General features: G+C 59.3%; 2 protein-coding genes across 8 annotated transcripts; one reads left to right on the top strand and one right to left on the bottom strand.

Annotated features, from left to right (window-relative positions):
* Positions 1–60,074: 60,074 nt before the first annotated feature.
* Positions 60,075–73,668, top strand: LOC309883287 (relaxin receptor 1-like). The gene is made up of 18 exons (XM_082771224.1): positions 60,075–60,276; positions 64,522–64,665; positions 65,075–65,164; positions 65,252–65,357; positions 65,750–65,821; positions 66,131–66,202; positions 66,593–66,664; positions 67,309–67,380; positions 68,733–68,807; positions 68,934–69,005; positions 69,778–69,849; positions 70,039–70,110; positions 70,321–70,392; positions 70,478–70,549; positions 71,430–71,659; positions 71,942–72,352; positions 72,551–72,766; positions 73,035–73,668. Exons 1-18 carry the CDS (start codon positions 60,228–60,230, stop codon positions 73,214–73,216), a joined length of 2,151 nt encoding a protein of 716 aa, XP_082627350.1. The 5' UTR covers positions 60,075–60,227; the 3' UTR covers positions 73,217–73,668.
* Positions 73,669–73,826: 158 nt separating this feature from the next.
* On the bottom strand, positions 73,827–124,132 carry STARD8 (StAR related lipid transfer domain containing 8). Of its 7 annotated transcripts, XM_082771217.1 has the most exons (15): positions 123,850–124,132; positions 120,251–120,284; positions 86,090–86,161; positions 83,883–83,964; positions 81,257–81,320; positions 79,143–80,524; positions 78,134–78,307; positions 77,603–77,762; positions 77,125–77,323; positions 76,818–77,028; positions 76,598–76,712; positions 76,152–76,367; positions 75,746–75,963; positions 75,489–75,665; positions 73,827–75,265 (listed from the first exon to the last, which is right to left on the bottom strand). In XM_082771217.1, exons 1-15 carry the CDS (start codon positions 123,892–123,894, stop codon positions 75,148–75,150), a joined length of 3,267 nt encoding a protein of 1,088 aa, XP_082627343.1. In that variant the 5' UTR covers positions 123,895–124,132; the 3' UTR covers positions 73,827–75,147. The 7 variants fall into 7 exon arrangements, with proteins under 7 accessions (XP_082627343.1, XP_082627349.1, XP_082627348.1 ...); XM_082771223.1 differs by lacking the exons at positions 120,251–120,284; positions 123,850–124,132 and adding an exon at positions 115,961–116,040; XM_082771222.1 differs by lacking the exons at positions 120,251–120,284; positions 123,850–124,132 and adding an exon at positions 110,646–110,850.
* Between the last annotated feature and the right edge of the window lie 14,699 nt (positions 124,133–138,831).

Below are 138,831 nucleotides of genomic sequence, written 5' to 3'. Positions count from 1 at the left end.
CCTTTGCATATGTTATTTGACATGAGGGGGGGAGAGGAGCAGGCCTGACACCCGTAGCAAATCACCGAGCTGCCAACAAAATCTTTCCTTTTTATTTTTTCATGAAAAGGAGAAAGATGGAATTTTAATAATTGCCCGTTCTCCCCTAATGATGAGTGCCGGGCCGGGGGGAGCACGCCTGCGCGGGGGGGCATTAGCATGGAGGATGCTGTCTGGGTTTTGCTTATCAGTTCTGCTTGTTGAGCGCGTTCCAGGGATGGAAGAAACTCCGACAGACAGCGTGGAAAATTAATTTTTAATGCCTTTTATTAGCGCTTAAGCCATTCTGAGAGGATGAAATAATCCCTGGTTAGGTGGAGTGGCAAAGGTCTGGGAGGGCTGTCAGGAGGCTGAGTCACTCCCGCGGCCAAAATTAGCCAAATCCATCCTCCTGCTCCTTCAGCCAGGGCTGGGATCGCGGGGGCACGCTGCCCACCCACCCCAGGGCTGTGGTGCTTCACTGCATGCAGCCAGCTTCACCAGCTGGGGCAGGGACTGTGGAGCCTCGTCCTGGCCTCCCCAGCCTCCATCTCCCAGCGTGGCCACCGTGTGGCACCAGGAACAGCCCTTGGTGGGCATGGGACACACGGGCATCGAGGCACAAGAAAGGGGAGGCTTCCCCCACCCGGCTGAAACTCCCTTTCCATAGGAAAAATTCTGCCAAAACAGCCCAGCCATTTCCCAGAGTGACAGAGAAACCTTTTTACTCTTCTTCCCTCCGTGTTAATAACCGTCCTATTGCCTCACCGAGGAATTAACATGCCTCGTGCTTGGGAGCTGAGCGCTGCCCTGGCTCCGGTGTCAGGGCTGCGATCCTGTGGGAAGGGCAGCATGGGTTCGTGTAATTAAAAACTGTATCATGACACATGCTCACAAGAGGGCTGATTTAGACCTGTACAAATGACCCCTTTTGTTCTTCTAATGTATTCTTTTCTTCCCTCTACTTTCCTTTCAGGGCATGTACCAAGCACCAGTAATGTATTCTCTGCCCACTTTCGGTGAATTTTCTCCCTCTCACACACGTGTGCACACACGGGCACACACACACACCCCTCCACGCCTGCACACGTGTGGACACGGTGCTCCTGAGTGCCCCAGCTGGGCAGGAGACCCAGCCACAGCAGCTGGTGGCCACCACGGGGCTGAGGTCCTGGGGACGGAGCCGTGCGCCCCGTCCCAGCTGGGTGGCCCTGGATCTCCGCTGCGGGGTGAGCACCGTGTGTGTGCCCACCCTCACCAGCACCCCCTCGCTCTGAGTGCAGCAGGGACACCGGTGCCCTCTCCCCAGGGGGGAGGAAGCTCCAGAGAGCCTCTTCACGCGACGAATTTTAATGTTCCTCTCCACATTCAGCCCAAGTGAAAATCCCTTCAAAGCACGAGCCCAGCGCAGCAGAACTAATTTGAAATGTCACTGAGGTCAAGCCCGGCTTCCCCAGCCATTAACCTGCTTCTCAAGCTGCACACTTCATATTTATTTACATAGCCACATATTTGTTTAAGCCACAGATCCCAGATCCAGGGAGGGACACGGGGGGCTGCAGAGGCGAGGAAGCCCCGAGCTGCCTCCGCATGGACAGAGAGGGGAAATCCTCCGGGGGGCTTCGTCCCCAGAGTGCCCCAGGGAGGACAAGGAGGGACTTTGGAGACCTGGGTGCTCCAGCCCAGCTCTTCTGGTTTAGCTTTTCCTCATCTGCCCAGAGACAGCAGCGTTCCCTTTGTAGGATCTTGCACTGGCATAACCCAGTGCAGATTTACCCCAGCCAACAAAGCTGATTCACGGCACCCTTGAGCCCCTCATGGTTTTCAGCCTCTGCTTCTGCTCCCTGATAGGTAACAAAGTGCAGGGACAGGGGGAAGGTTTCTGTGAGGGCATTTTCTTCCAGAGTTTGGTCGTTTGCCCATTTTGTGTCCCACCCCTCAGCCTGGTGGTCCACAAGACTTGGAGAAAGCCTGGACCAAGCTCCACCAGCCGTCACCCCATCGCGGTTCCAGTCCCTCCCATCCCTACTTTGGTGTTGCTGCAGCTCCGTGCTGCCCGCAGATAACACAGGAGCCTCATTCCCCCCCTCTCTGCTGCCTTGCCCCTCGCAGCCCAACCCTCATGCCCCATGGAGCAGCCCCCCTGGCACAAGGGGGGACAGCCTGGTCTGCGCTGCACGAGGGGCACGTTCCCCATCGTGAGCTGCTCTGGGGGAGGAGGCTCTCCTGAGAGCACCATCTTACTGAATGCTTTTCCATTAGGATGTGCCAATTAGGAGATTAAAACCTCCCGCTGAGACCCGCCTGGCCCCAGCTGGGACTGCTGATGTGTGAGCGGGTGCAGAGCAGGGCCCTGGGAGCAGGGGGACCTGGCAGAGGCTGGGCAGGAGGAATTGGGGTGGCCTCAATTGTGCGTGTCCTCAGCCCCAGGCTGCCCACCTGGGGGCCTCCTGCATCCCCTGCTCTGCCTCTGCCTTACCCTGCTGGCTCGTGTCTGCAGGGAGGTAGGATGGGGTTCTCACCCTTTATCCCCAGCGTGGTCCCGTGTCCTGTCCGCCCCCGTGGGGAGCCCCATGAGGATGGGGGGAGCTGCAGCATCCGGGGCTGTCTCCCCATCTTCCTTCCTGCTGGGCAGGAGCTCGTGTAGCAGGGCCTGACCTTTATTTTCCTTTTTTTAGTTTTGTTCTTGTTGCTCGCTTGCATGTTTAATTCAAGGCTGTGGAGCTGGCTAGCCTGTGGTTTAAAAAAAAATAATAATAATCAAGAGCTCTGGCAGGGTATTAAAAGAGTTCATAGTAACTTGAAATTAGTGGGATGATCTGAGACAGATGTGAAAGAGGGAAGAGGAACTGGCGTGCTGTGTATCCTTTCTGCTGCTGTGTGAAAGACACTAATTTGATTTCTTTTTTTCTCAAAAGCAGACACCTCTCAGTTTGGTAATGAGAGCCCATTTCTCTTATGATATTCCAGCACCTTCTTCTCTTGCTTTCTTCCCCTTCCAGTGTGCCCTGCTGCTGACCCGCGGGCAGCCGGGCTCGGCGCTGGCTCAGCTCCACCACGATCGCTGTGCCCAGGGGACGGGTCCTGGCCCCCAGAGCTCCCGGTGGCACAGTGACTTCGTGGCCGGCCCCATCCCCTGCCAAGCTCTGGGGGCAGCAGGGTGTCTGCCCCTGCCTCGGCTCCCCCAGCTGCTCCATCCCTTTTCCCCTCTCCCTGCTGCCCGGAGGTGCTCCTGGGCTGGGTGCCCCGGTGGCAGCAGGAGGCAGACGGGGCTGAGCCTCCCCTGGCTCTGAGCCTCCTCCTGCTACCACCACGTGCTCCTGAGGCAAGCGGGGCTGGAGAGCACCCAGGGTCACCGGCTGGAAATGTGCAGGAGATAATCCAAAGAGGCAAGTGCCTGCCAGCCGCTCAGGTGTTAGCAGGAGTTAATGAGAGTCTCGGTGTCTGATCTCTTGCAATCAATTCCACTTCCTATCACTCTGCGAGAGGTGAACATCCACGCCGCTGTGATGCTGCTAGCTCCGGGTGACGAGCCTGCCTTCAGCCCTGATGCCGAAAGAAATTGCTGGATAACGTTGCTGTGCTGCTGCAGGCAGGGCCTGGGGAGCAGGATTGTTCCCCTGGATGGCCCAGCTCAATGGCAACACTTTTTTTTTCAAGGAAAAATCACCCGGGAAAACTGCTCCTTGTCCTTCCCAGTATCAAATCTCCTCTTGGTTAGGAGAAAATGCACAAAGAGACCAGCAAGATGAATGCAGTGCAGGGGGGGAGCACGGCACGCACCAAGCTCACTGTTCACTGCCAGCAGACCTGCCAATTTCTGTTCTCCAAGCACAGACTTGTTCACAGAGCGGTAATGCAGCGAGAGGGGTCCTTAAACCAGCACTGTGAGTGGGGGGGGGGGGGGGGTGCCCAGGGGATGCTCCCCCCTGCCAAAGTGCAGGCAGCAGGGACCTGTTGTGGGGCACCAAGGCCTTCAGAAACCCTCCCTGATGGAGGAAGCAGCAGGCCAAGGAAAGGCATGTCTCTAAGATGGTGCTTTCATTATTTTCCTTCACTGAAAGCAGCTCTGCAGTGGATTTTTGCTGCTCGGGATCAGTTACTGCTTTGCCAGCCTTGACGTGGGACCCGCAGGTGCTGCAGTAAATGGGATCAGTGCCACGTCTCGTCCGGGCCCCATCGCCTGCTCTGAGACGCACCCGGTGAGGTGGAGAGGGGACAAAAGGGCCTCCTGTGCAGGCGGGGGGCTCTGAAAGTGCCCTGGGTTGTCTCCGCTGGCATCTGCAGTGGTGGCCTCCCACATGGCATCAGAAGCAACTGCTGTGCCCCTGAATGCTGCCTGGCTTTTCACTTGGACAAGTAAAACTCCTGCCTTTGGAGCCAGAGGTCCCAAAGGTATCGGGAGTGCCGACTCCTCTGCTCCCAGCTGGCACGAGCTCTTTTCCAGAGAGCTTCCAAGCCAGGAGGGCTCCCGGGGGGCAATTAGTGCTGGCTCGCACTTACCCTGCGCATCTGGTGGCAGCAGCAACGATGCCGCAGGCAAGAACAGAGAGGCTAGCCCCAGGGAAATGCCACGCTTCGGGCGCTTTCAGAAACCTCTCCTTGGCAGTCCCCCCCCACGGGACGGGGAGGAGGCAGAGGCAGTGCCCGGGCTGTTCCCAGGGCTATGGAGCTGCAGCACAGCCTGAGCCTTCGGCTGCTCTGGGTGGTGCTTCCAAGGCCCTTGTTTTCTCTTGCTGCCCAAACCTGTGTCTGTCAGCCCATTGCCCGGCCTCCCCTCGTGCCCGTGGAAGTCTCCTGCAGGCATCGCATCTCTGTGTCTTGCTGGGGGGAGCAAGGAAGGAAACTGCTCGGTGTGTGCCAGCCTCCTAGGCGCATAAAGCTTCCTGCTTTGCTTTCCTAAACCGTGCTGGGTCATCTTCCTCCCTGTGGTGCTCATCCCATAAGGTGCCTCGGGTGCTCTCACCTCTCGTGTTGGGAGCAGCGAGGCTGGTTTGAGATGCACTGCAACGAGTTTACCTGGCACTGGCTGCTGCCGGGGCGTCTCTTCCAGCAGCCACCACAGCCCCACGCCTGGGCTGGGCAGCACGAGGCTGTGAAACCCTGCCCTGCCCTCTCGCAGATGGGCTCGGCAGAGCCCTGCCTGCCTCCCAGCACCCTGCCATCAGCGCCGGATGGCCCCAGCTCGCTCGCTCTTGCTGGCTGAGTGCTTTAATGGAAACCCAGCCAAGATCATTTTTCTCTAGCCACAGGGTACGCGGCACTACCTTAGATGGCACATTTAGTTTCTGCAGGATCCGACGAAGCCAAACAGCCCTCTGTCAGCTTTAGGAATTTATGAGACCTTTTCATGCCTTGGGGAGCCCAGGGCCAAGCTAACACGAGATCAAGGGCCAGTGGATATAAATTACCGTTAGCTCCGTTGGCTCTGAACCCAGCCCCTCGTCTCTGCGCTCTCCCCATCCGCAGCTGAGCACTGTGCTGTCCCCAGGGCACTGCTCATGTCCCGGGCCCATACCGGGCTGTAAAGGCTGGGAAGTGGCTGGGAGAGGGGAAAAAGTCTCTACACGGGCATGGTACATAAATATATATCTGTGTGTGTGTGTATTTGTAAAAATGTTCAGCGGAAGCCAGTACTTGATCCAGCGCAACCTGCAAGTGTTAATCATAATAAATGGGAAAGGGCAATAATTGCTGCTAATAAGGGGGAGGTGTTGCTGCGCTGGTGGGCTGCGGGTGGCCGCTGGCTCAGCCCCGCACTCACACCTCCACCTCCGCTCCCTCCCAAACCCGGGGCCACACGGGAGCGAGGGGACAGCACCCTTGGCACACCGGTGTGGGCTGCGCTGCCTGCCCTGATCCGTGCAGGGCGGCCAGAGGAGGAGGGCACGGCCAAGCACCGCCAGAGGGGGCTTACCCATCTCGGTAATTGCCCCAGCTCCCTGAAGACCCCGCTCTCTTGAACTCCAGCCCTTACCCGACGATTCATAAAGGCTCTCTGGGGACTCGGAGAGGACCACTCAGCCGTAATTACCTTGGCTGCCTGCCACCGCTGGCCCGCTGCTGGGTGCCAGGGGACTGCAGCCACCGCTCCAATTAAGCGCCGGGGACGTGGGCAGCTTTTCTGCTCCCCCTGCACCGAGGAGGGGGAAACGTGGCTGTGCTGTGGGGAGAGGGGCACGGGGCAGGGACGCTGGTTGGTCAGCAGGGACTGGGTGTGAGTGGTACAGCAAGGAAAGCCCTTTGCTTTCTCCCATTTTGGGTCTCTAAACCAGGTGCTGGTGGAATTATTTGTCTGGGTGCAGGTTATGGGAGCTCAGAGAGCAGGGAGAAGAAAGGGAGCCTGGCGTGGGGATAGAGAGGTGTAATTTTATCGCACATTGCAGCATCTTGCCCTGGCAGCTTGTCACCAGCTGGGCTGTTAAAATCCCCTTGAAAAATGAGGGATCCATGGCAAATTACTGATTATAGGATAGGAAAGGTAATCTTGCTACATGTGATTGATCGCTTTGATACTGCAGCGTCAGGTGCTCCAGAAAACCCCAGCGAGAGCCGTGGAGACGGTGCTGAGCTGAGCAGACAGCAGCGCTGGCCCCGGCACCGGGGGCACAGAGCGAGACAGGCAGGGCGCCCTGACGGCCAGCTGCACGGGCAGGATGCGTCCCCGAGAGATGGGAGGTCGGGAGGAGCTGGTGCTCTGTAAGGGAGCTCCGGGAGCCCTCGTCGTGTTCCTGTTGGGAGCATGAATCACACGGCGAGCTCGCCGGCTGCTGCACCTCGTGCTGCCGGGTTGTGCTCGGGCTGTCCTCACTCCTGCTCGGGAAGGGGGCAAGGATGGGGCAGGGAGGGGGCAGCTCCTACCGCCTGTGCCACAGGTCCCTGGTGCTCCAGCACCCGCTGGCAGGAGCCCCGCATTGGTCCTGCCCCTTCCCTAGAGCCACGTTTTGGGGGCAGCAGGAGCAGAGGTGGGAGGCAGGAGCTGCAGGGGCTTTGCACTGCTTCCCATCCCTGCCCTCCACTAACAGGGGGCAGTTGCACTACAGCCAAATGAAACGGCTTCAAAAGGAAGAGCAGACCTCTTGGAAATGTTAAAATAAGTCAGGAACAAAAGGCACTTGTGGAAATTCAATGTGCCATTTCATATATTTGACCACACCAATTCTCAACAAAAGAAAACCCAGGCTCATTACATAGAAACATCAAACCAGCCAAGATAATTATCTCTAATTAGTGCTAATTTAAAAGTGAGGTCTTTTCTATAGCTGAATTGTTGCATATTTCATTAGTTCATTAGATGCTGAGCAGACAATGCAGATAAGAGAATCGGTTCACTGGGATGATACAAATTCCATCCTCCCTTCACCAGGAACAGCTTGGGGTCCGTCCTCACAGCACCAATTGTGTGCCGGGCCACGTCACCCGAACAAACAGACCCGGCTGGCTCCGTGCTTCATCCTCCGGGGAAAGTTCACTGCATACCGAGTTAACTCTGCGGAAATAAAGGAGAGGGAGGGAGAAAGGAGCAATCCGTCCGTCAATGTTATTATCTCGCTGTCTCTGCAAATATCACTCAATGAATTCCAGGCCTCGCTCTGTGCCCAGATGGGGAGGAGAGATGCAGCACGCCTCGGATGCACCCCCGTGGAAGCCAAAAGGCACCAAACTGGAGGTTTGGCAGGCTCCAGACACAGGCGAGCGTTGGGCTGATGTGAATCCTGTTGCAGGCTCAGGGGAGGCGCAGCCGCAGCCTCTGCCTGCCCCGGCCTTGTGGCAGCTCGGCTGTGGCCTGGAGGAGAGGAGCTCAGGGTTTCACCCATGCATACACCGTGGCCACCACCAGCTCTGCCTTTATCAGCAGCCTCCACCACCGGCTCTGCCTTTATGAGCTGCCTCCACCAGCAGCTCTGCCCAGAATAGACCCTGCAGAGGTAGCACAGTGATGTTGATGTGCCGCACCACATCCCTGCCAGCTCCTGCTGCAGAAATCACCAGATTGCCTCTCCTGGCCCCAAAACGCTTACCTCTCGTGGCACTGCCAGGCCCAGGCACACTGTGCCCTGGGAGACAAGGAGCAAAACGTGGCACTTAAGTGGTGGTGTGTGAGTAGGATAAAAGCGTTAGACTTTCAGAGCCACTTCAAGATTGGGGGAAAATAACCCTTTCCACTCATATACCATACACCGACTAGAACCCTTGCGAGGCAGTGAAGTGCCCCTCCTCTTCACCCGGCAGGTTCCTAATGAGATTAACCCCACTACAAAACCTTCAGCTGCTGGAGCGAGGGCCTGGCTCAATGCGAGGTACCGTCAGGCAAAAGGCAGAGGAACTTTTAATCATCAAGAAATTACCGAGCAGGGATACAGTAATAGAAGAAAGTTACTGCGGGTGTTTGAAGATATTATTAATCTTCGAGAAAGGGGAGAAAGCTTCAAGCTGAAGGAGCAAACTTCAGAGCTTTAAAACACTTGAGAAGAGTGAAGTGAGTGGGGAGGAACCACGCAAGGGAAGTGCCATCCTGGCACGGACTGGCGGTGAGGTTCCTGATGCTGAAATACTGATTATTTCCAGGATTGTCACTGGAGAGGCTGAATAAGACAAGGCTAAACATGTACATACAAGGAAACCTGAGAGAGCCCATGTTTCACTGCGAACAGCACCAGAAAGGAGCCAGGTACAGCACCCGGAAGAATCAATTAGTTAACGGCTGCCATTACAAACGGCGAGAGTTGTGGTAATTTAATGAACAGTAATTGAACTCATTGATTAATCGGAAAGCTTTCCACTCTGCTAACGCTCACCTCACCAAGCAGACATCCCCACCTCGACTGATGCTGGAGCCGGGGCCGGGCACAGGAGCTGCGGCACTGTGACCAGGGCACCCCGAGCACCCTGTCCAGCCCCTGCCCACGGTCCCTCTGCCCCCGAGCCCCCCACTTCCCAGCACTGCCCAGGAGCTGCCACCTCCTGCACAGGGTCTTCTCCCAGCACTGCCCAGCCCTGTGCAAGGCCCTGCCTTTGCCCGCACACCCGGAGCCTCCCAGGAGCCCAGGAGCAGAGCACTGCTCACCCCTTCCCACCTTCACCCCACATGCACCAAAGCGCTTTTGAGTTTGCAGCCCTAATGTAAAAAAAAAATAATTGGAAGTGTGGATCTGGCAGATGCTGCTCCCCAAGACACCCCCAGCTCCCTGCCTGCCCTGTCCCCATGCCCCTGCCCTCCCCGGGTGCAGGACGGCCCCCCCCGAGCCCGTTATCCCTCTCCATCAGCTGTCACCAGACACCAGAATTAATGTTTACATTTCATGCTCAATATTCTTGATGAAAATCCAACATCAAAACCTCAGCGGGGTGCCTGAGAAAACCTAAGTGTGAATATCAGAGGAAGCTGTTTCTACAAAGCAAAAGAAATCAACAAAGGCTGGTTGTGGCAGTGACGGTTTTTCATCCTGGAGCATAAGTACATAATAAGTTTAGACTTCTTTATTATTATTATTATCACCCCTCTTGATATCTATCTCTGCTTTCCATTACAATAAATGCTGATTTGTGCTGTCAGACAGCGACTGCTCTTCTGCTTATCTCTCCCAGGCACGGTGTGGGGATGGGGGCGGTGGGATGCACCCTCCCGGCTCCCCCATCCCGCAGAAGCACCCAGGGCCCCGGCAGGACAGCTGGGTGCTGTCCCAGGAGGAGGAGGAGGAGGAGGAGGAGGAGGTGATGGCATTCGGGGCCAGGAGTCACCCAGCGGTGGGCTTGGTGCCTTCTGCCTTGGCTAGGGAGGAGGGAGAGCTGAGAGCTTTATTTTATCATTTTTTTTGGCAGCCCAAAGATTTCCAGTGCTCGGCTGGCATGAGAAAAGCATTTGCCCTCAAATCTCAGTACCTCCCGACTTTGCCACAAGTGCAGCCAAAATCATTTTCATGTGCTATCAGCAGGATCTCCATGAGCGCGGTGTAACAACGTTTTCTTAGAACCCAGGGAGCTGCTTTAAAGCCCGAGCCTCGGATCCCAGCACCTGCCAGCCTCAGAGCAAACAACAGGCAATTTCTGCGAGGGAAAGAACAACAACCCGCCTTGTTTCATTATCTGTCCTTGCCCTCAGGCGCTCTCAGGCTACACCTGCGCCTGGGGGGCCATAGGGAGGAGGAAAAACAATCGTGCCGCATTAAAAAAGTGATGCTTTTTCAGAAAGCTCCTTTTGTTTATCAGCTTTATTAAAGTGCCATCTCCCAGAGTCACGGGGTCGTGAGTTAATCTGAGTTTTCAGTTAACTAAAAATATACATTTCTCACTGCTGGAGCTGAGGAAGCAGCGATGAGAGCTCCACGAGCCTTTCTGCTTCTGGGGCAGATTGCTGGCAGTCGGGGAACTGGGGGCCGAGGACAGCTCGGCTGCTGCCTTTGGGTCCCCAGAAAGCTTTCAGCTGCTGCTGGGGTGTGGGGGGCACTTGGGCTGCGTCCCCCAGCCAGCCACCTCCATGGCCTGTGTGCCCACACATCTCCCCGACCCCACACATCTCCCTGTGCCCACACATCTCCCTGACCCCACATCTCCCTGTCCCCACAAATCTCCCCATCCTCCAGCTGATCCCATCCAGGGGGCACACAGGATTTCCCCACAGCCTGTCCGGGCAGGGTCGGGCTGATAACGGAGTTAACTGGAGGAGTTTGCCCCCGGCAGGACCCCGTGCTGATAGGAAGGAGCTCGCAGCCCCTCAGGGAGCAGAGCCCCGGCCTGGCCCCGCAGGCAGGCGCGCATCGAGCCCCCTGCCCCCCGGCAGGATTTGTAGGGTGCTGACAGGGACATCCTGCACTGGCAAAGGGGGCTTTTCGATGGGAGAGCAGACACCTCCAGCAGACGCTTTCACTAACAGATTTATTATTGCTGGTGAGGAAAATGAAACCATGTGCAGCCTGCGTGCAGGGCCCGAGAAAGAAGCTGGCCACTTGGAGGCAGACGGGAATTTCCTGAAAGGTGAATATGGCAGAGCATTAAAAGACAAATAAATAAAAAAGCCATGCTTTATTCCTCTGTCTCCGCCGTGCTTCAACTTGCCTCAAAGCCCAGATAATATAGGAGTCTAAGAACTGCCGTAAAGGGCCAGAGCAGAGCTGCGTTTAGCCTAAGCACCCAGCCCTCCCAGCGCCCGCTGCCAGATGCCGCAGGAAAGGCCCGAGACAGCCCATAAAGAGCGCTGAGGGGGCAACCTGCAAGGATGAGATATTTCTACCCAGCCCCGGGGAGCCGGGAGATGCTTTAGGAGCTGAAGCAGGGAGCTTTATCTCCCCCATATTTTTCTCTTGTTTGCCTATCTGGCAGCAATACGGCTGTTCCTGGGGAATCCATAACCCTGCTGTCTGTGAGCCCCGGCACAATTTTTTATCTCTGAAGCATTCTCACCGGGAAGCTGGCTCTCACCTCAGCTCACCCCCTGCAGCAGAAGGTGCCGGAGATGCCCACAGGCCCCTTTTTGAGGGGACCCCATGGCCCCGTCCTGCCCCCCCAGGTGGTTTGGAATTGCTCCGTGTCCTTGCCCTCCACATCACGTCCCGGCAGCAGGGACATCACCGCCCGCTGCCCTCCTGGGGCTGGGGGGCTGCAGAGCGGGGGCCGGGCACTGCCTGGTGAGGTCTCGGTGGTGACCGTGTTTTTCCTGTGCATATTTCTCTGCGTGATCATCTCTGCTCTCCCTGCCTCTTCCCTGCCTGCCACATTGAGCCCAGATGTCTCCTTTAAAGGGGAACTGCAAAGTTTTGTTTAAAATAACACTATTTTTTAAAAAAACAACCCTTCCAAGATCCCTAGCAATTAATCAACCCTACGTGCAGGCTCCAAACTTGCAAACACATTTGAAAGCAAACTACTTGAAGTTTAGCTTCCCCCACGCTCACCTGCCAAGCCCTGGCTTTGGGATTTCACGTGCGCCCTGCCGGAGGCTGATTTCCCCCGCAGCAAGCAGTGAGTCAGGTCCCGGGGTCCTAACGCAGGCAGCGCTCCAAGCAGATGCAGAGGGAGGCTGGGGAGATGGGGCCGGGCTGATCCTGCTCCTTCCAGGGGGCGTTAGGTGTTTAGCTGAGGAAACGGGGAGAGGAGCATCGGGACTGGCCTGCACCAGAGCCCTGCTTGCAGATTGCTGCTCTGCTTGGCTGCAGGATGGATTTGAGGTCCAACCAGTCAGAAATGGGTCTGTTTATTTCCCATGTGAGTCCCTAAGTCAGAAGAGGACCGGCCAGGACACAATGGGCACCAGCAAGCTGATCTGGATCTGCCATCCCAGCTTGGCTCGCAGCTCGGCCCTGGCCACAGCATTACTCCAGGGCCTTGCACAGACCTGGCTGCCAAGGGACCTCCCTGCACCCCCACCAAAGCCAGCCCTGCAGGCACAGGGCTGTGTGGGATGGCCCCGAGCCCCCTTGGGCAGCATGCCATCCCTCCTCATCCTGCACCCCGGGATCCCGGCTGCGGCCCCGTCCCAGCCCAGGACAGCTTCCCGAGCACCGAGCCTCCAAACAAGTCCCCTCAACCCTGACCCGCTCCCCGTCCCCTGCCCCGCGTTTTAATTTATCAGGAGAATTATTAAAACAGTCATTTCTCAGCTGTCTAACGTTTCAAACCCCTGCTCTCATTCATCTGATAAATATTTACAGAGCTTGACATTGTCTTCAGCTCACTCGCTTTTGCGCCAAACAATTCCAAACACTCACTTCCCCTCTCCCACCGCCCGCAGCCCCCCACCCGCACCCCGCTGCTCCCCGCTCCCGGGGCTCTCCCAAGGCACGGGACCGTCGGTGCTGCTGGCTCTGGGAGGTGGGCATGAGCCTACCATGAGCCTACCAAGCTTTGCTCCCCAGAGCAGAGCCCGCCACGGGGTGTTTTTCCAGGCTTTTTTTTATTCTTCCACTCCGTGCATCTCAGGCAGAGGTTGGGGACCAGGTCTGTGCCTCAGGGGCAGCCCCCCGGAGCGTGGAGCACAGAGAGCATCCTCAGAGCCACGAGAGGAGGAGGGAATCACCCATCCCTCTGCTCTGTATCTCCCTGAACAGCAGCCCTGGCACCCCCTGCTCCTGTGCTGGCAGCTTTCAGCCCAGCACCCCGCACAAGCACATCCCCTGACCGCTCCTCTGACTGCTCCGACCCCGTCAGACCGAGTCAGTGCCACCAGCTTCACACCATCCATCCATCCTAACACCAGGGCACCAAAGCCATCCCTTCACCCAGAAGCCCGGCAGGGTAAGGCATCGTGCTCTTGCTCCTCTGCAGCGTGTCAGTCACCTCTGCAGTGCCAGAGAAGCCAGGATAGACTGGAAGGAGCCTTTCTTCCCCAACTCTATTTTTGTCTAAACACAGTATTTCATCAGAAGAGAACTCTTGTGGAGATGCATTGATTTCAATGCCATTTTCGGCAGGTTAGGTCAAGGACTCTGCGGTCACTTCAGCACGGAGAGAGAGGCAGATGCTCACAAATCAAAACCCCAATTCTTCTGATTTGGAAATGGATGTTTCAACACCATCCCATTTTACAGGGCCTTACGGGAGGTCAGATTTTGTTCCCAGCAGAAAAACAATCAATTTCAAGCTCTTGAAATTGTTGAGCAGCAGAATTGCCATCACCTGCCAGTTTGATCATAAGACAATAATTCCTTTCCATGTCGCTTTGGGGTTAGAGAGATGAAGTCTCTTCTGCTGCTGCTGCTGCTGCTCCTTGGAACATTTCCATGGGGTTACATCCCAGGTGGGCAGCGGGGAGCAGTTTCTCAAGGAGCCTGAGGCTGCTGCAGAGGCCAGCAGCTGGGGAACAACATTTTCCTTCTCCCTGAGCCACCAAGGTTCAGGTGCCCCCACGAGACCACCGCAGGCTGGGAGCTCTCCTGGGGAAGCCGGAGCGGTGGTCAGAGACCTGGGGGACTTCTCCTTCAAGCCACTCTGTGGATTTCTCTAGCGGGCCCAAAAATAGGGCTTATCAAGGTCTGCCCTCCAAGCACCTACCAAAGCAAGCAGCTGGTTTTAAAAACGCTCCCATTGTTTAGAGAGAGGTTTTTGTGTTTGCTTTTGGGGATGTTTTTCTTTTCACAAACAAGGTTGCTGAAATCCCCCTCCCTTCATTGCTGGGACTGCGCGGCGAGGTCTCCGTGGAATTAGCAATAAATCACATCGAGCACTGACAAATGGATGTGCCAGCCTGCAGCGGGCCCGGGCTGGGACCTGCCAGCTGCCGGCACAGCCACGGCTCCCCAGCACGGGGCCAGCGGAGCCACGGGCACCCCGCAGATGTTGTCCAAGCTCTGCATGTGCAGGCCCAGCTGAGGGAGACCAGAGGAGGAGGGAGAAGTGCTTCCTCGCCTACGAGGTCCTCTGCAAGCCTTTGGTGTGGCCGCTGCAGTCAGCCACATGTGCAGAGAGCTGTCTTCAGCTGTGCAGCCACCAGCTCACCCACAGCTCATCCATCAGCTCGTCCACAGCATCCTCCATCAGCTCACCCAGAGCTCATCCATCTTTTGAGGGGGTTAGGGAGAAAGAGGCCCCACTTCTGGGGAAGCCGATGCCACAAGCACACTTGTAAGCCATGTTTCCTGCAAGCTTTGCTCTGGGCTGGTGCCTGGGTATTGCTGGGGGGGCACAGATCTCAGCCGGGGGACCTGTGAGCTCCATGGGGAGGAAGCACTGCTGCCACGAGGTTTGCCTTTCTCCATCTCCACACTGCTTCCAGCTGCAGTCACAGGGATACCAGGGCTGGCACTCAGCTCAGCACAGACAGGCCCAGAGAGGCATTGTGGTGGCTGCATCCAGACAAACCTGGGGGTCTCCAGCCTTAGGGAAGGAAAACTCTCACCTGGAGGTGCTTTGCACGCACCAGTGACACGGCACATGTGGCCCTGACATTCGTGTCCCTGACATCCACCTCCCAGGCCCCAGTGCTCCTCCAGACAGGGGATGCTGTGTGTGTGACCCAGCTGTGCTTCCTCCTGCACCGCAACACATCCCGCCCGCACGAGGCCCATCGTAGGCATCAATGACGAACGAAACGCAGCTCAGATTGTAATTCATCTCAGAGCCCAGCCCCTGTTCGTGTCCATTGCAGACTCTGCTGCTGAATCGGGCTGATTCCCGTGTCCCAGGGGACCCCTGCCCAGGAGTGTGCCTCCTGCCCGGCCCATGGAGCTGCAGTGGGGAGCCCCGTCCCTGCCCCTGCCCAGCTGAGCACCAGCCATGGCTCTGGGACTACATTCTCCAGGCTTCTGAGCAGGAAGTTGGGCTGGATTTTTTTTTTTTTTTCCAATCATTCATGCACGGTGAATTGTTCGCAGCAAACCTTAAATTCTCTGCCTTCCCTTACAATAACTAAATAAATGCCACATGCAGGCAGTTCCCCGCAGCCCGGGCATCAAATGTGTATTTGTTAGAGATTACCCAGTGCTTCGAAGTCACTGAAAGATGGGGAAAGTCGAGGAAACCGATGGTGAGGAATTTGTTCTGTTACGTGAAAAGCAGAGCACATTTCGAGGAAAAGGCTTTCCATGTGGGGGCAGCCGTGGCCGAGCGCAGCTGCAGGGGAAGTTTGCTGCGGCTCGCCCACGAGCACCCTGTGCTCCCCAGATGCAGGGTTCCCCTCAGCTCCTCTTGCACCCCACTCTCTCCAGTGCCCCTTCCCCTCCCAGAGCCCATCTCTGTGGCAGCACGGGGCTTTCCCACCTGCACGCCTCACTTTGCCACCCGATGCCTTGGCAGGGGAGGGAGCAGGCAGGGGAAGCAGCAGGACTCACCCATGAAGCTTCACACAGAAGCCACAGCCCACAGGATTTACCTGCCCAGCTCCCAGTCCCTCCCTGTGCCTTGGCTCTACCTGGCCGGGCACCACGGAGCCGCTCATGGGGCAAGGTCCCCGTCCCTGGCCAGCCCCGGTGCCACGCGGCTGTGCAGAGCTGCCCCTCGATGCCCTGTCCTGCACCAGCTCCTGCCCTTCTCCCTCCCTAATTCCCTCCCCGAAACACACAGCCCGCTCACTTATTCTTACATCCTTCACGCTTCCGTCTCCCTGCCTGAAAGGCTCGCTTAGCCGCGTGATTGACGTGTAACAAGACAACTGTGGAAACAAAGCCATCAATTGACACACACAGTTTTTAACTGCAGATTGGTATTTGCAGCACTAAAGTGACGTCTCATTACTTTGCTGTAGTGATACTGTTAAATGCCAATTTCAGCCCTGATCGCGAAAGCGTGGCGCTCAGGCTTCCAGCCCGAGCAGCAATGTATTGCAGGAAGGAGAAATGCGAAGCCTGCCCTGTAGTTCCTCGCTGCAATGCCACACAGAGAAATGAAAAAGGCCTTTTTATCTTCTCCACTATCCTCCGTGGACCAATACAGGCCTCTGCATTAACCCCCAGGGCTTCTCTCACTCTAAATTTAAATGGCTCAGGGTTTCCAGCACTCCCTTAGGATACTGCTCTGCAGCCCATGGAGCTGCTCTGCTCTGTGAAGTTTCCCTGGGAGTCAGCCTAAATACTTAATTTCTTCCCCCTTTGTCCTAATTAGAGCTAGCAAAATAATGAGGAAATTATTTACCAGTTATTCAGAGCTAAGATTTGTGCACAAAATTCGCGTTGAGAGGGAGCATGTTTTTGGGGGCACGTGCCTGCCATGCACAGCGCTCATGGCACACGCCTGTGCTGTCCTCAGCCAGCCCTGCTCGAGTTCCCTGCCCTGGAATGGGGGAACAGCCCAGGCTTCTTCCCCACGCACACAGCAGAGGTTTCGTTCGGAGTCATTAATTCTGCCTGGTGAGTGCCTCATCTCCTGCCACCCCTCCGAGGGGCTGGGGGGCATGGGGACATCTGAGGATGGCCAGTGCCTGGGGACAGGTTGCTGTGGGGCAGCCCCATAGGCACCCAAGTCCCATCCACATGGCACTGCGCCCGTCCTACACACCTGGGGGTGCCCAGCCCTCTGCCCCCATCCCCTGCCTCTCCCCACCCATGTTCCCGTCCCCTTCTGCAGGGCCCGAGAGGGGGCAGGAGCGTGTCCCAAATACATAAAACACCATTCGGGTCGGGGCAGGGCTGGGCAGCATGTGTCAGCAGAGGGGAACCTGTCCCTGCCATGGGCAAATGCCTTCTGGAGAGCACGGAGCAGGATATGGAGGCCCCGCAGGCCCCTGCACACAGCAGCACCACGTGCTGCCCCTGAGCGGAGAGGGTCTGCGGAGGCTTCGCTTGTAAGCCCCCCTTTCAAAGGGTTTTATTGCATACTTAGCCATAAAACTTTGCCTGGGGCTGACTTGGCAAACGGGGCCTCGGCCCGGAAGCCAACCCCTTTTCATTTTTTAATAACATTTCATGAAAATCCATTTGGCCCTTTGTAACTCGGACAGGTGGGAAAACAATAGAGCTCTCTGTGCGCAGCCCGGCCGGGGGGCGCGGGGCAGCTCGAGGGGCTCCCACCACCCCCCCCGGGGGCTGCTGGCTGCGGGTGGTGCTCTGCCAGCCTGCTGCGAGCCCAGCGCCCTTGGCAAAGCCCCACAGCACTCGGCGTGTGGGAGCAGGGGGACACCCAGCCCCCAGGGCAGCCTCGGTTTTTCCATCGCAGGACCTGGCTGCAGGCACGTTTCCCACCTCAGCCCCGTCCTGCCAGCCGTGGGTCTGGGGGTTTGTATTTACTGGCACAGCCAGGGCTTGCTGCAGGGCTGGAGGGTGGCAGAGGGGTAGAGGCAGAGAGGTGAAGCCCAGGAACGTGTCACCGTGCCGAGGGGCTCTCGTAGCATGGGGAAAGCCAACTTTTTTCCTGGAGCATCCCTGTAGCCAGCTTTCTGCCTCTGGCATCCAATGCTCACACTCCCAGCGCTCTTCCTACCCCTCCCTGCACCCCAAGTCCCTCTGCAGCTCTGGGGGCTGGGCAGGGACCCCCGGGCTGTGCTCCCCTCCACCTGCCTGGGTGCTGTCCCTGTGCCACCTCAGAGGCTTAGCAGCCTCCTCCACATCCCGACACCCCCACCTGCAGACAGGGCCTCCCCCCAGCCCCAGCTCGGTCACCCGAGGATTAAACCGTCCCGGGGAGGCGATGGAGCAGAGTCCTGCAGCTGCCAGGAGGCGGACATAAAGTTCAAAGACGTGTTAGATGGGTCTCTTGGCATCAGGCTCTATTTTTACAGCTTGTACATTAATGCTACCAAAGTTTAAACAATTGTGAGGGACCAGAAGCTCTGAAGGGAAGGAACATGTCAGGTTTTGTGCAGCCAGCCTGCTCCAGCCCCGCTCCAGGGATCTCCCGAGAGCCCCAGCACACCCGGTCACAGCAGAGCTTGGGGGCAGCTGGAGGGACCTTTGGGTGCCCTGCACAGTGCTGGGGACATTGCCTGCTCTGTGTGCCCCAGGGAAAAGAGATGCAGCAGGCGTGTGAGCAGGGACATGAAGGTGCCACCGGGTGTCACCGGCTGCCACCCAGTCCTGCCGTGCCTGCGTTAGGGCTGGTGGAAGGATGTCGCCTGAGCCCCACTCCTCAGGGTGCGTTCAGAGCAGTTTAATAGCAGATCTGTGTTTGAAAGGTTGGAGTTATGAGCCTGTCAGCATTTCCATTATGGGGCCTGATTAATTTGGGGGGTACGGGGTAGGGTTAGGAGTTGTCATTCCAGATGTGAATTTTTGTTTTAATTCCTCTAAAAAAAAAAAAAAAGAGAGAGAGAGAGAGAGAGAAGATTTAAATCCTTTTACTTTGTGTTTTCCCTTTCAAAACAAAGAAAATATGTGCCGTCTGGGTCTGTTTTGTTTTCGCTGCAGAGCTCCAAATGCTGTTTGCCAGGTTCATGGCCAAAAGTGCTTTTGCTTGAACCGGGCCAGCTCTCCATCCTCGCACAGGCTCACCCCACCTTCAGCCAGGGATCCCGGCCGGCATACCAGAGGATCTGCCTGAAAATGCCCCGGGCCCATGTATGGGAGCTCCTGGGGCCTCCCCTGCCGGCTGCAGCAGGGGCCCAGCAGATCCCACAACCATGCCGGGAGCTCACCGAGGGGCTGCGGCCACAGCAAAACTGAGGTTACACCTGACATCCTCCCGAAGGCTCCCCAGACACCTCTCCCTTGCTTTTACATCAGGAGAACAGATAGGGCCTGGTGCACCTCATCTAAACACGTCCATGCCCTAAGCCCCTGATGTGGCCGTCCTGTCCCCGTCAGGGAGCGCACCGCAGCGCTTTGCCATGGAGGAATGCGTCCTGTAGGGGAGAAGCAGAGCTGGGGAGAGCAGCTCGGCTCACACCTGCGTGCATTTTACAGGGATATGATTATTGCTTAAATATTTTATACCTTCGCATAGCGATGTTTGGCTTGCCCACAGACAGATGTGCCTACACTGGCCATCCTGGCCCAGCTGAGGCAGTGCAAAGCAGCGCTGTGGGCACATGTAATAGCAGGTCCCACCCAGCCTGCCCCCAGAAGGGACACCAGAGCCACCATCCCTGCTGCACCAGGCCACCCCTCACCAGGACGAGGGGGCTGAACTGCTGTGGGGGACTTTGCCGCTGAGCAGCTCCATCCCCTGCGGCTCTGTGCACGTCCGATCCCGCTTCCCGGCCACGTGCTGGAGCAAAACGCAGAGAAAAGACCCCAGCTGCCGCCCCTCCCCGTTGCTGGGGCTGTGAAAGATAATTAAGAGGTGATGGACTCAGGATACAAGAAACGGGCACGGAGCTCTGCAAAGATAAAAACAAAAGCACCGGGATTTGCTGCAGCTGCTTGGTGAGATTTGGAGGGGGCTGCGCAATGGCGAATTTCCTTTTATTGCCATCTTTTCACTTCAAAATCCGCCTGGCAGCTTTTCAGCTCGTTGCGGAGACTGTTGTTGTTGTTGCTTCTGCCGCCGCCGGTGTTGTTGCCAGGAAAAGAGTTGCGAATAATCTCCCCCTCAGAGCTGCCTTGGTATCAAACTTGGTGTCAGCGCTTTCCAGCGAGGACTCGTGCGGGGGCTGGAGGACGGCGGCGGCGGGCGTCGAGTGGCTGCATCTGTGCCTGGCAGGCTGGCACCGGCACCAGACACCAGCGTCCTTCAGTGCTCGCTTTCCTCCTTTCACCCTCCCGCTGCTCGAGCCCTTCCCAGGGCCCTGGGAATGCAGATTTTCCCCTTTGGGGCAGAGCCAGGGCACAGGTTGGGTGCACAGCAGATGCGAGCCCCTCATCGCCGTCCCTGTGTGAGGACTGGGGGCCGTTATTTCCCTGGGGATGGCTTAAGCAGAGGCTGAGCTCTGAGTTCTGCAGTTCCCATGTCCCTGAGCTCGTTTTCTCAGGTGGAGCTTTTTGTCCTCTGTAGCCCTTGTCCCAGGGAGTGTGGTGGACAAGAGTTCACCCCAGGTTTGTCTCCCGGGGCTTCACTGGAAGAGAAGTGGACTTCACTGGACCTCTCCGAGAGCTGTCACGATGGGCAGGGGATGTCCTTCCCTGCCTAGAGCTCTGCCAAGCAGCCACAGGTTCGCCTCCTCTGCTGCGGGGAGACAGGCACCCATAGAATAAATTTGAGACCATGGAAATTTAGGGGATACAGAGCAAGGGCAGATCTACAACAAAGCTGTGGTACCTAAAAGCCCTCAAAATGACAAGGAAAATTGTTGTTCTCTTTGCTGCACTCCAATCTCCTTGACCTACAGTGCTGCGGGGATTTTTTGGTGCCTAAAACTGTGCTACCTGTTGGGGGGCTGTTTAATAGACAGCTAAAATACACATTAACATAAGGGCAGCAGTGGGTGTGCAGCTATTTGGATAGCTCTCTGCATTCCTAAAAACCTGCTGCACGATACCACCAAGTCATAACCTGCATGGCTGCGTCCATCCCCCAGGAGGTTTCGGAGCTCACAGGGATCCCAGGGGATGTTCCCTGCGTGCCCAGCCAGCCCCTCGCACCCACGTGTGCTTCAGCCCCGTGAGCGCTGCACACAGCAGGCTGACCTGCCTCCCGGGGCAATGCTGGCTTCCTTATCAGAGGAATCCAGCTAATTGCTGACATTAAAAAAAATAATAAGAAGAAAAAAAAAATAAAAATAAAAAATAAAGAAAAAAGGACTGCAGGAAAAATGCAGTTAAAAATCAAAGCATAATCAATGGGAAGGAGGGAAGGAAACCATTTCCAAACACAGGGTATCTCTGGCAGGGATCTGACGCTGCCCCTCATCTTGAAGGCTGTGGCATCGCCTCTGTTTGCTGAGAGTCCCAGGAGATGCCGGCCTCGGGGCAGGCGGTGTCCAGCAGCGAGGGGTGATGGAGCTCTGGAGCAGCAGGGAGCAGGGAGCGGCCCCGCTCCTGCTCCCCAGCCCTGGCCCCCTTGCAGAGCACTGCTCCAAGCCGCCCCCATGCTCAGCCCTGCTCTTTCCAAGTGCAAAAGGAATTCATGGGGTGATTTTCACAGCTTTTTTAAAATTATTCTCGAGTCTCCTTTACGTTACAGAGCCCAGGAGGCCAGTCCTGGGAGCGGCACGGCCCTTCCAACTCCCAGCACGGACCCATGGGGGTTTCCAACCATGGGCTGGAAAACCCGTGCGCCAGGCAGGGCAGCGAGGGCGCAAGCCCGAGCCCAGGCTGCGTTATGTTTTACAGCTCTTCTTTCCAAGGAAATGCCCTGGGGGACCAGAGGGATGCCCCACGCATGAGCACAGCCCTGGGCGAGCTGTGGAGGTGCAGATGAAGTCATCTGGGGAGGGCGGCAGGGACGGAGCACGCACCAGGTGCCTCCACGGGGCTCGGGGATGGCTCCGGCACGCCAGGCTCTTAATCCCGGCTTCGCAGAGGTGAGCCTGCACACCGAGGTGACAGACCCCTAGACAGAAAGCGAAATTTCCAATTCCTGCCACACTTTTATTTTTTTTTCCACAGCTTTTGTGTGCTTTCCCATCTCTCTCTCTCTCTTTTTTTTTTTTTTTTTTAGCCGTTTTTCCCTGCTATTGGTGGCTCGGCGCAGAGTATGGGGAACAGATGTAGGTGGGGAGGGGGAGCGGGGAGGGGGCTTCTGTGTGCAGATGAAATTAGTCATGGAAACGCAGGCAGCATGTGCGTTTGCACGTCAGGCTGAAATGAGCATGCGTTTTTATGTTTCCCAAATGAGGCTGGGAAGTGGACAAATGATTGTTTCGGGGCTTGGATGTAGTTAATTGATTTTTTTTTTTTTCCTCTGGCAATTCTGGCCGCACGGGAAGCAGGCGCAGCCAGGTGAGGGGAGACAGCGGAGCCCGGAGCGCAGCCACGATGGGGGAAACCCCACGGCCGCCAGCCAGCCCCTGCCTTCTGCCTGGGGGGCAGAGGGGTGAAAGGGGCACCCCGGGGCACGGTGTCCCCCAGGACCTGGCCATGGCTTCCCACGGGAGCCCCATGGGCACCGGGAGCCCTCGCTGTCGGCGATGTCAGCCACAGTGGCCATGGGCAGCGTGGGGATGAGGAGGAGGGCACCCGGCATGGGAGGGCAGGCGGCTCATTTTTCAAAGTGATGAATGGGAGGAAAAGAAAGTGGCAAGGCGGACAAGGGAAAGAGAAGGGAGCTGATTTCCAGATAAAGTTTTCAGGGCACTTAAATAAACATCTCAGCTCGCGGAGTGATGGAGGGAGGGTTGTGTGTGATCCGGGCAAGGCTGGGAGCGTTTCAACAGGACACTTCAAATAAACAGCATTTAAAAAAATGCGTGCCAGCCGCGCAGGGGGTTTTCCTCCAAGATTCCCCCTCTGTAGTTCCCACCGTGTGCGCAGCTGGGCCCGAACCTCGCACACGTCGCCAGTTCTGCTATGTCCAGGGGGTGCTCGCGGTGTCCCTGTGGGGACAGCGGTGTTGGGTGCTCCTCCAGAGGGGTCCTGGGGCCCCGTCCCCACGGGAGGAGCAGGGCAGGCAGCCCCATCCCGCCCCGTCACACACTGGCGCATCCCGCGCCTCGTCCTCCCTTTGAGAACAAAGGAGCAAAGGGGGAGAGCAGAAATTGCCGAGCCATTAAAAACAAAAATGAAAGCCCATCAATGAATTAATACAGCATTAAATGTTAATAATTAGGGGATTGTAAACATTTATGGGAACAGATTAAAGCCAAGTTCTGCTCCATTAAGCTGCTCACGTGGCCTCTCCTTTACACCCACCTCCAGGGAGGGAGGAAGGAAACAGCAGAGGAGGTTTGTTCACGAGGGGCTTCTGCTCCCTGGGCCGCGTCCCTTGCCCCCCAGCAGGAGCAGCCGTTCCCACCCTGTGCGCTGCTCGGCGGGGGTGCCCACTGTGGAAATGGGCAAAAAATGAGAAAATGGTTCAGGATGCAGCAAACTAATCCCCGCTCACACGAGGCTTTCCGTGCTGCTGTTTTTATAAGCGGTGCGAGCAGCACTTTGCCGTTTGCAGGAGGCTTTGGGCGGAGGCCAGGCGCAGAGCTGGAGGCTCGGAGGTGTGCATGGGGCACTGCAGGCAATGGAGCAGCTGGACGTGTCCCTCTGCAGGAGCGGGGCTCTGCTCAGCACCGTGCTGTGCCCAGCTCGGGCAGGAGGAGCAGCCAGGAGATGATGCCCAGAGCCCTGCCTGACCCTTGCATTGCCATCCCTCTTCCTTCTGTCCATGGCAGGAGAAACACCAGGGAGCTGCCTCTTCTGAAGTTAACCTGCATGCTAGTTCACCCTCACTTCCCTCTCATTTGAACTAATTTGAAGTCAGGCAACCTGAGAGCACGTGTTTCTGTGTGCCGGGGCAGGCAGAGGATTTCCTGAGCATCTAAACTGCGTTTTTCATCTCTGCCCATCTATCGTTGCTCCGGGTCTGGGGTTAATCAGCTGGCCAGTAAAGCTTTATTGACACAGTGAACACCTTGTCAAAGGTTGCCCTGCGAGCACGGCACCTTGCCCTTCAGCAGCAACGGGCACAAAAGGCTCCTTTGTCCATGAATGAAGCCTCGTGCTTTTTGTGGGGACGCCCAGTGTCACCTGCCTGGCGGCTGGCCCCACACGCCCCATCACCTGCCGTGAGCAGCCAGGATGGGCAGAGCAGGTGGGAAGGCTGGGGGTTTGTCGCTTCTGCTGCACAGAGAATAAAAATGCCTTGTTGTTTTTTGTTTTTTTTTTACACCAAACTTACACCAAAGGTTTTGGAAAAAAAGTCTCTAAGTTTTAAGTGGAGTTTAATAAGTCTCTATATTTTAAGTGTTACATAAGTCTATATTTTCTATATTATATTTTATGTTATATACACATATCTTATATGTCTCAATATTTTAAGTGGAGTTTACTATTTTTATTCAGAAACATATTTTTGCCTTACCAGTAAAGCTATTTTTTTCATGCCAAGCTTTTTCTCAACATATGTTTTTCAAGCACTTTTCCTCATTTACCAAAAAACACTGAAATTTACATAACAACAACAACAACAATGTCCTTTTTCCACAGATTACTTTGTGAATGAAGAAATGTAGCAACCCTTAGGCCTCTGCCTGGGCTCTGCCCAGCCCTGAGCCTGCCTGCTCCGGGTGGCACTGATTTTACTCCTTGCTGCCCACCGCTTCCACTAGGAGCAGATCTTTTATCCCAAGCCTGTGCTCAGGCCGGGGAGGAACGTGAGGCATGTGTCCGGGATCCACGCACTGCCCTGAACACGCCGGCACCATTCGTGCTGCCAGCCCCCTGTTGGGAACAGGGCAGTGGGGTTGCAGCGGTGCCAGCACCCAGCCCAGCCACTGATCCACTGGCTGCGTGCACGTGGGCACCGCTCACACCCGCTGCTCCTCCTCTGGCAGGGAACAAAAATATGTTTGTGGTCATTACCTGTCGGTGTGCTCTGTGCATTAGTGCTGCTTTTCGCTGTCCCTTGCATTTCCCTGCCCATTACATTTCCCTGTCCACTGCATTTCCCTACCCACTGCATGTCCCTACCCACTTCATTTCCCTGCCCATTGCATGCCTGTCCCTCGTATTTCCCCATCCCTTGCATTTCCCTACTCATTACATTTCCCTGCCATTACATATCCCTGCCTATTGCATTTCCCTGCCCATTGCATTTCCATGCCTTGCATTTCCCTACCCACTGCATTTCCCTGCCCATTGCATTCCCCTTTTATTGCACTTCCCTGCCCATTCCTCCATCCTCGTTTAAAGTTTCCCTCCCCTCCAAAGACAGCCTTTCTCCCCCCACTGCAGAACGTCCCCGTTTCCTGCCACGGCCACGCCGCAGACGAGCCAGGCGCATCCCGGGGCACCGACGGGAGCCAGAAGAGCCCGGCAGGCCCTGGCGTTATCTGGGGGAAGCCCAACCTCGCCTGCATCCCGGGGAACAAAGCGGCTCTGTGCGAGCCGTGGGGGCAGGCAGCGGCTGGCCCCGCAGCCTCGCTGGCCGGCCGTGTTGTTCTTGGCCGCCCCGCTCGGCTCCGGCCGCGCTGCGCTGGGGCTCGGGGTGCTGGGCGGCGGGGGCCCTCCGCGATCGAAAGCTTCCTGCCGAGGACCGTTCAAGGGCAGCCCTTGTAGCAGATCTAATTATACAAACAATTTTGTTCTGCTTCTCCAAATAAACACAGCGAGGTCTGCGGGACACGGCACGATGGGAAATTAGAAACGAGAGCGCTCGCTAATGGGCTCCTTAGCTGCAGGGGTAAACAGATTATTCGAAAGGCCCCGGCCGCCCCCCGACGTACCCACCCGCTCCTCTCCCTTCTCTCCTCCCCACCTCCCTTCTCTCCCCCCCGTCGCACCAAATATTAACAAAGCTTGCAATTTAATCAAATCTCTGAACTGTGAAAGGAGACTTCTGTAGATTTGATTTCAAGGTTTCTCCCTGTTAAGATTTGCATTGAGAAAATTAGATTAAAAACCTGCACATAGAAGGAAGGGGTCAGTGGGGCACTGGCATGGAGGGGAACTGGGGGAGGAGGTGAGGGGCAAAGAGGATCCTGATGTCAGGCTGTCAGTGGGATGACTCAAGGGGGCCTGGCTGGGAGCAAGACGGAGACCCCGTCCTGCCACACTTCCAAAAGAGTGCTCACCTCCGCAAACAAGTGTCTTATTTTAGGCTGGGGCTCGCTAGCACCTTGGCATCTGGTACCTTGGGTTCAAGGAACTGGCTGAGCTTTCCCCTTGGAGAGGCAACCCATTTACACGGGACCCTGGATTGTCCCCAGCTGGGGCAGGGCAGAGGGCTGGGGGCGATCCCCCCGTTCTGGCCAGGCAGCCCACCCTGCAGCACCTGCAGCACCTGCAGCACACAATCTGGGACAGCCGCTTTCCATGAAGCTCAGAGGCCGGGCAGGGCTGGGGACGGGAGCAGAGCTGGGCTGCTGGTGAGATGGGCGAACTTCCCCGGGCAGTGCCCGAGGGCGTCCCCAGGCAGCCGCTGGTGGCAGCCGTGCTCCAGGCGAGGTGTCTGGCACAGATTCGCTCCCTGGGAATTGCCAGCGCTACTGAAAGCTCGTGCCGGGGATGTTGTGGCTGAGCTCAGCGAGACCCCGGCGCAATCCCACGCCCAGCCCCGCTCATGCACGCCGCGCGCAGCCCTCCCATCGCATACACATACAAATGGGGTCTATCAACACCCCGTCACGAAAGGAAATCTAATTCAAGGCAGAGTCCCTCGATGGTGGCTTGGCAGGAGCACACTGTTGGCCGGGGCTTTGTTTTCATTACTACTCCATATGATTTATAATTGTATCAAAAGGGAGGCAGTGATCGCAGCGGCCGTCCCACCGCCCAGCGCAGCCCGTGCACGAGGGGCCGGCAGCAGCGGGGTGCTCGGGGCTCGTCCCGTGCCCAGGAAAGGAGCCTGAGAGAAGCTCGTGTGAGTGCGAGGAGGGGCAGCTCTGCTGGCTGCTGTGCTGGGATCTGGGGGTGGAAAGGATGGGGACAGCTAATCCTGCCCCTCAGCCCTGCTGGGACAGGGATGGGGACAGGGATGGGGTCGTGTCAGCCTGCTCGTCCCAGCACGCGTGGAGCTGCACAAGGATAAGGCAGAAATGTTAAGCGTGGTTACCTGGAGTGGAGCGCTCGTGCCAGGTGTAAAGAATCATGGTAAGTAACCACTGGGGCGGTTACCTAACAGCTGGGAAGTTAGTGGGGTTGGGGGAAGTTATTGGGGTTGGGGGAAGTTATTGGGGTTGGGGGGAGTTATTGGGGTTGACTTGAACTTTTTCTCACAGAGCTATACCAGGTCTGCACGTTCTGCATTCATTTCCATCATACTGAGATCTTTAAATTAGATTTTCCTTTTCCTAGATTAAGAACCTCCCTCTGACATTTCAACAATGAAATGTGTTGATTTTTTCTGTTCAAAATCATTTGCTTTTAAAGCGTCCTTCAATCCAACTTTTTAAAAACTAATGCTCCAGAACAAAACAAATATTTCGCTGCAAGTCAAATGTAACATTTCATTAAACCCAGATCAATTCCTTTTACTTTTGGATTCCCTATGACTGGGAATCCAAATCCAGTTGCTCTCACCAAGGCCTGTCCAAGGCATCGCGGCGTGGGGATGCTCCCGGGAGCGAGAAGAATTTGGCCTCCCTGGAAATGTGGCTGCCTGTGCCAGAGCCTAGAGCCACACTGGGAAGCCAAGCCTGGAGGAGATGGGTTGGTGGGTTTAGGATGCAGTTGCACCCTGAAATCACAGATTTGGTCTCATATCCCTGGAGCAGGACCCCAGCCCGGGGGCTCTGATGAGCCACCTGCAGTGGCAGCATCTCCACCGGGTGCTGTCCTGCTGCACGGCGATGGGACGCCGGGCTGGGCGCAGGTCTGGGGGGGCTGGGAGGCACATAGGCAGCCTGTGCTTAAAGTTTTACATGTCTTGTCACATTGCTTCACTTCTTGCCTCGCTTCCGTGCCTTTATTGCAGCTAATGCATCTTCTCTCATCAATTCTGCAGAGCCTGGGCTGCTCCCGTGCCTGCTGGCTGCCACACCAGCCCTCATCCCCCATCTGCTCCCCGCCGACCTCACCACTGCCCGGCACTGCTGCTGCAGCCTCGGGCACCTCAGAGCCTCCGGCCCACGGCCTCCCCTGCAGGAGCTGAGATGTTCCAGGGGGAAAGAGAGGTCAGGGGAATGAGACCCCCAAACCTGGCCAGCACAGCAGGACGGGGAAGGCGGAGGGTGGGCACGGCTCTGCCTTGGTGCCCGCCCGGCAGTTTGAGGTGTCCCCGCTCACAGCAGCGGGGGGAGCGCGGGGCTTTCTGCACACACATGCCAGCAACATCCAGCACAGAAAAGAGAAAAAAAAAATATGGACAGAGGGAAAGAGCAGCTCTTAAAAGAAATCCAATCTGCCGATCGCGCTGCGCCGGGCGGCTGGACCTGTCTGTGTCTGGGGCTATTGAATCACAGAGCTAAGTGGTTTCCTCTCCACCTCGCAGGGGAGCTGCTTTTATGTTCCACTGAAAAGGTATCCTGCTCAAACAAGCGGAGACATAATGGGGAGAGCATCCATTAAACAGAAGGAAACGAGGGCATGTTATACATGAAATATTCATGGGGGCTCTTGCCAGCTTGTTAATGCATTTGTGTTTGCAAAATACCTCTCACTCAGGAGGCAGGCACGGGAGGGCAGGTGGGGGGGTCCTGGCAGTGCTGTGGGGCCTAGACCCTGCGGGAGGGGGGGGGGCAGCAGGGGAAAAGGTGGTTTTGGCCTGGTGTGGGGACAATTTGCTCACAAGAGGCCTGGTTAATATTTCCGAGGTAAGTAAAGGCAGCTAGAGGCTTCAGACACAGCACCCCACGGACCCCACCGCCCCGGCACCCGGCACCGGGTCAATGCCCCTCAGAGCACTGCTCCCTGTGGCAAAGACCTCACTGAGTTTACAAAACGCACCTCCACGTATTTACCGAGACATTACAAGATAGCATCAATAATTAAAAACAAACTACAATTGTCAAAAGAGGTGAGCGAAGTGCGTCTGGTGATGAATTACCCTGGCTATGCAAAATGCTCTGCCGCTCGCTAAGCCAGGGATTTCATTCCCTCGCAATGGGTCTCCCAGCCATTTAGTGCAAATCAGGGAAGCTCTCCTGTATTACTGCTGCTGTTATTAGTACAGTTGTTTTGGAGCACAGTCTCACGGGTGTCTGTCACTAACAGGAGCTGTGTTCATTCATCCTGAATTCAGAATTGGCCAGCTCAATGTGGCTGTCACGGTTGTGGCTGGGAAGGAGTTAATTTTCTTTGTAGAGGCTCCCAAAGAGTTAGGCTTTCCTAACTCTTCTTGGGACAGAGAGGAATAGGAAACAATCTTTCCCAGGGTTTTAAAGAGGATTGATTCATTTTCCTCCACTTGAAATGGCAGTGCATTTTGCTCTGCCCCCTGTTTTATTTCATCCTTCAAATTACAGCAATAATAACAAATTCAGAGGGAACTTGTTGCTTGCTGCAGAAATGAAGTTCCACTTGTGCCCAGAAGAGGCAAGGCACAAACCCCAACACAGGCACCCACTGTGCCCCTGCTGGCAGCGCTGCTGGGGAGCTCCAGCAGCACCGAGGGGCCAGGGAGCTGGTCCTGGGGGGGTTCAGGAAGGGGTCCCTTTCCTTCTCTTCCCTCTTTTTTCCCTTCCCCTCGTGTCAAGTCTAAAAATAGCCACACTTCCCAGCCCCGCCGCTAATGCAGAAGCCGGCTCACCTCGCTGCTCAGAGCAGCAGCCATCTCGTTTGCACTGAAATCAAATTTATTAAAGCATTTCTCTCTCTCTTTCCTCTCTCCCCCCACCACAACAAACGCAGGTTTTCGTGCAGCCCTCGCCGCTGAGCTGCTGTGCGCAGGGGCAGGGAGCTGGGACAGCCCGCATGTGGGCACAGCCCCAAAGCAAAGCGAGCTTTGGGTGGCCGGCCAGAGCCATCTCCGGGGGTCCAAGGTTAGGGACGGGGTGGGGAAGGGGGGGCTGAGACCTGGGGGGCAGCAGCGCTCACTGCAGCACAGCCACGGCTCCCTGCTGGAAGGCAGGGCCAGCCCGGCTGTGCTAACCTGCAGCGTGGTGATAGGGACCCGCCTGTGGGGAGGGGAAAGGGGGGAAATCGGTGGTTAGAGAGAGGAGAGACACGGTTAGGGCAAAGCCTAGTACATTACTGGGGCTTGCTGGGGGTGCTGGGAGCCTTGGCGTGGATGCTGCAGGGGGGATTTCTTGGGAAAGTTGGTGAGCGCTGTGGGTACACAGCTGGCAGCTCACATTTGGGCTCTAACTTTGAACTGGCATTAAATTTAAAGTAGGGAGGAAAATGCAGAGAAAATTACAGAAAGCTTGCATTGGTTAACAGGTGAAAGAGGATGAGAGGGGACTGTGTCTGCTGGTAGCAGGGAAAAGAGCCATGAAGGGAAAATCACCACCACCCCAGAGCGAGGATGCGCAGGCAGAAACCAGGGGAGAGCTCCCGGGGAGCAGGCACCAAACCGGAGCCAGCACAGGGCTGGAGCTGGGTGGCTGCTGAGGACGTGCCTCGATGCCCAGGGGGGTGTGGGGACAAACCCCAGCCCCACGGCCCACGTGCAGCTCTGGGGCAGGACTGACGGTGGGCAGGGGCAGCTCAGGGCGTAGGAGGCTGCTCTGGAAACGCGCTGTGCCTGCGGGTCGTTACAGCGCGGTGGGATCCTTTATAAATAATGAACCGGTATTGATTGCCTTTGCCCGTAAACACAGAGTGACCTTTATTAAAAATACACGAAAAACGCACTTAAGGAAACTTGCTGACTTCCAGCTGCAGACGGATTTATGCAAAAAGCTGATCTGTCCCACGACAGCCCGAAAAGTGGAAAACGAGGCAGGTGGGGAGCAGGCACCGGCACAGCGGGTGCTGCACCCGACTGCCACACGCTCGGGGGCTGCTGCCACCCAGGGACCTTGTCACGGTCACATCAGCACCCTGAGCCCCACAGGGAAGCCTTAGGGCACCAGGTACCCGGCCCCGTGCAGTGATGGGGCCAGGAGAGACCTTAACGGAGGAGGGGAAAGAGGAGACACTAAGCTCCACTTCCAGCCTATTTCACAATAAGCTATTCAGGCACTTTTGATTTAGTGATTTGGAGCTCGCCCTTGGACTCTGCAATTTGCTTTAAATTGCCCATTCAGCACCCACCGTTGTGCTTGCTGATGGCTGGGGGCCAGACACCTCCTCCTCTGCCCAGGGTGGTGGACGAGGCTGGAGGAGCTGCGTAAAGCTGGGAATTTGCCTCATCGCTGCCCTCCGTTTGTCTGATCTCTTGGGAGTTTTGCAACAATTAATTATCTGCTATACAATAGAAGGATCATTCCTCCTGGCCAAGGTTAAACATCCCCGTGCTGCAAACTAGCATTCATGTTAGCTGAAAATAAATCTCACTTATTCCCTAGGCAATGCCTCTGCTTCTGATACTTTGTCCGCGTGTTGGAGAAGTGGGCGACGGAGCGGCTCCAGACCCCGTGAGGGAGAGGCAGAGCCCCTCGCCCCCGGTCACCACCTGAGCCGGGAATCACTGCCGGGCCCTTCTGGGCTGCAAACTGCTCGCACCCCAAGGCAGGTTTTCAGCAGCACCCAGCTCGGTCTGGGCCAGGAAGCTTTGCTGCTGGTGTGCTGGCAGCTGGTGTGGCGGGCAGGGCGGCCAGAACGGGGAGCCTGGTGGTGCTGCAGATTTGTGCCTAGGTGGGCACCGGCTGCAGGACGGAGCTGGCAGAGCCTTGCACCTCATGGAGCAATGCCGGCACCAAGCTGAAATCAGTCACAGAGGTCCAGAGGCTGCTCACAGCAAAACAAGTCCAAATGCCGTGAGATGCTCCCACCCCGGACTGGGAAGCAGCTGGTTCCCTTCCTGGAGCAGGGGGGCAGGCGCATGCTGCCTCCCAGGCCGCACAGCCAGCCTCCAGGCAGTAATTGCCTGCGCATGCAGAGTGGCTGGGACATATTTCACTCAGAGAGGCATTTACACACAGCACTTTCTCACACGGGAATGTGCCTGCGTGTGCACAAACTCAGGCATTTCCATGAACAAAAGCGTTCTCCTGAACTCCGAGCAGAATGCGTTTCTCTAGGCGTGCGTGTGGCAATCTGCACGAGGGCAGGGACTGCAGCCCGGGACACCAGCCCTGCCCTGCCCTGCCCTGCCTGCCCCAGGGTGGCACCACACTGGGCACCGCAGCATCTATGGCCCTGGCTGGGAGGGTGCGTTAAACCCTCCAGGAGCCTGCCCGTGTGCTCTTCCCTCTGGTCTGAGGGATGTGAGCGAGGCCCAAGAGGCGTGCAGGCCCCCAGGGGCTGGGGAGCAGCCCCCAGAGGATGCGTGGTGCAGAGAAGCCAGCGTGGGCCAGGGCCAAGTGAATAAAGGTTTTATTAATTGGAGTGCATGTGGGTAAGTAGCATTGATCGCTGGAGTCAAGGGAAGTACATTACTTATGGCTTTTGTGCAAATGCTCCTGGAGCAAGTGTGTCTGGATGCTTAATTGATTTTGGATTTTATTTTATTTGTTTTTTACTTCCACTGTTTTTAGAGAGGCACGGCTAGGTACTCAGCGCCAGGGCCCCGCACCGTGCACCTCACAGGTATTTCAGCCTTCGGGTAGCTCTCCCTCCTGATCCCATCACCACGCGCTGTATCGAAGGACAGTGCTCACAAGCTCCACACTGGGTTTCTCTCTGCACGCCTTCCCGCGGCGATGAGGGTACGAGGGAAGGTTTCCAACCAGCCGACGAGTGGTGCCTTGGGACAGCTTCCTGAGAGAGGCAGCGAGCGCAGAAAGTCCTCAAGTGGATCTAATATGAAATTTAATTGATTTTATAGATGGGAACGCATGGCACAGCTGCCTGAGGTAGCTGAGGTCTGCAGCAGAGCAATGCTCGCGGCTGGGAGATGCCAGACCCCGCTGGGGATGGGACGGGGCTGCCGGGACCGGCCCCACCAACGGGCCTGCAAGGCTCCCTCCTCTCTGGTTTATTTTTCAAATCTTCCCTAGACTCCAGAGAGAAGATGATGTTAAGGGCTTGTGGCTTGTTTTTCATACGTACAAATGCAAAATGAAAGGTAAATAGGCACAAGGCTTTAACGATCAATAATTCATTCAATTTGCATTTGTTTTTCTACCCAACACTCTTAGGAGAGGTGATGTTAATAAATATGTAACAAAATGATAAGTCTGTTCTCAGAGCAGTTCAGGTGCTTGGGAACACTTGGCTACATGGGGTCATGTTTGCCTGCTCACCTCTGTGACCTGCGCCGCGTTGGTATTTAAACGAGGGGTGACAGACAGACAAGATTTGCATTTCGAGAAAATTTACCAACTTCACAGATTTTCCTCAACTTCCTGCAGAAGTCTCTTCACAGAATGGCACTGATGGGAAAAAAAATAAATAAAAAGAAAAAAAAAAAAAACAGGCAGCCTTTTTGTCTAGAACCCTTGAAGTATTCCATTTTGGAGCAGCCGAAGCACATTATGAAACGAAGCCCTCTCCAATCACAGCTCAGGCAGGAAAGCTGGAAACAAACGGATGTGAGCATGAAATGTGATGTGCAATGAGATGAGATAAACTCCCCATCTTATTTTGGCCCATTATGGCAAATTATTCATCAAAACACTTTGTTGAAATCAGCTAGCTCCATTTTTTGTTAATTTTCTCTGTTTCAGAAAATCAGACTTCGGGGGAAAAGGTGCCAAAAATAGACGTTTCGCTAGCTCTAGCCAAATGGTCCTTGAGTTCAGCCCGTCATCTCGGTTATTGCTTCACTTGTACCCCCGTGACCCTTGGGGAGCGCAGGGGGGGCAGCACACAACCACGTCAAAGCTCTGGGGCTGTGCTCCTGCGCGGTGGGCAGCAGCCGGGGCTGTGTGCTGGCCCTGCCTGGGCGCCTGCTGCCTCCCCCCGCTGCCAGGAAAGGGAGAAATAAACAACAGCAAGTGGGCAAGCCGCAGGTCTCCCTGCACACCGAGCTCCCAAAGCGCAGACTGGCTGTCAGGGGAAAGCTGGGGGCAGCTGTGTGAGGTGAGGGGTGCGGGGACCCCGGCCCTGGAGCCCCCCGCCTGTGCCAGCAGTGCCCCAGAGCCCCTCCAAAACCTTTCCGTGAGCAATCAGGGGGCAGGGAAACGAGAGCTGTGTTTGAAGATGCCGTTGATTTTCAAGTATCAGTCTGAGGCTTGTTTTGTTTGACTAAGTTGGGTGCTCACTCTTGTTTCTTAGCAACCCTAATAGGCTAATGCTTTTCATTTCCCCGGGAATTGCACAAGACAAATTAAACCCGAGCATTTCTGTCTGACTGTCCTTTGCACATCTGTCTGGGTAGGTGAGGCGGCAGCAGCTCCTGCTCTGAAGGGTGCTGGTGCCCTCCAGCACGGCACAGGACCCCTGCTCCTCCCCAGCTGGCCCCTGAGTCCCGGAGCATGGCGAGGGTCCCGTGCTCCTCTGCAGTGTGGTCCCACCCAGCCCATGGCTCCCACATCTCCTGCTTCACCCACACCTGGCCTCCCGAGGGCAGGGGCGAGCAGGCAGGCGGCTCCGTGGGGCAGGGACGTGCTCGAATTCCACGCTGCAGGGAGCCCCTGCAAGGCTGCTCCCATTCTGCTCCCACACCTCTGCCTGCACATCTGCCAGGTAACTGCTGGGGCTTTGCTCTTCTCCCCTTTAGCACAGTGACTCCAGCAGATGGTTTCACGCTTGTTTTTTTTTTATGTTGTCCACTTCTTCCCTCTACTAAGGTCAGCTCTGCAAACGAGCACCAAGAGACACCTTTAGAGCAAGGGGACACTCACTCTCCAGCAAAGGTGTGATGGAGAAGGGCTCACTGCCTGCCAGAGCTGCTGGACATTGCTGCCCCTGCTGCTAGGATTTGAGGAGATTTTGGGGAAGGGCTCTGGGGCAGCACTGGGGAATACATGCTGGTGGTGTTGGCCCCTTTCTGTGATCCCCAGCCACTTGCTACAGAAAGCACAGCTGGGAGCAGAGGCCGGACTCGCTGCAGGGGAACCTGGCTAAGCACATGCTGGCGTGCATGTGGCAGGCTCGGGCTGTGCTCTGTGCACGTTTGCACTTTCCTGGGTATCACCAGAGCAGAAGGAGGTCCTGGCCCTGTTCTCTGCAAATAAAGCAGCTGGGAGGTACAACAGGAAAAGACCAAATCTCGGGGAGGACAAGCCAGAGGGTAAACTGTGGCGGGCAGGGCTGCGGGGAAGCCATGTGGACGCTAAATCAGATCTTCCAGATCTTGGCAATGCCTCAATCCACCTTTTTTGAAACATATGTGTACGTGTTGTGAGCATGGGCAACGCCACGGCGGGGGGATTCAGCCAGCCTGCATCGTTTCTCTCATCTTCCTCTGCTCCCCGCGCAGCGCCGGGCCGGCTCCCGAGGGCCGCTGGACGTGCCGAATCAGCCCGAGCCCTGAGCGCGAGCCCAGGCTGGCGATCTGGTTTCAATAAAATTAGGGAATGGTTTCATGGCTGGGTGGGAATGCTGCGAGGCTCCGGGATTTGCTCCTCCCGCAGCTGGATCGCGTTTGGCCGCGTCGCCCCTGGGCTGCCCCTCGCCCACCTGTGCCCGTGCCTGCAGCCGAGCGCCGCGTGCCCCCCGCCTGCACGATGAGAGCTGGGCCTGGGACAAACGCTGCTCAGAGCAGCTGCCCCGAGGTATTTAGGGGTGCAGGGGATGGGGAAATGGGGGCATCGCCTGGCCTTGGCTCTGCAAAGCATTTGTTGCACAGCCGGGGTGGGGGGCTCAGCCTGCGCCCCTGCGCGCCCCTCGCCCGGTGGCTGCCGGCAGAGCCTGGAGCTGCTGGGCTGAGGTTGGGCTCAGCCTGCCTCTGTACCTTTAAATCCCCCAAACGATGCGACTTCTCAGGAAAACAGCAAAGCTTTAAAGCAGTAAACAGCTGTTTTCCCTCTTTCTATATAAGAGCAATTTTAAAAAACACTAAAAACTTTAACTACCTTCTTTTTTTTCAGATTTTTAGTGAAGCAGGGCCATTTCAGGGGTCTGTCAAGCGTAGTCGGTAACAACGTGACATATCCAGTAACTACATCACCAATAACCATCTTGGCCTTCCTCTCTGGCTTGGCTTTATTGCACTCCCTGAACTAGCCCAATAGGAATTTCTGCTCCGTATTTAAATGAACTTGTAGGCAGTAAAGGAGCATGTATAAAGGAAGGGGTGAGCATTATGTCAGTTTTGTGTATTGTAACCCTTTTACTTACAGCCCCTATATCTTCTAAGTTCTGGCAGGGGCAAAAGCACTAACTTATTCACTCCCACTGTCTCCATCCCCTAAGTGTGCAGTTAATCCCAAATCCGGGGCTGCAATATCAGCTTTCTGTTCTAACCAGGACAGAAAAAAAGCAGAGCAGGACAGACCAGCTGCATTTAGCGCCCCATCAGCTAAATTTCAATGAAATCATTTTGATGAATTGTTTAGGAAGGGAAAAAAGCCCCATTAACTGTACATTTGCTGTTAATTAATAGTCTGCTTTTTTTCTCCTCTTTGGCGCAGCACTTCCGAGCTGTTACAGGCTCCTCAAGCTCATTCCCACAGCTCCTTGATCAGCACCAAGTGACGGGAATGGGGCATCTGTATGGGCATGAGTCACAGACAGGGAGAGGGCTGCACCGGTAAGATCCTGGAAACAAGGGCTCCTACAAGCCACCCGAGCTGCCGTGAAGGAGCAGCTCCCTGCTCTGCTCCTGAAACCAGCACGGAGCTGCCCCTGGCCCTGCCCCTGATCCTGATGCAGATCCTGATCCTGATCCTGATCCTCTCCAGGCCAGCGTTTGCCCCCAGGCAGCGCCCGCAGGTGGCTGTGCAGCATCACGAGTGGCATTCCTCAGCTCCTCAGTTTTATTATTTTTAATAACTTCTCCTTCTTGTATTTATTTTCTGTGCACATCTTGTAAATATCCCTGGAATGCTGCTCTGGAGGACTGCTGGCCCGCATCCCCCAGGAGCACACCCGGTGCTCCCATCACGCTGCTCCCCGGGCTGCCCTGCTCCTGCCAGCGCTGCCCAATACCTGCCCTGGGAGGCTGCCAGGAAGAGAAAGTTTTGGTAAATCATTTCCATTCCCAATTAGCACAGCAACATGCCCGCACGCCATGTCAAGGCCCAGGACAGGGGCAAGAGGGAGAGGTGCCCGGCAGTGCCCGGTGTGCCACTGGGAGCGGTCCCGGGGTGCGCGCTTTGCCGCGGGAAGCTCTGCTTTCCCCACCGGGACCTGCCAGGAGAGGCCACTGACGGAGCCCCGTGTGGAAATATGCAAATCAGACAGTGCTGTGGCTGGCCATTTGGTCCTGCCCAGCCCTATTTGAAACTCCTCGCATCATTCTGTCCTCTGCATTTATAGATAGTACCAGGGAATTAATCCCGAAACCTTCACTCAAGTTCAGTGTGAATTTAGGAGAAACCAAAGGCTGTAAGCACGGGTTTGGTTTGGTTTGGTTTTGTGTTGCTTTTCAAACCCACCTGTACCACCTTAACTCTGCCATTTGAAAATGTCAGGAGCCTGGTTCGTGCTTTACCTGCTTGTCAGAGCGAGCACTGCCAGCTCCAGCACCTCCCAGGCTGGGCACTAGTGACAGCAAAGGGACGGACCCCAAATGCCACCGGCAGAAGGTCTGCTCGGCGTTGATCCACCTAGGTGGGCAGGGCAGGCAGGGGTGCAGCCAGCGCTCTGCATCCCCATCCTCCAGGTTCGGTGCAAGGGGGGGGCACAGGCGGGGGATTGGAGCAGTTTTCTCACCTTCGGCAGTGAATTTCCATTCTTTCAAGTGTTTGGGTTTCCTGCAAATAAGCTCTGATTTCCTAGGGCTTTTTTACTCTTCTCAAACTCCCGTGGCCTCCAGCCTGTGCTGGCAGCTCCCTGCGCCTGCACAAAATACCACTGATGTCAGCCAGATCTCCAAGCCTGCGCAGGAATCATTACAGGCCTGGGGCTGAAAGCTTCCTGGGGGGATTTTCTGCCCTTATTTGCCATGAGTACATCAGTTTGTGCTTCGCCTTTGGGAATTGTTTTCTCTGGGTACCCCTCACACCACCACACCTTTGTGCTGGGGGCGAGAGGCCGGGCACCTCCCTGCCATGGGTACCTGGGCAGCCGGGCACGGGGCAATGGGCTGCTGAACAAGCCAGGTCTGTCCCTCAGAGCCACCACCTCAGCCCAGAGGAAGAAGCTCGTCGGGGGCTCTGCGGGAAGAAGGAGCCGCTCACTGCTGTGCCACATGCTTAATTATCCTGCCTAGGAAGAAGAGCCCCAGTAACATTTGGTCCAAATTAATGATGGTTTGTTTTGAAATGCAAATAGTTTTTAATCAGAGGGGGAAAGGTGGAAATAGACACTACCTGGGTTCTACATTTAAATATTTTTAATGAAGCCATGCATCTGTGTGGTTTTTTTTTTTTAATATATATTTCTTTTAATATGGAGAATAACTTTTGTGTGGGCTGAATTAGCTCTAAATGAAAGCAAACAAGGCATAATTAGAAACTGGTCTACTTTTTTCTTCCGTTTCTTCTCCTCCGTAAGGGCAGCATTATAATAAGGTGTGCATCTGGGAGGGAGGGAGATGGCCCCAGCCGGGAGCGTGCGGGGCTGCCCGGGCACGATGCTCACGCTGGAGGATGCCGAGGTGCTGCAGGGGCACGGGGGGAGCGGGGCACGGCCGGGACATGTCCCAGCAGCCGGGGGGGGGCTGGGGGCCGGGCACAGCCCCTCTCCCCACTGCTTTGCTGCCTGCCCAGCCCTGCAGAAGGAGAGGGTCCGGCTCACAGAGGCAGCTCCGCGTGTGAACCCGGGAAGCTCCCGACTGGAAACTGCAGGAGTTTCTCATTTAATATGGTACCACGCTGCATTCCTGCTCTATAAAGAGACCTCATTTAACTTTAGGCGTGTTTATACATCTAATTAAAAATTGGTCATATTTAATTGATTGCATATATCACCGCTGCTGCCTCGTTGCGCAGGCGAGCAGAGCAGAAGGGCGGCAGCTCGCCGTGATGGAGCGGCTCCACGGGCACGGCGATGCCACCGCGCCCCTCTCCGCTCTGTCCTTGCCGTGCCAGCAATGTCCAGGGGCCACCCATTGTCACCTCCATCCCCACCCTATGTAAAACACCACCCTAAACCAGTGGGTCCCAAATCCCGTGGGGCTGAGGAGGAGAAAGCTGTTTTCGAGGCAAAGCAGAAGCTGGTGAGCCCCGTTCTGTGTCCCCACCGCTGGAGCACCTTGTCTTGTGCAGAGCAGGGCTCTGGGATGGGGACAGGGATGGGGACAGGGATGGGGACAGCAGCTGGGAACATTGCACGTGCACAGCCCCCCTGCCAGCCTGGCTGCCCCCTTTTCCCCCAGCTGCCCCAGCCCCATTGCCCTGCCCCAGCACGGGCAGCCCCACGGCCAGGGGATGCTCCCTCCTCCCCCTCCTCTTCCTCGCTGTCACACCTCTCCCAGGTAATTGAATCAGATTGTCAGCAAAGAGGGGATGATGATTCAGCTCCCACCAAAGGCTAGACTATTACCTAGCAGCTTAATAATGAAAACTGTCATCATTCCTGCAATAAAGAAAGATAAATAAGTTATTAAATGCAAGAGCCTGCCACCCTCCCCGGGCAGGGCACCACGCCAGAGGAATATTAACTCCTGGCCACAGCCTGGCTGTTGGGGGAACGGAGAGGAGTACCCTGAGTGCTCAGAAAAAAAGAGCTCTTTCTCCTCCAGCCAGCTTTTAAAGCTCTGTGTGCTGCTGCCTCCTGCTCAGCCAGCGGAGCGCCACCCTTCTGCTGCGTGTTCTCAGGGGGGCGCGGGGCGGCTGCTGCACTTCGGTGCCTGTCGGAGAGCTGCGGAGTGGAAGGCACACCTGGCGGGGAGAGAAGAAGGTGAGAAGCAGGGAAGAAAGGAGGGGAGGGGCAGCGACCTTCCTTGCCCAGCTGTATTTTGCTGGGAGGAAATCCACGGGCTGTTCCGCGCCCCGCCAGGAGTTAGGTGGAGAGAGCCCTGGCGCTGCTCAGGCAGCAGCTGTGCGCTGCGGGACCTGGAGGTGCTGGTCGGCACAGCCAGCCATAATAAATGACCTTCGTAACACCTTCCCTCTCAAACCCGCCGGCTTTCCCACCAACAAACCATGTGGTTGTCTAGGCAGCCCTATCGCTTCATCCAAAACTCGCTCCCTTCCTTCCCCACCAGCAGTCACGGAGCCTGCAGCTTCGAGCTCTCCTCCCCAGCCTTGCTCAGGAGGTCAGTTCCTCGCCCTGGCCTCCACCCTCATCCCACATTCGGAGATCTGACCTTTTCCCCATTGCTGTTAGCTTCCCAGGGACTGAAAGGAAAATTATCTGCCGATGTGGGACCTCTCCCTCTCCCTCTGGCCTACCTCAGTGCCATTTTTAGCCCCGGCACAGCCCCTGGAACCATCTTTTTTAATCACCGTGTTTACACGCACCTCGTGGAGGCTGCTCAGGTGCCCCGACAAGCCTCCGAAATCAAAGGCTGGGAGCTGCCCCCGGGGCAGGGACCAAGGAGGAGCCCTTCCCCGAGCTGCCGGCGGGGCAGGGCTGCAGGAACAGGCTGGCGCAGGCGGGTGGGCGCCGCTCCATGGGACCTGCAGCCCCCCCGCACCCCGCCACCCACCGCGCCGCAGGTCCCGGCACGCCGCGCTCCGCTCCCTGCAGCCCCAGCCCCGAGACGCCACCGGAGACCACAAGCCGGTTTCCATGCACGGCCATAAAAGAATCCCTAAAGCCGGTGAACATCTCAGAAATTAAGCATCTAATGAGCAGCGTCCTGAAGCCAAGGGCTGGGTGCCAGTTTGGCACCGGCTGCGGACCCTGCCCTTCCCATAACGGTAGATGGGGCTGCTCGGCTTGGCTGCTGGATCCCACAAAACCCTCCCAGATCCCTCACCGGGGCAGTGGGGCTGTGAGCGCTGAGCAGGTCCCGAGGCGCTGCCACCGGTCAGAAGGAGGATGGAGGCCATGGGAAGGAGGGGAAGCCAGGAAGGTGTGAGCTGCGTCCTCGTGTTCTGGGTCACCTCAGCACAGACTCTTACTCGCTGCAGCCCAGGAGCATTTTACTCCCAGAATATCCATTTGCAGACCTTGTGCTGCTCAGGGGCTCTGTGTCCCTCCACCCACCATCTGCGGGAAGGGGCAGCTCTCTGGGTCTAAAAGGAAGGATTCATCCACCTTGCAATACCTTCGTGCCAGGCACCGCCACCACCGCATAGCCCCTTGCAGAACGGCAGCACCGAGCCCTGCTGCCAGTGAGGACAAGACCTGAAGGCCAGGCTGAAGGCACTCTGTTAAAGGGTCTTGCCCTCACAGCCCAGTCCCAGCACCTCCCAGTCCCAGCAGAGCCCCCCAGTCCAGCCCAGTCCCAACCGATCCCAGTCCCAGCCCAGTCCATCGCTCACAGCCCGCCTGCGCAGCTCCCCAGGAGGCCCCTGCCCTGCAGCCCTCCTCCTGCTGGCCAGACCCCCGCCGCTCGCTGCCCTCTACTGCTCTCCTGCCTGCCATAAAAATATATAGAATATAGAACATTATTTTATGATGTACTATAAAAAAAAAAAAGGTCCTGGAACTACAAGACACGTGCCAAACCTCAGCAGCGCACGCAGGAATGCCTTTGTTCCAGCTGCTGCTGCATTGCCTGAGCTCTTCCCAGCACCGTCGGAAGGCTTTCAGGGACAGGAACCTTGTTTTCTTTAGTTTATTTCTTTCTGGCACGGGGCAGCAGCACAGTTTGTGGCTCTACGGAGTGGGTCATACTGTCTGTCCTTTACTTGCAGGCCTTCCATGCCCCATCTCTGAGTCGTTGCCCAGGACTCCCCAGATCACCCTTGCAGGTAGACTTTTGGTACACACTGAGCTTGGTAGAGTGAGCAGGAACATGAGTAAAGGGGCAGAGGTCTCCAGCTCTCACCGAGGATGCTCTCCATGCACATTGCTCCTCAGCCCTTGTCCCCTCCTGTTCAGCCCCCTCCCTCCTTGCCAGCACCCCAAGCACGGCACGGGGCCGGGGGTCTCCTGTCTCCTCTGTCTCCACCCCGAGCACGGCCTCTTTCTACCCCTCAGCAGGAAGTTTCTGTCCCTTACCCCCAGCCCCACGCCCCGAGGTGCCAGCCCCTGGTCCTCCCTTCCCTTCCTCTCCTGGGCCGGTGAAACTTTCACATAAAACCTGCAAACCAAGCCCCATAAACCTCCCGATTCATTCTGCAGATATTTCCTGCGCTGGGGCTTTCAGCAGCATCTGCTGGTTTGAAGTAGGCTTTTTATTCGTCCTGGGGGCACCATTACTTTCAGCTTTAGCAGTTTCGCCTGCTCTGTAGTCCCTGCCAGGCTCCATCCACGGAAGAGAAAATTGGTGAAAGAATAATAATTATGATTGTTATAAATATATATTTCATTGTGGTGGCCCTCTGCGCATGTGTTCATTGCTGATGAGGAGACCAGAGGGGCGGGCGGGTGCTGCATGGCTCCTGCCCTTCCTCGCCCAGACCAGAGGCTGCCTTTCTCCTCCTCCTCCTCCTCCTTCTCCTCCTCTTGCCAAGGAGCCTTCCAGGGCAGCCCGGGCTCCCATCCCGTGGGTGTCCAGGGGGCGCGGGGGCCAGAATTGCTGGGCATCCCTCCTGGGCTGGAGCCTCCTCCATCCATTTCTGCCCATGCCTGGGGGACCCCAGCACGCACAGGGCAGATTCTCATGGAAACAAGGAAATATTTCCCTTCTTTCACCAGCCACGGGCGGGCACCTTCTCCTCATATTCCGAACAATGCAGCCCCTGCAGGCTGAGGATGCTCCCCGGGTGAGTGTCCCAGCCCCTCTCGGCCACTCAACCTTCTCCACTTTCATTTCCTGCTGTCGAAAGTTTCCGAGGTATTTCCTGTATCCACTTCAAAGGCCCACGGGGGTTTCTTCATTTCATCCTCGATGGGATGGCCTGAAAGCAGGACAGTGGGAGTCGTGCAGGATGGGCTACAAGGGACGACTTTGCATTAATCAGCAGATCCTGGCTAATTTTTCCACTGACCTTTCCACCCCGCTAGCCCTCCCTCCTCGCAGCTCAGACTAGATAATTATATATGGTCCCTCCCGGCTTTGAAAATCATTCTGTGCAATTCCATCCACCAGTGAGTAATATCGCTGCCCTCAGATCTTCCCCGCCCGCAGCTCCTGCCAGGCCGTCCACGCCGCGGCAGCTGCGCCGGGACCTCATCTGGGCGCGGGGAGGGAACGAGCCCGGGGTGGATCCTTTGGGCTGGGGATGAAAATTCATCCCTGAGGTGCTTGCTCTGCAATCAGCTCGCTCGCCATAACTCCTGCAGAGGACCTGGAGCGGGTTGCTGGGTTTTGTCTTTGCTGCAAAGCAGAGAAGAGGTGGGAGGAAACTTCCTACAGTGATTTCACCCCAATTCTGCTCCCACCCCCCAGAGCCCACACTGCTCCCTGGCCCCTAGGCCCCTGCCAAGCCACGGGACAGGCAGCTCGCTGCCACCAGCTGCGGCCCCATGCCTGCCAGAAGGGGCTCCCCAGCACCCCGACACCTCTCCCCAAATGCAAACACATTTCCATGGACAGCCCACAGCGCAGATCAAGCCGCGGATGAGGGGTGTTTGCTGAAAGCCTGGTGCCTGAGCCCAGGGGGACCTGCGTGGCCCAAAGGGTCTCAGTTTCCCTTGTTTGCACACAAGGAAGCTATTTCTTATGGTAATTTGTGCTTCAATAAACATGAAATAAAATTCATTCTGCCCTTCCCCAGCTGGCGTCATCGCCATTTCCCTCTGTTTATCGCTCCATAACCATCACCCCAGCAACCACAGCGTGGCCAGGCAGGGATGCTGGCTGCAGGTGGGCACCTCGCTTCGGAAACAAAGATCCCAAATCCACCCTGACGTCTCCAGAGGCACTAACGGGAGAAGGGGACATGGGAGAAAAGCTTCTTCTAAAGAGGATGCTCTGGCAGTGGCAGGCGCTTGAGCTTTCACAGCCCCTGTCTCTTGGAGGTGTCTCCCTGGCAGTCTGTGGATGTGGACATCCCCACAGACAGCTCCAGCTCCAGGAACCGGGCACAAATCCTGCTCAGGACTGGGGTTGGGCGCAGCTCGGTGTGCTGGTCCTGGTGCTACCTCTGCATCCACCTCTGCTGCACAGCGAGTACTCGGCTCATGCCTTCAAAACTGCGGGCAGTAGTTCACTTCCAGCTGGTTTGATTGTTTGGTGCTGGGATTATTTTTATTTTTCCTTTTTAACCCTGTGTCGGTGTGATTTCAGAGCTCCCTTTACAAATGAGCCCATCGTGCTCCGGTGAGCCCCCCGACCGTCCCGCTGCGGAGCAGCACATCCCGCAGCTCGCTCTCCCTTTCAGCAGCCTCCCTCAGCATCCCCCTCCCTCGGCAGCCCCCCAATAACTCCGGCAGCCCCCCCCGTAACCCCGGCAGCCCCCCCATAACCTCGGCAGCCCCCCCTTTTTGCCCTTTTTCCCCCGGGAGCCGCCCGGTGCCGGCCGGAGCCGTGCGCCCCGGGCGCACCGTGGCGCGGTGTCCGCCTGCCCCCCCGCGGCAGCGCCCGGCTCCGCGCCCGGCGAGCACCCCGGGGGCTGGGGCTCCGCTCATCGGCTCCTTTCGGGGAAATGAGCCCTCTGCCTGCAGCCCGAAGTGGGCTCCCCAGCCATCCCGGGGGGGGTTCGGGTGCTGAAGGAGGGCTTGGAGCCGTGAGGTGGCCCCAAATGGTGCAGGTGGGCAGCGGGCGGCTCAGCCCCCTGGAAAACACCGGGCCTGCTGCCCCAGCCAAGCAGCTGGTAAGCAGCAGGCTGGTGACAGGGCAGCGAGAGCAGCCAACACGGGCAGCTCAGGAATAAATCGCGTCAGAGCAGCCCAGCACTGCCCCGGGGACAGGGCAGCAGCCTCGCTAATGGAGGGAGCAGGGGCTGTCCTATATCTTGCCTTTAGTGCCTCTTGATGCTGCCTCTCATGACACACTCATAAGCCAGCAGGAGAGAAATGGAAACGATCGGGAGCTGTTTGGGAGCTCTTTGCTGCCTGGAACCTGCGCTCGTGGCAAAGTCACTGCAGGCGAGCAGGGAGCTGGATTTCGGGGGTGGGCTCTGGGCTCATGCATTCATTAATGGCCTGGGTGATAGAACGAGAGCCTGCCTATTTATTTTGCATATATGATGGAGCAAGAAGGACGCAGGAATAGGATTAGAATTTGAAATGATCTTGAGGAATAGGAGAAATGGCCTTGGGGGAAAAGCGAAGCACAGTCCAACAGAAATAGATGCAATCTTCTGCCCTTAGGGATCATCAAGGGCACCGCAACAGGAGGGGGAATGACTGGCAAGGCAGGGTGAGAGCACTGCAGTGGACTGCAGCAGGAGACCACCGTGCCACCCTGAGACACAAAGCCAGACGTTGCCTGGGGTGTCTGAGCAGCAGGGTCTTTGAGACACATGGAGCACGGGCTCTGAAACCCTGAAGACGTCAGGCAGAGCAGTTTGGTGCACAGCAACGCAAGAAAGATATAGAAAAAGGCCAGAGAAAAATGGTGAGGAGGCCCAGAAGGAAATGCTGAACCACTGGAGGGTTTTTATTCAAGAGAAGAGGGGCTGGAGAGAGAACACAGCTGCCTTCAAAGGCAAAAACTTTGGGGCTCATGCCAGCCTGAAGTCAGTTCAGTTTCTTTATCTTCTGCTCCTCGTGACTCTGGGTGAGATGGGTCCTACAGAAAACAGGACCTGGAGGCCCCGAGACCATTGTCGTCCCCCCTGCCCCACACTCTGGGAAGCCTGTGGGCACCAGAGCCCCCTGCCACGTCCCCAGGATCGCTGCAAACACTGGCCCAGCGGCCAAGGGTGAGGTCTGAATGCCGGGACCCCCAGGGGACTCTTGTGCAAGGATCTCAGCTGGCAAAGCCCGGAATGAAGATTAAATAGCAGTGTAAAGTTGCCTTGCCTCTTATCAAAGAGCTGCTGCTCTCCCCTCTGCTCGCAATGACTCACGCTCTGCTCGAGCACTTTCCCCAGCCTCATCTGGGATGTATTACTGCCTTGGATCCCACTCCGTCTCCTTACAGATGTGGAGTCTCCAGGAATGTCTGCCTCCTCCTCCTCCTCCTCCTCTCTGCAGCGTTTCTGCTTCTCAAGTGTCCCCCTCCCCAGCTAACGAAGTTCAGTCCCCCACCAGGGCCCCCAAAAGCCCCCAGCCCCCAGGGACCCTGCTCTCCATGGGCATCATCCGCTCCTGGGCCGGTTTAAGTCTGACCTACAGAGGGGAGGGAGGAAAACATTCAGATTCAGGGCAGTGAGCGAGGCTCCATCGGATCTTCGTTGCCAGCTGACGTCTGGGGGTGGCCGCACACCCTTCTGCTTAGGGACGTTTAAATTAAGCGTCTCGGAAGCCTGGACATCCTTCAGTGCCTGGGACAGTGGTGACTCGAGGAGGCAGCAGAGCTAAATCAGATGCCAAATACTGATTCCTCTGCAGGTCCCCAGGGACTGACAAGTAGAGTTACTCTCGCCATCTGTCTTCCCACTTGCAGCCCCTGGAGAAGACGCACGTTCCTTCAGCTCACGGCGAAGACAGCAAAAGGACAAATGCTTTCATTTCCAAGCGTATGGATTTTCTGTTCAGGTATTTCTGGAATGCGCTCCGTTAGGGGAGTGTGTTTTGTTGCCTCATAGCAGGCCGTGGCCGCACACTCTGTTGGTGTAGCAGGTGCTGCACGATGCCCGTGGTTCACCGCAGGTCACGGATGGACAGGGACGGACAGACTGCTCCGTGTTCCCTGCCCAGGGCATCTGCCAGGGAGCTGTGCTTGTGCTGGAGATCCTTGGAGGAGAAATGTGCAAAAGATTGTGTTTATTGCTCCTCGTGCTCTTGCACTTACGTTGGGCAAGCTTAGACATGAACGAGCTGGCCGGAGACTTGGGACACATGATAAAAGCATTTTCCTTCTAGGTAGGACACATCTTCATGGGAATGAGGCCGGTATTAATAAACCATCTGCTAGCGGCCAAGTTTGTTGTGTTAACTGAAAAGCAATGAGGTCGTGGTGAATCACTGGGAGTGTGGGACCCAGGGGTAGAAAACAGCTTGGAAAAATGCTAGATTAGACCAAAACCTGGAGCTGAACCCTTTTTTTTTCCCCTTTATGGTTGAAACTATTTAACAGTTTATGTTCTACACATTCGTTTTTCATTTCACACTTTCAAGGAAAAGGAGGGGAAACCCCGGTGCCGCAGAAACCATCCTGGTGCTGCAGAAACCACCGTGGCACAGCACAAACCACCGTGGCACAGCACAAACTGCTGTGGCACAGCACCAACCACCTGGCAGTGGCCGGGGTGTGAGCCCTGGGCAGGGCTGGGGGCACAGACCTGGTGTGGGGGGCTCGGCCGCACCGGGTGGCACCGTCCCGGCCCTGCAGGTGACGGCCGGGTCGGGTCGGAGGAGTTCTCACGGAGGGGGCGAGCTGCGGTGGGAAACCATTCTGCCCCGCTTTGCATATTCATTTATGATGATGAAGAAGCTAATCTGGTGCCCCTCCCTCCACGTTGACAGCCCCAATACCCATCTGCGTTACCTTTTTTCCCTGATAAGTCTGGCTCCCCAGACCACCCACAGCACTGCCCAGAACCGCCTCGCACCCCCCTGCTCCTCCTCTCCCCCTGCCCTCACACACGGGCCTGGGCCACCACATTCTGCTGGGGAAACACCCCAGCTCCAGACACTCCTGTGCCCTGGGGGATGCCATATCTCAAGGCAGGCTCTGGCCTGAGCTTCTCGCTGCATTTTTGTCCCCACAGGGCTCTGCCCCTGCCCGCACCCTTCAGCTTCTCTTCCCAAGCTCCATCCCCGACTCACTTTCTGGCAGCTTGTCCCTGTCCAGCCACCCTGTGAGACAGCAAACCCACCGGATCCAGCCTCTGAGTGCCCCGTTCTGAGCAGCAATGTGTCGTTCAGCAGCCGTTTGCATGCCTTTGGGTTCAGGATGATGCTGGAATCACTGCGCTTTCCAGCAGTGCCAAACCCGGGGTTTGCACAGCCCTCAGGAAGCTCGTCTGGTTCCCTGCCAGCTCGCTCTGTGGCACTCCCCTAGCAGAGAACAATTCTGCAAGGATGAGCCGAGAAGCCACACACTCCCCTCCTTTGTTTCCACTTCCACAGGCTGAAACCTTCCTCTCCAACTCCTGCGAGGCCCCCGCTGTAATTAACATGGCAGGAACAGGAGCGGCACGGCGCTGGGTGTTCCCCGGCAGCAGCAGCAGCCAAGCAGACACACGCGGGGTGCTGAGGGGGCTGGCAGCAGCCGTCCCGGTGGCTCTCACCTGCCCGGCACCTCCCGGGGTGCTGCAGCTGCAGGGAGCGATGCTCTGCACAGCACCGGGGCCCGGCAGCAGGATGCAGCCAGGGATGGAGGGCAGAGGGCAGAGGGCAGGGGCAGGCACGCGTGGCACCCAGGCACCCAGCAGCCCCAGGGACCAAAGGGTCGGGAGCCTCGGTGGTGCCCCTGCTCCTGCAGCTCCGCTCCCCCTGGCCTCCGGGGCCCAGCGCCGCAGGGTTGGGTTAAATGGCACAGATGATCCCCGATTAGCTGACCCAAGCTCCGAAATCTCCCAGGCACGAGTGAGCGCTGCTGTCTCAGCTTTTCATTTACATGTTTATTTACTGCCTTTCAGATCACCGGGTTTGCACTGTGCAGCCTCTGATGAATAAATAACCAATGCCCTTGTAGGCCAGATTGATTAAATGTATTTAATTAATGAGCTCGGCTCCCCCTGAGGACTCTCCCAACTAAAATACTGAAACCAGCCTTTTGTATATGACACCGCCAGGACCCATTGATTTGAAACAATATGAAAGAGGAATAATTCAGTAACTTCATCGACTCCGCCACAGGGACATCCCAGGAGGACAGGGACGGGCTGCAGCGGGGCTGCCTCACGGGCTGCCTACACGTGGCGTGTTCCCCCTTGCCCCATGCACACACACTGGGAAGGAACATGTCCCCAAGGGGGAAAGCCCAGCCCTGTGCAGATCTACACCGTTCCCTGGCATCTGCCCACAGAGCTCAGAGGATGCCCACGTTCCAGGCACTGGATGGTGCCCCAGATGTCGGGTAGGAGCAGAGCAGCTCGAGCAGGATGCCCAGACAGGAGATGAGTGCTAGGATGAAGGCAGCACCAGCTGAAGGACAGGGGGTGCCGGGGCAGCCTGCGTGCCCAGCCCCACGGGTGGGCAAGGGCAGGCTGCGGGGCAGCAGCGGGATGAGGCAGCAGGCACGGGGAGCTCTCTGGCCCTGCACTTCCCTGCTGCAGACAGCTGAGCTGCACGGCTCACGAGCAGCCTCTCCGAAAGCAGCCCCCAGCCTTCCGCCCCAATTCTCCGTCAGCAAACGCGGTGATGGGCAGATGTTAAGAGCTCCCCTGGGCCACTCCTTACCACGCAGGTTGCTGAGCCATCACAATCCAGGGCTCAAAACCCGCTCTCAGCAGCTCTGGGCACGAATTTGCAGCGGTTTGTACCCAGGCGCGGGGCTTGATCCCGTGGGAGGCTGCTCCCAGCTGGCGGGCAGGAGCTGTGCGGGGATGGTGGGCTTGTCCCGTGCCATGCTCAGCCCTAGGGGTCTGCAGGAGGGGGGAAGGAGCCCAGGGCCGGCCCGATGGCCTCGTGCTGAAGGCCAGGGAGCCAGGGGGACAGTGTGCTACAGGTCATGGGCATACAAGGGGGCTGCTGCTGCACCCTGTGCCAAGCTGTCCCCCTGGAAAGCAACCAGAGGTGCAGGCTTTGTCCTGCCATGCTGAGCACCATCCCGGCGAAGTTGCCGCGCGGGTTTATTAATTAATCCATTAAATTACCGCTGGAGCTAATTGAGACCCGCACGCCCCCCCTCCAGCCGCCTCCCCCCGGCCGTGGCTCGCAGAGGGCGCAGCGCTCGGAGGGCCCCGATGCGCGCAGCTCATTAGCGGCGTGGGGGCCGCGGGGAGCAGCCAGCGCCAGGCCTGCCCCGCGCACGCAGCCGGCTGCCAGCCGCGGCTCGGTGACGAGCACCAGGTTTTAATTAGTCTCAGACACGACTCCTGTCACAAGCACTCTGCTGGGGGTTGTTTGTTTTAATTTGATCAGGGACAGCCGAGGAGAGGGGGAAGAAGGAAGGTAATTAAATCTGACTGGAAAGCCGGGAGTGCCATCGGAGCCGGCGGCCCCACCTGCGCCCCCCGCCCCGCCCGCAGCCCCTAGGTGGCGGTGCGCGCACGGGGAAGCGCCGCGGGGGCGCGCGGGGACGCGCCAGGACGCACGGATTGGGATGCGCAGCGATGCTCGGGGATGTGCCCGGGAGAAGGCTGCTGGTGCTGCCCAAGCCCCGATCCAGGAGCTGGCAGCAGCTCCCAGCTCCCTGCGGTGGGCACAGCACCAGCAGCAGCAGGACAACGAGGTGCTTCGGCTCCCCAGTGAGCCCCCTGCAGCTGGCTGCAAATCCAGGCCCCCAGCCCCCAGCGAGGCCGAGGCTCCTGGAGCTGGACCCCCGGCACAAGGAGAGCGGAGTAGCAGGGTGGCACAGGATCTGCCCTCGGCCCTTCCTTTGTGCAGCCTGGAACGAGCCCTTTTGTCTCCCGGTGCTTCTGTTTCCCTGTTTGTGTTTTGCTGTTTAGCATGGAGAAAATACTGCTCCTAATTTCCCTGCTTGGCTGTCCATAAAGCAATTATCTGATAATTATTTCTGCTCATTGGCAAGTTAGTTCTAATGATGTTTGCTAAATATTTGATTACTATTGCAAACACTGCGTTTGGATTTGGACTCTGGGCTGCGATTGATAAAGGCAGTTTCTGGAATCTCTTTACAGAGATGTCACAGCGAGAGCTAGAATTTGCGATGCTCCTGGGCCTTTTGGCTACAGAGATAACGTAATGAAGGTGATAAGATTGCAGCAGCTGATGACTGATGGAGTCAGGCAGCAGAAATCCATGCAGTTTGGGAAGAAACTGAGAAGGAGACAGGGGAGGGGGTGGCAGTGCTGGGGAAAGGGGGGCACCGCAAGGCTGCTCCCTGCCCTGGGACATGTGCTGGCAGCCAAACAAAACCCTCGTGCCTGCTGTCCCCCAAAGCCCCCAGCTCTGGAGCCCCCCAGGTCCGCCACTGCACAGAGCAAGCCCCGGCACAGGCGGTGGTGACAGTGGCAATGCCCAGGGGGGCAGCAGTGGCCGGGAGCCAGCTCAGTGGGACCCTGGCTCACCCAGCCCTGGCACAAAGGTCTCGAAGGAAGCAGCTCCGAGCTGCCCCTGCTGCCTGCATCTGCAGTTTGGGACATTTCTTGGAACCGATCGATTCCCCTTAACCACAGAGATCCTTTTTCAAGCCCTGGTTTTGCCTGGAGAGCATCGTGCAGCACTTGAGAAATTCTGTTACAGGCCTTTCTGGGTGATTTTCTGTAATCAGTGCCTTACACTAAGAGCCACGGGGCATCAGAGGAGGGGGATCATCCCTGTGCCATGCAGGGCTGTCCTCCAGGGGATTTGCCTGCTGCCAGCAGCTGTTGGAAGGAACACGAGCTTTTCTCACGTTGCTCCTCTTACTGCAGCAGCCGTGGCAGAAGAAGAGCCCAGGAGAAATAGCAGTGCGAATCGGCCAGGCATTCACTGAGAACAACACAGAGAGAAGTGAAGAAATGCTTCATTTCAGCCTCCGTGTGGGCCCTAGGGGGGAGAAAACACTGGGTGGAGGCACGCAGCTACCAAACGGCACCGGCTCTGTTTGGCTGGGAGGCAGAGTCCGGCCCAGCATCACTTGGCATCGCACCTTCCCAAAAGCTGGCTGGGGATAAAACCCTATGATGATGAAAGGAGAGAAACAGCGCGGGCTGGAGCTCCCCGTGCGCCTGGAAAGCCGGGGGTTATCGGTGCCGGATCAGGGGCTGTTGGAGCAGAACAGGCTCCTGCTGTACAAACACTGCACTGAGGACGGCCCAGCCCAGGGGACCAGCAGAACGTGGCCCAGAGCTGTGCCTCCTGCACAGACAGCACGACATCTGCGGGATTTTGTCCTCCTGCTTCCAAAAACAGGGGACTATTGGCACCTGGCCTGTCACCAAAAGGAGAGCTGGAACACCTCTGAGCACCTTTCCCCAGCTCTTGCTTTCTCCGCTGCTGCGTGGCTGAAGCATGAAATATTTGCCAAATGGCTGGAGAAAAATTTGTTTCATCTAAAAGTGGCTGCAGTTCCTCTTTCCCCTTTCCCATCAATATTGAGCTTATATTTGGGGTTATTTAGCTTTTCTTGTGCAGCTTGCAGCTTCCCTTTGATCACACAGGTCTGGGGGCTCCACAGAGCTGTGTTCCCTGCCTGCTGCCGTGGCATTTCCCTATGGCAGGCCGACGTTCACATTTGATGATCTGGCCTTACACAAAGTTCAAGAGTCCCTGGGCAGCAAGGCCTGGAATGTCTTAATTCTAGTCCAGACCCGGTGACTTTCAAAGAGCAAATTTTCCTAGGCCCAAAAATCTGGATCCCTGTGCTGCCGTGGCTCCCAAACATCCTCCTGCGAGGTGCTTATCAGGCTGTGTCTTGCAAGAAGCATAAAGAAATGGAGGGTACGAGCCCTAAAAGGCAGCACAGCTCCGTATTTGTGTCTAAAATGCAGCACCACAACATGGTGTTCTGATCAAACTTGTCTGCTTCAAGGCTGGCGATTTCACACGATTTCAGCATGACAGCTCGAAAGCAAAGGCTTTGATGGCCCAAATATTTTCCTGTGATTTATTCTGCAAGGATCTGCAGAAGTAAGGAGCATGTAAGTTTGCAGAATCTGGAAGAAAGTGCAGAGTGTGCCAGCTGAGGCAGCTTTAGCGATTCGTTCCCCTTCCTCCCAGGCACTGCACAGCCCGGGGCGGCTCAGGCGGCTCCCCCCGTCCCGCTTCCCCCGGTGAAGCTCCTGCAGACACCCTGAGCCCTAAACGAGTGGGGTAATTGTTTCAGCATTTACTGCTCTGTGCCTGCAGCCCTGTTCCTGCCCAGCCCGGAGCCGTGACACGGGGCTGGCGGTGGCTCTTTAATGTGCCTCCTCCCGTCCCTCGTGGCCCAGCTCTGCTGGGTGGCAGCGCTGGGATGCTCGGGGCTCGGAGCTGCTCTGCAATGCAAATGCTAGCACAAGTAAAGCTAATGTTTCTCTTTAGCTTCTGCCATGCGTTTCCCTTTATGAATTCTTATTCCTACGGGGGCAGTGCTGCAGGACCCGTGCTGTGTGTGGGGAGCTGTGCTGCTGGCACCACGGGCATGGGGGGGCCACCCAGGCCGGCGCTCATTGCCTGGACGTGCACACACTGGAAAAGACAAACCCTGTCGGTACGCACACAGCAGCCCTCCCCTTCTCACGGGGATGTGTGGTACAGAGGGGCTGCAGCAGGCGCATCCACAGCACTGAGGAAATAACTGCAGAAAACACCTGCAGTTTTGCCCAGCTGCAGCACCGCACACTCTCCTTGTGCCTCAAACTACCACGCCGCAGAGCCCAGAGCATCCCCCTGCTGCTGGGCTAAGCACTGACACTATCTCAAAGGCAGCTCTAGGGGGAGCTCAGGGAATCGCTGCTGGTTTTCCTGCATTTCTGGGCAGTGGGAGCGGGCCCTTGTGCTCTGCTCCCAGGAGTTCAGGGGCAGCTGCTCCTCGCCCTGCACCCGTCCGCCCCTGGCCCTTGCCTCTGGCCCTACACAAGCGAGCCCAGTGGGGTCAGGCGTGTCCCTGACTGGCACCAGTGCAGCTGCTGGGAATGGGGACCCTCCCGGGACCCTCCCCGTTGGTTTTCCTGTCCTGCTCTGGGCAAGGAGCTGGCAGATGCTGCCTGGCCCAGGGTGCCTGCTTGGTGTGGCAGCTTCCTCCCCTTTCCATTTCCCGAGCCCTTCCCCTTCCAGCAGGGACCTGTCTGACCTCGCTGACCGCCGGCTTTTGGCAGAGTTGTGCCATCCTTTTCTAGCAGGATAAAAAGCGCTAATGTGCAGGAGAAGTGCAAAACGGTGTAAAACTCCGTGGGGATTTACACGTGGGGGCGACAGCTTCCTGCTGCATCCCGGGGTGTGCCGGGACCTGGCTCTGCTGCGGCTGCAGGGGAACGTCGGGGCAAGGGCAGGGAGGTGAGGCCCAGCTCCTGCTGTGGCTCTGTGCCTTTTCCTTCAGCACAGGTTAATTCCTCAAGCGCTGGGGCTCTGGAGCATCCCTCGTGGAGTTATATGATGTCCCTTACCCACAAAGGAGGAAAAGTGCTGGGGCTGCAGAGCAGCTCCCCAGGGTGAAGCCCAGCGCGGTGCAGCCCGCGAGCAGTGCCCGAGGGCTGGGTGCTGTTCTCCTGCCCGCTGGATCTGCTCAGGTCAGGACCAGGTGCCCGCCCCTGCAGCCACGGAGAGGAAAACCCACGGCCACACTCATCAATTTCCCCTTACCCAGTATGAAGTTGGTACTGGGAGCTGCCGGCTGCTCCGTGCCAGGGACGCAGACACGGCAACGGGAGCGTAGATGGACTGTCCAAGGAGAGGGCAAGCATGCAAATGTCTGCTCCCTTAATTACTGCTGTGTTTTTCTTACAGCTCAGCAGGGAACGGCTTCTCCTGCCCATTCACTTGTTCCTTGGCAGGCTCTCAAGCCTGTGACCTTCTCCCCTGTCCTCTCCTGCTACCTAATAAATGAATTTTCAGGAGGCAAGGGTTTCGAAGTTTACTGCTTCGGATTCCTTTTTGCTGCTAACACAGCTGATAATGGGATTCAGCTCTGCACAGGTTTCTTCTTCACTTTTCAAACAACAGTTAAAATCGCCTTTTCTTCCTGTGTGCGCTCCTCTCCATCTCCTCTCTGGCTGCAGAAGAGGACAGGAGTGCCATGGCTTTCCGGGGAGCTGCAGATGGAAAACCTGGGGCTGTAGCAGGGCCAATGCCCCAGGAGCTGTGGTGCCACTGCCCCGGCAGGGCTGCAGGGAGCCCCTCTCGGAGCTGGGTGCAGGGTGCCCAGCCGGGGGCAGCCGGTGCCGTCAGGGGGCTGTGCCGGGGCAGGGGGCTCTGCGCGTGTCTGCAGCGCTTTCTCTGATGCGTAAAGGAAAATGCTTGCCAAAAATTCCTACCAGCAGGGTCAGGCAGTAAAGATGCATGCAATTTCTTCTTGCCCTTGAACTGGATGACTTGTGGTTCAGCGGGGATGCTGAAATCATCACGCCTGTTGACGTGAGTGCTGCGCTGCGCGATTTAATCAGGACTAAACGCACGCTTCTGTCGTCTCGCCTGACCACAGGTGCCATCCCCACCTGCCATCCTTCACGTCTCGCCAGCAGCGCCCCGATCCTGCCGGGCTTTGCTCCATCCCAGGTCAGCTCCCCCTCTGCAGCCCGCGCCTGTCCCTGGCTGGTGAAGGGTCCCCATGGGGGGTGGGAGCGAGGTGCCGGGGGGCACCCACATCTACCTCTGCACTAATTTCATTCATAACTCCCCCGTTACACCAGCAACGATGAGGCTGCAGAAGGTGAGCAGGAATCGGCCTTCTGGGGGGTCTGGCACTGCTGAAAGAGCTGTGGGGCTCCAGGATGGGGCGCTCATTTCTGCTGAAAAGCAATGGGTTTGCTCACATGAGCTCCAGGGGATGCAGAGGGGATGCAGAACGCCAGGGATGGTTCAGAGGGGCTGAATCCAGCTCAGAAAATTCAGAACTTGGCCTGGAAAGACCTGCAGCTCAGGCACAGAGCTGCTCTAGCACCAGCAGAAGGATGGGACCCACACTGGCAGGGGACCAGCCGAGCCCCTGCACTCAGTCCCTGCTCTCCTTCCGTGGCCGGGGACACTTCCAAGAACCCCTGATTTATGGACTTTCTGCCTGGAGAAGGGAACTTGCCTCCAGACCAGGGGGATGACCGTGGGGCTGAAGGAGAGGGAGGTTTTTGGGATCCTGGGCACGGACACACATCAGGGGGTGCAGAAGGGCAGGCAGGCAGTGCGGGGTGTGCAGCACAGCCCCTGCCAGCCCCAGCGCCCTGCTGCCCGTGCTTCTGGCAGCTGGAAACCATCAGCGAGTGGTGGGAAGGTGGAGAAACCAGTGCGGTCGGTGGGATGAGAGCAGAAGCTGCAGGGCAGGCTTTCTGCTCGCCCGCCCTTGCCTTTAAACCACGCCGCACAAAAGGACAGAGAAAGGAGGACAAAAGCTGGGAGTGGGAAACCTGTCAATAAGAGCTTAGCCAGCAGTTAAATTATAAGGAGTGAAAACGGCCCTCAGGAAAAGCGGCAGCTGTTTCCCTGCGCCCCTGGAACATCCCCGCCTCGCAGCGCGGGCAGCAGGGACCTCGGACGTGTCTGTGTGCGAGAGCCGCAGCGCCTGCAAGCTGTGCTGCAAGTCCCCTTTATTACATACCATAAAACTCTATTCCAAGAACAATGCCCCGTAGCAGCGCAGATATAAATAATGATTACTGCAACACAATCACGCCTTGTCCGCAGCCTCTGCCTGGATGCTCGTGGCCGCCCCGCAGGCGAAGCCAGCGCAACCCCGGGGTGATGCTGCGGCTCCCGTCCTGCTGCCAGCCCTGGCCCTGGCCTGGGGGGCTCCTGGGACCCTGCAAGGCACCGGGGGAGAAGGGCTGAAAGAGGACAAGGCGCTGGGGTTGCCTTCGCCTGCCTGATGCCGTTCCCCTGCCCTGGGAGCCTGCCCCATGTGCCAGGCCAGGAGCAGCGTCGCTGCCTCTCGGCAGCCTCCGGGAGCAGCAGCCAGAACCTCCCTGATCCCAGAGCTCTGTGCCACCTGAAGAAAGGCGTTCCTGCTTGTCCACTGCTCCATACCCATAATATCTTTATTTGACTCAAAATATCAGAAAAAAAATCATTTATTTCCCCGGCTGTTCTCCTTATTTGTCAGGCGCATTGCTTTACGTCTGCTCGGGGTCAGAGGAGCAGGGATTTGCATGAAGCCCAGGTTTTTGCCACGTCTCCTTGGCTGCCCCATGCCCCGCTCCCACCCAGCCCCGCTCAGCTCTGCCATGGGGCCGCTCCTCCTGCCCGGGGACTCAAAGCCAGGGCACTGCTGGGCTCCGGATGTCACCTTCAAATGAAGTGGATGAAATCTGGGAGCCAAAGCCCCCAGCTGTGTCCCTTCAAGATCACAGGGCCCTTGGGGGCTGTGGGAGCCCAGACCAAGCCGCGGGATGGGATGCTCCTCCTGGTCCTTGGCCGCCCCGGCCCCACCTTTGACTCGCAGCCCGTGTTCGCACTGCCACGATCCCTGTCTTGGCAGCGTTTGGGGCGGTGACTCAGTTCCCCAGCAATTTCAAACACAGCAACATCTGCTCCGGCACAGGATAATTAATGACTTTCTGGTTCATCCGCCGAGCAGAAACGCTCGGGCTCGCATCTCCAGCGTACTTGAAACACTTCCCCTCAGCAGCGTTTGGCTTCCCCTCATCGCCGCGCTCACAGGGGCGGCAGCACGGCGAGATTTGGGGGCTGCTGCTGGCTCAGGTCCCGCCGGCACCCCAGGGCAGAGCCGCATCTGTGCGTGATCACCGAGCACGGAGGGATGCTGGGGTTTGGACAGCACCACGGGCTGCGAGCCCAGCAGGGCGTGAAGGCTGCTGCTGGTCCGCGTGGGGAATCCCTGGGGGACCCGTGGGGGTGCTGCCCTGGTGCTCCTGCGTGCCTCAGGGTGGCTGTGTGAAGGGACAGTGCCTCGCCTCGTGCCCCACAGCATCCCCAAACCTCCCCCTTACAGCAAAGTTAAGGCAGAGCGTGGGTTTGCCAAAACCGTGCAGAAACACCCACGGACGTCAGCCCAGCCAGGCCCACGGTCTCAGCTCTGTGCCTCACTCCTTCTGTTCACAAGGCATGGCTGCAAGATGCACTCAGGTGTGCTTGGAGGGCAGAAGGAGTGAAAATATGTCGTATTTACCCCAAAGCAGGCACTCTGTGTGCAGAGCAGCCCGGGTGGGAGCGCAGCAGCACGGGGGTGCCCCCTTTAAACGGAGAGCTCCATCGGGGCTGGGTGGCACACACCGGCAGCCCTTCCTGACCCCCGGCTACACACACCCCATCCTTCTGGGCTTCCCTCTGCCTGCCCAGGCCCAGCACCCTGTCAGTGCCCACCTTGCTGGGTACTGGGTGCTGCTCAGCCGAGGTTTATCTCCAGCGGGGATCCAGAGCCGGAGCCATGTGGCCCGAGGGGGAGCTGAGGGACGTGGCCTGGGGAGCTGTCTCAGCACAAAACAGAGTGGAAGGGAAGAGCTGGCTGGGTTTGCTCCGAAGTAACATTATCCAGGCAGGGACAAGAGAACTGACAGGACGAGCTCCTTGCGTGGCCGGGCCGTAAATCTGTGCCGTGCGATTGCACAAGCGCTCTCTGGGCCAGGCGGGTCCCCGTGCCGTAACGCATCGCCGGGCTCTGCAGCCGGAGATTTAAGGCATGTGCCGGAGCCTCCAGTGCCCATCCATCACTCCGCAGTTACTTGGAGGCACGTCCCCGAGAGCTGGACGAAGGCTGCTGCCAAAGGGTGGGAGGCGAAATTTGTTGGCCCATGAGCAGAGCTCGGGCTAAGAAATGAGGACTCGGTGGGAGGATGCTGACAGCCTGGAGGACCACGGGCGAAGCAGACTGGGGTCGTTTGCCATCAGTTTTGCCGACGAGGCCTCTCCTGTCTTTGCCCAGCCCCTCCAGCTGTTCTCTCGGGGTTTCTGTTTGAGGCTCGGGAATTCCTCGCTTTGGGACTGCCTCCCATGCGGCCAGGGCAGCCTTTGCCACAGCCACAGCCAAGAGCAAGCACAGGGGAATTTTGTCAGGCCCCCAAGAGTGCTTTTGTTTGCAGGCTTTGATTTTTCCCCTGGCTGCAGGTGTGCTGGTTTTGCGGTCACCACCATCTGGCAGCCAGCAGCAAACGCCCCCGTTTGGACACCAGGGCAGAAAGTGCCCCAGCACCAGCCCCCACCCAGCCTTGGGGCTCAACTCAGGGCTCAGCCCTGAGCAGCACCGCAAACCCCTGCAGGCAGCCTGGGACGGGCAGCACAGAGCTCTGCATGGACCGAATCCCCGCGGGGGCGAGGGGCAGGGGGCAGCGGGTTTTGGGACCCTTTCCTCAAGCCCTGCTGCCAGTGACACGGGATCGGGGCACATCTGGGGGACGTGTCCCTTCTGAGCTGGTCCCAGCAGGGGGGCTCTGCGGGTCCCCCGTGGCCCTGGGACCTTCCTGCTCCTCAGTGCACCAGTGAGTCCCACACGGATGGCACGAGGACGAGGTGGGGGAGCAGGTCCCGTGTCCTGACTAAAAATTCGCTTTCCAGCAGCAGGGGTTAATTTTTACAGATTTTTCTGGACCCATAGCAAGCATTTGGAAGTGCTGGGGCAAGGAGGCTGGAAGGAGAGCTGTATTCCCAGTGCAGATGGTTTGGGGAACTTAGCACGGAGATCAAAGCCGTGGTGGGAGTCTGCTCTCTAATCGGGACCACCTCGCTTCCCCCTCCCGCTGCCCCAGCTGTGAAATCCCAATTACGCACCCCTCTCCCCAGAGGTCCCACTGAACTCGGGCAAAGCTGCTTCGTCTGCGGGGCTGTCCTGCGGCTCCCACTGCTGCTCCCTGGGCTCCCAGCCCCTCAAAATGGGCTGAGGAAGGGGCCGCAGGGACCCCGATGCGGTGCCAGGCGGGGTCCCCGGACGCCCTCCCCACCTGCCAGGCAGTGCCGGGGGCACGGGGCTGTCCTGCCCCCACCGGAGCACCCGTCCTGCACCGGGCAGGGCTGGGCACCAGCACGGGCTGCAAACCCAGCAGGGGACCCTCCTGGGGTGGGAGCAGCCCCTCAGCCCCCTCAGCCCTCTCCTCTGTCCCCGGGCTGCCTTGGGGTGCGCTCCCCATGTTGGGTACCCCAGGCGGGGGCACAGCTCGGCTCCAGGCTGCCCCAGGGCTGGGGAGTGCAGGCCGAGGGCTGCCCCCCCCGGCAGGGACCGTGTCCATTCCTCTCGCTGCTTCCCTCCTCGTGCACATCCTCTCACTGCCTTCTGTTGGCCAGAGAGCAGCGTCAGGCTGCAAGGAGCTGCAGATGCACTCGGGCTGCTCCCTTCACCCTGCTCCCTGCGCCCTGCGCCCTGCGCCCTGCACCCTGCACCCTGCACCCTGCAGGCAGCCTCCCGGGCCGCAGGGGTCAGCACGGCTCATTCCTTGCTGGCAGTGAGGACGTGCAGCATCCCCAGTGCCGGCACCCAGGAGCCTGAGAGCTGTGGGTGCTGCTGTGTACTCGCAGGAGCACATCAAGGATTTCAGCGTCCCCTCGCCTCCTCCTCCCGCCTCCAGCAGCCCAGCAGAGCTCAACCTGCCGCCCGCAGCACCGGGACAAGCTGGGATGAAGCTGCTCCTGCTCGTCCTGCCACCACTCTTCTGGGCTGCTACGAGTAAGTGGGTGTCCCCGCAGGGCAGGCAGAGCTGGGGGGGGGTGGCAGGACGCCCGGCTGAGCTCTTGGCCAGGGGTCCACGGGGAATTTTGTGCTGGGATTTGATATAGGTCCTGGCACACGGCGCAGTGATGCTCACTGCCCCCAAACACCGTGCTGCTGGAGAAAAAATGCTGGTGCTTGAGGAGTTCCCTGCAGACCTCCTAACGCTGCCCTCCAGACTTCGCTGCTGCCTCCGAGCCCAGAGATAATCACAGGTCCTGGCTCTGCCTTTTAGCCAGGGGCAGGGGAAGGCAGCACCGGAGCAGATGCAGCACCAGGGCTGTGGGCTGAAAGGGGAGAGAGGAGGGGGGGGCAAACCAGATGAAAATGAAACTTTTTGTGCTGGAAGTTGGGGGTGTACGATGATAAGCCAGGAGTTCTGAAGTGCTGCTGTTTGAGTCTGATTTGCTGTGCTTTGCTTTCAACAGCGTCCATGCAAACTGCTCCTCCCCTGCTGGCCCCGGGGGGGGCTAAGCCCCCTCCCCAGGCAGGCAGCTGGTTACTGCCAGCACCCCGAGGTGCTTCGCTGGGGGTGCACACAGCTGGGGGTGCTCCTGCGGGGTGTGGGGAGGGGGCTGCAGCCCTGGGCAGACCCCGTGGCACGGACAGAGCTGGGGCACCAACAGGGAACGGGACAGGGTGTGCTGCTGGCAGAAATCGGCTGCAAAAACCGCGTGTGGGTTTGTTTGCAGGCAGAGGTAACGTGGACACGGCGTGATGTGCTGCGTGTTGGTGTCTGGAGAGGTCACTTTGGAGATGAGTTTGTTGAACTGGGTGGGGAAATGTGCCCCGCGTGCAGGGGAAGCAGGTCGGGGCTTTGGGCTGCTCTGAGCCGGGTCTGAAGGGCGCTGGCTCTCCGGTGGGAAGCCTCCAGCAGCCCCGACCTCGCTGCTCTCGTTTCGTGCCGCCCTCACACTCACCCTGAAGCCCAGCAAAAGCTGCCAGAAGGTCCCCACGATGCGGCTGCGGGCTTAGGACAGGGCTTTGGGGTCTGCAGGGGGGGAATGAGCCTGGGGCCAGGTTTGGGGCTGGGGCCATGTCCCCCGGCAGCAGCGCTCCCGGCTCCTCGGCTCTGCGTTTATTTCGGTCACGGCTGTTTTACGGGCGATGCGTGGGCTTTGTTTACAGTCCTGGGTGGCCCTCACGAAAGCTCAGCAGATGCCAGACCCAATCCCAGCTAAATTTGGCCACTTCCTTTCGCTGCTGGCTGCTTCCCAGCCGGGCAGAGCCGGGCAGGCGGGGGGCACGGCTGTGCCGCGGGGCTCGCGGGGGCCGCTCTGTCCCGCGGGATGCACTCGGCTGTCCTCAGCCTCCTGCCTTACCTGGGGCACCCGCTTCTCCTCGGGTTTCTATTTATTTATCTATTTATTTCACCTTCCTCCCCACCCCACACCGTTTTCCCTCTGGCTGCCCCCAGCCCCAGGGGGGCTGATGCAGAACCGGGCGCTGGGGCCGGGGCCTTGGCTGGGACCCCGCGACTTGGGCTGGTTCCTGAAGAAATCGCATCTGCCTCTGCTTATGTATATAAATATATATATGTATAAACTCTCCCTGCTCGGTATTTACATAGCTCTACACGCAGGCTGTCTGCAACGGGGACCTTGAGGCCCTGGAAAGGTTCCCGTTACCTTCTGCGGGTCCCACATAAATTCAGAGCAAGAGAAGAGCCAGAAAGCTGCATGATGGAGCAGCGAGCAGCAGAGGACCTCCCTGCATGTCCAGAAATGCAACCAAGGCAGGAAACATCCATCAGGAGGGGCTTGAGCCCAGGGCTCAGCAGGCAGATCGGTTTCCATCTGCAGAGCCTGGACAGGATGAGGGAGATGCTTTCCCCGTGGGGCTGCAGCAGAGCAAGGGTCAGGGGTCTTGCACCATCCCTCTCCCTCCTGCTCTGCGTATCCTTCCTCTTTCATCACCCCAAATCCTCTGCTAAGGAGACAAGCTTTCCTTACAGATTTATGAGGAAGCATTAGGACAGTTAGTGAGGAGGAGCAATGCTCGCCTCGCCCTGGTGCGGTCATCCTTGTCCCTTCGTCTGCCACTGGCCCTCTCTCTACAGGAGGAGATTGTTTTCCTTCATCTTCATCTTCCTCTTTACCCACGTAAGGCACCCATCACCGTGCTGATGAGCTCTGTCTGGAGCCACTTGGATGGCTCTAGATGACTCCCGGCCCTCCTGGCCTGTCGCTGGGCACAGCTGCCATTTCGGTTAGCTTCTCCTGCACTTGTATTACTGGCTGTGATCTGCCAGCATGGGCTAAATATACAAAGCTCTCGTACCAAAGCATTAACGTTCAACAGGGCCACTAGAAACAAACTCGGGGTCGTGGGTGCGGACTGGGAGGAGAAGGGCAGCAGCCCTCCCCCAGCCCTGCTGCTTTCCGCCACGATCCCAGCTCGTGTGTGCTGTGCTATCAGCAGGAAAGAGACGGGCTTGCTCCCAGCCACAGCAACAGATGATCAGCATAAACGAATTTCCAGGGATACTGTTTTTGCAACGTTTCATACGAGATGCCTGTTTTAAAGTTTCGGGCAGACGGTGAGCCCATCTGACAGTCGTTATGCGTGGCAGTGCTCGGCAGTAGGACCGTGGGTTGAGACGTGCCTAACGCAGAAGTACAGCCACAAACATTCAGAAAAACCTAAAATTACTGCTCCGTTTGCAGAAAGACTAGTCAAAGGGGGCACTTCCAAGCAGCAGTCGCCAGTGTACTGCACAAAAGAGGAAAAAAAAAAGAGAGAGAGAGAGGGAGAATGAAGGAATTTTGGCAAAAGATGCTGAGTTTTAGAAAATGCTGGGTGAGTTTACACAGCCAGAGACTGCTCTGCCCGTTAGGGATGCCTGGTGGCGATCTCAGCAGAGGCAGAGGCAGAGGCAGAGGCAGAGGCAGAGGCAGAGGCAGAGGCAGAGGCAGAGGCACGGCACTGCTGTGCCCAGCCCCGCTCAGAGCCGCACCGTGCACGGCCCGTGGTGAGCTGGGCCCAGCCTCCCTGTGCCTCCTCCGGATTTCTGCCTCTCTCAGACCCAATCCCCATCACTCTGCATCCCTCTCCTCCCTCGTCTTGTATGGCAGACACTGGGGAGGGGGCAGGCAGCCGGCAGGGGGGCTTTCAGCCACTTGCAGCCTGCTTGCAGTCGCTGTGCCACACGCAGGCGTTTCTGGGCAGAAGGACGCTGTGTGTCCGAGAAAAGAAACGGTCTGCAACGGGCCATCAGGGCAGCACAGCCAGCAATGCACATCCACTGAGGGAGACAGGGAGAGGAGGTGCCCTGGGGCCGGTGCTGAGCTGCCGGGCTGCTGCAGGGCTGCAGCTGGGACGCGGCTGTCCCCATCTCCCGCCTGGGTCCTGCTGTCAGTGGGGCTGGCGAGAGGTGCCAGGACGTGTGCTCAGGGCACAAGGTCAGCCTGGGGAGTCCGAAGGCATCGCTGGCACCGCCTGCTCGGCCACAGGCTGCTTCCACCGCAGCTGCCGGTGCCGTGCCCGTGCCATCCTCCGCCCTGCCCGCCCCAGCGCCGTGCCGGGGCACCAGCCCCAAAACCACCCTTCTGACCCAGACGGGAACGTGGATGTGTGGTGCTCTGAGTCACATCCACCTCCACGTCACACCGCAGTGCTGCCGATGGGACGGCTAATGAGGTGTGTGTGTGAGGGAGGAAAGTGCTTGTAATTCAGCACGCCCCATTAGCCGGTGACGGGCTGGCGGTTGAAGAAAACCCTGGGCGACAAGCGGGGCCCCGCCGCGCAGCCCTGCTCCCTCCCGGGGCCGACTGCTGCCACTTCCCTGCGCCTGATCAAAGCGGGGTGTGGAAGCGTTTAGCTGGATCTGAGGCATGCCTCTGCCACGGGAAATCGCGGGGTATTTATGGACGGGGCCCTGGAGCTGGGGATCAGGGTGGCTCTGACGGAAAGGGCCCGGCAGAAGGGGAGCCCAAGCTGCCGGGACAGCCTCACACACTGCGTGGGGCTGGGACGGGGCAGGTGGGCTTTAAGCCATTAGGAGAATATCTGCCTGCATCTGCTGTGGGTGTCGGGGGATGTCCTACAGAGATCAGAGCTCTTTGTGGGGTCTGGTGGTGCAGGGCTCACGGGTGGCTTGGGGACAGCATGGGGACAGCACGGGCACAAAGCGGGGTGCGACCCAGGAGCTCAGGTGCTGCCCGAGGGGAGCCGAGCACCGAGCACCTCCTCTTGCTTTGGCAGAGCCTCTTGTGACTCACCCCAGGGACAGCCACCCGTGTCCCCTGGGGCAGTTTCCTTGCGGCAACCTCTCCGTGTGCCTGCCCCAGGCCCTGCACTGCAACGGGGTGGAGGACTGCGACAACGGAGCCGACGAGGAGAACTGCGGTAATTGGCGAGCCCCTAGGAAGGGGGGGGTCGTCGCTGGGAATAACCCCCTGGACCTGGGGATGCCAGGATCCAGGACCCTGAGGGCATTAGGGCAGAGCTGGGTCCATCCCTGGGAGCAGTGGCAGTGGGGGGAGCCCTGGACCTGCTTCTTTATCCAGCTGCTTCCTGGCTCTGGCATGCGTAACACACCCGGGCACCGTGGCCACGGGTGCCCCGTGCAGGAGATCATCTGGGTCCTGGTTTCATCCATCCCCGCACCCTGTCTCAAGGTTACCAGGGTTTTGCCCTGCCCAGATGTCAGCCCAGGCACGAGGAAGGATGCTCAGGCTGGGCATCCCGAGCTGCCGGGTGGAGGGGACGGTGCCGGGCCCCTTCCCCATGCCCTAACAGCGCTCCCTGCCCGCAGTGGACAACAGCGGCTGGCTCTGGGACCTGGGCGACAAGCTGGCCACGCACAGCAGCGGCACGGCGGTGGAAGACGAGGCAGCCCCCTGCTGTAAGCCTCCTGTTTGGGCTCCGGGCACCCCCCCCCAGCTGTGTGTCCCCTTTGCCCCCCCAGCACACCCCCTCTGCTTGCCCGCAGCGCTGGAGCTGTTCCCGGCGCGGTGCCGGTGCTGGGGCCAGGCAGTGGACTGCACCGCGCAGGACCTCAGCGCTGTGCCCTGGGTCTCCCCCAACGTGACGAGGCTGTGAGTAGCAGTGGGACGTGCTCTTCCCCTTCCCCCCCAGACAACCCGTGGCCCCCCAGGGCTGTCGGCCTCCTGTCACAGGGTTTTGGCTGCTCCGTGCAGGGCCAGAGGTTGGCGAGCCCCAGCTGCTTGTCACATGTAGTGAGGGCTGGGAGGGGAAGGAGAGCCTGAGAAAACTCATCCGTGGCAAATAGTGCTTGCAGATTGGGAGAGCAATTAGCAGTGCTGTGTTAACGAACAGCAGCTGCCTTGCATCTCATTTGTATTGCACAGGAGAAGGTGAAGCCTCGGCTGCCCCATCCTCCTGTGATAAAAGTTCTCTGGTCTCAGAATCTGGTTTCTTTATTTATTTTCCTCCCTCCCTCCTTCTCCCTTCCTGTTTTCCTGTTCAGGGACCTGAAGAAAAATAAAATCCGCTCTCTGCTGGACAGTCAGTTCGCCAGGTACAGGAGGCTGAGGAAGCTGTGAGTATCGGCCCTCTGCACCCTGCTGCACCAAACGGGGCGAGCAGTGGGCGGGCAGCACAGGGAACAGGAGCGTGCACGTGTCAGGGAGGCTTTGCCGGGCTGTGCCATGGCCCTGCATTAACCCAGGCACTCCTCAGCCTTTCCTCACCTCCACTGCTCGGTCTCTGCTCAAGGCTGCCCAGCCCCAGAGCTGGAGGAACAATGGTGCCATCGGTCCCCCTGTGTGAGTCCTGCAATGCTTCTCCAGACTAAAACCCCGAGAAAGCGTTTCTTTTCCACTCTGTTTTTCTGTTCCATTTTTAATAGATTTCTGCAAAACAACAAGATCCGCATGATCTCACCCAAAGCGTTCGCTGGACTTTCTCAGCTCAAAATGCTGTAAGTAAGAGCTGCTGCGTTACGAGGCCCTGGGGAGGGAGCCGTGGGACGGAGGCAGCCCTCCGCTCCTCTTGGCACGCCAGGCTCGCAGCGCAGCCGCCCCCAGGCCTCTTGGGCTCCTTGCTCCTGCAAGAATCCGAACCAAGCCTGCTTTAAACTGGAGTAGGTGGGTGAACGTGGGGCAGGGCAGAGGCACCGGCACATCCCACGCATCAGTCCCTTCCCCTCCCATGTTTGCCTGCCTGATCCAGAGCCCTGCATCGGTGCTGCGAAGGGAGAGGAGCCGTGGGTGCTGGCAGCGGGGGGCACGCAGGCTCCTTGGGAGCTTTAGCAGAAGCTGGGGGACCTGGCAGCAGTACCAGATCATTTTCCTTCTCTGCTTGTTCCCAGGTTCCTCAGCCACAACAAGATCTCCCAGCTGAAGCCCCAAATTTTCGAGGACCTGCAGCACCTCGAGTGGCTGTGAGTGCCCCCTGGTTCTGCCCCCAGTGCGTGATCCCCGTGCACCGTGACACCAATTCCTCGGGGAGGGGGGATTAATGAGGCCGGGGCTTGTCCACGATCTCATTACGGGTGTCAGATGGAGGCTGCTCTACAAGGTGACTCCCCTCCCGAGCGTGCAGGGATGGCCCAGCCAGCAGGGCAGGTCTGCTCCCCGTCAGGTTTCCCCTTATTTGCCATGGGACCAGCGCAGTTATTCCTTAAATCAAAGAGGGAGAACAGAATGATGAACGACTCACGGAGGGTGGTCCGTGGCGCAAACAAGCCAAAGGGCTTTTGAGAAGCCAAGCACGGCCCTGAATTCCCTGGGTGGCTTTTAATTTATCGTTATTTCACAGCAGAGGAGAGGAAAAATCCAACAGGCCCTGCCTGTGAAGGAATCCAGGCTCTGCAGCTGGAGCCCATGCAGGATTCACGGGGAGCAGGATGGGATGGGGGGGAGCCCCCACCCAGGGGTGGCACGGGGGGGACCTGCAGGGCAGGAGGGGCAGAGGCAGCTCCCCGGGCACGGCGTGGTGCTCGGCGTGCTCCTGGTGCCAGCAGCCTCCCGCTGCCTTCCTCGCCAGCGGCCGGTGCCCATCTCACTCCTCCTCCTCCTCCCGCAGGATGCTGGACAACAACAGGATCGCCAGGATCGCCCCTGCTGCTTTCACAGGGCTGAGGTCCCTGTACTTTCTGTAAGTCCTCCTGCCCCCTTTCCAGGCTCTGCCCCCTTCCTTGGGGCATAGCCGAGGGTGCTGCGGCTTCCTCGCCTTCCCTGGGGCGCGAGGGATAACTCTGCAGGGCACATCCCTGCCCTGCTGCCGTTTCCAGCTTCTGGCCAAGGACACCCCGTTCAGCAGGGCATTGTCCTGAGGTATCGCCCCTTGTGCGAGCTGTTTGAGCACCAGGTGAGATCAGGGCTGTCCGTAAGGTCCGGCCGCTTCCAGGAGGGAAGTAGGGGATAACTGACTGGCTTTGGCCACCGTAAGACAAATTTTGCAATCACTCCAGCGTGATTTTAATGCCTTCCCCACCTCCACAGTGCAGATCAGAAATTCTGGCAGCAGATTGGAGTCAGAGTAAGGGGAGAAGTCTTGGCTGTGAGACTGGAAAAAACCCGTGTGTGAGCGCGCACACACACACACACACACACACACACACACTCACACATCTGCCCGTGCTTTGAGCTGCGTTCCCTGAGCTTGCACCTGCAAGGGAAGAGCTGCAGCTGCTGGGGGCTCCATCACTGCTGGCACTGGTTGCAAAAACCCCAAAATTGGGTGCAGGGTACTGAAGTAATTTGTAGGGCTGGGGCTGGGGAGCCACCGGGGCCGGTGGGGGCCCTGGCTGGGGATTTGGGGCCGTGAGGGAGCTGGTGCAGGGACCCTGGTGCTGTGGTGCTTGGGGTGGCACTCAGCATCCGGGTGCCTGTCCCCGCTGTCCACAGAGCGAGCCGTGGGGCAGTGCCCCCACCCCGGGCTGCATTCCCATGTCGCGGGCAGGGGAGCCGCTCTGCTCGGTGACGTAGCTTGTTTATCCTGCTGCTTTTTTTAACAAATCGAGCTAATAAACTGCGGTCACACGAAGTGCACCAAGGAACGCTGTGCACGCAGGCGTGTGCAAAAGTTGCTGAGAAAAAATGCCAGAGGGGATTCGTGCTGTAAATCTGCCCTCGCTGCCTGTCACTCCTGGGTCACTGTGGTTCCACGCACCTTTCTCCATGGGCAATGCCCCTCAGCTCCCTGGCAAGGCTGTCCCACAGCCACTAAGTGTGACCTGTATCGGTACCACCACATCCCAAAGGCAGCGAGTGAAGCTCTGCACCTCAGTTAAGGTGCATGCACCAGCCCTTTGCCCTGGGCAGTGGTGGTGAAACCACTGCTGGCACCACAACTGGGATGCAGGGAGCTGGTGCCACCAGCCCTGAGCTCGCCCCGGGCACTGCTGTGAGCTGCAGCCCTGCAGGGAGGCCGGGCACCGGCAGAAAGCCCTCGGGTGCATCCTGTGCAGTGCTGTGACCCCGTTTGTCTCTGTCCCCTCCCCGCAGGTACATGCTGAACAACTCCCTGGCTAAGATACCCAACACCTCCCTGTGTGCGGAGATGCCAAAGCTGAGCTGGCTGTGAGTACCTGGCCTTGGGCAGCCGGGTCCGGGGCAGGCGCCGCTCCCCAGGGTGGATGGAGGGGGCTGGGGGCTCCCGATGGGGATGGGGATGGGGAGGCAGCCACACAACCGCCTTTCCTGCAGGGATCTGGAGGGGAACAGGATCCGGGCGGTGCGTGGGGCCGTGTTCCAGGAGTGCCACGAGCTCACCGTGCTGTGAGTACCCCAGGGACACCCCTTGGTGGGCTGGGGGCGGGGGGGGGGGCTCTGCTCGGACCCCTTTTCCTTCTGCTCTGGGCTAGGTGAGGGGCTGTGTTTCAGCTGCTAGATGAGGGGCTGTGCTTCACGTGAACGGTTTTGCTCCATATTTGTATTGCTGTCGGCTTCATGAATTTGATACCAGCTCTGTGGGGACCTGATGGGGCACCCCGGGGCCGTGTCCAGCAGCTGTGGGTCTGGAGGGGGGTTTCCCCGCCAGCAGCAGCCCGGGGCTGCCGGAACCGAGCGGGGTCAGAGGCAGGGCGCAGCACGGAAAAAGCTTCCCATGGTGCGCAAGCAACGAGGCTTGCAGCCAGCCCAAAGCCTTCTGCTGGCATCCAAATCCCCTAAAAATATCTCTGAGGAGCGCCATAAACTTTGTGAGCTGGCTCTGTGTGTCAAACCCCGAGCGGCTCTGCTTGCTGCCCCCCTGCCCGGGGCCTGTGCCGCTGCAGGGCTGGGGCTGTGCTGTGCTGCGGGGCCTCACGCAGCCTTCCTGGGGCTGCCAGAGGAAAAGAATTCACCCTGGTAATGCCCAGGCCTCTCCTGGGGTGTCCCCGTGTGTGATGGCTGTACGTCTCCCAGGGGGATAGATACGGCTGGGCTCGGTGGGGCCAGGGGCACCCCAGGGACGTGCCCCCCCGAGCGAAGCACCCTGAGTGCCAGGTGATGCTGCACATGGTGCACGAGGCTCCGCTGCATCCACGCTCTCCTCCTCCTCCTCGCTCAGGGTCCTGCGCAGGAACAGGATCAGGTGGATCCAAGGCGGGACGTTTTCCAGGCTGAACAGGCTGGTGGAGCTGTAAGTGTCCCCCCGTCATGTTCCCTGAGCCCCAGCTGCTGCGGGTGGGGGTCCCTTGCTCAGGACCCGCTGTGTGGGGGCTGTGTGCCCCCTGCCCACCCTGTGCGGCCCGGTGGTGCTGGCACAGCGGGCGCAGAGCCTGCAGGCAGGTGGCCTCATGACTTCTCAAACACTGCCCTGCTCTGCCAGAGACCTGTCCTGCAACGGGCTAGACGAGCTCCCGGCATCGCTGTTCAATGGCCTGGCCGACCTGCAGCAGCTGTGAGTACCGGGGTGCCCTGCCACCATGGGGAGGGGGCAGCCAGCACCCGGCCCCCGCGAGGCGCCGCGCAATTCTGCTCCGGGGCTGTGCGCCCTTCCTGGGGGTGGGGGGTGCTGGAGAGAAGCCAGAAAAGCCTCCCCTCTGTCCTCACTTTCAGCTCCTCTGATAGCTACAGGTGGGAAAAACAGCACCGCTTTCCTTCCTTTCAGGAATATTTCCTACAACCCCTTGAAGGAGATCTTCCCCGGGCAGTTTGAGAGCCTGCCCCAGCTGCAGTCCCTGTGAGTCCCACGGCGTCCCCAGCCCTGCAGCACCGAGGCCAGCCCGGCAGCTCCCAGCCTCCCCTGCCCTGCTTTTGCCTTGCAGGAGCCTGGAGGGGCTGGAGATCCCCAACATCCACAACCTGACCTTCCACAGGCTGGCCAACCTCTCCCACATGTGAGTGGAGGGGCTGACCCCAGCTCGCTCCTGGCACTGAGCAGGCGGCACCGGCCCCCGTGCACACCGTGCCTGCAGCTCCCCGTGCAGGACCCCCTGCCGGGGCAGTGGGGGCGTTTATCCCCCACCGAGCTGCAGATTATCCCCCCAGGGCATGCCACACGAGGATCGATGCACACTTCTGAGCGTGCACTGCACGGGTGGTGCGGGAGGGGTGGGCTGTGTGGGGTGAGGTGCGCACAGCGCCGTGTGCCCGAGTGTCCCCTCCGAGGTGCCTGGGCCCGAGGTAACGGCCCAAGAACAGCGGAGACGGGCAGGAAGGCCGGGCAGGCACCAGGCAGGCACCGCACACGTGGTGGAAGCACAGCCGAGGAGCCAGCTGGGAGTGCTGGGGCTCTGCTTTGGAAGGATAGGAAAAAAAAAATCATTAATTATCTCCAGATGCACATTTTAGAGTACCTGTAATGAAAGACAACCGTACATCTTCCCTTCTGTAATTGGTCTGTTTGGGCTGTAAATACGGCACATTTTCTACCTGACTTGCTAATAAGCAATCATTTTCTCCCCTTTTATCTATAATTAAGCAGAAACGAGCCTTGCATTGCAGTTTTGTAGTCATTTTCTAATGCGGAGTTTTACTAAGCTTGTAAGGGATTGCTTTTATAAGGCTTGAGAAGATTAATCTGAAATAATATGCAGGGGAAAAAATCTGAATCCCTGCTAATGGAAGTTGAGAGACCTGAACAAAGGAATGGTTTTTAAATGTTTGTGAGAGGCAGGGCTGGAGGAAAACTGGAGCACTGGGGGTGCTGGAGGAGGTGGCTGTGGCAGCAGGAGGGCCGTGCAGGCCGGGTGGCAGCCAGCCCCTTCCTCCCAGCAGCTACTTCAAGAAGTTCCAGTACTGCAGCTCCGCGCCCCACGTGCGCAGCTGCAAGCCCAACACCGACGGCATCTCCTCCTTCGAGCACCTCCTGGCCAACATCATCCTGCGCGTCTTCGTCTGGGTCATCGCCTGCGTCACCTGCCTCGGCAACCTCCTCGTCATCTGCATGCGCTCCCTCGTGGCCACGGAGAACAGCCAGCACGCCATGGCCATCAAGTCCCTGTGCTGTGAGCTGGGAGCGGAGGGGAGGGCACGGGGGGGGGGTCTCCAGCTCACACCACCCCAAACCAGCATGGCCAGGGCCCGTTGCTGCCCGTCTTTCTTTTTATGCCTTTGCCAGGTGTGCTCCTGGCACGTCTCGGCTCCTGCCCGTGCTTATAAGCACCGTGGGGCAGCTCTTCTAACACGTGCCCACAGCAGCTCTGCGGTGGCTTCGTGGCCCCGCTGTCCCTGCAGGGCGCTGAGTGCCCGCTGCAGCTGCCCCCTCACCCTGCCTTGCCTCCCCCCAGGTGCAGACGGGCTGATGGGCATCTACCTCTTCGTCATCGGCGCCTTCGACCTCAAGTACTCGGGCGAGTACAACAAGCACGCGCAGGGCTGGATGGGCAGCCTGCAGTGCCAGCTGGTGGGCAGCCTGGCCATGCTGTCCTCCGAGGTGTCCGTCCTGCTGCTGACCTACATGACCCTGGAGAAGTACTTCTCCATCGTCTTCCCCTTCAGCCACCACCGTGCGGGCAGGAGGCAGACCGTCTCGGTGCTGGCCGCCATCTGGCTCCTGGGCTTCTCCCTCAGCCTCGTCCCCCTGTGGTGCAGGGAGTCCTTCGGCAACTACTACGGCCGGAACGGGGTTTGCTTCCCGCTGCAGTCCGACCTGGGCGAGCGGCCCAGCGCCAGGGGCTACTCCACCACCATCTACCTGGGTGAGGCCCTCGGGATGGGGATGGGGATGGAGAGGGGCAGGACGGGGTCCCAGTGGCAGGGGGTGGCTCAGCACACTCGGGTTTGGGGCGAGCCCTGGCTGCGGAGCTGCCTCTGCCCCCTCTAGTGGGGAGTGGGACCAGTCCTGCTGAGCCATGAGCCCAGCCGAGGTGCTCGGAGGGAAACCTCTTCCTCTCCAGGCTTGAACCTTGCAGCCTTCGTCACCATCGTCTTCGCTTACACTGGCATGTTCTACTCCATCCGCGTCACCGCCTCCAGGACGGCCCAGCGGAGCGTCTGCTCCCGGGAAGTCGCCATCGCGAAGCGCTTCTTCTTCATCGTCATCACCGACGCGCTCTGCTGGATTCCCATCTTCCTCCTCAAGCTGCTCTCCCTGCTGCAGGTGGAAATACCAGGTGAAGGACCCGGCTGGGCCCACCGCTGTCAGCCCAGAGCCCCTGGGTGGGGGCCCCTCGGTGTGGGTGCTGCCAAGGTTGGGTGTCTGAGTGCAAGGGGTGAGCATCACCCATCCCAAGGTGGACCCTGGCTCCCCAGAGAGCAGCAGTTGTGACCCTCCCATGGCCATGAGCTTGGAATTGGGATTGCCCCCGTCTGTGGCATGGGTGGGTTCCCCCAGGCAGGGCCCTGGCCGCCTAACGCCGTGTCCTCGTTGGTGGCACGCAGGCACCGTCACCTCCTGGGTGGTCATCTTCATCCTGCCCATCAACAGCGCCCTCAACCCCATCCTCTACACCATCACCACCGCCCCCTTCCAGGAGCAGCTGAAGGGCTGCCTGCAGGCCAAGCAGTCGGAGCAGTCCCAGAGGAGCTCCGTGCTGGCAGTGCTGCACACCAGCACCGCCTGACGCTGCCCGGCGGCACGAGGATGCCCCAGGGGATCCCCACATCTCCCCTGTCAGATCTTCCCCTGCGGCAGGCAGTGGCTGTGCCATGAAGGGCATGAGCACCTCGAGTTCAGCTGCTTGTGTGGGTCTGGGGGCTTGGGGGGCAGGGGGTGCCCCCAGGCAGTCCCCCTGCCTGACCCCATGGGGGGCTTGGCTCCTGCCGCCCAACTCACGGCTGCTCTCGGGTGACTTCTTTGGCCTCCTTCTGCCAAAATGTTGGACGTGGGGCCTGATGGCTCCAGCCACCAGGTAAAAGCAGTGCCCAGCCCCACGAGGTCCCGGGGCCGGGGAATCGGCCAGCAGCACCCTCCCAGCACCAGCCAGCAGCTATCGTTAGTACTTTATTAATTACACGGACGGGAAGAGCAGCCCCCATCCAAGTCAAACAACCTGCTGCATATGATACAAAACGAGGAGTAGTCCCTTAAATACAAAACACGGCTTTGAAGTGAACATCGCCTGGCGCCGAGCTCTACCGCCGGAGTTATATATTAATATTCCAACTGTACAAGTATTTATAGGTAGAAAAAAAAAAAAGAAACGTTTAAAAAAATATTAGGAGAAAAATCACTCCCTCAAAAAAGTTAGTTATATTTTTACATATATATAAAATATATATATAAAAACAAGAATAGACTGGGTTGTTTTTTTCACCATGAGGCAGACAGGATTTGTTATGGCAAAACTGGCATGGGGAATTGCTCCCGCACGTGGGTCGTGTTGCCTTCCAGTTGGAACGACGTCGAGTAACTTGGGTCCCTGCCGAAACGGAGAAACCAGGTCAGGTCCAAGTGCTGGCAGCGAGGTCGGACGGCTCCTCGGGAGGAGGAAAGGAAGGGACGAGGTGGGAGCTGAGGGAGTGCTGGGGACAGAGGCAGGGGCTCTGTGGTTGCCCAAATCCAGGGTGGGTCTCAGCCCCACGAGGGCCGGGCACATCCCTTGTCCCCGCGGTGCCTCCTCAGCGCGCTCCCCCCATCACCAGCGTCCCGGTGGCTGCTCTGTGTTCCCAGCCCTGTCCTGCCCCCTCCAGCTGCCCGGTACAACAGGTTGGAGGGACAGGACTTGGCTTGGAACCGCGTCCATCCAGCCCCCTAGTGCACAGGGGGGCTTTCAGCTGAGCAAGGCAGCTAACAAGGCACTGGACTAGAACTAGAGAGCTTTCTCCTTCACCTCCTATGAAATTGGGCACCAGAGGTGACAGCAACAGCTTCCTTCTGCCCCTCGGCGCTGGCCGTCCCTACCTGGCTCTGTAGTATCTCCACACCGTTCCCTCCCATCACAGCATCCTTCAGCACAGCCCCAGCCTGTCCCCTGCCGGGTGCCAACCCACACACACCCACCCCTCACTTCCCAACACAGCGCCGTGGCCCTGTCCTCCCCTCTCACATCTCCCCCTCCTGCTCCTGCTTCACCCCACACCTCTACCACCGTGCCCGGCCTGGGGGAGCTGAGCCCCATGGGGCTGACGGGGGGACCCAGCTCACCCTGGGCCGGCTGCCTTCCTCCTGGGGGTCACCCCGAGCCCCCTCTCCTTCCCGTGGCTGAGCAGCACCTTGCTCGCCCATCCTGCCCGCAGCCCCCCTGTGGTGCAGGGCTTCGCCTCTCCGCGCTGGGGAAGGGGCAGCAGCGGGGACGGTGGGGGCAGCTGCCCCTGCCCCTGAAGGGGTGGTGGCAGAGCCCCATGGCAGGAGGAGAGAAGGCCCCCTGCACGGCTGCAGCAGCCCAGGGCTCTCCAGAGGGGGGCCCTGGTCCAGGTTAAAAGGAAGCTTATAAATATGTGCCTGGGGGTGCCCCCGCGCAGCTGGATGCCAGCTCCGTGCTCCCCTGTGCCTGCCCCAGCCCAGCTGACTGGCGAGTCCGCGGTCCGACGGGACACAGCAGCTTCCCCCTCCTCAGATCTTGGTCTCGGGGCCGTTTGGGCTCAGTGCTGGGAAGGAATCTCGGATCCTCGCCAGCTCCATGGCGCAGAGGTGCCCGAAGACCTTGTTGTACCACTCCGGAGACCGGCCCCTGGAAGGGAGCAAGGCAGAGCGAGGGCTGAGCGGGCAGGGCAGCCCCCGGCCCGCGCCAGCCAGCAGCACCTCCCTTCTTGCTCAGCACAGCTCCGGCTGCCGTGGGCTAGGAGATGACCAACGAGCACTACGCAGCAGCAGAAGGCATGCGTGTCCCCCCCCCCTGCAGTGCACAGCACAAGGCAGGAGCGGCTCGCCGAGGCAGCGGGGGTGTCCCCTACCTGAGGTCAGCCCTGCAGATGTGCGTCACCTTGGAGCGCCCCATGCCGCTGGGCTCCATGAGGTACTGGGACGTCAGCACCACGGCTTTGACGCCGCCCTCCACCTGCAGCTTGTCGTGGTCCACCGAGATGGAGATGAGCAGGCAGGCTCCCCGCGGCAGGTCCGTGCGCCAGCGCCTGCCGACACAGCGCCCGCTCAGCTGGGGGAGCCCGGGGACAGGGCAAAGCCCTGGGGCTCGGGTGCCCCCTGCCCTCACCTGAGCACCACGCAGTCCCTGCGCGGGTGGGGGGCCATGCTGTCCGTCACGTAGTGATAAACCTCCATGTCCTTGTCCAGGGCCTCCACCACTTTGCTCTGCAGCAGGTCCTCGTCCCACAGGTGCCGCTCCCGGAGCACCCGGTGCAGCACCAGCGACGGAGGCGCCTCGACCTCCGTGGAGACCTTCCACAGGCGCAGAGGGTGCCCGTCCCCAACCTGCCAGGGCCGAGCAGAAGGGTCAGGCGGCTGTCCTGGGAGCCCCGAGAGGCTTTACTGAGGGGTCTCACCACCATAGAGCAGCACCAGCACAGCCGCTGGCTAGGGGGAGCACGGGATGGGATGGGAGGCGGTGGCAGAGCTCCTCCGGCTGGTGGAGAGGATGCCCCATGTGTGGTGGCACTTACCTTTTTGCAGGAGAGCTCCGTGTTCAGGGGTCCTGGGGTGCTCAGCCACCCCTTGAATTTCTCCGAGGACTCTTTGAGCAGGTTCTGGACGCTCTGCTCGAAGTAGGAGTGTAAATCCTTGCTTTCCCCCTGACACACAAAGTCAGCCAGGGGATGGGGGTAGGCATCTGCTGCCATATAGGAGCTGCTCAGCTGGAGCAGAATGTCGTGGGAGACCTAAAAGCAAGAGCACACAGGTCTTCAGAGTCCCGGCAGCAACTCGTTGAACAAAGGAGGGGGGAAGGACGGACACAGCCTGCTTGGACAGACATCCAGCAGCCTGTGAGCCGTCCAGCCACAAGCAGGGCTTCGCTGGCCCCTCACTGCCCCTGGGGCTGCCCGAGTGGTGGCACTGCCCTGCTGGAGGCTGTGCACCCTCCATGAAACCCCCAGGGGCAGCCACCCACCTGGAAGAGCTTCTTGCAGTCGGTGATCATGTGGGACAGCCCCTGCGTCGCGGCCATGTTCTCGTTCAGGTCCTTCTGGTCGGGTTTCCCCACGGTGCCCCTCCTGTGCATGGCCCTGCGGGACGGCACGAGGCGCTGCGAGCGGTGCCCTCACCCGGGGCGCCCACCCCCGGCCCCGACCCCGCACCGCACAGCAGGGCAGGGGGAGCGGCGCCCTCACCTCGGCGAGGTGCTCTCCTTCTTGGACACGTTGAGGTGGAAGAGGGAGGGCGCCAGGCACACGGCCAGGTTGCCGGCGGTCATCTGGTTCTCCTCGGCCGAGGCGATGTCGCTGAGGAAGTAGAGCAGGGTCTGCAGCACCTCGCGGTTCTCGTCCGGCATCAGGATGATGGCAGCCTGCACCGCCTGCAGCCGCTGCTCCTTCGACACGACTGGGGCAACGCCTGCCGTCAGCGCCCGGCCCCCGGGGCCACCCCGGCCCCGCGCTGCCAGCCCCGAGCCCAGGCCCCCGCCCGCGCCCCCCTTACACTGGTAGATCTGCAGGAAGGTGTCGGTCAGCTTGCTGGTGAAGATGGGCTCGGGCAGGTCCCGGAAATATTGCTTCAGCAGGTCGGCCACGTCGTACGCAGACTGCCCCTTGTAGTTGACGTTGTCGGGGCTGGTTTCGTTCATGTGCCGCAGCGCCTGGATCCGGGACTTCACCCCCGATTTTCGGAAAATGCCGACCTGGGGGAACAGGGAGCCACGCTGGGACGCGAGGCAGGGCTGGCCCTGCCCCTGCCTGGCCGTGCCAGAGAAAAGCCCGGCTGTGGGACAGCCGAGGACACACCGAGAGATGCAAAATTCCCACAGACAACCTCGCCCTCCCCCTTTGCCACAGCCAAGCACTGCACGAGGTGACCCCTAAGGCTGGCTTTTCCCCCAGCCACAGCGCTACAAAAACTACAAAAACTACAGAAACTACAAACACTGCAGCCCAGCAGCACCCCGGGGCATTGGCATCACCTGGTCCAGGCACTGGCTGCGGAGGTAGCGCATCGCCTGCTGGATGCTCTGCGGCAGCGGCTGCCCCGTCCTCTGCACGTTGATGATGGGCGGCACCCCGAACACCGCCTTGTCCCTGTAGTCGGGGGCTTTGCTCCGCTTCATGAACTTGGGCACGGTCCTGCGGGGGGGGACAGACCTGGTCAGGGCGGCGACCTGCTGCCTCGGCGGCACGGGGGGCAGCGGGACACCGGGTGCGATGCACCCACTGCCGCGGGGATGCCTCTGCCGTGCTCTGAGTACAGGTGAGGAAGTTCTGAACAGGAGCCACAGCAGCTTCTATTAAGCCAACATGATTTAGTATTTGGCTTAGATAGAAAACCATCATCTCAGTCTTACATGGCTGTAACGTTTTCCATGCTCCAGTGCCGGCAGCCGCCACGCAGAGCAAACAGAGCTTGGATTCAGGTTTTTTCCCTCCCTCTCCATCACCTTCACACGGAGTTCACCACCCCTGGGGCCCCCATCCCGGCCCCCTCCCCGCCAGCTCACCATGTCCAGGCCTGCTTGTGTGGCACGGAGTACTTCTCCATGATGGCCGTGAGCCGCAGCAGGGAGCACTTCTGGAGCAGGTTGAGCTGTGCCGAGGACTGGCGGTTGATCTCCAGCGAGGCGGAGTTCAGGCTGGGCCGGTGGGAGTTCTGGAAGCTGTGCCAGCGCAGCTTTCTGCAGGGTGGGAGGGCGTTGGAGAGGCTTTCCATGGCACCCGCTGCTTTGGGGGCGGTGTGGGCACACCGGTGGCCAGGCTAAGCCCAACACCAGCCCCAGGGCCACAGGTGCTGCTTCCCACCCCTCATAAACCCAGCACGAGAAGGTGCCAGGGCACAGACACAAAGAGAAACACTTTCTGTTGCCTCAGAGGAGTGCTCGTGCTGCCAGGCAGCATCCTCCCCTTTGGGCAGAGCAGGGGGGCTGCACGGGCTCAGCCTGCGCCCACACCCAAGGGCTGTGCTGGGGCAGCCCCCCGGGAGCCTGCAGGGAGGGCAGCGGCTCAGGCAGACACAGGACCACCACGCAGAGCAACGCCTCGGCCAAGGGACACCTCCAACACCCACTTTCTAAACAGCACACGACACCAACGAGGCAGTGCCCAGCACTAAAACCCTTCCCCAGTCTGTGCTGCTCTGGGAAGGCTCCTGCCCAGTGCCTCCAGTGCATCCCTGAGCCCAGCAGGGCAGGGGGCACGTTCCCTGCCCGTGAAAGCACCCACCCGTGTACCCATCCGTGCCCTGCCCGCAGGCACAGCCCCTCCAGCATCAGCCTAGCAGGGCTGAAAATCCACAAAACCCTGCGATAGCTGGAGCTCCCTTTGGGAAAAGGGCAAGGGAGCACTAGAAAAAGAAAAATCATTCCAACCCATCCCAGCCCATCCCAGCCCCATGCAGCCAGCAGAGTGCAGCAGCGCGCCATGCCCGGCCCTGCTCGCCCCCCCCACGGCCTCCATGTCCCTGCCTGGGGGCTGGTGACACGCGTGGGCTGCCCCCCGGGACCCCCCTGGTACCTGCAGGGCCTGGTGAGCGAGGCTCCCACGCCCGAGTCGCGGCGCTCCCGCATCTCCAGCTCCTCGGCCTCGTTGAGGGAGTTGCCCGTGCTGTCGAAGTCGCTGGCAGAGGTGCCGACGTCGGACATGGAGCGCTCCTCGAAGTGCAGGTTGGAGGGGAAGGTGGGCTCCCCGCCCGAGTCCGTCTCCTCTTCCTCCTCCTCCTCCTCCTCCTCCTCGCCCCCGTCCTCCCCGTCCAGGCCGGGGGAGATGGCCTTGTACCAGAGCTCCACTTTCTGCTGCAGCCCCCACATGTGCTGCAGGATGTCGTCCAGGTTCTGGTAGGTCACCTCCCCGTCCAGCTTGGCGAGCTCCTCGGCGCTGCCGAGCTCGGGCACGTTGTCGTACACGCTCACCCGGCTGCCCAGGGAGCTGCAGGAGCCGCGGCGGCGGCAGGCGAAGCCCCGTGGGGAGGCCGAGCCCTCCCCGCTGCTGCTGCTGCCCCCTGCGCCCCCCGCCAGCCCCCCGGGCTCGCCCCCCGCCTTCCAGCCGGGCAGGGAGCTGCTGCCCAGGGGGCACAGGCTCTCGATGGAGAGGGATTTGGGGAAGGTGCCCGGCTTGTGGTCCCTGGGAACGTAGACCAGGCAATCCCCCCGGCACGCCGGCCGGGGCTGGCGCTCCCCAGCAGCCCAGGTGCCGCCGGCGCCCACGGCCGCCTCGTAGTCCTCCAGGTAGACCCCGGTGCGCTTCGACTCCAGGCTCCCCTTGCCCCTGCCCAAGCCTAGCAGGCGGTTAGTCCTGTAGGACACCGAGAAGAAGTGCTTCTTGCCGTGGAAGGAGGCAGCTGCCCCTCTTTTAGGGGAGCTGCCCTTGGTGGCCGTGAGGTCCCCGTTGCTCTTGGCGGGGTCCCAGCCCGGTTTGGCCATGTTGCCACTGCTCGGGACGCCCTTCTCGTCCGGGCCAGCTTTCTCTTTGTCCTTCCTTCGCAGGGACTCGATCCTCTTCAGGAAGCTGCGAGACCTTCGCTTCTTCAGCTTCTCCTTGGGGCCCTCGCGGCCGGAGGGCAGCTCCGCCAAGGAGCGGGCGCTGGAGCTGCGGCCGGGCTGGGCGACGGCGGCAGCGTCGCGGGCAGGGGCCGGCTCGGGCGGCGTGACCACGATGCCGGGGGTGCCGCTCGTGCTGCCCGTGCTGACGCTGCTGTGCAGGGACACGGCCTCCAGGTTGGTGCTGAGGTCGGTGAGGACGCTCTCGCGGCTGGACGCCTGCCGCATGGCGCAGTTGGGCGCCTCGGAGGCCTGGGAGAGGACGTCGACGGAGCCCACGCGGGACCACCTCTTGCTTTCCCGCTGGAAAGCCCACCGGTTGCTGATGGCACACAGGTCCTCCTCCTCGGAGTCTTCATTCTGCGGGCGGTGGAGAAGAGGGGACGGTCAGACCTGGGGTCCCTCAGCCCCGGTACACCCCCAGCCAACCCGCTCCATCCCCTGCTGCCACGGGGCTCACACAGAAGGAGGAATCGCTGTGCCCAGGCTCAAGAGCCACGTGGTGAGGGGAAGGTGCTATTTCTGTACTCCCCTGAGCAGCTCCCGGGCCCTGGCTCTGTATTGATAGCAGCATGACACGCCGCTGGTGTGCCCTGATGGGTGGCACGGTGCCCACACACCCAGCAGAAACACTCGGGCCACGTGAGCCAGCCCAGAGCGAAGCGTGCTGCCACGCACCCTGCTGCCACGCACCCCACTGCCACGACCCCCAGCACCCCCACGCCAAGCCCCGCGGCCTCGCTGCTGCCGCAACAGCTGCAACCAGCCCCAGCCTCGCACACCCCAGCCCCTTCCCCCTCCACTTCTTTGTGCTGCGGGGAAGGGGACCCGGACACGGGAACAATGCCCCGCGCTGCAGCCTTCCTGCCATTCTGCCCGGCAGCTGGGGGCCTGGGCGCGGGCGATGGTGGAGGAGGAGCGCGGGGTGGAGGTGTGCCGCAGCGGGGTCTCACCCAGCCCCAGCTCGTGCTGTGACACAGACAGCATGGCACACACCACGCTGCCGCATCCCCCTGCAGGGCAGGGAGCTCTGAGCAGTGCTCAGCAGCTGCCCCCCCAGCTGTGCACGCTCCCCTCGGGCCCAGGACTCACCTGTTTACGCTGAAAGTGGACTTCCAGCTTCATGGAGGCACATGTGTTCAGGGTCATCAGCCTCCTGCAAGGAAACGAGAGAGCTTTACCCGGCTGTGGCTTCCTGCTCTGCCTGCAGTGCTTTCCTTCTTTTCCTATTTTTTTTTTTGTCTATTTTTTGTCTCTGAGCTGCTGTTGTGCCTGGTCACCTGTCACCCCGCAGCTGCGGCTCCAGGGATGGGACACGCAGAGCCTGGAGCAACTCCAAGCCCGCTCCCAGCACAGAGCAGGGTCCCCAGGCGGGCTCCCGAAGCTGCGCCCTCCTCCTGCAGAGATCTGGGGGCACTCTGCACCTCCTTCACCCCGGCACAAGAACCCAGTCCCATGAGCCCTTGGCACGGCAGCCGAGGGGTTTAAACCTCCCCAGCACGCCAGTGGCACAAGCGCTTGGTCGCAGGCCAGCAGGGGTTGTGCAGGCAGACATCAGAGCAGCGCCCGCCGCCCGCACACAGGCACCAGGACGTCCCGGCCGTGCCCCAGCGCCCGCAGCCACCCCAGCCCCGCGCGTGCTCTCCCACGGCAGCAGCCCCAGCACCAAAGGATGCCTGGCTCCCTCTGCTCATAGCACCTTTGGGTGCTGCCAGGGCCCCTCGGCGGCCGTCCCACCCCATCGCTGTGCGCCCTGGCTCCCGCAGCTCTCCGGGGGCTCGTCCTGGGCTGCAGCCACCCACAGGTGGTGGGAGCCCTGCAGCTCCAATGGTACTGTGAACGGCACCACAAGCACAACAGAACTGTTGTTCCAGCATGCAAACACCATTTCTACACAGCTGATAAAAAGAACCTTAGGCACATTTTACCAAAAATGTGGCTCGTGTCCCTTTCACGATCCTGCTGCAAACTCCTGAAGAGGAGCAGGCGGCAGCGTCCTCACAACGCTGCTCATCGCGGCTGCCTGGCTCCAGGACAGCGCTCGGACAGAGGCTGCAGCGAGCGATTGCTCGGGGCAGGAAGGTAACTCGGCAAAGCCATGGCCGCACAGCAAACCGCGATGCTGTGTGAGCTCTGAACCCAGCCTGTGCATCCAGCTCAGGGCGAGGTGACCTGGGTGTGCCTGGCGGCCACCTGAGAAGATTCACCGCCTCCATCAGCAGCCTTGGAGGCAGCGTGTCCCTTATCCACGAGAGCTGGGACCGGGCTGGCCCCGCTGCCACCCCTCTGCCCTCCCGGCTGCGAGGGAGCGGCAGCAGCGAGGGGACCGGGCTGGGGAAGCGAGGCAGCAGGAGCCTGCTGGCAGCAGGCGTGTGGGGAGGAGGAGGCAGGCAGGAGAATTCCCTTGGACGGGCTGCAGTTTTCAGTGCCCTCCTCAGCTCTCAGCTGCAGGCCCCATGTCCCCAGGCCCCCCCAGCGGCTCCGTCCCAGCGGCGCCGGCTCTGCGCAGGCTGCCAGGAGCTGCGGGACGGGGATGACCTGCTGCAGGCCAGCAGGGCACAACGACCTCCAAAACGCCTCCAGCCAGCCAGGGGAAGACAAAAGGGATGTGAAAGCCTGGGGACAGGTGCTCCCCCCAGCACCTCGCAGCCCCCCAGCCCGCCCCACGCTGAGCGCAGCCGGGAGAAGCCAAGCACAGACAGACAGACGGAGGGGTCCCTCCTGTTTGCTCTTGGTCACGGCAGCAGCATTTAGAGCTCATCTCCGAAATCCCACACTGCTCCCCTGCCAGAAAACCGTGCGGTGGCACCTCCCGGAGCTGTTCTCAGCCCTGCTGCTGCGAGGAGTAGCGCGTCCTGGTGGAAAACGCTCGGTGCGGCTCTGGTTGCTGGGATAGCTCACACCGCACAGCCCCGCCAGCAGGGCAGCCCTCCCTGGAGCAACCAGCTGCGTGTCTATTCCAGGAACCACAGCAGGTCGGCCAGCACAGAAAGCCACCAGTGCCAACCAGCTCCCGACACAGCGCTGCTGAGCGCCCGCAGCCCCTCACGACCTGCACAAAAGGTTCGCTAGCGGCGTGGCCTTTCCACGGAGCAGCTCTCCTTGCACAAACGCTCAGCAAATCCCTCGCTGCGTGTTGCTCCCTGTCGCAGGTGGCTTGTGCCTGGTGACCAAGTGCAAATCTGTCCCCAGCCACCATCTCACCCACGGGCACTTGGACCCGAATCTGGCTCACACCAACAGCCAAGATCCCTTTGCTGTGCCCAAGGTGCGGTGTCCCCCCTCCACTTCGTTCACAGCAACGTTATTTAGCACCTTGCAAGACAAAGCAACATGAAAGCGTGGGGCAGCCTGGCTCTCTCCTGATGACCACGCACATGAGGCATCGCCCAGAGCAGCCAGCGGGGAGCGGAGCACAGGCAGCTGGTGCAGCCAACCCTTTGCACCACGGCTCGGTTTTACAGCTCCCCCCTCACCTGCAGCGCTCTGCAGCCTGGAGGTACCCACACGTGAAATTACAACACAGCCCGAAAGTTAAAGAGCAGAACTCCCGGCTAATGTCTGTCCTCCAGCCGCTCTGCATGCCCAGAGCTCCCCCAGCACCAGTCCGTCCCGCACGACGGCCACGCGGCAGCACGGCGCATCCACGGCCCCTGCAGGGCTGGGCGCAGGCACGGCACGGCGCCCGGGCGGTCAGCCGGCTGGGAGGGGGCTTTACCTGCAGAGGGATTTGAGGGAGTCCTGGTCCAGGAAGCTGTGGTCTCTCTTCACAGCGCCGATGTCAAGCGGGAACAGCGAGTCTGGGGAGGAAGGCGAGAGGAGGATGAGCGAGGCAGGGAGCCCCTGCAGCCCCGCGGGCACCGCCTGCTTCTGGTACGGGCTCTCGGAGAGCAGCCGCCAGCACCCACCAGCCCCAGCAGGCCCTCACCTCGCCTCCCCAGGGACACGACCCCAGTAATTTGCTGCCCAAGGCCCCATGCAGCGCCCAGCAGCAGCGGGCACGTCTGGACCCCAGATTCTGGTCCACAAAGCAGAGGGAAGAGGGAGCTCAGTGGAGATGTTGCTGCTGCTGTGGAGAAGACCTGTGGCCTCAGCCCAGGGTGGTTTTTGGAGAGCAGCCACATTCCAAACACTACTCGAGGGAGATCTTGGCACCCATAAAACACCACTTGGCATGTATACTGACCCCTTGCTCCCTCAGGCTCCCTTTGCCCACTAATCCACCAGGGTGAGGAAAGCCCCCGGGGACAGCTGAGAGCTGCTAAGGGGTCCCTGAGCGTGGAGGAAGCCACAGCAGCAGGGTGCTGCCGTAGTTCCAGATCCCCTGGGCAGCAGCTAGAGGACCAAGGAAAGGCTCTACATGCTCAGAGCCCCTGGACAGCGCACTTTTGGGTAAGCTAAGGAGGGTGGCGAGGTGCCTGAGGGCCTCCATCCAGTTCCCTGCTCCTCTCCACGCAGACCCAGAAAGCTCTGCTGGGACCAGCTGCGCTGGGCCTGGACAATTAACCACGAGTCCACGTCTGGTCGTTAATGAAGCTATTGAGCCTAATTACCAAGGGATGCTGAGCCCTGCCAGCTGGGGAGAAGAACAGAACGAAACAGTTATAGGATGTGGAAAGTCTTGCTCAGGGAGGCTGGGGCCAGGCTGCTTCATTCGCAGCTGCAGCAGTGCCCCGAGCTGGGGCTCACCTGCAGGAGCTGGGCAGCCCGTGCACGGGGAGCTGCCCCGAAATAGAAAGCAGAGCCGAGGGGGCAGCCGGGAAAGCCAGCACCCAGGGGGCCGGAGCGTGGCTCTGCTGGAAGGGGTGGGGGCGGTGGAAGCGGGCGAACAATGGCTGGCGGCGCTCCCCCCGCGGCCGGGCTTCCACCTATTGTCCTGCCGGGGCCGGGCTGCAAGCGCTGCTTCGGCCCCGTCCCAGCAGGGACCGCGTGCCCAGCGGGCTCGGAGCAAACACGGCTGGGCAGACGAGCTGCAGAAGAGTTAATTGCAAAGTGCCTGCGAGGGGGTGGAGGTGGGACCCGGCCCCTCCAGGCACCGTCCCGCTGGGAACCGCAGGGCACGGGCACGGAGTGCTGCATGTGCGGGGAGCACAGGCATCACTGCCAGGGCAGGGCAGCAGCCTCGGGGATGTGTCAGGAGTGACGGAGGAAGGAAATGTCCCTTCCCCGCGTTACCTACCCCGTCTGCCCGTGCTGTGTGCTCCCACCCCCTGCGAGCATCCCTAAGCTGCTCAGGCACGGTCGCAGCCCAGTGCCCTGCCTGGGTGCCCTGGGAACTTCCTCGCAGCCCTGCCCGAAGGGGAAAGGTTCAGGAATGCAGGGAAGTTAACAGCATGGCTGGTTCTCCACACCACAACCCGGGCTGAAGGCTTAACGTTTTAACGTATAACCATGTAATTAGTAAGCAATCCCCGCCGTCCTGCCCTCTCCCAGCGCTCTGTGACCTCCCCTGCAGCCACCCTTGGCACTCAGGCCATACACAACCAGGACCACCTGCAGGATGGGGACTTTCTGCTCATCCCCGCTGGATGGAGAGCTGTGACAGGCAGGGCGTGCTGGGGGCCCAGAACACATCCCCAGGCCATGTCCAGCCACCAGGAGCCCAGACCTGGCTGTTTGGAGCTGTGCTGGCTGTTGGGCTCCCCGGCGAGGAGCAGGGCTGCTGGGCTGCTCCCCCCCCATCCGCAGCAGCAGAGCAGCGAGGGGCTGCGGGTGCCCTACTCAGGAGCGCTGCCCCCATCCCACAGCCCCCCCATCCCCAAGCTCTGCGCCCCTGCCCAGGTTGGATCCGAGCCCCCGGGGGGCAGCAGGATGACGGAGGTGCTGCCCCTCGCCCTGTGCTGCTGCACGTCCAGCCTCCGGACCCCACACCACGAACACGGCTGGGCTGTCCCCAAACCCAGGAGAGGAGGCAGCAGCTCTCACCTTCATAGAGCTGCGCATACTGCGGGAATCCTGCCGCTCGCAGCCAGTCGCAAGCTTTCTTGGCTTCGATTTCTGAAACAAAGCAAAGAGACAGCCTGAGCATCGCGCCGGCAGAGGGGATGCTGCACCGAGAGCTCCCCACACCGGGAGCACGCCAGTGTCACCTGCACCCGTCTTTCAAGTGCACAAACCCAAAAAAATGACTGACTGTGAGACAGCGAGGCTGGGGAGCAGCTCGTGTGCCTGGGGGGGCACCATGCTGGGCACAGGGCAGGCTCGCTGCCCACGGCTGTGCAGGACAGCACAGCAGGAGCTGCTCGGCCACGGACACCCCGCTAGCGCAGGACAAAGGGGACGTGGCACAATAGTGACAGGCCCACGAGACAGTTGTAACCTCCTGAGAATGGGATCACAGAATCACAGAGCGGTTGGGGCTGGATAAGACCTTAAAGACCAGGTAATCCCACCCCCTGCCCAAATCCCACCCAGCACCGCCAGGGCTGGGGCACCCACAGCTGCTCTGGGCGGCCTGGGACAGGGCCTCAGCGCCCTGAGCGGGAGGAATTTCTTCCTCATATCTAACCGAAATCTGCCCGGGCTTACTCTTTGCCCTATCAATGTCCTACCACTGCTCCTTGAAACGTTTCGTTCCTACACCCGCCAAAGCAAAGGACGTGCTCTGTCAGGCAAGAGCGGAAGGTTTTTATTTTCACAATCAATTCAGAGCCCATCAAAGCTTAGGGCCGTTCACTTCGTGGGCCTTTTGCAAACATCCTCCAGAAAAGCCTGCCAGAGGAGCCTTCCATTTTCCCTCCCACTTCCCCCATCCCGACCACCCCCTTTCCTTCCCAGCTCCCTTTCCCTTGGCCCGCAGGGTGCCCTGCTCGGGGCTCGGACCCGTCCCAGGCAGGGGAATTTCAGCGGTGCTGGGCCCAGCCGTGGCTGTGGCCGGGGGACGCAAGGAGCCCCCCTGGCTTTCTGCTGCCCCCTGCCCGGCCCGGTTCCCTCATGCACAGCCCAGCTATCCCCAGGGCGAGCCCGTCCGACTGCCGGCACCGTGTTCTGGGAAACTCCTCAGTGTACGGGACCTGAGGGAGAGCAGCCCGCAGGCAAAGCAGGCGGAGGAAGCCACCGTGCGGTGCCAGCAGTCACTGGGGCTCACAGATCTGACGGTGCCAGGCGTTTGACCTCAAACGCAGACAGTGTGACCGCAGCTTCAGATCCCTGCCCATCCCTCCCAGAAGCTAAACCCAGTGCAGACTGGGATCGGGCCTGATCCACCAGGAGTGATGTTGGTGGGGCTCCCCAGCCTCATCCCCCCCCCGACAGCCCCAGCTGAGAGCCCCGCTCCCGCTCGCGGTCCCAAAGCCGCGCACAAGGGCGAGCCGAGCGGTTCAGTTGAGGGCAGGACGCAGCCAAAACCCTTGGCCCAAATACTTGGGACGTTTCGGGGAGGAGGTTTGGAACGAGCATCCGAACGCGGGTCCAGGCTGCGCAGCTGCCCTTAGCTGCGTCCCGAGCCTCGTGGGAAGGGCAGGGCTGAGAGCCAGGACCCTCTGCAGCCCCCACAGAGCCCAAATCCCCCCCACCCGCAGGAAGGGATGGGTCTGGCACATCCACCCCCCGAAAGGGACAGCAGAGGGAAGGGAAGGGCAGCCGGGAGCAGAGCCGTGCGCCCTCCCGGAGTGTCCTGGTGCCCCGCTTACCCGTTACAGCAGTGGGACCGAGCTGGTAGAAGAGCATGCCTGCGGTGCCAGATGGGTCTGTGCAGGGACGTGCGGGAGCCACAGGACACCCAGCGCAGCCACAGGCAGCCTGCGCCCGTGGGAGCCCCCGCACATCGCCCCGTGGATGCGGGGAGGCAGAGCGAGACGTTTTGTTACGCTGCCTGTCCTCACCCCGCTCCGGATCCGCGCGGAGCCCAGGCGCCCGCCCTGCCCCAGCACGCAGGAGCCTCCCCGCCTCCAGCTGGCACAGAAAAGGTTTCCAAGTGTCCCCGTCCCGGACGGAGCCGGCCGACAGCTTCCTCCTCCCACCGCCCTTTCCAGAGAAGTACTTTCCCAAGGAAGCACAGGAAAGGATCTTTCCGAGTCTCGATAAGAATGGGCAGAAAAACACTCATGCGAATGACACGGGCAGCTTGTGAATGGCCTGCGGGGACTCGGCGGCAGCAGCACCGTGGCCGGACGCCGTGACGGGGTCACCCATCATGAGCCGTGCCTGCGGGGCCATGGGGGCACGGGGCCGTGACCACCACCACCCCCCAGCTCTGGCACCAAAAGCGCACCGCAGATACCGGGGGGGTAAAGCGAGAGCCCTGCCAGCCTGGATGTCACAGGCATCGGGGAGGGGAAGGAGGGCAGGCCAGTTCCTGTTATTTTTAGATGGGTTTCCTAAGGGGACTTATGCAACCCTGCCCTCTCCCTGCATGCCTCCAGCTGTCGGTACCAGCAGCACTCCGACCTGCTGGCCAGCTCGCCCGGGTTTGACAGAGGAGTGAAGCCACACAGAGAGCTGCTGGCGCCTTCCATGGACACAGCGGGCAGGTAGATGGGCAGCCTGGTGACAGCTCCCACATCAGAGAGCTCCCCGTGTGAGATGAGCCCTCAGCAAGCAGCCGGACATCCCCACGGGGGAACCCAGCACCACCACTCCCGCTGGATAAAGCTCCTGTTGGTGCACAGCCCCTACAAGCCACCAGAGTCCCCCAGGCAAAGCTTCTGCCCTTTTCCAGCAGCTGCCGGGTGCCGTGGCCCAAGGAAGAGGCAGCACGGGCACCTTCCCCACCCCAACGCCCTGTGCCAAACACAGGGACCGGCAGCTGCCCCACACAGGCCCCAGGGACGAGGCTCCAGCAGCACGGGGGCTGCGCCCACTGCTGGGACGGGGCAGGGGAACAAAGGGATTTGGGAAGGAGATGGCAGCTGGGGCCGACTGCGTGTCCCAGCACCCTGCGGTGGGGAGCAGAAAGTGAAAATGAGGTGAGAGGCTCTCATTTTGCTAGTGAAAGTGGAAGAAAAGCACAACCTTTCCCCTCACATCCAGTCCCCAGCACAGTCCCAGCACCACAACACTTCGCACAGCTGCAGGTTTGGGGGCAGGACCGGGGGGGCTGGAGGCTGGCGCCCCTCCCTCGAGTCCGCTGGGGACACGGGTTCCCCACGCCATCGCTGCCAGACCTGGGAGGGGGCATGGATGGGCAGAAGGCCAGGAGATGCAGTACAAGGACAGACAGGTCTAAAAGGAGCGAGCTGAATCACTGGAAGCAAACACAGTCACTGATAGGAAAAGCACTTCCCAGAACCCCAGCTTGGCACTTTCGCTTTAAAATAAATGAGAAAAAAGGGAGAAGCAACACCCCAGGACCGAGCCTCTCCGAGCAAGCTTCCAAAATCCCCGTAGAAAGCCCCACACACCCAATTAGTGAGTGAACAGAAAACCACGCCACCGCATCGCCCCTGCATTACATCATGGAAAGCCAGGAAATCAGACGCGAGGGGAGCCGCCTCCGGCTGCTGTGCGCCAGCGCGGGAACCTCTGTGTGCTGTGTGCGTGCGTGTTTTCTTTCCATCACACTTCAGAATAAACTGTTGCCTACAACACTGGATATGCAGGAGCTCAGCTTCTCTTCCTGGCTTGCAAGCACAAGTCCTCGCCTATTTTTACAGGAATAACAGAAAATCCCAACACGCTTCCTAACCCAGGGGTCAGTGCCACGGCCACTTAACCAAGCGAGGACCCGAAATGCCCACCTCATGCAGGAAACCCGCTGCCTACGCCTGCCAACGGTACCGGGGCCAGCAGCGGTGCCACTGAAGGCAGAGGATTCAGATCTGCCTGCGGTGCCCAGCTCTGTGCCCAGCGCCGGGTTTGGCACCACCCAAGCACAGCAGAGGGCCAGTGGGGGCACAGCCCCAGGTCTGCACACCCCAAAACAGCGCAAGGGAAACAAAACAACGGGGTCACCCCATGGTCTCCCCCAGAGGCTTCACAGCGAGGGAGGAACAGGGGCTGCAGCTGCTGGTGCCCGAGCCCTCGCGCCAGGAGCTCGCCCCACACTGCCCCACGCCTGCCCAGCTCCGGCAGCCCACGCCTCGCAGAGCGGGCTGCCCCCACGCCAGCCGGGTGTCAGGAACCGGGAGAGGGCCCCGAGCCACGGGCATCCCCCGTCCGTGTGCGGGCTGGCACGCTGTGCTGAGAAGCACACCCAGTCTGCTGCCTGCCCGCTAGCTCCCGGCGCGACCCAGCACACCGCAGGGATTGCAAAGCTGCAGGAGAGGGCACGGAGACAGGAATGAGAAGCTCGGCTGGACGCCGGCCCAGACGCGGTGGGTTTCCATAATTAACCTCAGCACTGTGAAGAGGTCTCACAAGGTTTGGGAACTGCTGCCTGCTCTGTCACCGGCGAGGAGTTGTTCATCTGCCTCCACCAGGCTCCGAGGAGCCCCGTGGCACCGCATGGCCGAGCTGCAGCAGGGAGGTGACAGTGCGGTGGCACCGCCAGCCCCAGGTGGCTCCGGAGCCCTAGGGCTCGTGCCCTGGCCATGTGCGTGGTGCGGGATGAGCCAGGGGAACTCCGGGGGGAACTGGCTGCCAGAGGCGATGCAGAGGCGCCGTGCCCACGTGGCTGTGCCACCGTCCCCTCAGCCACGCCGGGACAGAGGCAGGGCTGTGCCCAGCGGGGCCGGGCCTGGGGAGGGAGAGGCCGGCCCGAAAGCACCCACGCAGCACCACAGCTGCACATAACCACAGCCACCAGCTGAGCCTGGGACCCTTCCTGTAAGCGGGCAGGGGCCGGGGCTGGGAGCCGGTGGCTGCTTCTGGCTGGGCTGGAGGCTGAGCCCTGCGGGCTGCACAAAGGCCGGGCTGTGTGAGCGAGGTGAGGCGCCCGGTCCGGGGGCTGGAAGGCAACGCGGTCACTTCCTCCCCTCGGTGTAATTATAGCCACGCGCTCCCCACAGGCATTTCCACACCTCGGTGGCTTCTCGCACCTTTGTCTGCCCCAGGATTCCTCCTCGTGGCCCTCGGCTGCAGGCTGCACCCCGCAGAGCACGGGGGGCCGGGGTTGGAGGCGCAGAGGTTGTGCGCTGCTGCTGCAGAGCAGGTGTCTGGTGGGGACACGGGAAGGGACGGGGCACCCACGGGAACAGAAACAAAGGGCCAGGAAGGGCCAAGACCCTCACCCGTCCTCCTCGCTCCCCACCTGTGCTCCTCCAGCTGCTCGGAGCCCAGCAGCCCTGATTTGCTGCCTACACAAATGCACATACACATACAGGGGATGGAGAAGAGAGTTAAAAAGAAGGTGCTGGTGCGGCTGAAGCACCCAGCAGGACTGCAAGTGCTGATTGTAGCGGTGACTGCACGGCACCAGCAGGAGCTCCATGCTTGCAGTTCGCCAGCCTTCAGCAAGCTAAGAACACCGAGCCACTCCTGCACAGCTCGAAGGAGAGAGCTGAAGGAAAAACACGGCACCCAGCTGGGCAGAATAAAACAGCAGCAGCCCTGCAGCAGCCCTGCAGCAGCTCTCCACACTTCCCTCCTTCACACATCCATGCAAACACCATGGACCAAACCCACCACGGGGCCAAGCAGCAGCCTGCAGGTGTGCAAACGCAGTAACTGCGCTCCCGAGGGGCCCGGCGAGGCTCAGCCAGCCCTCCCGACGGTGTATCAGCTGCAGGGATCCTGCTCCGAAACGCACACAAGCATTTTCTGCAGCCTGTGCACTGTGCCAGGAGAGCAGAGTTGTGCCTCCTGCGAATTCAGGCCCCTGACAATCCAACCACTGATTTATTGAGCATGCACTGTCTGACACACGCCTGGTTCTACTCTTCGGGTGGCCGCGGTGGCTGGGCGCTCTAACTCCTGATACTGGAAACCCAGAAGAGAAGCAAGATGGAAACAGCTACTTGGACGTTCAGCAAAACTAATCCTCCTTGCCCATCCTGTATCCCACCCTTTCTAAAATTGCACTGTTGTTTTCCTGTTGGTCATCCCACGGATCTCACGCGCGCTTTGTTTGGACTAGCGGACGCCGTCCCTGTGGCCGGGTTCTGCCAGAGACCCCCCCGATGGCACTGGGGCACGGCGCCCGTGGCGGAGGAGCCCTGTGATGCGTGTCTTTACCTTGACGAAAATAAGATTGCATTTTTCCACTGCTTGGAAGCCTTTCAGAGCCAGCCCCGCCAGCGAGATGTGCTTGCAGCCCAGTGCCACCTCTGGCACGCCGTCAGGCTGTGCCCAGGGAGCTGTGCCACGGCGCTGCTCTCGCCACAGCACTGGCACCGAGTCAGAGACCCGGCACGAGCTGCCACTGAAGGCCAGCGGTCAGGGCACAGGGAAACTGCAGGCGTGCTCTGACGCCAGGAACTGGTAGCAGCTCAGCTCTCATCTTTGCAGAGCTCTCACCTCGGTAACGCAGCACCTGCAGCTGATGCGGGTCTGTAACCCCAGGCAGCGCAACCTGCCGAAACCCCTCCTGCGCTGCGTGCCCGGGAGCTCTCCTCAGCTCCCTCGCTTCTAAGTACTACAAAATATTTATTTGCTTAACACATGAAGGAATTCCTCCCTATTTCTGTGCATTCAGTTAGCAGAAACACCTGTCTCTGTTACCAGAGGAACCTCACACGGGCTCCCTGCTGCCTTTTGGTGCTGCCCAGGAGCAGAACCCAGCATCGCGCAGCCCCTGGGGACAGAGCCCGGGGCCAGGGCTGGGCGGGCGCTGCCACGGCCCCGGCACAGGAGGAAACAGGCCCCGGGTCCCCAGCAGAGGCACAAGGCCTTACTTCAGGGCTCTTCTCTTTTTAAACGCCACCACACAAAGATAAGCCAGAATCGAGTATTTCTCCAGCTGTGCACAATGACCCGCCTACCTTTTCGGCCAAATAACGTTTCTCTTGCAAACACAGGCTGCATGAGCTGGGGCAGGACCCTCGCTCTGCCCATAGGCGCTCTCCCACCTGGAGCATTAAGGGATTAACAACAAGCCACAGATCCCTCTTGCTGTCCAAAGCACACCAGCGCTGCGCTGAGACCCCACTGGCATTGCTGGTGCATTGGTCACCGCACAGCTGCGCGGCAGTTCCCGGGCAGGAATTTCCATTTGCTGTGAGCGCGCATCCGTCCCCTCCCCGCCCCGCAGCTCGCCCTTCACCGCGGCGAGGCTCTTTCTCTCTCCTCCCCCCTCCTTCCTGTCCTCCTCTCCTCTATCTGAAAGCTGCCTTTCAACGAGCAGGCGGCGCTGGGCCACCAAACGTCCCCGTGGCAGGGCTGGCACATCAGCATGCCCCGGGGCTCCCGGCCAAAGCGGGCTCTCGACCCCGGGCGCTCTCGCAGCCTGGCCGGGGCTGGGGGCAGCGCGCACAGCAGGGCATTTTGGCACGGCCTCAGGAAACAATCAAAGGTTCCTAAGAGCTGGCATGCCGCGGAGTCACAGCTTTCACCAGCTTGGCTGACTCGGTGAGAAATAAGCCCAAATATTAAAGAGGCTACAGATCTACTGTGTCTGCAGCATCTTAAGCAGGGAGCAGAGGGGTTGAAATGAAAGCCACACACTGCGTAACCGAAACCAGTCTGTGCTTTGTCGCATCCATTTCCCCTCTCCTTCCTATCGAGCACAACCGCACCCTAAATATTAGTGCCTTCATCTTATCAGGGGCTTGGGGCTCGCATCCGGGCGAGCAGCAGTGGCAGTGACTGAAGCCCCTCGCCCAGCACAGAAGCCACAGATCAGTTCAAGGAGAAAAAAATAAGAAAAGAAAAAAGGTAAAGGAAGATCTGTTCTGGTTTTCAAAACAGAAAGCGTAACAACAAAACAAATGGTACCTCCTAACCCTTCCCTCACCCTGCAGTGTAAAAGCCAAGGCAAACTAACTAACTGCAAAGGAAATGCTGTTTCCAAGAAATCTCTGACAAGGAAAAAGGTCATCCCACAGACTTTTCCATCTCCCCCTTTAAAGCATGTTTCTTGGCTGAAAGCTTCTACGGGATGAAAATACAGAGCCGGGGCACGAGCAGACTCACCATGGCAGAAGCTGTTAATCCTGGCTTTGTTCATTGGAGACTGTGACTTAAATACAGAGAGGAATATCAGCATGACCACTGCCCTCCCGGCCCCGCTTCAGCCACGCTGGGCACCATCCACGGGCAGCGAGAGGGCTCCTGGCCGAGGTCCTTCCCGGCGGCAGGCAGCTGGAGAGCTCCGACTTTTTCCATGTGGGCCTGGTGAACCCAGCTTCTAAAACCTGCCCTTACCGACCCGGCATGCACGGAAAGCCGGCTAATTTCTCTTCAGCAACAAACAGGATATCTACGGCTGTGCAAAAGGCTGAACTGTTTAAATAGCAGGGGTGGGAGTAGGAGGGGGAGAGCGCACAGAAAGCTAAAGCGATAGCGCATATGCATGCATGAAGGCTGCTTAACTATTTCGAGCTCTCTGGAAGGGCTGCTGCAGGCCGGACAGACTGACTGCCCTCCCACGGTGACTCACGGACGGCAGCCGCCCTGCACAGGGGCGTTCCTGTCCCCTGCAGACAGCGGGCGTGAGGTGCCCGTGGCCGGCAGGGTCTGGGCGCCCTCCCCAGCAGGGCAGGCTGCAGCATTCAGGTGCGAGCAGAAAATGGAGCTGCTTCGGGTCGCCCACGTCGCTTCCTGCAGAGCCTCATTTCATGGGCTCTGCAGGGGGACTGCACAGGGCCGGCGGGGAGGCACGGTGCTGCCCTAACCCCATTGTCATGGGGCTCCTGTCGCTCTGAGTGGCTTCTGGTGGCCAGTGGCTGGCAAACCGCAGAGCTGCGAGCTGCTCCCAGCCAGGCAGGAGCACGGGTGGATCCGGCCTTTCCTGCGGGAACCACGTCCTCTGGGAGAGCTGGCAGAACGGAAAGCGGGGACCGGTGCCATAATAAACTTCCCGGTTCCTCAGGATATCAAAGGGGACCAGAAGCTTTGAAGAAGTGGTTGTTCAGGGACGAGAATGGGAGTACCTGCTATTCGAGATACATGGACTTGATTGCCAAATTTGCCAAATTCATGGTTTGTGCTCAACCCACCAGTGCTTCACTTTGCCGCGGGAGCACGCCTTCCCTTCACACAGGCAGGACTCGCACAGCCCCGTCAGGCCGGCTGCAGCTACGGGGAACAACACGCTCCGAATAAGCAGCTTTGGACAACATGGGCTTAGCCCCCATAATGAAAAGCACATTCTCTGTAACTGCGCTCTCCTCGTTCAGCACTTTTGGCACGATCCATGTACAGAACGAGCTGCGAGATCCCCTCCTTGGAGCGGGACCTGGCAGGGGAGCCCCCGGCCCCAAGTGCAGAAGGGGACAGCCGAGGGAGCGGGCTGGCGGATCCGCCCGAGGGCAGCCCCTGGCAGGGAGCGGGACGCAAAGACCCAAACGCGTGGCCACGAGGACATCCCGCTGACACCAGGGAGTCGCCTGCAGATGTGGAGGCATCGCCGTGGCCATCCAAGTTACCAGTGACCACGTGCAAAATTCCTACCACCGCGGGAGGAGCCCGAAGCCGCTTCCAAACGTGATCTCACGGCCCAGCGATGCAAGGAAGCCCCGGGCCTCAGCGGCAGCAACGCCGCGACCCTGCAGGGTGCTGTCAGGGAAGGTGTCGCGGCGGCTGCCGGGCCCAGCCCACCACACATCCTGCAGGAACGCCGTGCAAGGATCCCACGAGCAGGTTAATGACATCTCCGAACCGAGAACAGGCACGTCCTGCCCGCTGCCACGGCCTCCCCACGGCATGGGGACAGCGCTCCAGGTCTCCTCAGGAAGAGCCTCTTCCATCACGGCCCTGGCCGGACCTTCCTGTCGTTAACGCTCCTGTGGCGCCACAGAAGGAAACCAGACGGCAATTTCCAGTTGCAGCAAAAGGGCAGCGGCTGCCTCCTGGGTTTCCAGTCAGCCAGCATTTTTAGGTGGGAGAGAAGGGAGGAGAGAGCCTGTGCTGGCTGCACAGAGCTGGAGGAGACAGCCGGCGCAGTCCCCGTGCCTGGAGCGAACTGAAACGCTGCCCAGGAGAGGAGGCTGAGGGGGATGCAGAACATCCCTGCCTCCCCTCGGTTTTCTGCCTTACGCCCTGCCAGGTAAGGCCGAGGGCAGTGCTGGAGGCAGGATGCCGACCCCAGCACCACAAAGGTCTCCTCCAACACCAGAAACCTCCAGCCCCTGCTGCTGAGACGGGGAGCAGCGGGGACACAGGCACGGCTCTGAGCACATCGTGAACACACGATGACAATAACCAGGTAACACGGAGCCGAGCTGTAAGGAACCGACCTGAGCCCCACAAGCCTCCCTCTTCTCCACTCCTGCTCTTTCCCCATTGGGAGGAGGTGACGGTGGGGCTGGGCTCCAAGCTCGAGGCTCCCTTTTCTTTATGAAGCCAACAGGAGCTGCTGCGGAGCAAGCCAACAGACTTCTTGAGAAGAAGTTTTAAAGGATGTCACCGCTTTGTGAAGAGACAAAGGAATATTTTTTAAAAATACAGAAGTCTCCTTGCCAGGAATGTGGGGAATGTCAGGGAATATTACAAAACAGGATGCGAAAGCTGGCCTCGAGCGATGTTACGGACTCGTATGCTGACCTGACAGTCAAGATGCCGAATCCCAATGGAAGCAGAACCACACACCTGCACTGGGAATTACAGACCCGGCTCACCTGGCCTGGTCCCATCAGTGTCCCACCAGCGGAGCCACCTCTGCCCGGGTCAGCTCTGCTCCCCTGCGCCCCAGCCACCCTGCCTACAGCCCGCACGCAGTGTAACCCCAGGCCCTTAATGCCCAATGTGGCATTTTCCGAGGAGCCGAAGCACGCGAAGCCTGGTGGGACACGGCAAGGCGACGGCGCCCGTCGTGGAACCTGAGGATCCACGGAGGGCACAGCACTTACCTGTAGCTGAAGGACCAGGCTTAAACCCCACACATCTCCTGTAAGCGATGGGAAGGGCTTCTCAGAGCTGCTTAAAATCACTCTCTCCTTCAGCCCTGCTAATTAGCCAAGCACTTCCCGGCCTTCTCAGGGTTTTACAGGCAGACACACGCCCTCCTCGCACAGCTACCCAGGCTCAAGGGAAGTTATGACGCCAAAGGCATCAGACTGACTCCCGTGGCTGCAGACAGCAAGGTCAGAAATACAGGAAGACCTCCCTAGGGTCACGCCAAGGAGAAGCCCATGAGTTAGAAGACAGCAGGAAGCCCTAATCCAACACACCGGCCATTGGCGGTAGCAGCATTAGAAAACAGAGGCCAGTTGCTCGCAAATAAGCTCCTTTTGGCAGGAACAGACATGCTTTTCCCAGCTTCCCTTCCATCTGAAAGTCCCCGTTTCAGCAGAAGGAGATGTGTCACAGCAAGACCTACGCGGGGCTTTTTTGCCTGGCTGAGTACTGACCCCACTGCACAATGGCCCCGCTTGTGCTTGCAGCTGGAAGGGCAGCAGCAAAGCGAGGAGCAGCCCGCAGCTCATGGCAGACAAATCCCCCTCCTGATGAAGGGCTTACTCACGGGGACTGGAGAAAGTGACTCCAGCCCACGTTCGATGCTCCTCAGGGGTTACATGAGCAAAGCTTTGAAATCAAATAGTCACAGCAGGACCTTCACCTGCAGGGAGAATGGGAAGAGCCCTCCAGCAGAGCCTCCGCTGCAGCAGCCAGGTGGGCATGGTGCCGCAGCACTGGGCAGGAACACAGAGGGAAAGGTTTTTGGAGCCGCTCAGGGCTCCTCGGCCAGCGGGCAGCCGGCCGGGAAGGGCGCTCGGGCAGGGCTCAAAGTCCCCCTGAGCACCCGAGCGTTGCGGAGCGAGGACCTTGGCAGCAATACTCACCTCTCCTGAGCCTCGGGGCAGCTCCCAGACCATGGAGCCTCCCCTTGCCAGCTCAGCCCCACTCATGGATGGCTTGCATGGAAGCACTTCACTCACCTAAGCTTCCACAGCATTCAACCTGTGCCTCTCAGAACAATGCCTTAACACACCGACACCTCCTCAAGCCACGCTCGTTGCCATGCGGTCGCTCTTCTGTTGATGTTTCTCAGGAAGCCTTTGTCTTAAAAAAGCTTCTACCTCAGAGCTGCAGGCTAACGTCACTTGCGGTAAATCAATCAGCTCACTACTTTCTAGGACTCATCCGTGTCTATTTTTATGAGTAACTAATTTTTGACTCACACTCATTTTCTGAAGGGACTCAGAGCCCGTAATGCACACCGGGTTTTCACAAGTGGTTAGGAAACCGAGTGCTGAGCTGCCTTGAAACGTCTGCTGCACAAGTCTCTGCTCCTGTTCCTTTGAAAAAAGCCAGCCCTGGGGCTCCAGCACGTCTCGCTCAGCCTCGACGGCAGCAGCACGCCGACTGCAGCACCCTGCAGCTCCCTGCAGCACCCCACAGCACCCCGCAGCACCCGTACCTCGCTCCTGTGCTGGACACCGCACGATGCAGGAGGGGCACACGCTGTGCTGAGCGCCCGCTCCACCTGCCCGGGGGCACAGCCAGGCAGCCCCTCGGGACAAGCAGTGCCCTGTCCCCCCACACCGACGTGCTCTCCCAACACCATCAGGTCCAGCAGAGCGTGCCTGTGCTCCTTTTGCCTTATTTGCTCTCCTTTACGAGCCCTGCCCGCTGTCACTATTTTCCCCGTCCGGATAAGGAGCCGTTACTGGATAAATCACATGTGGCAGCCTGCTGGGCCGGAGAGATAAGGCAGCAGGAACTGGGGTACCCGCAGCTGGCACCACATCCCCCAGCCGCCCCCAGACCCAGCAGCTCCATGACAGAGGCGAATTTCAGCTCCCAGGCTCAGTGCCCTGGTCCAGTGCAGCAGGAGCCTCCTCTCCTCCGCCCTGCCCCAGGCACGCTGCAGGGAACAACAGGGGCATGATGTGCAGCAGGGAGCTGGAAAAGAGCTGTCCAAGGCCCTGTTGGACCATCCAACACCCCAACCGGCTCAGGAGCCTGGCAAGGCGACAGAAGTGCCTCAATAACACACAGAGCACAGAATTGCACAAGATCCAGTTATATCTGCCCTCGCTGCCAGCAGCCGCTTACAAGCACAGCCCCTGCTGGGGGGTGGCACACACGGCCCGAGAGCAGGAGATTTCACCAAGTGAGGCAGCTGGGCAGGTGAGAGACTCTGCCAGTGCCGAGAGAAGCCCAAGGACATCTGAGATCACCACCTTCGTGTTTAACGAGGAGATGGGGATCGCGGAGGCTTCAGGTCTCATGAGACCGGACTCCAGCCTGACCCAGAGCCAGGCAGGGCTCTCCCTGCCAAGGCAGATGTTGTTAATGCACCGTGCTTTCCTCCTCCCCATGGAGACGGAAGACGAAATGTCAGCGAACCTTATCAAACACAAATAACTTCAACTTCTGACCTTTTATCCTCTACCTTCCCTGACAGACTGTGGCCAGGGGACAGAGATGTGAGCAGTGAACTCCTTCCCCGTGCCCCAGCGTGGTGGACCCCAGCCCACCGCAGCATGGGGGGCGGCAGCCCAAAGCACAGCTCTGGCAGAGCAGGGAAGGGGCAGGGACCGTTGCACAAGCGGACAGCTAGCTCAGGGCTTAGTGACAAGGGAGCAGGAAGGAAAAACATCAAACCGCAGCCCTCTGCCAAGTGATTGGCGCTGCTTCCGCCAGCAGCTCTGCAGAGCTTAATTAATGAGCAAACATCTGCAGCCTCACATCCCGTAAAGAACATTCACAAAAGCACACTCCATTCATGCGAAGATAAAAAATAAATAATTAAAAAAAAAAAAATCTCAGCTTTTTCAGCAGGTGGGAAAGCTGGAGGACACAAGGAGAGGCAGGGCAGCGTCGACGTGCTCGTGCCCCGGGGCCGCCGCGCTCCCCGCCGCGGCTTCCTGCACAGCCGGGTGCCGAAGGAAGAGCTCTGCGGCACACCCAGCTCCTCTCGAAGCCACTGGCACGGGCTCTGCTCTCAGCGAAACGCAACCCACCCAAAATTCACCCCCTCGGGCAGCTCCAACCAAGTCCCAACCTGCCTCCGGCTCCCCGCTGCCCAGAAGCCCGCAGCCACCCGCCAGCCCTGGAGCACAGGGTCCCAGCCGGCAGCAGCCCCGTGCCCGGCCACGCAGCACCAGGCAGGAAAGCTTTGCCTCACCAGCAGGCTCTGAGCCTCCTCCTCCTCCTCCTCCACAGCTTTGATCCCATGCCACGTGTCCTGCAGCCACCACAGAGCCTCCCAGCGTCTGGGGACTGCTCAGGGAGGATGGGACTGGGATCGGTGGGGGCACCCCACGTGCCCCTTTCAGCCTGCACAGAGCAGGAGCGCACCTCGCATGGGGCGTGAGGAGACCCTGACCCAACGCCCCGGCTGCCAGCAGCCCCCAGGGCCCCCCCAGCTCCATCTCGCCGGGCGGTCTGGAACAGGAAGGATGCGGTGGCACACCTCAGCTGCAGCAGGTGGCCCTGCGCTTGGGGACCGCATTTCACTTTTTCTCTGAAAAGCAGAGTTAAAAGCGTGCTTCAAAGAATGAACAAAACCGACAGCGCCATCCTGTTTTCATGATGCCAGGGAACGAGGCCACCAAACCCCACACGCACCTCAGCACCCCGGCTGTCCCGAGCCACCAGCAGCATGGCTCTCCCAGGAGCTGCCCGAGGAGGAGTAGGGGGAAAGGGGGAGAGGGGGAGAGGAGGAGAAGCCCCCTGGCAGCCACCGTGCTCCCACCACCTACGCACGCCGCTGGCAGGGCCCCCACTTGCCTTGCAGGGTGCTGGCAGACACCTGCTTTCCTTCTCCAAAACGCCAGGGTTCAAAGTCGCCGTGCTGAAGGACCCCTCGGAGGCCAGCTACCGAACTCCCCCAGCTTTGTCTGTGCGTGCTGGTTGCTCCCCGTTGACAAGCAAAGCAGAATTTCCAGCCTTTTACCACCAAAGCAGACTTCACCCACCGCCCCCTCTAGCAGGCAGCGCAGGGGAGAGCAGCCTCCTGGCCCACGGATAAGCACACTGGTCACATTCGTAGCAGCTGTTCAAGGAGCATATCGCTATTTTCTTCATTTCCTATTTAACCGTCCTACTGGAAAAGCAGTTCAGCCTTTTCTGATTTCTGGATCAAACGCTCCCAGTCAGGGGCAGCAGCCCCACGGTGTTTTTGCAGTCAGCTGCCAGGGGCAGCCATGGTGCGAGCACGGTTACAAGTCTGAGAGCAGTTTGCAAATTGTTTAGGCAGGGAAAATTAAGGGACAGAAAACTCGAAGGTGAAAACTAAGACAGGGCACAAACACAACCAAAGCCAAGTGATTTTGACTCTGAAACAGGCAGGGCCAAGGCATTCCTCGTGCTGCTGCGGATGGATCAGCTCTGTGGGACGAGTGGCACGCGCTGAGCACGCAGGACCTGCAGCCTCCTCTGCAGCCTCGTCCTTGTCCTCCTCCCCTCTTTTTTCCCACAGGTAACACTGATGTGGGGCTCAGGGGCTTGCCACAAACCCGGTCTTAGGTTTCTTTGGGATAGCAGAGCTGCTCAGAGCCCTCAGCAGCCTCGCTCCCTCCAAAGGCTCAGTGGGACAGGGCAGCCCCGCAGGCATCGGGACCCCCGGGAGCACAGAGCAGCCCCAACCCCATCCCGGTCCCATGGCACAGAATCCGAGTTCAGGGCCTGAAACACCACGCGTGGCAGGATCACCCCGAGGCAGGGCAGGGAGCCCCAGAGCAGGCGGTGGCAGCAGGAGGACCGCTTCCCCTGCACGTCCCCAGGGTCCTTCACCCCCACCTCTTCCCAGGCACCTGGGGAAGACCCAGCAAGGTGGGAATAATCCTTGTCACACCGACCAGCATCACCGAAATGTACCTGCTCCTCCAGCTCCTTCCTCTTTGGCAACGTGAGGGCAGCCTGCAAGGTCCTCAGCTGTCCTTGCACGTGTCCCTGTCCCAGCACAGTCCTGGTGTGCAGCGGGGACAGCAGGGCGCTGTTCTGTCACCGCTCCGTGCGCTTCTTGTCTCCATCTCGGCAGCTGGCACCGGGGCACGGGCCCCAAGGCCTGACCCCTTCAGACACGGGGATCCCACAGGCAGCAGGGTACGTACAAGGCACGTGGGGCGTTTTGACTCGTGTGTCTGAACAGAAATGGCACCAATGGGTGCCCCCGGGCAGCGGACACCATGGGAAAACCGAGTGTCCCCTGCTGAAGCAGCAGCCAAAGCAAGGCAGCACCCACCAGCCCCAAAGCAGGCACCTGCCTTCCAACCCAAGCGGAGGCAGCCTCCAGCAAGCCTCCCAGAGGTTTTCAGAGGCTGTCTACAAGACACCAGTGCTCCCAGTTCAGCCTTGTCGCACCGCCTCATGGCCACTGGTGGCTCATGGCTGGGGCTGCCACTGCTCAGGCTGCCAGCGCCGAGCGACAGCACCAGTGGCCCCAACAGATATAGGGCCAGGAGCCAAGGCGAAACAATGAAAACCATTTACAGGGCAGGAAGCTGCATCTGCTGGATGAAACGCTATCTTCAAACAAGACGTGTTTGGATAACTCCAGTTTCATAACTCGCCTCTTCCGATGTTAGGAAATCACGGTAATAAAAAGAAAACAAAATGGGGGAGAAGAAACTTGGCATGGGGAACAATGGGAGAATTGCTGGAGACACGGAGCTCAGCCCAACCTGCTGCGCCTGATCCCAGGGGCAGCTGGGGCTCCGGCAGCAAGCTCCAAGGGGTGTGCAGGAGAATAAATGTCTGATCAAATATCATCGGGAAAGGAGTTAAATCTGCTCTAAATCTGCTCAAGAGCACAATACGCTTCGATGATCTTATATTACTTGCCTGCTTGCTTGTTTTTAACAGAAATCAGCGTTATCTTGGGGGGCAGGGAGAGCAAAATTAGACAGAGATGGTGAGCAATGGGCCCCAGAATTTGGGTTCTGGCAGGCCTCATCTTCGTCACCTTGAAGGCTTTAGAGGTGGCAGGGGACAGCAGTCACCTCTCTCTGGCACTGAGCACTGTGGGGCGAGACCAGGCAGCTGCTGGTGGTGTTAGCAGGGGTGAGTGACAGCGAGGACAAACCCCCTGCCCCACAAATTCCCAACGCTAACCTGAAAGCCTGCCGGGGTGTTAGAGAAGGGCGTTTAATGGTGCCGTAGCAGGTCACAGCTTTGCAGGGACAAGGACAGAGCACAGCAGCCACAGCAGCTCCTCACCTCCAAGCGCGGGGCAGCTGCTCTGCAGCCCCTGCCCCACGTGCCACGAATTCCCACCACAAGGCTCTGCAGCAGCAATGAGGCCAGCTGGAACCGAGCTCCCTTGCTGGCACCAGCCTCGTTTTCCAGAGCCCACCCTCCCTCTCCAATGCCTTCTGCAGCCAGAGCCGTGCCCGCTGGGCACCACCGGGGCGCACGGAGCACCGCCGGGTGCTGGTCCAGGTCCCCAGCTCCTGATGGGGCACGGCAACAGCAAGAGCAAGGAGGGAGCTTAAAGCAAGGGGGTGCTGCAAAGGCACGGCTCGGTAAGGGGATTGTGCTCCTGCCCGAACACGGAGGGTTGGATGCAGATGAGGTTTTGCTCCCCCCAGCCAGTGTCACTCCATCCTGCTCGGCGTGACCCCCCCGTGTGCTTGGTGCTTCTGGCATCGCGGCGAGGGCTGCTCGCCCCGCTCAGCCCCCACCCTGCTCCTTCCCCCGCCCCACAGCCACTGCCTCGAACAATTTGGGAGAAGGAGCCAAAAGCTGAGGTCACTCGACCAGGGCACCGGCCCCCTCCCCACCGACCTCCGCCCCCCGCCCCCTCCCCAGTCCAAATATAAACTTGCTTACAGGAAATGCCTTAAAGAAAAGGCACCTCCCTGAGTCCCGAAGAATGCCCAGAAAATAAACTGTCTCTGGACATGAAGGAAATGGCTTTTTTTTCTTTTTTTTTTTTTTTTTTTTTTTAAACACACTGCAAAGCATGTTTAACCCTTCCAGTCCCTGCCGGGACACCCCCAAGCCTCAGGCCCTCGGGGAGCTTCCAGGTGCCTTTCTTCTGGGTTGGCCACAGGAGAGCATCCCCTCGGCAGAGGTGCCCATGGCCTCGCACCACCACCACGTCTTGAGCAAAACCGGTCCCAAATCCATAGCCCAGGTACAAACTCCCTGATGATGAGAGCCCCAGACCCCAAAACTTTTAGATAAACACAGGCTCCATTCCCAAGCAGAGGACGAGCTCACACAGTTGTCTGCATCACTCCAGGTCCTGCATCGCCAGAGAGCAGCTGGGGAAGCAGAGGGGCAGCACCTGCGCCTCCCTCCTGCCTGCCCTGATGCTGGGGGCAGCCCCTCCAGCCCCACATGTGTGCCTGCACCCAGGAGCCCTTCCCCGGCCACCTGCAGCACGGCAGGACACAGCTGTGAGCCCAACGTCCCTGCCACAGCCAGCCCTGGGGACTCACAGCCCGCAACAAACAACCCTGACCCCGACGTCCCTCCCGGCACGGCTCTGCTGTGCCATTTCCCAGCTCCAAATCCCATCCCCGAGCTTTCTGCAGCCGGCAGGGATGGGGTTCCCATGTGAAAACGGGAATCAGAAAGCCAGGATAAGGCAGGTAAAACGGCACTGCAGGGTCAGGTAACACCGCCCTGGCAATGCCCAGCATCCACAGCCAGCAGCTCCTACCTCCTGCAGGCTGCGCAGCGCTGCGGGTACTCTAGCGAGGCGGGGAGCAAAGCAACACGTGGAGGCTTAGGAAGCACAAGCACTGTTTTCATACCAACATCCCTACACAAAATCAAGAGAGAAGAGGAGGAGCAGAAACGCAGGAAATCCCGTACGCAGAGGCCGTGGGTTCACAAAGGATTCGCAGAGCGCAGCTCTGCTGCCCCTCCGCAACGCCTCCCCGAACGTGCCCCTTCAAAACGTACACTCAGGGCTTTAAGCCTCAGATGCACGAAGTCGTTTGATACAATTCAGCTGCTGCTGCAGAATGCCTAAAATATTTGTTGTTCTTCCGAGCAGCAGCAGCAGCGCGGGGAGCTGCAGAGGTGTGCGCAGGCAGGCACGGCGCGTGGGGAAGGAAGGGAAGGCAGCGGGGTCGGCTCCCACTTGGCCGGGAAGGGAAGCGCCCGTCCGGAGCAGGGGTCGGGGGTTGGCAGGAGATCGTGCCCGTCCCGCAGAGGAGCCCCAGCTCCTGCTCAGCCCTGGCTTTTGGCCTTGTCTGCGGAGCTGCTGAGGGTGAGCAGCCCTGATCCCTGCGGCACAGCCTGCGCGAGCCGGCAGCACCAAGTGCTGTGGGGAGCTCTGGACGAGGAGGATGCTTCTGCAACAGCGAGCGGGGCCCAGGGGAGCAGGGCCGTTCCTCTGGCTCTGCTGGACAAGGTGTGCAAGGAAACGCAGCCCCGAGGGGCAGCCTGGCACCTGCAGCCCGGGGGATGCCCAGGGGCAGGGCCCGCGGCCAGCTGACATCCCCAGCAGCAGCACAGTGTGTGCAGGGACACGAGCTGGCCACCGGACCTCAGCTTCATCTGTGCAGCCCCTGTGTCACAGAGCAGTCATGGGACAGGACGGCCACGAGGCAGAACTCACCCGCCTTCGTACGGGGTGGGACCCGGGGAGGGGAGCAGCGGGCACACGGGCAGCGCTCCCTGCGCCCAGCTCCCTGCACCCAGCTCCCTGCGCCCAGCACGCCGCTGTCCGGCGAGAAACACCCCCTGCCCGAATCAGCAGCCAAAGATGGGAATGAGGAGTACCTGTACCTAGGATAAAGGGACTCGGTGCTGGGTGCAAGAGTGCCGAATGAATCAAGGACAAGACAAAGCGCTGTTAAGGACACGCTGGGTTTACAGCAGCCACGAACCCAGCGCTCTGTCCTGCATCTGCCAGGAAAAGGTTCCAGGATGGAGAGGGAAGGGCAGGGAGCAGGGGGACCAGGGCAGGGCGCTGAGGGAAGCCCCGGCACGCAGCACTCACTCACCTGGTTCTCATACACACCATCTCAGGCACGATTAAGCTCTCCAAACCTTTTTTCAGCAGCCCGTTATTTGCAGCTGGGGGAAAAGGACTGCAAACCTCAGAGCCTCCCTCCAGAAGGGCTGCAGGAAGCCCGTGCACAGCCCCAAGCGCGGGGCCAGCGGCACGGCCACGCTGCCAGGCTCCGAGCAGCGGGCACGGCGCTGAGGGCTGGGCTGGCACAGCACCACGGGGCTCTGCGGAGCTGGGGCTGGCTGCGGGAGCAGGCGGGGTCTGGCAGCGAGGTGCGATGGGCAGTCAGTTATCTGCCTGGGAAAATGGGGCTGAAACTGCCCGGAGGTTCTGCTCTTACCCAACGAGCCTGACGAAACGAGGTCAAGTGAGCTTTGAGTCACCCCCGGGAGGCTGTGTCCCAAGCCTTGTGACACGTCTGGCTGCCGCCACCTCTGCCCACTTGCAGTTCTGCTGGGGTGACAGAGACCCTGCCCCGGCCACCCCCTCGCCAGCATCCTCCAAGCCCCGGCACCGCTCCCTCTTCCTCCCCAGCCCAGCTCACAGCTCCCCGGCCTCATCCCAGCCCTTCCTTGGGCTCACCTCCTTGCCCTCTCTGCCTCTGCCTCCTCTCCCACCCAGGACAGTGAACCACGGGGCGCTGCGGGACACCGGCCACGCACCAGCGCCCAGCTCGCCACCTGCCGCGGGGCCCAGCACAGCGCCCAGGGCACCGCCGCCGCTGGCAGGGCGCGGGGGAAACGTTTTGTTGCCTTTCCTAGAAGGCACGGCGGGAGAACGTGACTCCTCTGAGCGGCGTAAGACAAAGGGGCATTCAGAAGCTGAACTTGTGCCCTTGACAGCGGTGAAAATATTCTTGTGAAATTCATGGGAAGAAAAAAAAAAGAGCGGGGGGTTGGGGAGAGAACAGAAACCCCACCCTCCACCTTTGCACACCACTTACACTGGGGCGGTTACAGCCTGCAGGTCAGAAGCCTCCTGTCCTGCTGGGACCCCGTCGTGTTTGCACGAGCAGCGCTGGAAGCATCGCGCACACACACTCCTGGGAGCGCAGGCACCTTCCCCAGGCAGTGGCATTACACCCTTACGCCCTAGCGAGCTCTGAACATGAGCAGCAAGGCCAGCTCCAGCAGGGCGCAGCAAGCTCGCCATTACAGCGGGCTCCCTGCAGACCCCACGCACGTTGCAGTCAGATCTCTTCCCTCCCAGAGAAAGGGCAGCAAAACCCCAGCGCCACCGGGCTGAGCGTGCTGGGCCCCCGGCACCGCGCTCCTGCTGCCAGTTAGGCACCAGGAGGCACAGTGCACCGCAGGCTCCGAGGAAATCCAGCCCCAGGTGCTCGCCCCAGGACGTGGGGAGGGAGCGCGGCTGCTCCAGGCACCACACTGCCCTCCAGCCCCACCACGGCACATTTGGGTGGTGGGGGAAGAAGCAGCAGAGCGGGACACGTCCCCTCCGGCATTTCCCAAGGGAGGAAGGTCCCCGGAGCTGCTGTGTTTGCCAGGGCCGGTTCCCTGAGCCAGCCGTTAACGTTTACGCAGCCTGTGACTGGCACCGGGCGACAAGTGCCCTTTGCTGATAAGGAAGCCTTCCAGGGACTCAGCAAACAGCTCCGCCGCTGCGTGCTGGGCAAATGCGGCGGGGCCACGTGGCACGGGCAACCCGTCAATGATTAACTGGGACCAGTCAGGCAGCACTGGGAGGCAGGGGGGGAGGCAGAGCGGGCTGGCGAGGGTTGTGCCAGCAGAGAGGGCAGCTGGGGGCTGTGCTGGGAGCTGCACCCCACCGCCCCGGTCACCCTGCTGACTGCTGGGGTGATCCTGGGCCCTGACACAGTCCCAATTAGCAAAGGTGGCAGCCAGTGTCAGAGGCTCGTTCCTGTACCACAATGAGCGTGGGGCTCCAGGGAGGGAGGCATTGGCACAGCTGCCAGGCTGGGCGGTGGGAGCCCCAGGACAAGAGGGGCAGGATGAGGCCAGCACCACCCCACACCGCTGCCAACCCCACGTGCACGGCCAGGCAGGTGACACGCCGCGTCCCTCAGACACAAAACAGGGACGAGTAAAGGCAGCCGGCCGGCACTCCGCACCTCCTGCACCTCAGAAAGCATTTCTTGCTGGAAATACAGAAAAAGACCCCGGTTCTTTACATGTCTGTGGGAGCCCCGGCAGCTTGGGAGCGTTAATGTGATCACCTGGAGGTGACTTTCAGAAAGGCACAAGCAGGGTTACTGTGGCTCAATCATTAACCGGGTGGGAGACCCCCGGCCCTGCTGGAATGCGGCTGCGCTGCCACCGGCCCTGCCCAGGGCTCACCACAGCCAGCACGAAGGGGAACGCAGCCCCCGGCCGCGGAGAGGCTCCGGCCCCTCAGCACCACGTCCCTGCCGGCAGCACCACATCCCACCAAACGCTGCCTCCTGCTTCCCAGTGGGGCCGGGAGAAGAGCTGGGGGGTGAGGAGCGGCTCTGCCTGCCAGGCCGCAGATGTCCCCGCTGCCACGCGTGCCTCCCCGCGTGCCACCGCTCTCCTGGCACAGCGCCACACGCTGCTCCGGCCGGCTGCGCTCACACGAAGCCATGACTTGGTGAGTGCTGCTCCTGCAGATGGGACAAAGCCACCCCCAAGACACCGAGCCTTCGTCCAGCACCACAGTCTTCCTGAGAGCACCCCGAGCAGAGCACTGCCGGCAGCCTCCCCGCGCTGCCCCTGCCCAAACGGGTCCAGCACCCCCGGTCAGCTTCGGCACGCTCCCTTCCTGCCAGGGTCTCTTCTCCCACTTCCATCGCAGGAGAGATGCCACAGGCTGAATTTTGTGTTCGCTCTTCCACATCTTTTGCACAAAGCCTCAGAGTGGCAGTGCTGCCGCAGGCCCTGCACACGCACGGTGTGGCACGGGAGGCTCCGGCAGCAGCACAGCACCTCTCAGCCTCCGCAGCCCGCACGCTGCCACCAAATGCCTTTTACACCCAGGATGACCACGTTCCTCGATGCACCCATGAGATAAGCCCTGGGTGAGCGCGCCCACCTCGCCGTCCTGCAGGACCCTCCCCGAGCCCCGCACGGAGCGCACCGAGGCCGGGTCCCTGTGTTTGTTCCCTGCCACCGCAGCCCCGCGGCCAACACGCTGCCTGCATTTGGAGGGCTCTGCTCCCACACACGCCCAAGTGCAACAGCCCGTCCACAGCCACGCACAGCGCACATGCCAGTCTGCAAACCTCTGTTCTGGGCAAATTGTCACCAGCTCTCCACGGAATAAACAGCTTAAGGAAGGAGACCCCGCTCTCCTCTCCCCGAGAGGCGATTTGCACGTCACGCAGCAACCCCGGGACACCCCCAGGCAAAGGGCAGCCTTCATTTCCCCTGCTCGACTCAAACTGACTTTAAGAACTTTCAGATCTTTTTGAAATTAGTACAGAAATCAAGGGGAAGTACTGAAGTGCCCTTAGGCACAACCATATTTTGTTTTCTTACGAAACTGAATTGCTGGCAGCCCGTCCCATGCATACGCTTAGCGTTGGACATTTGAGGCAATGCAGACAAGGAATGCTCACCAGAAGCACGGTTAGTTTTATTCCGTTGGTCTTTTATTAGAAAAGCATTTCTCAAAAGAAGTGCACGTACACAAAGTGAGCGTGTGCACCTTCTCAGAAGCTACACTTTACACCTGCTTTGCTCTGGGATTTGATGTTTTGTCACATGAGGAAATTAGCGATGAGCTTTTGGTATAAGGATCTGATCTATTTTTTCCCCAAACAAATGGAGGAAGACAGAGGGGTTTTGAACCAAACCCTTGCTCCTTGCACAGCTCCCCACGCAAGAGGCAGACCCAAATGTAAAGCTGCACAGAGCAGCAAGGAGCTGCTACGCCTGCTCCAGCAACACTTGTACGTTTCTTAACTGCATTTCAGTTAAAATGTAAACAGAAGCAAGCACACTCATTGATAAGAATTCAAGCGTGTGCACGGCGAAGCATGCAGCCTGCTGCCAACACCACCACAATGCGCTCTCTGACAGCCCGCGACTGTGCCAGGACCTCTAAAGGCAAAGGTCTCTCTCCCCACTCCTGCCCTGTGCACCCAGGAGCCATTCTAAAACACAGATCTCAAAATCAAACAGGAGCTGCTGTTTGCTTTAGCCACAGCCAAACAATCTCTGCGAACGCAGCCTCGCACCTTGGCGGAGAGCTTTGACAGCTCAGCGTCAGCTCACAGCCCGATAAGGCGCGCACGGCAAGCTGCTCCGTGCCCGGCAGCCGCAGCTCCCGAAGCAGACCTGGCTGCAGAGCCGTGCCCAGGGCTCGGGGAACCCAAGCGGGGCTCCTGAGGGCTGCAGCCCCACGGTACAGCGGCACAGAGCCCTGCTCCCGGCCCTCCCGACGCCAGCGCGGAGCTCACCGGGTCTCACCGCGTCTGCGGCTCGGGGCGCACACGGGGGCTGCCCGGCGGCTGCACTTCGGCTGCGCTGATCCCGGCTGGAGGGGGGCGAGGGACCCCCAGGACACCGCTGGGTGCCCCCCCCCGGGCTCCCCGAGGCACCGCCGGGACCGCGCCTGGGGCAGCTCCGTGCCGCGGGGCCGCGCACAGCCCCTGGGGGCACCCCCCCGACCCCTCCCCGCGGGAGCGCGCACCCCCGGGACCCCCTTTACCTCCGGGCTCCGCTGCGCCCCCGTCAAAGCGCAAAGTCCTGCAGGCGGACAGACGGACAGCAGGACGGACAGCAGGACGGGCGTGCAGGGGGAGAGGCGGGGGTCCCGGCCCGGCCCCGCTCCGGGCGGGCTGCTGCGAGCCGGGGCCGTGGCTCCGGCCCTTGTCGGGGCGAGCGGCCGCGGGCAGGGGCCGGCTGCGGGCCGGGAGCTGCGGGGGCAGCGCCGCGGAGCCCCGGCCCCCGGCAGCCGGGGCCAATCGCCACGGGGGGGCGGCCCCGGGCTCCCCTCCCCTCCCAGCCCCTCCCTGCCCGTCCCGGCCCCTCCGTGCCCCGTCCCGGCCCGCAGGGTCCCCTCCCCTGTGCCCGGGGGGGCACCAGCCCGCGCCCGGCTCCCCCAGCCCATCAAACCCCCCGGGAGGCAAAGCGGGGGCACCACTGAGAGCAGCGGAAAAGCGTTCGCAAGAGGGTGGAGAATAAAATGGGGGAGAGGGGCTGGAAGACAGGGGCTAGGAGGAAAAACCCCATCAGCAGAGCGCTGCTCCCCCGGCTCCTGGGGAGGGGACAGCTGCGGGCAGCCAGAGCTGTCCCAGGGGCTGCATCTCCCCGGGGGGGCTGCGCAGAGCTCCTGGAGCACCCCAGGGACAGGCAGGGTGGGTGCTTTGTTCCCCCACCCCCGTGGGAAGGCCGCAGAGGCCAGGAGGGGGGCACGGCCGGGCGAGGGGAGGGCTCGCGGCACCTTCCGTGGGTTGGAACCGGGCACCAGCACCAGGGCGGCCCCAGGGGCGCACCCGCAGGCGGTGGAAAAAGTGGCTCAGAGCAGGATTTCAAGCATTTTCCACCCGTTTCCTCACGCAAACCGGGAAGGGGGAGAGGCGTGGGGGCAGCGAGGCAGGAAGGCTCCCAGGGGCGACGGGCTACAAACGGGCAGGGATGGGGACAGCACCCAGCTGGCAATGGGGACAGCAGCCAGCCGGTGACCGACACGGACCCCGCGGGCACACACTCACCCCACACACACCGGGGCCAGCTGCATGAAGGCCGGGAGGAGCAGCAGAGGTGCATTTTGCAGGCTGCCCCCTTGCCGGCCGATGAATGGGCCGCATTGAGGCCCCGCGGTATTAATAGCTCCCAGCCCACGGCCAAGGAATGGCAGGGAGCCCACGGGCTCGCCCCGCGCCTGCACAAGGCGCCCAGTGTGCACGTGTGCCCGCGGGGTGCTGAGCACGGGACGGGGGTAACGCTGCCTCCGGCCGGCACGCAGCCCCGCGGGGATGGGGGGAGCAGCACCAGGAACCCGGGGAGAGCAGGGATCACACCGAGCAGGATGCGGGGGGACAAGGGGAGAGGTGGTCCAGAGGGAGTCACTGAGAAGGGCCAGGAAAAGACCCGACAAAGGCCCTTTGAAGCTGGCTGAATAGAGGAAAAGCCGTCCGGGGGGGTCAGCAGGCTGCGGGGCTGTGCCCCCCTCCCGGCAGAGGATGGGAGCCCAGGGTGCAGGACACCCAAACCGGGAAAAGGTAAAAGGCTCAAAGCAATAACCTCTGCCCGGCCCTCCCAGGGGACCTGAAATGGGACCTGCAGAGCTCTGTGCTCCCTCCCAGCACATCCCCACACACCAGTAAGCAGCTGGGGCTGGGAGCAGGGCAAAGGCATCCTCAGCGCCCTCGTTCCTGTGCTGCAGCACCTGATCGTGTCGCATCAGACCTGTGCCTTCGCAGGCAATTCCTGCTTTCCTTGCTGCCCGCAGCCCCCATCCCACACCCGCAGCCCCCTCGGTGCTCCCATGGGACAGGCAGCCCAGCAAAGGGCACCCCCTCCTGGGCAAGGCGCACAGCGGCCCGACCAGATGAAAACACCCTGGAAAAACTGAAACAAGCAAAGGCGGTAAATAAATAAATAAATAAATAAATAAATAAATAGATCGAAGCCATGGGAAATGCCTCTCCGCCCCGCGTGGCCACCCACCACGAGGAGGAAACCCACGCGCCCACAACAAGCACATCCTGGCCAGCCCCCAGCCGGCATTGTCTGCTTCTCTTTTTCCGACGACCAAAGTAAACAGGGGGGCGGGGAGAGCAGCAAAAATTCTCTTTCAGGTGTATAAATAAAAAACGGCCGCAGAGATGAGCAAACCAGGAGCCAGTGTCCCGGGGTAAACTTATTCACAAGCATGTGCTCGGGGGACTCTTGCTCCGCTAACGCAGCTATTATTCATGTTTCATAATTTTCCACCACCGCGGATGGAAAACGGGAGAACCCTGTGACATTTTTGCATCAGCCTGCTCCATCTGGGCTGAAATACGCCTCAGTGCCGGGCGCAGCCTGCACTCGCCACCCGCTCTCACTCCCGCCCCGCGGAGCCCTGTTTCTGTTTATTTCTGTCTGGCCACCCGGCTGCACAACAGTTGCTCGCTTTTTTTAATCCGGGGCTATAAAAGCTGTCATCTCCACCACCGCCGTGGCAGCCCGTCGCATTTCGGTGTGTCCCCAGCGAATCTGGGCCCCGGACACCACGCCAGGATCCCTGGGCACGGCCGCAGGTGGCAGAGCCGCACATGGCCCTGCGCTGGGAACGTTACCGGGGCAGAACAGATGGGTTTGTTTCCTCAGAGCATGCAGATAGCGGCAGGTAGCCACCCATGCAGGTTCCCGAGGTGTTATCAGCAAGAAAGAGGGCAACGGGGCGATTTGGCAGCAGGCACCCTGCTGGGGAAAGCAGCTCAGGGCGGACACGAAGCGGCAGCTGGAGCCGGTGCCGCCAGCTGCTCGGGCACAGCAGGCAGCGCCCCGCCAGGGCCGAATTCCCCGGCTTCCAGGGGAGGAGGGCGAGAGGGAGAGCGAGAGAAACTCGGAGACATACGCACAACAGCATCATTCATAGGCGCTGATTTCATAAAACAAGGATCCTGTGTCTGGCCCGGAGCTCAAGGCAATTAAAACAGCAGCCACAGATCTCAAAGAAACAGCAGGAATTTATCTGAGGAATCCGGATTATGTGGCCAGTGCTGAAGCGGAGCAGAAAGCCTCCAGCTCCGGGAAGGTAAACACGCTGGCGAGGAGAGGCAAGCGGCTCAATCACCCCGACTGTTCCTGCCTCACCCACCGTGCCGGGGCCTCCTCCCCGAGCACGGGGGGACTGCGGTCAGCAGGGGCTGGCCCGTGCTGCGTGGACACGGCACCACCGAGGGGTGGGGACAGCCAGGACCCCCCCGTCCCCACACAGCCACCAGGGCAGGCAGGGCTGGTCTGCAGCCAGGTGCCACCACAGATGCTAACCACTGCGGGGCTGGTACGGGGCTGGGGGGAGAGTGCCCAGGAAGGGTTATCGTTCCAGAGATAACGGTGGCGGTTTGCAAGTCTAAGAAAGTGGTTTTCCATCCTGGCCCAGCCTCGGGAAGCACACGCTGGGCTTACCAAGACACTGAAAGCAGCCACGGTGCTGATTAAACTCACCCCGGTCTTACCAGCACCAGGAGCAACCAGGGCTGGGGGCAGCACCTCCAGGCCGTGCTCGCAGCTCTCCTGCAGGTCCCCAAAGAGGCTCCTGCCCCCCCTGCTCCCCAGCCCACCGGGCTGACGCCCCTGGCTGCAGCACCATGCCAGGAGCCACCACATGGCCACCACACGGCCACCACAGCCACCACACGGCCACCACAAAGCCGGCTGCACCAGCAGGACCTGAACGGGGCCGTGGGGTGCCCATGTCCCCAGCAGGGTCCCCATGGGGGCTCTGGCGGGGAGGTGGCCGTGGTGTGCTGGCAGCTCACGGCCCTCATACATCTCCCTCTGAGACAAGCACAGCACTGGAAACAGCTGAAATGTTTGCCAGAATACACTGGATCCGATCAATGTTCTCACCGAGCTTTAATGAACTCTCCTCCGCCACGTTCGTAACAGCTTAACTCTGGAAAACTCCATTTCCTCCCTCACCTGCGACAATCTAAGCCGACCTTGCCGTCCCTGAGGAATTACTGCCGTCCATCAGCAGTACTTTGGACCATTCCCAAGGAGACCATTTAGCAGCAGAAGGCACGAGTTGGCAGGTTCAGGATCTGGTTGTTCACGGAGCATTGGAGCAGACTGAGAAACTAAACCACAGTTCCTCTTTCACATAACTCAAAATAAATTGCTTTCAAGATTGTTATCCGCAGGCTGTTATCACAATCATCTTTAAAAGCCACATCAAACCAGTCTCAGCACTGACGTTTGAAATGAAGAAGAATTCCTCAAACATTTTGAACAGTCTCAATACAAAGGCCGATGGAAGTATCGTTACAACGCTACCAAACACAAAACAGTCCCCCTTTTTTACGAAATGTACGGGGTTCCTTTTTTTGGAGGGTTGGTGGGAGGCAGGGGATTTTAAAGCCATTTTTTAAGAGAAGAACTTTTATATGTGACAAACTCAGCTTTTCCCCCAAGCATCACGTTTCAGCAGCAGCGGAGGGTCAGCACCACGGAGTGGGCATCGGGTGAAGCATTCAGGAGGGTACGGAGAGGAGCAGGGTTATTTTCCATGGGCTGCAGTGACTGCCGGGGCAGGGCTTTCCCAGGGTGCGTAAAGACCTGACGGGGAGGGGTCCGGGGTGCCACAAGCCCACAGGCCCTGGGCTCAAGCCACAGCACTGCAGCAGTTTGCCACCAACCAGGGCAATCTGCGCTGCCCTCAGCAGGGATGCTCTCTTACAGCTGGACCCAGCACTTCTGTTCCCCCCAGTGCTGTCAGCAGCAGGGTGACAGGGGCTCAGACACCCCCTCATGCTCTGAACACCCAGAAGCCGTTCCAAGGGAGCTGGCTGCAGAGGCAGCGTCAGCACCCGCAGTGCACGCAGTGAGGCCGAAGGCTCTGCCTTACCCAAACACCCCCCCCAGGTCACCGCAAGCACCCCGAGCCCCGCCAGCAGCGCCGTGTCCCTGCAGCCATCAGCAGCCGCGACCTGTCCCGCTGGCACAGCCCTCAGCCTGCTCAGGCACAGCAGCAAGCACAGACACCGGGCCAGGACATCACCAAATTCACGCTATTTCAGACCAAAAGTACAGCGAAGCCCCAGGACCCCTCAGCACGTGTTTCCAGGCCACGCTCTGCCCTTCACCCCCCACCTGCCCCCGGGACACCCCCACCGACCAGGTGCCCTGCCCGCTGCCCGGGGCTGGGGGAGCACCGAGCACTCGCCCCTCGCCCCGGAGCTGGGTGCTCTGCCCCTCCCCGCGATGGGAAGGGAGGGAGCGCAGCACCGGGGGAGCCCCGGGGGAGCCGCAGCGGTGCCGGGGGTGCCCCCCCGTGCCCACCACCCCCCGATCCGGCCCGGCCCTCACCTGCTGGCCGCAGCCCCAGGGAGCAACCGGAGCCCGACGGCTGCGCCCCGCTCCTGGCCCCGCTCCCGGTGCCGCTCCGGGTCCCGGCCGCTGCCCCCGTGCGGAACAGGCGGCGGCTCCTCCCCGCCGGGGGTGCCCGGGGCCGGGCGGGGCCGCGCACGATCGCAGCCGCCCCCGGGCCGGGAGGGCTCCGGCACCCGGCACCCGGCACCGCCCGGGGCCCCCCCAACGCGCTCCCGGCCCCCTCGCCCCCCAGGATGAGGCAGGGGGCAGAGCGCTGAGGACATCTCGGGCAGGACCCCGGTGCTCCCCGTTACGAGAAGGAGTTACCACTTGCAGCCCGGGCTGCAAACAGCCCACGCCGCCTTTTTCCATCCAAGCTGTCATGCTTCAACACAAAACCACGTGAATGTCGCAAAGCGCCCGCCACGGTCCTGTTTGCACGGCCCAGGGCCTCCTCCACACACAGCAAAGCTCTCTCCAGAAGTGCTCTCGGACTGTTCCAGGCACAGGAAACCTTCCCTTTGTGCATTTTTAGCTGGCGTCCACGTAAAGCTCTTACCAGAGAAAGCCCCGCACGGCCAAACCCTTCTTCCAGTTTGCGCTGTCCGTTCCCATGTTCATTTCTGGAGGTACCCACACTCACAGCTTCCCTCGCGATCCCTTTGGTCTCATGCAAACGACTCAGATGCTGCAGACACAAGCGGACTTCCTTGCCTGCAGTTTCTTTCCAGCGTGTCTCAATCGCTCCCTGCTGCCCCAGGAGGAACTTGACCACGCTGTGCCCACGGCAGCCTCGCCACCACGGCCGGGGCCTTTCCCCAGCTCGCTCCCCGCACAGGAGCAGCCCCCCCTCCAGCAGCTCTTCCCCTCTGCCCTTCAGAGAAATCGCCCACTTCTTGACAGGACCCTGCTGCTCGGAGGGGGAATCTGCATTTTGTTAGCTACAGGAAACGGAAAAACTTCCAGACCCTGAAATGGAAGCCCCCGAAGGACCGGGGGATGCGATGGGGGATGGGAGTCTCAGCTTCCTGCAGCGCCTGCTGCTTTTTGGAGTTTCGGAGCATTTTATAGGCAGAAGGGGAACAAGGGCAAGAAACGGCTTGGTTTCACAGGCCGGAGGTGCCTCTCGCTTCTGACAAATAGTTTCCTCGTGATCATTTATTGGAAAAAGTGAGCTGTGGCCAAGTTGATTTTGCTTTTCTTTTAGAGCACTTTTTCTCACTTTGTCTCACGTTGTTTCTCAGGAACAGTCCCTGCGGCACGTGGCAGCGGGCTGCCCTTCAGCCTGGGAAGGAGAGGGTGGCTGGGAAGGCACGGGTTTGTTCAGCAGTGTTTGCTTTTTAGCCTAGAGAGCAGAAAGGTGACAGGAGAACAAACTGAGAGCGTTTCGCATTGCTGTAGGTCAAGATAAAAGCAGGAGCCCTTTGCACGTCCGTCTCAGCCCCGTGCTGGCTGTTGGTGACGCGGGGCTGAGGGTGCGCGCAACCGGCAGCCCTCGGGAGCTGCTCCTGCAGCCAGCAGGGCGCTGATCCTGGGGAGCTGCTTGGTGGGGTGGGGGCAGCAAGGGCAGCGATGGACAGCACTGAAGCAGAGTCATTGAGGCAGCATGAATTGGCACCTACCGGTGAATACACGGGTATCCATCCCCAGGGCACGGTCAGCAGGACACGACAGAGGCTGCAAACCCCAGCTGCGCCCGGAGGCCTAATTACAAAGGCTGTAGCACCAACCCACCCTCTCGCAGAAATTAAAGCAATATGGACAAACATCAGAGAGCTCTGCCGTGCAAAAATAACCTCGAGTTCACAAGGAGGCCAAAGAGAAAATGCTGGAGATTGCATCTCCAGCCAGAGCTGGAGAAAAGAGCTGATGGAAAGAAACACAAACTATTTGTTTTCACTCACACTGCCCCGGCAGGGTGATTTTGGTGTGTACATTCTCATTTAGGAAGTAACTCTCTGCTTTCCAAGACATTAGAACAGATCACAAAGCATCTCATGCTACCAAGGGGAGGGCTGACCCCGGTGAGAGGAGAGCGCCCAGGAGCGAGGCCACGGAGGCTGCAGGGGATGGAGCATCAGGGGCGAGGAGCAGCCCCTTCCCTTCCCTTCCCTTCCCTTCCCTTCCCTTCCCTTCCCTTCCCTTCCCTTCCCTTCCCTTCCCTTCCCTTCCCTTCCCTTCGGAGAGGACCAAGCACCACCAGCGCGGCCGTCAGAGCGCAGAGCTGGGCAGCACCATGAGTGCTGTCAGGATGCGGCCCCGTCAGGCTCCCTGGGTCGGGCTGGAAGCCGCTTTCTGAGCGGGGCAGCGCTTCAGTGCGGCTCCACAGCCCAGCCCAGGGCTGACCCGCGGGCAGGCAGGGACGGGAAGGGGAAACGAAGACTGCCTCTCATCACATGGCACGCCAAACCCTCCAGTAATCACATTCAGTTCAGTTTTTCTACTTCCTACCACTTCACTTGTAACCCAGGCTCACTGCCACATCTCCCACCGCGGAGCAGGCGGCGATTTCTCAGAGTTTCACGAGTTCCTGGAGCGGGGTCACCGCAGCCAGCCCGGGCGCCCCGTCCCACCCCGGCGCTGCTCCGCGCGCTCCCTGCAGCTGCCACCCTCCTGTCACGCAGGCGTCCCTCTCCTCCCGCCTGCCAGCGGTGGCAAAAAGCCAGGTCCCAGCCTCCCCCGCTGCCCCCAAGCACAGCACCGCCGGGCACGGGGCACAAGGTGACCTGCAAGCAGGAGGGACGCGCACCCCGGGCACCAGAGCTGCAGGCTGGGGCCAGCAGGAGGAGGAGGAGGAGGAGGAGGAGGAGGAGGAGGAGGAGGAGGAGGAGGAGGGGGAAGAGCAGGAGGGCGATGCTGCCCCGTGCCCACACCACATGTGGGCACCAGTCGGGTGAGAAACGGCAGCCTCACGCCTGAAGCTCCAAATCAGCAGAACCCACTCAAGATCCTTTGTGCAAAGCAAGCTTGGGTAGAAAAAGAATAACTCAGCTGTGACAACACATCAACAAGGGCTAAATTTAGCAGCTTGTTTCTGGAGATCCAGATGCTGGGTAAATACAACCTTATTATTTCACAAAGGGGCAAAAGTTCAGCAGAATCCCTAGTGCTGCTTTTCCCTGTTGTTGCACAATGCCCAGTGGAAGGAGCCCTCGTTGGAAATATTGTATCATCAGCACCGCCTGACACACTTTGTAAAGGTATTTAAGGAAGCTGCCAGCTCAGTCCTCATCTCCCAGCAGTCAGACCGAGGCCACTGCTTAATGACATCTGCAGAGCGTGCTCCCAGACCTGCGTGTGGGGACGCCCGATGCTGCTCTCAACAGGAATTTATTCGGAGGGACGGCGCAATCTCAGCACGCACGGCTTGTGCGCGAGCCTTTCCTTTCTGCTTCCAGCAGAACAAAGCGTGGAAAGCCCAGCTGAAGGTCAGAAAGGAAGCGGGGAGCCAGGCCAGCAGTGAGGGGCCGGGCGCTGAATGGGACTTGTCCGGGGGCACGGGCTCGGTGCCGAGCGGTGTGGTGCCCCCGCGCGGGGCAGACCCCGTGGCAGAGCGCCCTGCAGGACACCCAGCAGGGGCACAGGGCTGGGAGCTGTGAAACTCGGGGCAGCACAGACCTGAGTCCTTACCAGGAAACACTTGGGTTTCACAGGTTGTTTTAGCCAAGGGAAAAAACACAGCCTCCAAACATTGTTCCCAAATGAGCTTTAGCCACGGATGTGATCTGGCGGAGTCTTCCCTGCCCCTTCCCTCGCACAGGGCTCTCTAACCCCATTAACAAGCTCCTGACATTCACGCTGCTAATCTCTCCCTGAAAGGGAAGGGAGACCACCCAGGCTCACCTCCGGAGCTCCTTCACAAAGCACCTTTTGTTGCCCAGGGTTTTCCTGTGCGCCCGGGCTCCTGCAGCAGCCGGGGCGCGGAGCTCACCCCTCGGCGGACGCAAAGCCAGGGCAGGTCCTGGTGGTTGGGAGCAGCACCGCGGGGATCCCCCGGCACATCCTGCGGGCACCGCATTTCCCATTGCGTGCTGACACCGCTCGGCTCAGCAGCACAGCCTGCACCGCTCCTGCCCTGCCCTGCCACGGCTGCGCGTTCCTGCTGGCACCCCCTGCCCGAGGTTGCCCGTGCTGCTCGCATGGAACATCAGGGTTTGGGGGAAAATCGCACTGCTGGCAGAAGGAACCAGGAGCCCCCGCGGAGGCTGGTCCTTTCCTTTCTTCTCATGACCCTGCCCAACCCACAAGGAGAGCATTCCTGCCCAGAGAAACATTGTCTCAGCTTACCTGCATCTTTTTTATCTTCTAGCAGCGAGAAACACTGTGAAAAGAAAGAAAAATAAATCATTTTGTTATCTTTTTAACTCACATATTCTTAGATTCCTACAGTTTGTGTTCTTCATGCAATCCAGCTCAGTCCCCAGAAGACTGCCAGGGACGGGGCAGGTGGACAGCCCAGGGCCATCAGATCCACATCACGGGACCACGATGGGGATCAGGAGGACGCGGCTGTCCCCACGCGTGCAGACCCCGGTGCTGTGCCACAGCGCTGCAGGTGGTGCCGTGAGCTGCCCACACAGCACACATCGAGCATCACACCCGGCTCCGCTGCTGCCCCCACAGCCCCTGCACAGCCCTCTGGCCACAGGGCTCTGCTCTTCCTCCTCCTCCTCCTCCTCCCTTGGTATTTTGAGGCCCGGAGGCTGGAGCAGGCAGAGCCAAAGGACGCGTTCTCTGCAGCTCAGTCCCCTTCGGCCACCCCTCGCCACGCGCCCCAGCCGCTCCTCTCTGCAGCTCGGGCTCTGGTTGCCCACACCCGCGGCCCTCCCGTGCGGACACACATCCTACGGGCTTTGGGCGAAAGGCACCACCACGGTGCAGGCAGCACAACTGCTTCTCCAAGACAAATTTCAGAAGAATGCCAGCCTCACCCCCGAGGGCTCAGCGAGCAGCTGTCGCAGGAATCAGCTGCGTTAGGGTCTTTCTCCAGAACAGAACGGGGAGGAAGGCACCGCCGTCCCACGGGAGGAGCCTGCAGCAGCTCCGCTGGAGAGCAGCTCTGGTAGAGGCATGAGAAACAGCTGGAGCAGAGGAAGAGAGGTCCCAGGACATCTGGCCCCTGCCCCAGGGTGAATTCATGCAGGAGCCTTTTTTCCTTTAAGCCACCACATGGGAATTTCGGCAGAGGCTGCAGCCCAGCAAGCCCTAACCCTGGAGCCCGAGGCCCCGAACCAGAGCGCTCGCTCCCTCTCAGGGGCCCTTCTCCTCCCCACATCCAACCTTACTTTCACCACGTGCCCTGCGTTTCCCACACTGAAGGAAGAGGCCACTGCAGGTCGGTGGGACTTGAGCAGCGTGTGAAGGAAGCTGCCGGGCCTCAGCCCCCGTGCCGGTGGCTCTCTGGGCACCGGACAGAAAAAGCAGCACCGGGTCGATGCCTGCACTGAGCTGGGGCAGGCTCCGGGAAAGCGGGACCCCAAATGTGCCCTTGGTACCTTTGTGGCTGTTGGTTGGAGGGGAGCTGCCCACGCCTTTATCACATTAGGAGGCTCTGTGGGGCGATGCTTCACCCCTCCCGGTGCAGGGGCTGGAGCTGGGGTACCGCTGCTGCCCTGCAGAGCTTGTGTCTGCAGGATGGGCTCCTTGGGCGTTCCCAAACCTCCTTCCCCAGGGAGAAACCCGGGCAGGCGGCTGCTGCCACGTGCTGTCCCCTCCAGGGGTCCTGTGCAGCATCCTCGGTGCCACGTGCGGCACACAGGGAGCTGGAGAGCGTCCGCGCTGGGTGGCGAGATGATCCCCAGGACCTCTCTCGGATCCACCATCACCAGCTCCCCAGACATCAGCCCTGCAGCCCCCGGGCCTTCTGCTTCCCACAAAACCTTCCACCCGGCCACGGCCCCACCTCGTTTAACCCGGGAAGCTTTAACCCCACTGACAGAGCCCTGCGCATTTCTCTGCCTTCAGGAAATTCTTCTGCCTCCCGTAGCGAGTAGCTGAGCAACACAGGCACAGGGAGGGAAAAAAGGAGGAAAAAAAAGGCCAAAGCAGAGCCCTCACCCGCGACATCCCCATTGCATTTGGAACACGGAGCAGCCACGTCCTCGGGCCCTGCGAGCACCGAACACCCCCGGGCAGCTCTCAGCCCAGCTGAGCAGACCGGGAACATCGCTGCCCCGTGTGCCCCCCACCTCTGTGCTCCCGGGGAGCTCCCACCCCGGCCCCACTCACTGCCAGGGCAGCTCCGTGCTGCTCACACCTCTCCGTGAGGATTTTCCTTTCCCCGCAGCAGGTAGCTGGGGGCAGCGAGGGGAGGGAACCTCAGCCTTCTTCTCCAGGGCTTGTCCCCCTGGGACAGCCCCTCTGTGCCAGCTCAAGGCCCAGCCGCCCCACGGCAAACGTCCCCAGCAGCCCTGGGGTGCCTGCACTGCCCTGACATGCAGGCACCTGGCGGGGAGGTTCACGTGGGAAATGTGCAGCTGGGGGGCTGGGGACAGCCAGGACAGGAGGTGTCCCACAGAGACCCCCAGGTGCCACCCCAGACGGGCAATGGGAGCCTTTATCGGGCACGAGGCTGCGGGTGGGTGCTGGGTGCGCCCAGCACCGAGGGACGGAGCCGGGATGGAGCCGGGATGGAGCCGGGACACGCTGCAGGGGATGCGCCCCGGTCCCTGCCACAGCATCTCTGCCAGCAAGATGATGATGACAACAGCTTGCAGGGACAAGGAGGGTTAACGAGGATGTGCTAAGCTCTCTGGAGACAGCAGGGACAAGACAGCTATTAATATTATTAATGAATTGCACAAATGTTATTTTTAGACTTAACTATTCTGAGCTTTGTATTGAAACCCCCGGGGAAGAGCCTGCATTCCACAGGCGCTTCACCCCTGCAGACCCTCGCCTGGTGCAGTGATTTTCGTGCTTTTTCCAACCTGGTGCTCCCGAAACCCACACTAACGGTACCCCCAAAACCTACCCCTCATACCTCACACAGGTGTGACACAACAGAACTAACACAACAGGCAGGGATGGGCTAACAGAGCGTTGTGCTTTAAGCCCAGATGAAAAATGCCAGATGCCATGGAACGACTGCTGCAGGAAATTAAAAACCCGGGGCCTCCGGCCCCCATCCTTGCTCCGCCATCCCGCTCTCAGCCGCCCTGCGTTCAGGTTGGCATGGCCAGAGGCACAACCAGCCCCGTGCACGGCCCCGCTGGCACAGCCCAGGCCTCCAGGTGAGCTCCTTGCGTGCAGCAGGACGGCCCCAGGGCTGCAGGCATGGACCAGGGCTCCCCATGGAAGCGGGGCCGGTGCCACACGCGTGTGCACAAAGAGGCGTGCGCTGCCCTCCTGCAGCCACGACCCCACGGACGGGCAGGACCTGACCCAGGCAGAGGAAAGGTTTCTGGCCGTGAGTGCTCACGTTATGGAGAGGGACGAGATTTGTTCTACTTATCAATAAGAGCTCAGAAGCAGCTGCCTACCAACAAAATAGGGAAGGGGGGAGGAATGCACCTCGGGATTACAGCAGAGAGGGACCGCTCGTTATTGCCAGCGGTTTGCAATGAGCCTGGACATGGGGGGAACGCAGGGAGAGGAACCCGAACCCTCTGCTGCCACGTCCCGCAGACCCACAGCGGGCAGGGAGGGCACCCGAGCCAGCAGCACACACACACACAGCACCCAGTGGCACCACTGAGCCAGTCCCCATGGGGCACGTCCCAAACCCTCCTCTCGCCGGGTGTCACGGGCACGACGTCGCCCCACGGCACGCACCGGGCTCCACCGGTGCCACCTCCCCGCTCCGTCCCGGCCTGGCCTCGGGGCGGCTCTCCCTGGGGACCAGCGGGGAGCGCGCCCCCGGCGCTGCTTAAAGGGCAGCTCCTTACCTTGGCTCTTTTGAAGCAAGCCCAGAAAAAGTCCAGCAGGGGCATGATGTGCCCGGGGCAGGCGCTCGCCGGGCGCTAGAGCGCGGGGAGACCCCCGGCCCCGGGGCGAGCGCGGCGCGGAGCACCCATGGGTGCCGGTGCGGCAGAGCCGCGGGCAGGCAGCGGCTGCGGGCAGGGCTCGGCGCAGGCAGCCGAGGGAGGGCCGGGCAGGGAGCCCTGCCCGCGGGGGCGGGACGCGGATTCAAACCCTGCACCGTTACTCAGTTGGTCGCGGATCGCGATGAAATTCCCCGTTGAGAAGCCGCCGGCGGTGCTTGCGCCGGGGGGAGAGGGAAAAGAAACGGCCCCGGAGCCGCCGCTGTCAAAGGCGCACGGAGGGCGTCGGAAACCCAACCCCAGCTGGTTTCGATTTTCACTCCGGCCCCGGCTCCAGCCCGTTAGGAGCGGTCACGGAGGCGCTCGCAGAGGGCTCCCAGCAGCTCCGCTCCCCCGGGACAAACCTTCCCCAGCGCCCTCGGGGCGTTTCCCCGGGTCCCCTGCAAGAGAGGCCCCGTGGTGAGCCTGCGGCAGCCACCCCAGCTGGGAGAAAACTGGGGGGGGGAAAGAAAAAAACAGTCACCAAACATGGCCCGGCCATTCATTTTGACTCTATTCACAGCTATTCACAGCTCCTTATCTTCCTCCTGCAAACATTTGTGTAAGCTTAGCATTTGTTTGCAAGAAAGACCATAATAAAAGGAAGTGCCACAAAGTCCTGTGCAAGCAGCCGGGCGTTGGGTACACAGCCTCCAGGCTGGAATAAGCCTTGGTGTGCACACCAGGAAAAAAACACCGGGTTGTGATTTATGAGATTATTTCAGAACAAGCAAGGCCGGGCTGACAGCAGGGCTCAGCCACCCGGATCTCACCGCGGACCAGCAGCAGCACCAGGACAGCGGGGGGGACCCAGCCCCCCGTGACAAGCCACCGATTTTAGCACCCCCCCGGCAGCCTCCCACCTGCCCCTCGCTGGCTCCCCAGAGCACCCCAGAGCTTCCCAGTGCTTCCCGTGGGTTTTCCCGCAGGAGCAGGGGATCCTGCATCCTGGGTGCCTGCAAAGCGCTCTGCCAGGCCAGGGGGTGGGCAGGGGCACGAGTGTGGGGGTACCCGGCTCCCCTGCCCATCTGCAGGGGTTTGGTGCAGACACATCCATCGCTGCCTTCGCAGCCCGTGCCGGGTGCGAGGCCAGCTCTCACAGGAAGGATGCCTGGAGGGGAGCAGAGCTCTCTGGGCTCCCTTCCGACTGCTTTCCTCTCGCACCCGTCACTCTTTCCAGCAGGGCTCTCGGGCCAGGGGCCACCCCGTGTGCCAGGACCAGTGCCTGCACGGCCCAGTTCTGCGCACACAGCGCACCGGGTGGCACCGGGTGGCAAACAGGCTGCTGGAAGTTGCTCTCAAGACAGCAATGGAGGAACCCTCAAAAATAAATAAACAAACTAATAATAATAATAATAATAATAATAATAATAATAATAATAATAATAATAACAGAAAAAGTCCTTCCAGAAAGTGTGACAGCCACACAGCTTTGAGCTCTGTGCTGCCAGAGAAGTGGCACAGCCAGCAGCTCGCTTCACACTTTGCTCTGTGGCATGAAGTCCTCTTCCCACTTCCTCCAGAAAAAAAATAGAAGTGAGTGCAAACACGAGAAAGCTGTCTCCTTCCCAGGGCCCGGAGACAAACCACGGAGTCTTCTGCATACTTGTGTAGCTTCTTTTGACCCAGTCATCCCAAAAGCATCCAAGCAATTTTAAATCTAGGACCCTTCTCCAACATACCAGGGGTATCATGCTTGGACAGAATAACTACAGAGCACTGGATCCACAGGGAAAGCAGCACACACCACGTCCCAGAGCGGGTATTCTGCTGAGTGGCACAGGACACAGACCCCACTGGTGCATTTGTCTCTTCCCAGCATTTCTGATGTACCTGCTCCGTAGGTCCCCGTGTTCAGCAGGAAGAGCAAATGCAATTTCTGTTAATTCCACCCCTATACACACACACACGTATCACTGTCACCTCCAGACTGACCTGGGAGCCCTTTTCAAGCTGGAGCTCAGCTTTTAAAGCACCTGGCTCTAGAGGCAAGGGGGCTCTGTCCCTGTGCAGCCGGGGATCTGCAGTGGGCAGAGGCCAGCCCTGCTGGTGCTGTGCAGGGCCAGGCTCCGAGGGATGCCCACCGCCAGCCCCAGCGCTGCACGGAGGCAGCTCGCCTGCACTGGGACACGACAGCGCTGTCCCCTGGGAGCACACGTGTGGCACCAGCACACACCAGCACATCACCCAGCACGTCCCACATCACCTCTGAGCAGACCTGTGGCCAGAGCTGTTCCCACCCCACCGACGAGCCCTTATTGCCATTGCTTTGCTCAGGAGCACGCAGGCACAGGGTTAATAACAGAGGCTGGTGGCCTCCAGACAGCATCGTGGCCAGCAGGAGAAGCCACTGGTGCTGCTGGTTCAGCTGCGGGGCTGGTCCCAGGCCTGCCGGTCAGCGTGGGCCATCTGAAGAGGTGTGAGCACGAGGCAAGCCGCTCCTTGCAAGCGAGCAGCTCCAGCAAGTCATTACCATGCAGTGTTTTTCCACTTTCTGCTGCGTACAGGCATTTCCCAGAGGTCAGGAGGAGCGCAGCTACTTGCAGAGCAGGCATTTGCCCTGCTGGCATAGCGGGAACAGTGACCCTTTTATTTTCATAATGCTGAATTGATAGGCGGGCGCTGGGAGCACGGCGCGGGAGGCTCGCTGGTGCCTGCCCCCCGCCGCCCAGCGCTGCCCCAGGAGCAGCAGCAGCCCCCAGCTGCAGGGCACAGCAGCTCCAGCTCTCACGTGGCCCCTGCCCCACAGCAGCCGTCACCGGGACCACCGGCGGCTGAGCTGCTCTCAGCACCTTGCTCCCCCCGGGAGCGCAGACACAGTTTGGGGGATGAAGATGAAGGCACAGAGGACGTGACCAAGCTGCTCTTGCTCTACATCCAGTTTCCCACCTGATTTTCCACTTTGCTTTCTGTGGCTTTTCTCTTAAAAAGCTCCTCATTAAGAAAACCCCGACACGCGAGCTGCAGTCTCCAACAATGCACGTCAGGAACGTGAGTAAGCCACCAAGTCCTGAAGACTTTTCTTCTAGCACATGAGAGCGTTCCTGCTTGGTTTTCATTGCAAACTGAATTCCCATGGAAGCAACATGCCCTCCCTGAACGGGAGCACCCCGCACCCAAAGCCGAGCTGCGCGATGCCAAGCGACAGGAACGGTTTGGGCGCTTCCAGCCTGGGTTGTCCATTACCAGCCGACACAGTCAGCCCTGACACAGAGGCACACAAACAAAAAGGCCGTTTGACGACAAAGGAGAGTTATTTCCAGGGGCAGTTGCTGCTTCCACTTTGAGGAACGCTGGGCAAGCTATTAATACAGCAAATGAACTCATGCTGTGGCCAAAACAGAGGGAAAACGCCCTGCCCTTTGCCTCCAGGGCACCCTGAATTTACCCACAAACAGACGGGCTCGTGGCAGTGCGGCTCCCGCAGGCGTAGCGGGGCCGGGGGGCACCAGCAGGGGCAGGGGCACAGCCAGGGGCTCCCCAACAGCTGGGAGAGAGTGGGCATGAGCACCCGGCCCCCTCCGTGTCCATGCTGGTGCCACGGGGATGGCTTTGCCGGGGACAGGCACTGCCCCGAGCAAGCTGCCAGCCCCTGGGCTCCCCAAGGCTGTGAGAGGAGACCCCCAGCCCCCAGCCGAGCGTATTCTGCACATTTCCATGCAAAGGGGGCCTTGGTGTTTGCAACTACCAGCAGAGGTATTTAACAAACACTGGGTTATTTAGTGTATACACAAAAGGCAAACAGACTTCTCAGATGACTAGTCCTCAAAGAGACTCCGAAAGTCCCCAACTTTGCTAAATCAGAGAGAATATCACTGAAAAATCAGAGAGAACATCACTGAAAAAAATTCACCAAGGGTGCTTCTGTGGAAGGTCGGCTGGACAAGCAGGGCTGTGCTCTCGCTCCACTTCACAGGGACTCTGTGAATACAAGCTGGCAGTGATTAGCCAGAAAACTTTGACAAGAGGAGTTTTGTATCAGTAAATCCCATTAAAGTTGAAGCTTCAGCCTCGCTAAGGAGCCTGCCCTGGCTTCCCCCCGGACGGCGTGCCTCCCCCCAGGCCTGCGGCTCGCCGTCCTTCTGCCTCGCCGTGCGCATAGGAGGGGAGTGACACCAGTGGCAAAAATAGCTGCACCCATCCCCTCGGGTGAAGCAAAAAATAACCCCTTCCTCCCGCTCTTTAGGGCAATCAAAATACACTTGACCCAAAAGCGGTGCCGTGCTGAGCAGAAGAGGTTTGTTTGGGGAGCACGAGGTGCAGGAAAGGAGCGTTGCGGGAGAAAAGCCTGGCTTTGGAGGCTTGGAGCAGCCAGACAAACTGAGCAGCTGTCCCCTCGCACCCTGCTCGCTGGGCCCTGCTGGAAGCACAACGGTGGCTGAAGCATCCCAAAGCACACGAGCTCGGGCATCCACCCACCTTCACAGCCACCCGTTTGGCCATCACTGGGGGGGCAGTTTGAGTTCGTGGTCCTGCAGTACCCCAGGGCTTTGATGAGGATGGGGCTTGCGGGGAGGTCGCAATTTAGATGCATAAACTGATACGGTAACTTTGTCAAGGCACCAGACAAGTCAGAGGCCTGGCAAACAGACCCAAGCGATGCAGACGGGAGAGCTGAGTGACTTTTACGAGGCCTCCCACCAGGCACGTCAGCCGAACTGGTCCCAACGCTGCGCAAACCCACACGCTGAGGAGCAGGGGTGTGAGGGGAGCCCGCAGCGATTCCCACGCACGAGGGCCGCCAGCAGCAGCCTGCTGAAGGCATCCCGAGGATGAAAACAAGCACCAGAGACGTACATATCTTACAAAAAAAGGGGCACCAGCAGAATGCTCACAGGCGTTTCCCTTCCTCACAGGAATACCGCCAAGCTGCCAGCCCATGGCTGCAACATTAATCTTCCCCCCCAGAAGAGAGGCGCCAGACCAGCACGAGGAATTACCAGCATCTCGTATTATTAGCAAGAGCAGGAGGGCTCGTATGGCAAATGGAGAGCGACAACAAGGGCTGTGCTACGCGCGGGCAGACGGAGCAAACCCGGGGCACAGCCTGCATGAGGCCGCCCCACGCCCAGGCACGAGGGGCCCTGGGGTCCCTCCCTCAGCCAGGCTGCCAAAACCAGGGCAGAACGGGGCAGAGAAGCAGATAAACCCAAAGCAGATAAACCCACGTGCTGCAGTGAAAGACAACCGTACGGTCAGGGAAAGGAAGGGGCTGAGGGGACACAAGGGGTTTGGACCCAGCCTGCAGCCAGCCAGGTGCAGGAGGGACATGTGCCAGCCGGTGCCTGCCTACAAGCCTCCAACCCCAAAAACAAAGCCCCCAGCAAAAAGAGAACATCACAGGCAACAGGGGCACGTTTGTCTTGCAGGCTTTCACGATTAAATGCCATTTGGTGAATTCGGGTTGACCGCCTCATATTTTAGCACATAGCTCCGGGGACAGCTGTTGGCTGGGGAAGGTCCCAGGCACATTTCTGGCTGGGTTTGGGATTAATTGAGACGACCGAGGAATCTCTGTCAGGTGCAGCCCCGCTCCCTGCAAAGCAGGGCAGCCTCTGCAAGTTTAACCCCCGCAGCTGAGGCCGCACGCAGCCTCCCCTCGCTCTCAGAGCGGGCACACCGACACGACCCCATGGGCACAGGCGCTCACAGCTCAGGACATCGTTGCCCAGAGGCAGCACCGAGGCTTTCATGGGGCCAGATGAAAGATTCCCTGAAGGCCGGGCACCAGCACCCACGGGGGCACAGGGAGACAGGGCCCGATGGCCGTGCCTGGCTCCCCACCTGCCCCAGCACGCCGAGGGTCAGGGGCAGTGGCTGGGAAACGCTCCCGGCTCACCTCAGGCCCCTTCTTTAGGCCAGGAGTGGCACTGACAGGGGCAGGCACTTCTCGCTCAGGGGACGGAGCAGCACAGCGAGGGCCCGGCCCGAGCCCACCAGCCGCAGCCCCGAGAGGCATTTCCAGGCTGGACGGAGGCCACGCACGCTGCCGCTAACCTTTGGGGATGCCAGAAAAACTCAAAGGACACTTCAGAGCATGCTTCAGGCAAACACTCACGCACAAAAGCTTTATTATTTAACAGCAAATTCTTTTCTTCCCCCGGCCCCCTGTGGCCGCTGGGAACGTCCTGCCCTTGGACCCACGCCGCCAGCAGCGGGGCAGCTCCGCGGCTCCACGCCGAGGGCTGGGCTGTGCTCTGCTGCCCTGGCCCACGGCAGGCCGAGAGCCGGAGGAGGAAAGCAAAGGGGGGAGATGTAAGGGCAGAATTTCTGCCCTGACAGCCCACAGACTGACACAGCAGTGCTGCTTTGACTCAGGGAAACGCCAGCCCACAGCCCCATGCGTGAGGTTCAGCCCCAGCACGGGGAGGGACGGGGCTCCAGCAGCACCTCCAGAGCACCACGGACCTTGTGTCTCTGAGCCACACGCTTGGAAACATCCATGCTTTGACAGTCAGGTTACGAGGCTCTTAACAAAATATAACATCAAAACAAAGGCACCTTTCCTTCCCGAATTACAGGGATGCCTTGGGGCTGCTGCTTGTAAACCATGTGCCAGGAGCGGGCCGGCTGCGGCCCCGTCTCGGTGCTGGCGCCTGGTCCCATCGCTGCTGCGGCCCCGGGAAGCGCCCCGGCGCAGGGCAGGCGGCCAGACCACACTGCTCACAGCGCGGGGTGAGCCTGCATTGTCTCGGGCTGCTGTCGCCCTTCCCAAAGAATTCAGAAGCCCTGAAAAAGAAAGAGGCAGCAACCACATCCCAGCGCTCAGATGCATTTGTTTGTTTCTTTAAAGGAGGACTGAGTTATGGGGAGAGAGAGGGTTTAAATAAGTGTATGGTATAAATAATTGCACCGGCTGTTTATGATCCTGAGACAGCAACACAAAACACCAGAATGAGGCTTGAAAAGAAGCAGAAAGCACCATTCAAGCGAAATCCAGCAGTTCTTGCTGAGCTCTGAAATTTAGCCTGCCTTTTTCTGGTAGGACCGATGAGCTCACCACAGATCCCTGCCTCGCTCAGGGCGACAGCAGAGCTGCAGAAGCACGGAGGGACCAGCAGCAGCTCCCCTCCGCCCTTTCCACTGGGGAGAAGAGCAGCAGGCACCGACCCCTCAGGGCACTCAGTTCTCCGTGGGACGTCACAGATGGGGCAGAGCATCAAGGAAAGGGCTTCACACCCCTGGGGTTGTGTTAGAAACACGAGCATCCCCCTCACGAGCCTCGGGACAGACTGGCACAGCAGCACATCACAGCCACACTGCCCCTGCCCGGGATGTGGCTGTGTCACGGTGCCAGGCACGGGCAGGTCCCAGCCCACATCTGGCCCCAGCTGCCAACAGCCGTGGCAGTGCGAGCACGGCGTGGGGCCACGGCTCCAGGACAGGCTCAGGGGGAGGCAGGAGGCACGCTCTCAGCTCCAAGTGTGGGGTTTGCAGGAAGAGGGCAGGAGGTTTCTGTGCAACCTGGCTGCACCAGAGCCTCGTGGAAGCAAGCGCGTCTGGCCAGAGCACTGCTGACACCTCAAGGATCATCCTGAGCACAACACGCCTGCCTCGAGCACAGGCTGCAAGCTCTGAGCCAGGACGTGCGAGCAGAAAGGCAACAGCAACGGCTAGAGTTGAAGCTTCAGCCTGAGATGAAGTGGGGGGCTTAAAAAGACTTGCAGGGACCCCAGGAATGACCGGGAACATAAGGGACAATGCTGGTGCCCTGTGGCAGCTGCACGAGCCCACAGCAGGACCCCTCCGAGCTCTCCTGACCGTGTCCCCAGGCTGCCTGTGTGGGCACCGGGGCTGGCGCTGCTGCCCTGGGGCAGCCCGTCCGGGGGCCGTGCGGCACCTTCCTGCAGGGGAGCACAGAGCACTTCTCAAGCCTCATTACGTCTGCCAGCAGACAGCTATTATTCTGTTTTTGCAGAGCAAAATTAAAGTTAAAACCCTGATAATGGAATTGTTCAGGGCAAGAAAAAGAAACAGCGGCAACTCTGGGTAGGGATCTCTTCATTTTAAGCCTCATTACCCTGCAGATTTTCCTCTGCAGCACCTGTCCTGATTGAACAAAGAACAAAGCAGAGCATTTATGCACGTACGTACTTATGTTAACAGCAGGAGGACATGCCAGGTGCTAGAGAGGCTCAGCCTGGTTTTGGAAATTACTCTTCAGCAGATTGCTTGGTCAGTCCAAGGGTGGCTCACAGGAGCCCGAGGCATCTGTGCAAACACAATGGTCACAGGCCCCCAGGGGTGGGTGATGGGAGGCAGGTGACAGCACCCGCAGCCACCACCTCTCTGAAGTGCCCGAGTTCTGACCGTAAGGGCACATAAAAGACAGACAAACTTACCTGCCAGCTGGGCCACGTTGCTGTTTGCCCAGGAGAAGGAAGGAAAACATCATCCTCGTCTTCCTCCCCGTCCAGGATGCCCTGCTCAGTCCTCAGCGCTGCCCAGAGCGACTCGAGCTGCCACTCGGCGTCCATTTCACTCTCCTTGAGCACACGCCTGTGCTTTGCCTGAAAATGTGCATTAAAGGCCAGCACTTGATCACTTCTGGGTGATTCATTCTCGTTTCTGCTGCCCCCTCTGTGCCACACGTGACCCTCCGTGAGGCTGACACCACCCGGCTGGTGCCCGCAGGCTGCCCCGGGGACAGGTGAGGAGTCCTCCCCTGGGGACATGCAGTCGGGTTCCTCCCCGGGACCGTGCTGGCTGCTCCACGGACAGAAGAAGCTGTAGACACCTCCATCCTCCTCGGGAACTGAAGAAGACGAGGCCAGGAATTCGTGCTGCTGGCCTGGAGTAAAAGGTGGCTTCGCTCCATGTTCTGTGCTCTCCGTCTCCATTGTCCATGGGCAGAAATCTCCGTCTGACGAAGGCAAACTGGCGATGCAGGACCGGCTTCACTTTGTTCTTCCCTAGCGAGAGCCACTTCGTAGAAAACTATTACTTTGCTCGTCTTATTTTTCCAGAACCCCCATTTCCATTCCACCCAGTCAGAAAGGGGTGTAGCAGTGTTTACTCGAGACGCATTCGTACTTTACTCAGGTTGGATATTAAGAAAAATTTCTTCTCAGAAAGAGCAGTAAGGCACTGGAACGGGGCGCCCAGGGAAGTGGTGGAGTCACCCCTGGAGGTGTTCAAGGGAAGGGCAGATGTGCTGTGTGCTTAGGGACGTGGTTCAGCGGGCAGTAGTGGTGGCAGGCAGATGGTTGGACCAGGTGATCTTCGAGGTCTTTCCAACCTTACTGATTCTGTGATCGCCTTGCTGCAACACCCAGCTTCTTCTCCACTCATTTCAGACCTTTCAGTACTCTGTGAAGCCTGCATAGCATAAAAAGGTAAAAAAGAAAAAGAGTGCTTTAAAATATTCTGTGCACACTGGAACAGAGCTAACTAGCGACACAGCAGCTCCCTGTGTGGTGTCCTCTAATACACCTCCTGCAGGGGATGCTGCCTATGCAGCTGCACTAGGACTGCCACTCAGCCTTCCCCATTTATTTTGTATTCTTCATTTCACTCAAAATAGGGAACTGCCGATACCCCTTTAGAGTGAGCTTGTTTCGCATATTATACTCTTTGCAGTGCTAGCACCCCTGAGCTGGGGGAAGAGATGGGGTTTGGGGAGCTCTCGTTGAGGCAGGCTGGGCCTGGGTGCTGCTGAAGCTGCTTCAAGGCAGGACGAAGGAGACGTTACCTCCGGCTGCGTGTGATGGGCTGGGGCAATGCCTTCTGCACACCCAGGAGAAGTTGAGCAGAGACAAAGCAATTGCTCTGTTCCCTCTCTCCCAGTAAGGGTAGGGCTGGCAGCACTGGGAGCTCCCCGTGCCACGGCTGCTGCCCTCCTGCCTTACAGGAGGAAGGCTGCAGTCCCCGAGGCTCTCACGGATATCCAGCACCCTTAACACAAGCAGCAGCTGACGGGGAGCAGCAGGCTGATGATGGGGAGCAGCAGGCTGGGCGGCCCAGCCGTGTGGATGTGCCTGGCACAGTGAGGCCGTAGCAAACTGAACAAAACTGCCCCTGTTCGCTGTCCCACGCAGCAGCCGCTCTGAACTCTGAAATGCAGGTGCATGGTGACAAAGTTCAAGGCAAGTAACCGCTGGGAAAATAAAGCCTTACTCCCCACACCAACAGGTACAACCTCACTGCTTTTTATCCTCACTGGGACTGAGAACAAAATCTAGGAGAAACCCTGCAGATGAGCACACAGAGCACGGCTCGGGCACTGCCTCCCGGACAAGGACGGCAGCAGAGCAAGGCAGCGGCCCCGATTCCAGCCACAAGCAGCAGCCACATGCGTAGGGCTCCCGACCACACCTTCCCTTTGCGGCTTTATCTCGCCGTCTCTGCTGAACCCCTGCCTGCTGGGCGCGCTTTGCCCTGTCCGGTCCCTTTGCTGCCCTGCAGCGGCAGCGAGTGCCCACAGGACAAATTCTTGGCCCCCAGGCCCAGGGCTCGGGGTCTTCCCCAGACCTGACCACGAGCAATGAGAAGAGTTAGTCAGCAGCCTGAGGCTGGGCTCCAAGCTGCTGCAGCCATTTTTTTTTTTTTTTGTTGGCTATGCAAAATAATCTTAAGATCTGCTCAGTTTTCCACCTAGCAATAACTTGGGAAAGGTTAAAAATGAATTGCTTTGAGCGATTGCTTCACAATTTGCAGAAGTGTAAAAGGCTAGCACGCTTCAGAGCATGAACACGTTAATTGACTAATAGATGGAAATAAGCCAAAAGGTCTGAACAATCTCCAGTGCGCAATTCTAACTGAAGTTAGATTAATGAACATGTTGATTATTGCCATCTTATGGGAAAAAGAGGCACACTTAATCATTTCCTCATTGCCACAGTAAACATTGTTGAAAGTAATCTTCTTGCTCAAAATTCAGTATTATAGAAAAGGCCAAATAGGTGCAGACCCCACAGCATAAACAGGCCAGGCACAAAATTAAGAGTCTTAACGTGCTGCTTACTTGGAACCTCAGCCTCAAGGAAAGGAATTCTAACTGCACATGGCAGCTCTCACTAACCAGATAATAATTTAAAACAAACAAACAAACACAGGGCTGCCGCGTTTTAAATCTCTGCCGACAGAGCAGAAATAACCATGGGGTGGGGGGATCACTCCCCGTGCCATGGCAGGATCCAGGATCCTGTCCCCCCGTCCCGAGGTGCCCACCAGCACGCCCAGGCAGCGTTCAGTGCCCGGGCACACAGGGAGCTGAGCACCCAGTGCTGCTTTACCTGGTGACCCACCTGTGAGCACGGGGCATTTCCACAACACGTTGGAGAACACAGGTAGCGAGGCCCCCGAAGCGCTGCCACTGTCTTCAGCAAAGTTTCCGCAGCCAGCACAGCCAGCTCCCAAAGCGCCCTTTGCACCCCTACTACACAGACGTACCTCACTTCACCGCCTCTAACTCCATTATTAGAAATATTTTCAGAGTGCTATTCATTTACCAGACTGCCTTCCCCCCCGCTCCCTCGTTACCCCCGGTACCTTCATTACCTTCACGTTTTAGCGGCAGGGCTCAGTGCTGCTCAGACCCACTCGGCAGGCTGCTGGCAGGGGGGTGTTTGCTGACACCTCCCTCTCCGAAGTGGCTGGCAGCCCGAGGATTGCCTGCATCAATGCTGATTTCGAGGCAAACCAGCCCAGCTGTTTTTACGTTTAGGGTCTGTGACCAGGCAGAAGGAGAAGCAAGATTTAAGCACGAGCAAACCAATGCCACCGCCGGGCACAGAACAGCCCCGGCACGCCCGACGCGTTTTGCCCTGGGCTCCGTACTGCCCCGGGAGGAAGCGGCGGGCAGGGACTTGGAGACTTTCACCCTCGCATCTTGCTGGTGCTGCCAGTGCACAGCTCCTCTTCTGTGCCTGCTCCTTGCAGAACCTGAGTGCTGCTGGCACCCGGGCACGTCCCGTCATCAACCCTTAGCGAGAATTGTTTTTTGCTTCCCAGAACGCCGAATGCTGGATTCCCTGCAGCACCTCTGTGTAGGACCACGGCTCAGTGGGTACAGCGAAAATGCTCTTTCTGGTCCTAGCTCCTAAAAACTATCCTTATAATTGGCTAGAACATAAGGACACCAGGTATTTACATGCACCTGTAGGAGCAGCAGCTCTTTTGAGCAGAGGGACACACCACTTACACCTTACAGCGCTGCTCCCACCAGCTGCCATTAACTCACTGATACATGCACAGTTTCCATGCTTAGAAAAATTCTGTAGGAGTAGAGAATTCAACAGTTTCCTACCCCACCTTCCTTCAATTCCCTCCAGATCCCCAGGCACACGATGTGTTTTGGACAAAGCAGCCGCAGACGAGCGCTGCGCCCTGTCCGTGCGGGCACTCCTCACCTCTTGCAGAGCCCAGCACTGGCGCTGGCTGCCTGCAGCACAGCATCTGTGGTGCTTCTCATCCACATATATGACTAACCCCTAAGTGTTTCAGTGTTTGAATCTATACATTTTGAAGGTAAATTATTTTCATTGGGGTTAAATAGATCAAAATTAAATTCAGACTTGAGCCCGTAACTTCAGTGAATAAGCTGTATTAAAAAATCTTAGTGGGAAAGAAAGCTTGGTTTATGCACCAGAGAACCATCCACGTTCTCCACAGCAAAGTTAAAGCACTGCATTAAATGTGAGGCATCTGCTTTTCTTCTTGCTGCCTTTCCAGCTCTAAGCAAGAAGGAAGAGGCTTTCTTCCCCTTGGAAAGCCCAACGACGGAGTTACCACACGTGCTTTAATGACAGATTAAGCCCTGCGCTGTGGTCACACGGATTACCTGCACGTGTTTCTGGAGGCAAGCACTACGTAACTGGCTGAACAAGACCAAGTAGCCTTCAATGAGCAGGCACCCTCAGCTCCTTCACGCAATGCCATTAGTTAAAAGGAACATCACCAACACAAGCCTGTGAGTATCAATTAGTATTTCACCTGCCTAAACCTGAAATGCTTCAATCATGCTGTGATGCGCCCGTATCTAGCTTGTTCTGGGGACCAGCCGCTTGCTGAGGGGCAAGCTGAGTCAGTACAAGCAGTGCCAGTACAGAGCAGCAAAATTTGGCTGAGGAACAAATTACAGTTTTGGCTTCTTGATTTCTTGAAGCCACACAAGACTTCAAGTCACCCAATTTTCAATCAGATGCTCATTTGCACTGATGCTCACTGCTTGCTCGCTGCCTTTCCAAGCAATTCTATTCTACTTATAAGAACGGCTAAGCTTTTCAGTAGATTCAAGATTTAAAGGCCAAGCCACTTTTAGTGAAAATTTTCAACAATTGATTAAAACAATTCCAATAATTTCCCCACCACAGTTGTGGCGGGGAAATTACCTGTGATGAGATACACTGCATGCTTCTAATCACACTGGCATCGAGCACATCTCTCAACAGAAAGCTGAGGAACGAGGTCAGACAGTGAGCTACAGCAGCTAGGATTGCTGGCCAAGAAGTGTCCTCTACCCTGCTAGAGAAAACGGCAATTAAAAACCCACCACACTTAAGGGATAACTTTATTCAACTGGAGACATGAAAACTTAGGAAATCTCGTTTCCTACTTGCCTCCTGACAGCTAAAGCTTTATGGCAAGTCTTCAGTGATATAAATCCACTTCTACGTTTCACTGCTTTAGAAAATGATGGTTTCCACACTAATGGATCGCCATGGGTTTTAAAATAATAATAAAAACTTCATTATATAACCAGTATATTTCTGCATATTCTTCCAGAGTTAAAATAACTCGACTAAAATCTCTAGTGACCAGTTGAAAAGTGAATCTAGTTAATATAAAAATAATTTCCTTCTCTTATATAAGCCAAGAGCAGTATGTTACAGAACAAGCCATCATGAGACACATCAAAGTCAAAGACAAGTAAGATAAAAACTGGGATTTTGTTTAATTCCTCTTCAGTTTCCTTCTTTCCCCAAAGATGCTGGATCAATCAAATGTTCCCCCAATCATCTTTCAGATACGATACCACATTAAGTCTCAAGACACACTGGATATTAAATACTGCAGAGACAGAATTCCAAGGATTTCTATAAAAGCACGGTTAAATTCTTGTGCTGAAATAGAATAGATTTTCTTCCTCAGAGAATTCAACTCACTAATCAATAGTTTTACTATCTTTCTACTTCCCTTGAATATTTCTTTTCATATTCACAAAGCCAAACTAATGTTTAAATGAATGGGAAACAGCATGCCTAAAAAAAATAAAGAAAAATCACATTCCTTATCAGTAATAATTTAATGGATGCTTAAAAATTCCCCATTTCCATTTTATACCCAAGCATATGAAACACCAGAGCTCCCCTCGCAGCAACTTAAAAGAGACACACGCCGAGGTGTGAGGGAGGCAGCAGGAACAGCTCTCAGCTCCACACACGCTCGCTGATGACTGTTCTGTGACCAACGAGGGTCCCTGCAGAGTAACTGATTTTTTCTTCTCTTCTCCACACTCCCAGAAATGCAAAAATGTACTTTTAGTCCACGCATTTAAAAGTTTCTATCCCAATTACCAAGTATTTATAGTGTTTATAGCAGAGACTTCATTTTTATATATAAATATAAATTACATATATTTACACTTTAACAGAACCCACTTACATCAATTTCAGGTCTATTTGCATTACTACAGGAGAAAGGAAATCTGATACTCATTTTCAGGAAAAAAAAAAAAAAAAGAGCATTTTAACAGCAGTTTCTTCACCTCCAAGACATTCTAAAATTTCCCCTTGGACTTCTTACTGAAAATAATGGGCAACATAAATAATTTCTGTACAATCTGCAACAACCAGTTCTCCGGGTTTCAATCCCTATGCTGAAATATAAATGACCCACTTGTATGCC

This window comes from Aythya marila, assembly GCF_965140915.1.
Source record: "Aythya marila genome assembly, chromosome: 13".
Classification (NCBI taxonomy): Eukaryota; Metazoa; Chordata; class Aves; order Anseriformes; family Anatidae; genus Aythya; species Aythya marila.
This window is presented reverse-complemented; position numbering and strand designations above follow the sequence as displayed.

Bases quoted from the DNA above. Each gene is read 5' to 3' on its own strand.
- LOC309883287 (XM_082771224.1), top strand. From the start codon at position 60,228: ATGAAGCTGCTCCTGCTCGTCCTGCCACCACTCTTCTGGGCTGCTACG. The intron at 65,822-66,130 runs GTGAGTATCGGC...CATTTTTAATAG, and splicing joins TACAGGAGGCTGAGGAAGCT to ATTTCTGCAAAACAACAAGA. The intron at 67,381-68,732 runs GTAAGTCCTCCT...CCCTCCCCGCAG, and splicing joins CTGAGGTCCCTGTACTTTCT to GTACATGCTGAACAACTCCC.
- STARD8 (XM_082771217.1), bottom strand. From the start codon at position 123,894: ATGCCCCTGCTGGACTTTTTCTGGGCTTGCTTCAAAAGAGCCAAG. The intron at 86,162-120,250 runs GTAAGCTGAGAC...GCTTTGTTTCAG, and splicing joins AGAAGATAAAAAAGATGCAG to AAATCGAAGCCAAGAAAGCT. The intron at 78,308-79,142 runs GTACCAGGGGGG...CCCACCCTGCAG, and splicing joins TCGCTCACCAGGCCCTGCAG to AAAGCTGCGCTGGCACAGCT.